This window comes from Aquarana catesbeiana, linkage group LG13 (assembly GCF_042186555.1).
Source record: "Aquarana catesbeiana isolate 2022-GZ linkage group LG13, ASM4218655v1, whole genome shotgun sequence".
NCBI classification, from domain to species: domain Eukaryota; kingdom Metazoa; phylum Chordata; class Amphibia; order Anura; family Ranidae; genus Aquarana; species Aquarana catesbeiana.
Window position 1 is genome coordinate 234,543,860 of NC_133336.1, and position 144,179 is coordinate 234,688,038.

The 144,179-nt window shown below is 46.4% G+C and overlaps 1 protein-coding gene across 3 annotated transcripts; it reads left to right on the forward strand.

Annotated features, from left to right (window-relative positions):
• Positions 1 to 24,036: 24,036 nt before the first annotated feature.
• LOC141116970 (NACHT, LRR and PYD domains-containing protein 3-like) lies at positions 24,037 to 120,587 on the forward strand. Of its 3 annotated transcripts, XM_073609502.1 has the most exons (13): positions 24,037 to 24,254; positions 47,512 to 47,899; positions 54,061 to 54,165; positions 56,106 to 56,232; positions 62,991 to 63,151; positions 64,464 to 64,635; positions 68,838 to 68,903; positions 90,095 to 91,799; positions 101,383 to 101,547; positions 107,284 to 107,448; positions 112,508 to 112,672; positions 116,384 to 116,548; positions 119,376 to 120,587. In XM_073609502.1, exons 4-13 carry the CDS (start codon positions 56,169 to 56,171, stop codon positions 119,461 to 119,463), a joined length of 2,916 nt encoding a protein of 971 aa, XP_073465603.1. In that variant the 5' UTR covers positions 24,037 to 24,254; positions 47,512 to 47,899; positions 54,061 to 54,165; positions 56,106 to 56,168; the 3' UTR covers positions 119,464 to 120,587. The 3 variants fall into 3 exon arrangements, with proteins under 3 accessions (XP_073465603.1, XP_073465604.1, XP_073465605.1); XM_073609503.1 differs by lacking the exon at positions 47,512 to 47,899; XM_073609504.1 differs by lacking the exons at positions 62,991 to 63,151; positions 64,464 to 64,635.
• The last annotated feature ends 23,592 nt before the right edge of the window (positions 120,588 to 144,179 follow it).

Below are 144,179 nucleotides of genomic sequence, written 5' to 3' on the forward strand. Positions count from 1 at the left end.
GGCGGCGGCGGTTTCAAAAACCGGAACCGAATTTTTCGGGACATTTTCCGGGACGCCACAAATCCGGGAATGAAGTCCAAGTCCCGGGAATGTCCCGGGAAATTCGGGACAGTTGGCAGCTATGGAAGATGTGGACCTCTGCAAAGCAGGGGTCAAACTCACATATATCCCCTCAGGGATGTTGATCTCCTGGATGCTGACACTGGAACGGAACACAGCCGGCAACGATTCCTGGTATCCACAGGCAAAGACAAACTTCCAGCTGAAGGAGCCCCAAGGAATACAGAGGATAATTTCAAAACACTGGGATATTTTGAAAAGAGATAGTGTTCTGGGTCCAGTACTGCCTCCCCGCCCCAAATTTGTTTATCGTAAGCCCACCACATTGGGAAACATTTTAGCACCCAGCGTTGTTGATCCCCCTACATTTAAGGAAGAAAATAGGATTTATAATTTCCTTATAGGCTTTTATGCGTGTGGCAGATGCCCGGCTTGTAAACAATGTAAGGGGAATAAGAAAAGAAAGAAAGAGTTTACAGCATCTGTCACTAATAAGCATTATAAGATAAAACAATTCATCACACGTAATACGACAGGGGTTGTTTACATGCTGGAATGCGAGTGCGGACTCCAATACATAGGGAGGACCTCAAGACCTGTGGGAGTCCGCATCGTGGAGCATGTAAACAATATTAAAAAAGGACTCATTACACACAATGTCTCCAAACATTTCAGGAGGTACCACGATTATACTGGTTGGTTTATATTTACAGAGGTGGCAGCGGGAGACTTCTTTAATACTATTATATAATAGAATGATGTCTATCTTATCCTTAGTATTTTTTTTTTTTTCAAATAGCGTTTTTATTTTCAAACACAAGTGCATTACATTGCAGTGAGAACATTCTGAGCAATGGTGGTACCTAAACTTATGTTAACATATAGTTTGCTGATGCTAAATTTCTATACTTATAGACAGAAGTATTACTAAGTGCCTTCGGTAGTCCAATGCTTGTCGTCTAGTGATTCATTTGTTTTACATGTTATTGGAATACCTGCTTCACCACTGCATAACTGTGGTTATATGTTTCAAAACTGTAGAAGTCATAAATCTATACATTTAAGAGAAATTAGAGGTGGATAGTGGGAGGTGGAGAAGAAGGTGGGGGGGAAGGGGAGGAGAAAAGGAATGAGATTTAGAAAAAAAAGGGGGGGGGTGATATAGAAGTCGTTGAGATGGCGGTGTTACCTGGTCAAGGTGGGTCCTCCCGGAGGTGCCATGGCTCCCAGACCCTGTTATGTGCCTCCAGTCTGTCTTGTATTCTGGCTGTCATATTTTCCATCACTTCTATGTCCTTAATTCTGGCATAAAGATCCTCAGCAGTTGGTGGGGCGGAGCGTTTCCAGTGTAAAGCTATGAGGCATCTTGCTGCCGTTAGGACATGACGCACTAATTTCTTATATGGGGTGGAGAGTTTGAGTGGTGATAGACCCAATAAAAAGAACTTTGGGGACGCCTGGACCTGTGTGTCCAATAGGCGATCTAGTAATCTCTGGACTGTGGACCAGTATGGGGCCAGTAGTGGGCAGCTCCAGTATATATGTAGGAAGGTGCCTTTTGCTCCTTGGCAACGCCAGCACCTATCGGAGGTATTAGGGAAGATAGTATGGAGCACCTCTGGGGTCATATACCACTGTAGGAGAATTTTATAGGAGTTTTCCTTATACAATGTGCATATTGAGCTCTTTGCTGCTTGGGACCAAATGATCTGCCACTGTGTCATAGGAATGTCCTCACCAAGAGTCCTTTCCCATTTGGTCATATAAGAATGTTTGCCCTGCCCATCTTGGGAGAATGTGTTTAGGATCTTGTATATGCCCGAAATGAGCCCTCTCTGGGCATTGCCTGCCAGGATCATAGTTTCGAATGGGGAAGGAGGTGAGAATTGTAGATTGGGTGTTATAGTAAGAGCATAATGTCTGATTTGTAAGTACCCATAAAACGCCTGTCTAGGGAGTTCATATTTATTTTGTAGATCAGTAAATGGCAAGAGTTTCCGTGTCCTAGGATCCACCAGGCTTCCAAAATGGAATAAATTCCGGGAGGTCCAGGGGTGTGACATTTGATAGGTGAGGCTATCCGGCATTTTGGGGTTACAGACAAAAGAGGTCAGGAGCGATCTCTCTGATGACAGTCCATGAGTAGAAGCCAGTTTGCGCCATACCCTCAGCAAGAGGGACATGGGACCTAGCATACGTTCAGGGGCCACATCCGCGTTCGCACTCCATAATAGATTATTTGGATGTGTGGGAGCTAGCCATAACTTCTCAATTTCCGTCCATTTATTGTAGGATTTGTGGGTGTACCACGATGCTACTGCACGTAGTTGAGCTGCGTAATAGTATTTAATAATATTAGGGAAAGCTAGTCCCCCCTCATTGCGGGACGCCATCAACACTGATCCCGGTACCCTGTGTCTTTTATAATTCCAAACAAATTGTAGGAGATCAGACTGGAGTTTTTTCAATTGGTGGAGCGGAATTGGTATGGGTAATGTTTGAAAAAGATAAAGGAGCTTCGGAAGGATAGTCATTTTAAGCGAAGCTATTCGACCTAGTAAGGAGATATGGTGCTTTTTCCATTGGAGCATGGAGGATCTAATTGAACGGAATAATGGGGGAAAGTTCTCCTGGTACAGGGTGTTAAATTTGGAGGTGATGTACGTTCCCAGATATTTCAGGGATGTTGTTTTCCATGTAAACGGGAAGTTGGATTTTAAGAGTGTGACCTCGGTGGCCGGGATATTAATTGGGAGTGCTTCTGATTTTGATTCGTTTATTTTATATCCTGAAAGGGCTCTAAAGCGGCTTAGTTCTGTATGTAGGATCGGGAGGGTAGTATGGGGTTGAGTCAATGTGAGTATGATATCGTCGGCGAAGAGGGAGATCTTAAATTCTCTACCTCTGACCGAAATTCCCTTAATATCTGGGTTGCTTCTGATGGATGCTGCTAGGGGTTCTACACAGAGTGCGAATAGGAGGGGGAGAGTGGGCACCCCTGTCTAGTCCCGTTCGCCACAGAAAATGTCGGAGAGAGTGCAAAGGGGGTTCTAACTTGGGATGAGGGGTTAGTGTATAAGTGTTTGACTGCTTGTAGGAAAGGTCCCCGAAATCCCATAAATTGCAAGGTGGCGAACAGAAAAGGCCATCCCAACCGATCAAATGCTTTTTCCGCGTCCAGGCTTAACAGCAAGGACGCCTGGCCCTCCCTGTTCGCCACCTCCACCAGATCTATTACCTTACAAGTATTATCACCTGCTTGTCTGAGCGGGACAAATCCCACCTGGTCTTTATGGACCAGGGAGGGGAGGATCTGATTGAGGCGGTTGGAAAGGAGTTTGGTAAAGATTTTTAGGTCGGAATTCAGTAACGCAATGGGTCTGTAACTAGCGCATATGGAGGGGTCTTTATCCGGTTTGGGTATAAGCGTAATAAAGGAACGTTGCATGTCTGGAGGTATGGGGGTGTCTTGTAGGAAGGCTTGAAATATCCTGCGCATATGTGGGAGTATGGGAATCCATCTGGTCCTGGGGCTTTGTGTGAAGGCAAACTTTTGACAGTCAGTTCTATTTCCTCGTCTGTGATCTGTGCATTTAGTGATAGCAAGTCAGTTGGCGTCAAGTGGGGGATTCCACTGGATTCTAGATACTGTCGTAGTTTGTGGGATAAGTCCTGTGAGGGGGGGTTACTGGGTATGTCTGGGTTATTGTATAGGTTTTTGTAAAAGTCTGCAAAAGTATGGGCAATCTCTGTAGGGTGGGATACCATTTGTCCTAATTTATTTTTAATTTGGTGTGGTGTTTGCATATGGGACTTGTCTCGTAATTTGTTGGCTAAAAGGGTATGTGCCTTGTTTCCTTTGTCATAAAACATTTGTTTCAGTCTAATCAGTGCTTTTTCTACTTGGCCTAATGCGAGTTCTTTAAGGGTGGAGCGGAGACGGATTATTTTCCGGAGAAGGGGTATTGTGGGGGTATCTTGGAGCTTACCCTCCAACACTTTGAGGTCCCTCTCCGCGTTTAATTTCGCTGCCAGTTTATCTTTCTTCATTGCGGAGGACAGTGCCATACATTTACCGCGTAGGACCGCCTTATGGGCTTCCCATAGTGTAGATAATGAAGTTTCTGAGGAGGCATTTTCTTTAAAGTAATATTTAAGGGTGGAATGTAATTCCAATTGAGAGGGCAGGTGTTGGAGGAGGAATGTGTTAAGTCTCCAGTTATAGGATTTGCGGTTGGGGGTGTCTAAGTTCAACCTAAGTAGGATGGGGGCATGATCTGACCATGAGATGGGGAGTATTTGAGCTGCTTGTGTTAGTTTGAGCATGAGATTGTTGACGAAGAAGTGGTCTATTCTAGAGTGGGTGCGGTGGGGGGCGGAATAAAATGTATACTGCCGATCGCCTGGGTGAAGGGCCCTCCACGCGTCAAAGAGCGCATATCGTCTAGAGATTTGTCGGAAGAGTCTAGAGTCCCTAAGGACTCCTGTTGGTGACGCCCGGGTGCCCACCACCTGACGATCCGCAGTTGCTGATTGGACAAGGTTGAAATCCCCCCCCACCACCAAAACCCCTGGATTTGATTTAAAGATGCGGGAGTATACTTTGGAGAGAAAGTTATATTGCTTGGTGTTCGGTGCGTATAGGGCGCATAACGTGATTGGTTGTGCGTGCCATGTACCCTGTAGGATAATGAAGTGACCTTTAGGATCAGCATAGTGGTTTGCACAAGTGAAGGGGGCTCCCTTTTTAATAAGTATAGCCACACCCGCTTTTTTTTGAGTGCTAGATGATAAATATATTTGAGGAAAATATCTGGAGGCGAACGCGAATGAGCCCTCTTTATTGAAATGTGTTTCCTGTACCATTACTATATCAGCTCCCGACTGTCTGAACTCCCTCAACGCCAGATGCCTTTTTTTGTTAGAATTCAGTCCATGGACATTTAAGGATAGTATCTTTGCCATCTGTCTACGTGTGAGTGGGCGTGTGTGAGCTTACTTACCGAGGATGCACCAGGGTCTGTGGTCAAAAGCCAGGAGCCGGCACTCTCCGGGAGGGGACCAGGACACCGCACCTTCACCTTTGTGTATATCTGAGGACGACTAAGAGGGAGAGAGAGGGAAGAGAGGTGAGGAAGAGAGGGGTGAGAGAATAAAACCAAGTGGTAACATGTTGCATACATTATCTTTAGTGCTTTTCTGGCCAACAGGCCTTGACAATCACGGATTCCCAGATGCCTCCCCCCGCCAACCCAGAAGGACCAGCCAGGAGAAGGCACCAGGGAGCCCGCCACTAGTATAGCTGTACAATCAAACTTTATGATTCGCTAAACTATGAATCAAAAAAAAAGAACAGGGGGGGGGTGAGGGGCGATCAAATGAGTATCTACGTTCTCAAAGCTCGATCTAGGTGAGCCCTTGTAGTTAATCATTCTATGGTGTAGGGGCAATTTAGGAGACTATAATCTAGAGATATAGTGGGCATTTAAGTCCCGAGTAGGAAGAACCAAAGTTCCAGAGTAGTAGTGATCCATTCGGAGGTGCAGGCCTTCATGGAGCGGTGGAGCTTATCCGTTCTTGTGCTTGGCAGGTTTGCGTGATGCCTCAGGGTTTCTGGGCCGATTGGAGGTGGGGACCTTCTGCCAGACTGTAGGTGGTGTAGGAGGGGTGGCTACTAGGTCCCACTCTGGAAGCTGTGGGGGTTGAATGTCCAGGGTATTACAGAATGTGCGGAGGTCCTCCGGATATCTCAGAACAGCTGTTGTGCCTTGGTGCTTTGCAGTGAGGGTGAAGGGGAAGCCCCACCGGTAAGGGATTGTCTTGGTCTGTAGTAGTTGCAGTAACGGTTGAAGGAGTCTGCGTTTTTGCAGAGTGATCCAGGAAAGATCAGGGTATAGTTGTAGCTGAGTTCCGTCAAAAATAATTTTGCGTGCCAGGCGTGCTTGTTTCATGATTCCCTCCTTGAGGGGGTAGGAGGTGATTCTACAGATGACATCCCTTGGCTTAGATGCTGCTCCTTTAGGTCGTAGGGCTCGGTGTGCTCTGTCCATCTCTATATGTTTTGTGGGGGGTTCGCCGAGGAGGTTGTTGAAGATGGTTTGTAGAGTGGTTTGTAAGTCCTCGTTACCCTCCGATTCTGGGATACCTCTCACGCGAATGTTGTTGCGGCGCCCCCTGTTGTCCAAGTCCTCCACGTGCCTCTGCATATCTCTGAGGAGTGATCTATGTTCCGCTCCCTGAAGTTGTGATCTGTGAACTGCTAGTTTTGTTTCCTGGATCTCTTCTTCCGCCATCTCCACTCTGTCTGCCAGGTGCTTAAGGCCTGTTTGGAGAACTTGAATTTCTGTGCGGCATGTGGATTTCACATCTTCTATTAGTTGTCTGAAGTCCTCCTTAGTGGGCATGGCCTGGAGATATGTATGCCATTGAGGTGGCATGTGTGAGGGTTGCATCAGTCCAAATTGCTGGCACGGTGGGGATGGGGCTGGAGGTGGAGAGCGTGGGCTGAGTGAGCCTGCCTCAGATGGCACGGGGGGTCCAGACACCGAGGGTTCCCACTGCTCCGACCACGGCAGGGCCTGTGTTAGCTGGGGGGGCCTCATGTGGTGGTTGTCTGATGTTGTACCAGGAGGCGTGCTGGCTTTCTGTGTGTATGAGGGATTGAAGGCTTGTTGCTGCCTAGAGACACTGGGGTCTCTTGATCTAGAGAGTCTCTGTGCTTTTGGTGGGGGGGACGATATAGTCACGGCCCAGGGACTTTCATTGTCATCCTCCAGGTCCTGGTGTCTCTGCACAGGAGGGTGGGCCGGGGCAGGTAATGGTGGGTAGTCCTGGGAGAGGATTGAGGATGCTGGGGAGAGCGGAGCCGTTCCCTGCATGTAAGGGTCTGGTGACGCTCTGAGAAGGCGCGGAAATGCAGCTGAGCACTGTGTGTAGTGCTGTGAGGCGGCCGGCATCATGGCGGGCCGCGGCCCGCGTGTCTGCATAGACTGGGGATCGGGGGGGGTTGATGGACTCACCGCTCCCTCGTGATGTGTTGGGGTCCTTGGGCCTGTCTCCTTCAGCGGGGAGTCAGATGGGTGGTGTTGCTGGGTGGTATGAGGCGGCATGGGCTGCGGGGAGCTCCGTCGACCGCGCGCCTGAGTGTCCGGCGCCATCTTGTCTCCCTCCCTCTCTGAGACATGTCCGTCTGGAGGAAGAAGGTGCGGAGGTCTGTGGATGCTCCTGGAGGGGGTTGCGATGTGCCCCTTTGTTTGGAGGATCGGGTGGTCCTCGATTTGCCCATGTGGGTGTTGTGGATCGTCCCCTAATGTGCCTTCAGTGCTGTGGGCTGATGGAGCTGTGAGTTCAGGCGTCCATTAAGGTCGGCTTCCGGTCACGCCCCCCTTAGTATTTTTTTAATCATAAGTGTTGCCTATTGTGTCCATGCATGGCAAGGTGGTGTGTGTCCCCATTTATAGACACATATTATGTGTCTTTCGGTCCCACCGCAGAGGCTTTTTTCATTTAGTGTTGTTTTTATTTAGCAGACGTAGTGTTGCTATGGTCCGGTCACTAAGGAAGCTTTCTACTTCCTGGTGTTTTTGAGCCTGGTCGGACACCGTCCGCTCATCATATAATATGCTGGGTGAACGTCAGGCTCCCCCCCTCGCTGACGAAGTCCAATAGGACGTAACGCCGCGTACGGGGGGGCGGAGCTTTCACTTAGACGTCACCCGCTGCCTTTCTCTGCATGCCGGGTCTGCTTGTGCACCGCAGCCCGACAGTCTTTTATGGAGTTTCATGTCTTAGCGATTGTGAGCGCCCGCACTTAATAGTATGTTTTTTATTTTAATAAATGGACTACTCTTAGAAAGTATTTCCTTTCTGTGTTCTCATTTATTGATACCGGGGAGAAACCTGTGAGGAAACCCTGATCCGGACGCCTGTATTCCTTGGGGCTCCTTCAGCTGGAAGTTTGTCTTTGCCTGTGGATACCAGGAATCGTTGCCGGCTGTCTTCCGTTCCAGTGTCAGCATCCAGGAGATCATCATCCCTGAGGGGATATATGTGAGTTTGACCCCTGCTTTGCAGAGGTCCACATTTTCTGGTAAGCGCATATTGATATACTGCACACAGGATCGTATCTCCTCTGGCCACTGAAAGTTTACAGTGCATCTGCTTCAATTGAGCATTGGGGACTTTTATTATTGAATCATTGCATTAATTGTGTATTTATTGCGCTGCACTTACTTTGTTTTTTATACTACTGTCCAGGCATTTTGTGATTACCTGTAGTGTTCAGCTTGCAATTGGGTGTGGGATTTTAGCTGTTTGCGCTGATTGATACTTTTTGCATATAGATTTTCTGTTTCTTATCACTATACCTTCAGCAGCATTCATGGAAGTATTTTCCTTTTTAGAACATAGAGAAGTTAAGCTGAATGAAGTGTTTTCCAACTCTCAGCCTCCTAATGATTCTGATGATTTATCCACGTGTTTTAGAAAATTAGGCTATGTATACGAAAAAAAGATTAAAGCCTGGTGGGATATTGCAACATTTGAACAATACACCAAGACCAAACTGGTCCCCAGACGTCTAAGGTGGGATCTCCCACCTAGTGACGGTCTTACTGATGATGAGTCGGTTCAGGAATGGTTCAATTTTTTTGATAAAAAAGGTCATGAACTCATTGATTTTCTGTTGCTAAGAAAACAGAGGAAAATGACCATGCTGAACAAACAAATTGCTGATCTGAAAACTAAAATGGAACCACTCCAGAACGCAACAGATTTCACCAGACTTTCAGGAGAATTAAAGAATAAAATGATTAAGTGGGATAGAGAAATACAGGACAAGAAAAAGAGTAAATACATTAGGGACTCTGGGGACTATATGAAAGGAGAAGTCTTCAAGTGGCAATCCAAATTATCTGCCCAAGATACAGGGACTGATAACATACCCCTGATGCAGACCCAATCTAGACCTACTCCACACACCCCTATTTCCCAACCCAGACCCCCCATCTCACAGTGAGCGGTCCCAAAGAGATACCCCCATTCCAATAACAGAGGGAGGGACAGTCCAATAGAGGGAATTCGTACAAAGGAAACCAATTACCTTACCCTATGCCATATAATCAGTTATACAGGGATAACAATCGGGGACCCCCTCGATCCTCCAGAGGGAGGCACACTAGCAACTCATCTAATAGAGGCCAGTACCCTTATAACCATTCCAACCAATATAGTAGCAACCCCCAATATGAAAGAGCTTCTGTTCCCACCCAGAACCGGTTCTCTCCATTACGGTATGATAACTATCAACAGGATGAGGGTTTTTTAGGGAACCCCCAACCCCAATGGCCGACACCATGGGAGGGCACACCAGGTGGAAGCAAGGGGGGGGGGGGGGAAGAAGGGAAAGAGAGGGCGAAAAGCCGGACGAAAATTACAAAAGAAAAAAATCCCATTAGGTACAGGGATTTACAATATTAGTGGCACAGTCTTATCAGAGGATGAACTTAAGGTTTTGGATAAGGGTCTGAAATTTGCTCCTGTAAAAAATTTTAACAAGTTTCAGACATATATCAGCCTTCAAAAGTTCATCAGGACCCTCAATATTAAAAGGTACTTTTTATCTAAACCAGGGGAGAGATCGAGTCAGATCAGTAATGCTGCCCCCACTGGGGGCCACTCAGGCCTGGCTAATAAATCCACTTTTAATCCACCTAAAAACGACCATCGTCATATTGACGTTTTTAGAAATATGGTTAGTAGTGACTTACAGGAGATGAAGGTCAAAAAGATAGGTGAACCTGCATATCTCAAAAAAGGTATCAGTACATTAGAGAAAAATAAAGATGTGGTAATCTGCCCTGCGGATGAAGGGGGAGGGGTTGTTGTCATGAGCAAATCATACTATAAGCTAGAAATGGAGCGACTCTTATCAGATAGAAAAACCTATCAATTATTAAGTAGTGATCCGGTGTTTCGATTCAAGGAAGAATTACACACGCTTATCACACTAGGTAAGACACAGGGAGTATTGAGTAAAAAAGAGGCCTCCTATCTGAACCCGAGCGCATGTAGGAGACCCATAATATATTTTTTACCCAAAATACACAAGGATGCCAGCTTTCCCCCAGGTCGACCTATCGTTAACGGTATTGACTCCGTTACCGCCCGCCTAGGTCAATACATAGACCATTTTCTGAAATCTTTAGTGTCCACTACTAAAGCATACCTTAAAGACACTAAACATATTATTCATATTTTGGGTAATATTACATGCAAAGAAAATAGTTTTCTAGTCACTGCTGACGTGAGCTCCCTTTACACCATCATAGGTCATGTTGATGCTCTCACTTCTGTACAGTGGGCTCTTAACGGATCGAATCTCCCTCCCCTTGTAAAAGAATTTATACTGAAGGCTTTGGACTTTTGCCTATCCAGAAATTATTTCTGGTATGGTGGGAGATTTTTTCTCCAAACGCTCGGAGTCGCTATGGGGACTCGTTTTGCGCCCAGCGTTGCCAACATCTTCATGGCATTGTGGGAGGAGGAGGTGATCTTTGGTAGTAGACCGGCTCAGCTGGTCTGCTACCAAAGATACATTGATGATCTTATTATGATCTGGGAGGGTGATCTCATAAGCCTCCAAATGTTTATGTCTAAACTTAATGGTAACAACAAGGGGATTCATCTATCCTGGAATGCAGATCCCACGTGTGTGGCCTTCCTGGACCTTGAAATATTCAAACAGGGAGATAAGTATGCTACAAAAAATTTCTTTAAACCCACGGATAGGAATGGAATCATACCGTTAGACAGTTGTCACCACCATTCCTGGTTATATAATGTTCCCAGAGGACAGTTTATCCGGCTGAGGAGGAACTGCACCCTTGATTCAGATTATTTTTCCCAAGCTGAAGTTTTAGCTAACCGCTTCTTGCAGAAGGGTTATAAGGAGGAGCACATAAGGAGTGACTTAGTCACTGTTGGCGGTCTCCAACGCGCCTCCCTAGTAGCTTAAAACCCAAGGAATATCAATCTATCCCAGGATAATTTTGAATACAAAATTATCCTCGATTACAATATCCAACATAAAAAGTTTGAGAGGATAATTTCAAAACACTGGGATATTTTGAAAACAGATAGTGTTCTGGGTCCAGTACTGCCTCCCCGCCCCAAATTTGTTTATCGTAAGCCCACCACATTGAGAAACATTTTAGCACCCAGCGTTGTTGATCCCCCTACATTTAAGGAAGAAAATAGGATTTATAATGTCCTTATAGGCTTTTATGCGTGTGGCAGATGCCCGGCTTGTAAACAATGTAAGGGGAGTAAGGAAAGAAAGAAAGAGTTTACAGCATCTGTCACTAATAAGCATTATAAGATAAAACAATTCATCACGTGTAATACGACAGGGGTTGTTTACATGCTGGAATGCGAGTGCGGACTCCAATACATAGGGAGGACCTCAAGACCTATGGGAGTCCGCATCGCGGAGCATGTAAACAATATTAAAAAAGGACTCATTACACACAATGTCTCCAAACATTTCAGGAGGTACCACGATCGTAATCCTAAACATTTAAAATTTTGGGGCATAGAAAGAGTCAACCCACATTGGAGGGGAGGCAACTACATTAGGCAATTGAGCCAACGGGAATCCATGTGGATACATGAGACTCAGGTGTTGTTTCCTAAGGGGTTGAATGTGGAATTTGACCTAAATTGCTTTATATCAAATAAATAGTCGCATAACAATTTGATTTAGATGGGAGTTTTATTTTAATCTATTTTAATACGTTTTGTAAACTATTACCTTTTTAATATTTTTATATGTTAAAAGAATGCATTTTAAACTTTTATACTGGTTGGTTTATATTTACAGAGGTGGCAGCGGGAGACTTCTTTAATACTATTATATAATAGAATGATGTCTATCTTATCCTTAGTATTTTTTTAATCATAAGTGTTGCCTATTGTGTCCATGCATGGCAAGGTGGTGTGTTTCCCCATTTATAGACACATATTATGTGTCTTTCGGTCCCACCGCAGAGGCTTTTTTCATTTGGTGTTGTTTTATTTAGCAGACGTAGTGTTGCTATGGTCCGGTCACTAAGGAAGCTTTCTACTTCCTGGTGTTTTTGAGCCTGGTCGGACACCGTCCGCTCATCATATAATATGCTGGGTGAACGTCAGGCTCCACCCCTCGCTGACGAAGTCCAATAGGACGTAACGCCGCGTACGGGGGGCGGAGCTTTCACTTAGACGTCACCCGCTGCCTTTCTCTGCATGCCGGGTCTGCTTGTGCACCGCAGCCCGACAGTCTTTTATGGAGTTTCATGTCTTAGCGCTTGTGAGCGCCTGCACTTAATAGTATGTTTTTTATTTTAATAAACGGACTACTCTTAGAAAGTATTTCCTTTCTGTGTTCTCATTTATTGATACCGGGGAGAAACCTGTGACGCCTGTATTCCTTGGGGCTCCTTCAGCTGGAAGTTTGTCTTTGCCTGTGGATACCAGGAATCGTTGCCGGCTGTGTTCCGTTCCAGTGTCAGCATCCAGGAGATCATCATCCCTGAGGGGATATATGTGCGTTTGACCCCTGCTTTGCAGAGGTCCACATCTTCTGGTAAGCGCATATTGATATACTGCACACAGGATCGTATCTCCTCTGGCCACTGAAAGTTTACAGTGCATCTGCTTCAATTGAGCATTGGGGACTTTTATTATTGAATCATTGCATTAATTGTGTATTTATTGCGCTGCACTTACTTTGTTTTTTATATGTATAGAGCCATGACAGGTCCTCTTTATATTCCGACATACATGTATAGAGCCATGACAGGTCCTCTTTATATTCCGACATACATGTATAGAGCCATGACAGGTCCTCTTTATACTCCTACATACATGTATAGAGCCATGACAGGTCCTCGTTATATTCCTACATACATGTATTGAGCCATGACACGTCCTTTTACACTCCTATACACATATATAGAGCCATGACAGGTCCTCTTTATATTCCTACATACATGTATTGAGCCATTACACGTCTTTTTATACTCCTACATACATGTATCGAGCCATGATCGGTCCTCTTTATACTCCTACATACATGCATAGAGCCATAACAGGTCCTCTTTATACTTCTACATACATGTATTGAGCCATGACAGGTCCTCTTTATACTCCTATATACATGCAAAGAGCCATGACAGGTCCCCTTTATACTTATATATACACGTATAATGCCATGACCGGTCCTCTTTATACTCCTAAACATGAATAGAGCCATAACAGGTCCTTTTTATATTCCTACATACATGTATTGAGCCATGACACGTCCTTTTATACTCCTATATGTACAAAGGCTGGCCGGAGGCTAGCCTGCATTTGTGGGAGGAGTCTGAGAGGGCTATTTAAGCCTCCTCCTCTGTCAGACCAGGGCTTGTTGACGTTCTGCGTTCAGAAGGGGGTGGGGCCTACACGTCACTTCCGGGTCCTTGACAAGCCATGGTCGGCTGCTACATGGTGGCGGTGCCTCTCTCAGGGCTTCACCGGGGAGTTCGCCTGTCCACCCACCTGGTCCCCTCTCGGATTTCACATTTACGGGTTCCCTGGTTCTCCTGGTGTTACAGCGGGGGGGGGGGGGGGGTGATCGGCCGCCTGCCCGCCCTCCTCCGATTTCTCTTCCCAGGTGATCCAGCTCCATGAGGGAACCGCTCGCCAGCCAGCTCCTCTCTCCCCTTACCAGCTTGCTCCACGGGGGAGCTGCCCGCTCGCTCCTCCGGTTGTTGAGGGGGGGGATGTTCAGCCAGCTGCCTGCTCCTCTCCTCAAACGGCTCCACGGGGGGCCGGCCGCCTGCTTCTCCCGGCGATCATGCCGGGGCGGAGCCATCCTTCCCCCCGCAGCTCCATGGGGCCGTTTGTTTGTCATGTCTCATTGTATTAGCGTTTGGAGCGGGGGGCGTCCTTCCATCCTCCTTCACAGCTCCGTGTGCAGCCCGCCCACTTCTCCCAGTGCTCATGCCGGGGGAGCGGGGGGGCATCCTTCCATGCTCCACAGCTCCGTGTGGTGCAGCCCGCCCGCTTCTCCTGGCGCTCATGCCAGGGGAGCGGGGGGGCGTCCTTCCACCCTCCACAGCTCCGTGTGGTGCAGCCCGCCCACTTCTCCCATCGCTCATGCCGGGGGAGGGGGGGGCGTCCTTCCATCCTCCATAGCTCCGTGTGGTGCAGCCCGCCCGCTTCTCCCAGCGCTCATGCCAGGGGAGCGTCCTTCCATCCTTCACAGCTCCATGTGGCCAGCACGCAGCCCGAGATTCTCCCGGCGCCCATTGGGGGGGCACGTCGCGGCCGTGCATCCATCTTTCACTCACCCACTTCCCCAGGGCTCGGTTGGGCCAGGGCGCCGTCCGCCCGGTTCCCATGGGTTTGGGGGTGTCGTCTGTCCATCCTCCACCTTCGCTGGGCTCAATCCCGCATGGTCCCTTATCCCTGTGTTTTCTGCCAGCGCTGGGGGGCCGGCCGCCCGCTTCTCCTGGGGGGAGCGGGGGGGGAGCCGGTTCATCCTTCTTTCATCCACTTGCCACTCACCCGCCAGTTCACCTCACCTCCCTGGAACTCACACCGTGCATAACGGAGGAATCGCCTGCACGCTTCCCGGTTCTCATGGGGGAGGGGGGGGGGCGCTCACCCGCCTGCTCACCTCCCGGTACTCACATGGGGCATCATGGGGGGGAGATCCCCACACGCCTCCCGGGCATTCAAGTGTTTCATCATGGCGTTTCGGCCCCAGGATTTCTGTCATAGCGCTTCAGCCTCAGGTTTCCGTCACATCGCTTCTATCTAGGCGTTTTAGTGTCAGCATTTTGCTATCATAGAACTCCTGTCGTAGCGTTCCTGTCATATCGTTTTCTGCCTCAGCAGTTCTGTCGCAGCATTCTCCCCCAGCATTTCCGTCAGGGTGTTCTGCCCCAGCATGTCTGTCGTCACGTTCAGCCCTGCATTTCTGTCATGGCGTTTCTGCCCCAGTGTTTCTGTCGTCATGTTCAGCCCTGCATTTCTGTCAGCATTTATACCTCAGCATTTCTGTTGTAACGTCCAGCATTTCTGTCTCAGCGTTCTGCCTTAGCATTCCTGTCATAGTGTTCTGTCCCAGCATTTCCATCATAAGCGTGCTACCCTGGCATTTCTGTCTCAGCGTTTTTGTCTTAGCGTTTCTGCCCCAGGATTTCTGTCTTAGCGTTCTCCCCTGGATTTCTGTCATAGCGTTCTGCCCCTGGATTTCTGTCATAGCGTTCTGCCACAGCATTTCTGTAACAGCGTTCTGCCCTCAGCATTTCTGTCACAACGTTCTGCCCCAGCATTTCTGTCACAGCGTTCTGCTCCAGCATTTCTGTCACAGCGTTCTCCTCCAGCATTTCTGTCACAGCGTTCTGCTCCAGCATTTCTGTCACAGCGTTCTGCTCCAGCATTTCTGTCACAGCGTTCTGCCCCAGCATTTCTGTCACAGCGTTCTGCTCCAGCATTTCTGTCACAGCGTTCTGCTCCAGCATTTCTGTCACAGCGTTCTGCTCCAGCATTTCTGTCACAGCGTTCTGCTCCAGCATTTCTGTCACAACGTTCTTCCCCAGCATTTCTGTCAAAACGTTCTTCCCCAGCATTTCTGTCACAACGTTCTTCCCCAGCATTTCTGTCACAACGTTCTTCCCCAGCATTTCTGTCACAACGTTCTTCCCCAGCATTTCGGTCACACGTTCTTCCCCAGCATTTCGGTCACACGTTCTGCCCCTGCATTTCTGTTATAGCGTTCGGCCCCTGCATTTCTGTTATAGCGTTCGGCCCCTGCATTTCTGTCATAGCGTTCGGCCCCTGCATTTCTGTCATAGCGTTCGGCCCCTGCATTTCTGTCATAGCGTTCGGCCCCTGCATTTCTGTCATAGCGTTCAGGCCCCTGCATTTCTGTCATAGCGTTCGGCCCCTGCATTTCTGTCACAATGTTCTGCCCCAGCATTTCTGTCATAGCATTCGGCCCCAGCATTTCTGTCACAACGTTCTGCACCAGCATTGCTGTCATAGCGTTCTACCCTTGCATTTCTGTCTCAGTGCACAGTCTCAGCATTTCTGTCAAGGCGTGTCTGCCCCAGGTTTTCTGTCACAGCATTGCTGCCCAAGATTTCTGTCATAGCGTTTCTGCCCAGGATTTCTATCACAGCGTTTCTGCCCAGGATTTCTGTTATAGCGGTTCTGCCCCAGCAATTCTGGCTTGGCATTCAGTCTCAGCTTTTCTGTCTTGGTGTTTCTGCCCCAGGTTTTCTGTCATTACATTTCTGCCTTAGCGTTCTGTCATAGCGTTTCTGCCCCAGGATTTCTGTCATGGCATTTCTGCCTCTGCGTTTCTGCCCCAGGATTTCTGTCATGGCATTTTTGCCTCTGCGTTTCTGCCCCAGGATTTCTGTCTTTGCTTTTCTGCCTCAGCATTTCTGTCATAGTGTTCTGTCATAGTGTTCTGTCATAGTGTTCTGTCCCAGGATTTCTGTCATTGCATTTCTGCCCCAGGATTTCAGTCTCAGTATTTGTCATTACGCTCTGCCCAGGGTTTCGGTTCTCACATTCCTGCTTCAGCTTTCAGTTTCAGCATTTCTGTCGTAGGGTTTTCTGTCAACATTGCTGTCAGTGCGCTTCTGCCCCAAGAATTCTGTCATAGCCTTTCTACCTCAGTGTTCAGTCTCAGCATTCCTGTCACAGCGTTTCTCAGAGGGGCGTTGTTGTTCAGTCACGGCATACTCCGGTAGCTGTTTTTTATCTTCATTGATTGTCATGTCTCATTGTATCTTTGTTCATGTTTGTACCTGGGTCAGTTAGCTAGGGCTCACATGTCAGGATCTGTCACGTCTACAGATCCATACGGGCTGAGGTTTCATTTGTTAATGATTGTTGACCACAATCTTCTCGCCTGTATAACATACGTCATATGATGCACGTTCATTCACTATACCTGTACGATTACACCAGCCCTGAGTTTTCAGTTAATTACCTGTCTCTGCACAGCAGGTTACTCGGGCTCATTCATTATTTACACAGGGGGGGGGGGTCCGTCATTAGCTTCATTCACACGCAGTGGTCTTGACATTTCTGCTCATGTTCTCATACTTGGGTAGGCACAGAGGGGGATTGCTGTTCTCATGTATTGTTGCCTGTCATTTCTCTTGTTCATGTTCTCAGGTTGGGCTGCATTGGCATTCATCATCCCCTTGTTGGTCCTTAAGTGGTAGGTTTGGGCAAACGTCGTCATGATTCTGGATTCTACTCTCGGGCCTGATATCTTGTCTAGGATGTGGCCTGAAAGACTGCTCAGGGACGTCAGTCCAGTCATCTTTTCCGTTCCCCAGCCGGTGTCAGGTAGGGGGGTTTCAGTCACTTTGGGTATGACTGTTTCAGGCCTTGGGACTTATTTCCCCGGCGTGGAGTCTGGCCCTCCTTCCTCGGTTCAGGATTCAGACTCGGCTGCAGCACGACCCGATCAAATCAGGTGGGACCAGTATTCGGTGTCTGGCATGGTTTCTCCATGTTGTCAGTGCTTATTGCCTTAGGGCTTGGGCCTCATCCACCTACTCCATCACATCCTTCAGGTATTTAGCATTTTGAACTCCTGGGACGTTTCGTTGGGTTCTGGGCAGCTTCGCAGGTTTCTATAAGGGGTTCTGTCTCATCACCAAGTCAGGAGTCGGGGGTTTCTCCTGTCATAACGGACACTTATCAGATACATACTGTTGCCATCCGGGCGGGCGCTACTCCACTTGATGGATTGTTACCTTCCCTTTTTCACCTAAATTTGTGTCTTTTTTGCCCTCTTTTCAAGCATACTGACCAGTCAGGCCAAGGCACACCTCAGGCCTCTGTGCTTAGGAGTATCACTTTCTAACTTGAAGCCTCTGACTACAGGCTAGAGGCTAGCCTGCATTTGTGGGAGGAGTCTGAGAGGGCTATTTAAGCCTCCTCCTCTGTCAGGCCAGGGCTCGTTGGCGTTCTGGGTTCCCACCCACCCGTTTCCCCCAATATTCATACTTACTCATAATACTTTTTCTTACATTCAGGGTATGCCCTCTTTTCAGGCATACTGACCAGTCAGGCCAAGGCACACCTCAGGCCTCGGGGCTTAGGAGTATCACTTTCTAACTCGAAGACTCTGACTACAAACACATGTATAGAGCCCTAACGGGTCCTTTTATGCTCCTACATGCATGTATAGAGCCATGACAGGTCCTCTTTATATTCCTACATACATGTATTGAGCCATGACATGTGCTTTTACACTCCTATACACATGTATAGAGCCATGAGAGGTCCTCTTTATACTTATATATACACGTATAGTGCCATGACATGTCCTCTTTATACTCCTATACATGAATAGAGCCATAACAGGTCCTTTTTATAGAGCCGTGACAGGTCCTCTTTATATTCCTACATACATGTATTGAGCCATGACACATCCTTTTACACTCCTATACACATGTATAGAGCCATGACAAGTCCTCGTTATACTCCTACATACATGTATTGAGCCATGACATGTCCCCTTTATACTTATATATACACATATAGTGCCATGACCGGTCCTCTTTATACTTGTATATACACGTATAATGCCATGACCGGTCCTCTTTATACTCCTATACATGAATAGAGCCATAACCGGTCCTTTTTATAGAGCCATGACAAGTCCTGGTTATACTCCTACATACATGTAGAGAGCCATGACCGGTCCTCGTTATACTCCTATATACACATATAGAGCCATGACAGGTCCTCTTAAGTTATCATGATATAAAATTATGAATGTGGGGGCCTTTTGGTGAGTGTGATTTTTTTTTTTGGGGGGGGGGGCAGCATTTCATTCTTGATACCAGGCAGCACAATGTCTTGGGCCGGCCCTGCTCATTCCCATCATTAAATGACGGATCTCTGGCTCTACAGTAATGTAAACAGAGCTCCTGGGATCCTCAGATGTTTGTTCATATGACAGCAACTGGTGATCAGGATGTGCAAACTGGCCAATTTGAGCCAAACAGTCTACAAGCATTTAACAGCTTGGGTTCACCTCAGATCTAGGTCCAACCCAAACCAGAATCCCATCCCCATCCATCTTATCTTCTCCCACTCACAAAATTAGAAAGCCCAAGAAGACCACCCCTATTCTTATACTCTAAAAAAATATGTATTTTTGTGCTAGAAAGCTATTTAGAACCCCCAAACATTATGGATTTTTTTTAAACAGAGGCCGTAGACAATGTGGTGGGTTTTGCAATTTTTTATGTCACGCGGTATTTGCGCAGGGTTTTGTCAAACACAATTTTTTGTGAAAAAATACATTTTAACAACTTGCCTACCGGGCACTTAAACCCCCTTCCTGCCCAGGCCAGTTTTCAGCTTTAAGCACTGTCACTCTTTGAATGACAATTCCGCGGTCATGCACTACTGCCCCCCTATGACATTTTTTTTCACACAATTAGAGCTTTCTTTTGGTGGTAGTTAATCACCACTGGGGTTTTTATTTTTTGCTAAACAAACAAAAAAAAGACCAAAAAGGTTTTCATAGTTTGTTATAAAATTTTGCAAACAGGTCATTTTTCTCCTTCATTGATGGGCACTCATGAGGCTGCACTTATAGGTGGCACTAATAGGTGGCTCTCATGGGCACTGATGGGCACTGATGAACACTGGTAGGTGACACTGATAGGCAGCACTGATAGGTGGCACTGATGTTGAGGCACTGATAAAACCACAAATAGGATAAGCCTGGTACACACTACATTTTCTTTGAGTTGCACAAGAAAAAAAAAACCTGACGGCTAGGGAGCTGCTGTACTAACCATGCGATGTTAGTTCAGTGATCTCCCCCGCTGAGCTGTTGTGTTCAGAAAGGGGGGCAGATATACTGATCAACGCTCTCTGCCATTGATTATCCGCTTCAGCCGCAGAAGATTTTACCCCCTTCTTGACCAGAACACTTTTTGCGATTCGGCACTGCGCCGCTTTAACTGACAACTGCGCGGTCGTGCGATTTTGCACCCAAGCAAAATTGACATCCTTTTTTTCCCACAAATAGAGATTTCTTTTGGCGGTATTTGATCACCTCTGCGGTTTTTATTTTTTGCGCTATAAACAAAAAAAGAGCGACAATTTTGAAAAAAAAAAACGCAATATTTTTTACTTTTTGCTATAAAAAATACCCCCCCCCCCAAAAAAAAATATATAAAAAAACGATTTTTTTCCTCACTTTAAGCCGATATGTATTCTTCTACATATTTTTGGCAAAAAAAAAAATTGCAATAAGCGTATATTGATTGGTTTGCGCACAAGTCTACAAAATAGGGGAAAGTTTTATGGCATTTTTATTTAAATTTTTTTTTTTTTTCAAAAGGTTTTTATTGTTTTCTTACCATATTTCCCGGTGTATAAGATGACCAGGCATATAAGACGACTTTTACAGGTTTTTAAGATTTTTTTGCCTGTACTCACTGTATAAGACGACCCCCCCTTCCGAGGCTTCATATCCTTCTTCCATCTTGCTGGGGCTGGAGCCAATCACGGCGAGTGATGTATTCTATTAATGAATACAAAGCCTGCTTGGATTGGCAGAGGCTGTAACATCATCAGCCCGCGCCTCTCTGACTCTCAAAGCCAATCCGAGCAGGCTACTGTATGTAGCCTGCTCGGATTGGCAGAGGTTGTTACTCCAATCCGAGCAGGCTCTGTATTCATTTCAATACATCGCTCACCGGAATGGCTCAGTGGTATATACTGTATGTTGCCGAAGCTACATACAGTATTACCACACATCCAGCAGGCATCCGAGCAGCTGACCCGGCGTATAAGACGACCCCTGCTTTTTAACCAGTTTTTTTAAGTGTAAAAGGTTGTCTTATACACCGGAAAATACTGTAATTTTTTTTTTTACTAGTAATGGCGGCAATCTGCGATTTTTATCAGGACTGCGACAATATGCCAGATACAGCGGACATTTTTGACACATTTTTGGGACCATTGTCATTTATACAGCAATCAGTGCTATACAAATGCATTGAGTCCTGTGTAAATGACACTGGCAGTGAAGGGGTTAACCACTAGGGGGCAGTGAAGGGGTTAAGTGTGTCCTAGGGAGTGATTCTAACTGTGGGGGGGCGTGGCTATGTGTGACACAACACTGATCACCACTCCTGATTACAGGGAGCTGTGAACAGTGTCCTGTCACTAGACAGAAAGGGGAAATGCTTGTTTGCATTAGCATCTCCCCATTCTTCCTCTCCGTGAGACGATCGCGGGTGTCCCCGCAGACATCAAGTCCGCCAGACCCACGATCACACACACGGGGCTCGCGGAGCCCGCAAACCGCTTCTTAAAGGGCAACGTACAGGTACGTTAATCTGCCTGTACGTGCCCTTCTGCCGACGTATATCGCGTGAGCCGGTCAGCAAGCGGTTAAAGTCAGACTCTAATCTGAAATAATCAAGATACCCTATACATAAATTGAAATGCTACTTTTAAAAATTTGTATCTGATCAGATTCCTCAAAAAAACATTTGGTACCAGCGCATACGTGTAATTTACCAGTGACGTGCCACATTCCCCTTTTAATGTTCCCGATTAACTATGCATTGGGCATGGGCTTAGTATGTGGCCAACTCATTTCATGAATAGACTGACCATAGTTGCAACATTTTAACCATAAACATGTATTTTTATAGATAACTTTTCTGAATCGACTCCTTCTTTAACATTCACTCTCCACCTCAGCAAGTCTCTCGGACTCGCTGAATATGTAATGCAAAAGTGGTGGCGAAGGAATGGTCGGCGGTTCGATCCCTGTTTTTCACTTGAAGCAACATAGTGCAAGCGGATATGTACCTCTGTGTATTGTGCTAAACAATACTTTGCATAGGAGGAATCACTTAAATAGTAACTTGTCCTTGTCCAAATCCGCAATTTAATCTTAAAGCACCGCACACACAGATGAGTACCCTACTCTGTCCCTCTCACCTGCCCACTTTAGCAACACTAAGAAATCAAAAATATACCGCGCTGTCAAAAAACGTGAAAAAAGCAGCCAGCACAGCAGTGTAAAATGTGACAATAAAAAGGAAAAGAAATGTGCAGCGCTATAAGCAGACAAATGTCGAGAATAATATTTGTCGTCAATAATGTGGATAACAATGGTCACAGAATCAGACAAGTGAAAATATTGTCAGTGACAAAAAAAAAATATTTATATATAGTGACATATAGTGACATATGATCAATATAAAAATATGAAAAATACTGATAAATACAATAATGGATATCAATAAAGATTCATAAAGTGTCCATGTGTGATGATAAGGGACCACATGAGATAGTAATAAGTCCCAAAAATAAGTGATCCAATGCAAGTATGTGTCAATCACTGAGATCTTGAACAGGCATCAGAGTGAGTAGTGAGTAACATAGAGAATCCACCACCAGAAGTACCAGTCTCTTACCGGAAAGATTGGACTTATACAGATGTACACCTGACAAGCCAATCAAGCTTGGAAGGTAACCAGGAAGGCACCAGTTCAATACATGGAGTGCAGCATTTCGGTGGATTTAGCAGAATGGGCGCAGCTTACATGCAGATGTAGGTCAGCCAAATCATGGGTAAAAGGAAAGAAATGGGGCACATAGCGTGATACCGTAACAGATGTTTATTTAGGATAAAACCATAAGAGTTACACTTACATTTGCCAATGAGAATACAAGCGCTTGAGAGAGAGACAGTAACTGTGGACCAGCATGGAAAGCCGACGCGTTTCGCCTAAACAGGCATCATCTGGGAATCACTTTAGCAACGCTTTCCGTCTTGGCAGGATCATAGGACACATATCACCTACCTAACAATCCATTTGCATTCAGAAGAATAAAACAACTTATATGCCCCGTACACACGGTCGGATTTTCCGACGGAAAATGTTCGAAGGGAGCTTGTTGTCTGGAAATTCCGACCGTGTGTAGGCTCCATCGGACATTTTCCATCTGAATTTCCGTCATACAAAATTTGAGATCTGGATCTCAAATTTTCCGACAATAAAATCCGTAGTCGTAAATTCCGATCGTGTGTACGCAATTCCGACGCACAAAGTTACACGCATGCTCCGAATCAAGCAGAAGAGCCGCACTGGCTGTTGAACTTCATTTTTCTCGGCTCGCCGTACGTGATGTTCGGAATTTTCGACAAGTTTTGTGTGACTGTGTGTATGCAAGACAAGTTTGAGCCAACCTCCGTCGGAAAAAGCCATGGATTTTGTTGTCGGAATGTCCGATCGTGTGTACGCGGCATTACTCTAAATTGGTATTCCAAGACAAGACAAAAATTCACATACACATAAAATTAAGCATTTCTCTTTATTAACAACAACTTTCCCTTACCCAAATAACCAGCAATTCACCAGTAGTTCATGAGCTTCAAAAAATGCTACCAGTGACACTTGTGTGTGCCCTGCACACATACACACTCCAGAGCTCTGCTATACAATACTTCTTACATTTAAAGCTATGTACGGGTTAACCTCTTAACTCTTACCTTTCTGTTCCAACCTTTATTATTGAATTATCAGAACAAAGATGGCAATGTTATATGTGTTAAAACACTTGGTCTGTATTTGCCTAATCATTTAAAACAAGTAACAGTTATTATACTGAAAGGCAAGTTCCCCTTTTTTACTTTTTTTTTTTTCTCTATATTAATAACATGGGCTTACACATCTCAAAATTTCTCAATATCTACTGCGTAGATATGAGACAGGCTGCAAAAAATGAACTTCCTCATATTAAACCAGCTATCAATCTAGACAGTCCTTGACAATTTCATGTAATTCCTGACCATCCTTTGGTTCAAATATTTTTCATAATCAATAAATACATGAAAATGATGCTGCAGCAAACATGGATACTTTTCCAGGATTGGAATGCTCTGCCATTAATGTTCTCCACTGTCCCTTTAAACCTCTAAAAGCTCTGTAATCTTACTTCCTGTTTTAAATTTCACTGCTGCGTATCTTGTCTCTGAACTGTATGGCGGACACATCGGTAGCATACCAATTCACCTTCGATAATGGATTTAACTGCAGACACCGTGTCTCTAAGTCTCTAGATGTGAGCTCTGCCTGGCCCCAGGAGTGGTAAGTTCTATAAACTTTTCCACTGCAATCCCAAGACCTTAACCACTTGCAGGGCCACTGTTAGAAATCATGGGGCCCCGTACAGCCTACCTGACAGGGCCCCCATCAGCCATGCCCTTGCCCCCACTCCTGACCCCTCCCCTGACCCCGGCTTGAAGCGAAATGCAGGTTTGTTGCCGTTCACATATGCGTGTGAAGCCAACGCATGTGTTTGTAATTAGTAAGCATGAAGGAGCAGGGGGCAGTTTAAATTTCTCTTAAATTGTATATTATTTATTACAAATTAAAAAAAAATCTTACACTGTATCTTTACTTTTTTTTTTTTTCTCATTTTTTCTTTCACAGGGGATGGACAACATTCCTTGTGATAGCATGGGCCATGACAGGTCCTCTTTATAGGGAGATTTGAGGTCTAGACCCCATATCTGTCCTCTGGCCCCCAAAGCATATGATCAAACTAAGATCAGCCTCTGACGAAAATTATGACGAAAATGTTTTCGTTGACGAAATTAACACTGCACAGAGTTCAGGGTGTCAGATGAAAAATTTCATCATAATTAATTTAAAAATGCCATCAATAGATGTATAAGTAGGCAGGGATACAGTAATATCATTAATATCATGAATATAATTAGCAAGTCAGTGATATATGGTTTATACAAGTCAGTGACCCTCTTAGATACGTCATCATGAGTTAACACGGGTCAACAGGCCATCTGGTTATGAATCATAAGTCATACATCTTGTCCCAGACAAACAAACCCACAATGATATATTTATAGTACAGTGCTTATGCCTGCATCTTTCCAAAGATTATTTGATAGTTGCAGATTTAAGCTATCTTGTATACTGAAATGGCCGAGCTTGTTTTGGGCATATTACTACACATCCAAAATCTTCTGTTTAGCACTTTGAGATTTAGGATGAGACGGCACTTTCCTGTGGGTTTCTGAATGAGAAATACCTGAGAGTAGAAGCCCTGGAAAAACTCTCTTGAAGGGACCGGAACAATGACCTTCTGTGATCTCAGTTCCTCGATTAGGGACTTCATTGCGAGAGCCCTGATTGGATCCCTTGGAGCGTTCGTCACCAAAAACCTTCTTGTAGGTTCTTCCGTGAATTTGATCGCATATTCCTGGGAGAACATGTCTAAAATAAACTGGTTTTGAGTAATACTTCTTTGCTGCAGAAGAAAACTCCTGAACCCCTCCCCCGACAGTAAGGAAGGAGTCACTGCGATTTTTTGGAAGTCGCAGGAGAATTAAAGAGCACTAGACTCCTACATTTGGGTTTTTGGAAGGACCGTGGCTTCCTTTTTCCCTGCTTTTTTTCTTCCTGCTGCCCTTTCTGGGGACGAAAAAAACACCTGCATGCCTGTACCTTCTTTTTCTTGACCAGAAATTATTTCTTTTTATCGGCTGTGCGATCAAGAATGGATTCTAGTTCCGATCCAAATAGCAAATCCACTGCAAAGGGGATGCCACACAGCTTGTTCTTTGACGCTGCGTCTCCAGGTCAGGTTTTTCAGCCATAGGGCCCTCCCAACAGAGTTTGTTAAAGCTGCGGACATAGCCGACATATGTATGGACTCTGCTGAAACATGCGCAATGTATGCCAGTGTTGCAGATAGGGTTGCAAAGGAATCCAGAATCTCTTGTTTCGGGGAATCTGCTGTAATATGGGATTTCATCTGATTAACCAAGTGCTCTAGATTCCTAGCAACGCATGTTGTTGCCATTGCTGGTTTCAGATTGTTCATGATTGATTGCCAGCCTTTTTTGAAGTATGTCCATCCTCTTATCCTGCACCTATCCTGGGCTACTTTAGTGTGCCCATATCTTCAAAAGCGAGGTCAGTCAACTTCAAAATCTGTGAGAAGACGGAATACAGTTTTGGAACTTCGTTCCAGATGGTGTCAAGGTCTTCCTCAAAAGGAAATGTTCTTTTGTGGGCCTGAGAAAAGAATGGTTTCTACTCCGGCTCCAGCCATTCTTTCTTAATCATGTCTGTGACTATGGAATGAATGGGAAAAGTGTGGCTTTTGGAGTCCCCTAGACCTGCATACATATGGTCGTGCAGGGAGAGCTCATTCTTCTCCTCCTCTATCCCCAATTAGCGTGGATTACTTCAAGGAGACTCCTTCCTCCTCCAGGGACATTTTATACTTGGGGCGGCATCTGCCTCATTTTCCTCCTGTTCTGAATCCGCCCCCCCTGAGAGGGTGAAACAGGATCTTGGGAAGTATCCTGGGAAGTTGGACCTTCCTGCTGAAACAGAGAAACCCCCTGAGACTCTTGGGTCTGCTGCAGGGCCCTAGCTTCCCCTGAGGGCCCAGGCTCTTCTCTAAGGTTTGACCTAAAAGCCTGAAATGTGGCATGGAGCTCATCCTTAATGGTTGTAACAAGATCGCACAAATGGATGGAGACTCCTCCTTGATCAAATCCATGATACAATCTGCACAAAGGAGCTTTGTCCAGGATTCGCTTATTTTTTCCTTGCAAACAGGACACCTTCTCTTTACTGGTTGAGCAGTGCTTTTAGCTTGGACAAACAGAAGAAAGTCACTTTGCTGCCGTCAGGGAGAGCTCCATCTAAGGGTGGGTGGGGGGATACCCATAAGAGAAAGTCCCAGTTAAGGCACAGTAAATAGGAACACAGTCCCTTACCTTGGGCTTGTAGAAAATAAATAAGTGCAGCGCTATGATTGCAAAAAAAGGGAAAAATTGTATGTGATTCAAACATATATGTGACAAAATGACACAAACTCTAATAGATGTGAATGGATATTAAGCAATGTGCTAATATAGTGACTGCACTACACACAAATGTCCAAATTGAACGAAATGATGAAATACAGTCCAGTTAGGTTTGTGATCCAATACACATGTGAGAAGTTCCTGGCATTCCTGGGAACCTTGGAGTGAAAAAATGGAAGCAAACACCACCACCATGAAAGAGCGAGGAGGCTTACCACTTTTGGGTGGACCTTCCGCTAACATCGACTCATGCTTTTACATGCTGTATCAATTTCTTCCAAATGTGAGTGTTGAATTTATATTTTTAATAGACCACCTTCTTTTTAAACGGTATCACACTATGTCAGCCCCCTTTTTCTATTACATGATACCCTTCCTGTGACAATAAGTTTTCATGCTCCCCGAGACTCCTGGAGCCTTCAGCTAACATCTCATGACCGTCTAAGGCTGATCGACTGACAGAGTTCCAGGATCTCTCTCCCCCATTGGGTGGTTTGAACCCAACAAGCCTTGTTGACTTGGGTGGTATATGCCCCGCCAAGTCAATATTATCTGGTAAGCCTCCTCCCTCTTTCACGGTGGTGGTGTTTGCTTCCATTTTTTCACTCCAAGGTTCGCAGGAATGCCAGGAACTTCTCACATGTGTATTGGATCACAAACCTAATTGGACTGTATTTCATCATTTCGTTCAATTTGGACATTTGTGTGTAGTGCAGTCACTATATTAGCACATTGCTTAATATCCATTCACATCTATTATGTTAGAGTTTGTGTCATTTTGTCACATATATGTTTAAATCACATACAATTTTTCCCTTTTTTGCAATCATAGCGCTGCACTTATTTATTTTCTACCTACCTAGCTCTTTGTCTACAGCCGTGCCGGCTGCTGGATTGCGGGGTCACAGCGCAGTATACACTTTTTATTATTCCTTACCTTGGGCTTGCTGGTGCCTTGGCTTGCCCCCTTTTACGCTGCACTTTCCTCCATTGCAGAGCGACTGCGGTCGCGTGGTTGAATGGCCACTTCCTGGATTAAAAAACGCAGATGCGCCGACCCGGAACCAGAAGTTAAAGGCACCAGGTGACCTTGCTCTCTCCCCCCTTCGCTTTGCGGCCGGAATGATGCCGCGCACCCGACCCGGAAGTGCTGCCCCTTCCTGTGCACTGCACAGGATGTGGCCGAGAGCTCTCCTCAGCCTCCAGAATAATGGCGGCCGCTTCAGCGTTCACCGCCACTGCCCCACTCTGCGGGGGGCCTCTGCACACCTCCCATCTGCTAAAAACACAGGGCAGCACTCCCAGGCAGTACAGGCTCTCCCCAAGCACGAAAGGGGAAGAGAGCCCACAGGAACCATCCAGCTAGAGGCACGTAGGGGATCACAGACTTCTGGCAGAAAAAGAAAAATATTTTCGGGTGAGAACCTCTTGTCTCCCAGGACAGACCTGAGTGATCCTGGCTCCCACTGGAGGTGTTCCTACCACCTAGAGGAAACACAAAAAATTTAAGGCAAGCTGGGTGGAGGCCTCCTGATAAAGCTTTGGATGATGAGGTGTTTCATGTTGTGGGAGGAGTCATGATCTCTCGGGTGCTGTCCTGAATTACATTTTGGGAAAGTCCTTTAAAATAACAAGAAGTACCTATCTGTGTATTGGTGGTGAAGGGTGGGGTGTGGGTAAGAAGAAAATGATGTCAAGCCTTTAAAGGTTTGCTTCAAAGAGAAGCTCCAGGCTCCCCCCAAAAAAAAATTAAAAGTCAGAGGCTACAAATACTGTAGCTGCTGATTTTTATTATTAGGGCACTTACCTGTCCAGGCATCCAGCTTTGCCCTCACCCCAAGCTGATTCTCCAATCAGCTTCGGGTGCAGGCGCCTGCATCTGTAGAAAGTTTCCTACTGTGCATGTGCGAGTTGTGCTGCGCCTTGTGAATGGCTCCATAGTCTTCTGGGACCTGTGATGCATCCTAGAAGACTGCAGAAGGAGGGGCTGAACAAAACCTGGTCAAAACCAGGTACCTGCTCCAAATGTGGCAGCAGAGGGGGGAATAGGCAGACAAACGGAGCATCCCCTTTTGGGTAGAGCTTCGCTTCAATGCACATGTTACTGTGTGAATTCAGCCTAACTCATTATATATGAACCTTTTTTTTTTCTTGCACTTTCAGTCTTTTCTAGTTAAAGTAATAGGAATTGTCCACTGGACTTTAACAACTGCACTCTTTAGAAAATATTTAGCATGTGCAGTGTGTAGGATAGGGGTCTCCTAACTTGCTAAACAAAGGACAGTTTATTGTCCTTCAGACATTAAGGGGAGGGGGGGCAGAGTGTGGCCCCATGGGATTAGAAAATGCCCCAGCATCAATGGGAATAAACACTGAATCTGTCTTGGAAGTCAGTGGGAGTAAATAAAAAAGACAGTCAGTAGGAGCAGGACTAGTGCCCTGTCACTGATATTGGAGGAATAATGCCTCATTATTGGTGTCATTGGGAAGAATAGTGCCCCATCGTTGGTGTTATTGGGAGGAATACTGCCCCAACATTGGTATCTTTGGGAGGACTAATGCCCCATCATTGGTGACAGTGGGAGGAATGGTGGCCCATCATTGGTATTAGTGGGGGGAATAGTGTCCCATCATTGGTGTCAGTGGGAGGAACAGTGCCCCATCAATGGTATCAGTGGGAGGAATAGTGCCCCATCATTGGTGTCAGTGGGAGGAATAGTGCCCCATCATTGGTGTCAGTGGGAGGAATAGTGCTCCATCCATCATTGGAGCACAGGTGTGTCAGGAGGCAGGTGTCTCTGGAGCTCCTCCAGGTGATCCTTGTGAGAGGGGAGTGGTGGTGAAATCTCTTCCAGCTCTCCTGGCCCCTTTCTGGGGAGGCAATGGAGGCCAGCGGGGCCTCTCCTGCTGGAAGCTCCCAGCCATCTCCTGGGCCATCGGGTGACATGCCTGCCCCTGTACAAACCATGGCTTGTGATCTCTCTACCCCTGGTGAGGATGAAGGTTCAGAGGCAATTCAGGAGTGAGTGGTGGCCGGGATTAAGGTCCTGAATAGGGAAAGAGACAAGCTCTATAAACTGAGAGCGGAGCTGAAGCGCTTGAGAAGGCAGCGTGAGGGCTTGCATAGCCAGAAACGTGGATCCATGGATCCGGAGGTCCAACTGGCCAAGGTCCGGGTTGAACACCAGGAAACCATTGTGGCCATGATGGAAGGCAAAGATGGGCCCTTTAAGAAAAAATTCTGCAATGACCGAAGGTTTGCCAGGATGACAAAAATGGAGGTGGAGGAGGAGACCCCCAGTTCAGACCCCCTGCCCCCTCAGGGAGAGGTAAGCAGCCCCATGCCTTCCCAGGACTCAGGAGGCATGCTCAGGGTAATCCAGGCAATGGAGTCTCCTTTGCGGGAAGATCAGCTGGTGTTTCATGAGGAAGACATTACTGATAATGTGCCTGACAAGGTAAAGCCTGTCAAGCCCCATGTGGTGCATAAAACTGTTTTTGTGACTGATACTGACAATATGCCCAGTGACAATCAGGCTGCTAATCCCATGTGTAGCAATGCTGTACCTTCTGATGCTGCAGTACAGCAAAAAATGCATTTAAAAAATGACATTCCTGCAGAGGTACTACAAGATTCAGCAGAACCTATTAACCCTCCTTAAGCTGAGTCTAAAGCTGTTTGCCCCACAGCTGCTGAAGACTCTACAGCACAGCTTCAGGAGACAGCTGGTATTACATCAGAAACTGTGACTATTCCTGATGGGAATGTGAATGTTTGTGTGACTGATAGCAATCGTCCCAGCACAAGTGTGATGGACAGTCCTACCAACTCCGTTCCAGCAGATAATAATAATAATTGTAATGTACAGACTAATGTTACATCAGTGTGGGGCCTTGGCCCTGATAAACCTACATTTGCTCAGGTGGTACGCTCTGCTCCTGGTAGCTCTGCCCCCAAGCGGGTTTTCCCCCTGCGGCCTACCACTTTGAGCACCCCAGGATCTGGTCTTGGGTCTCTGGCTTTTGCTGGGTGTCCGAGACGAAATGTAGTAATTCTTAAATGGGAAGGTGGTGCAATCCCTCCAGCATGGCGTGCAGTGGTGGATATGATTTTGGAGATGGGTTTTGGGGCAAGTGACCTGTATGCCCTAATACATGTTGCTGGGAGCCGGGAATATACTATTAGTTTCACCAGGCCAGAGGGTCTTGACCTGTTCTGAAAGCGATATGAGGTTCGGTGCAGGTCAAGACCCGAATGGGAAGGTCTGGCCCCAGTTGCGGTTTCGCAAAGGTCTACAGTGAAAAAAATCACAATTATTCTCACTAATGAGAGTGTTCCTGCTCAAGATTTAGAGGTCTGGTTAAAAAATTATGGTGAGGTATTGACTAAGCCCGATAAAATACTTGATGAACGTAACATCTGGACTGGGGGTTGGTCAGTAACAGTCAGGTTGGTCAGGGATGGGAATGTTGTCCGTCACCTGCCCTCCTCAGCTTTTATAGGGAGGGATAGGATGACTATTTTCTATCCTGGTCAGCCGAAGCTGTGTCACCGCTGTGGGGCATTTGAGCTCTTCCTGTTCAGCCTTGATATGTTCAGTGTGTCGGGGTCAGGGTCATATGGCCAAGGACTGCACCGAGATGATCAGGTGCAACCTGTGCCTGCGCCTTGGCCACCCCTACAGCAGATGTCCTGAAGCCTGGCACAATATGGAGAAGGAGGTAATTGATGACATGTCAAGGCTGGCCAGGATTGAGGGTGAGGCCCCTAGTGTACCATCCTCCTCTGCGGTGACTGACTTCCCTGGTCCTGCTCAGGATTCCTCCCCAGTTCCTGTGGCCACCCCTCCTGTGTCTGTAAGTATTCCTTCTGTATCTGTCTCTGTGTCCCACCAGCCTACTGTACCCTCTCCTCATGTGTCAGAACCTTCCAAGTCTGTGCCCCCCGAGTCAGTTACCCCCCAGGAGTCTACCCCTCCTAAGTCTGATTCAAAGGGAGCACCCCCCCCCCCACACCAGAAGTGGTAGTGGGTACTAAAAAGGTCGCTTCTTCCTCTCTAAAGGAGTCTTCTGTAAAGACTTCAAAGAAAAAAACAAGAGATGAGGGCATCTCTGAAGCTGACCTGCAGTACCTGGAGGAGAGAAGGAAGGTTGGAAAGCGGAAGAAGCAGGTGGTGAGGACGGAACAGGCTCCAGTGCCTGTCCCCAACCGTTAAAGGTCCTCTAAGTGGGATATTTCTTCATCTGGAGCTTCTTCGGAGCGAAGTTCCGATTCTGAGATGGAGTTTGAGGCGGCCTCAAGAAAGAGAGAGGCTTCTGGTGATGAGCAGCAGAGGGGAGCTAAGAAGCAATCCACCCAATAACCCAAATGGCGGTTCCCCCTCCGTTAAAAGTGGTGACAATAAATGTCGCCAGCATTAAGTCAGTAAGAGCTCGTTCTATGGCCTTCTTTTTGTTCAGCCAATTAGACGCTGACATTTTATTTTTGCAAGAGACTAGGCTCACCTCCTTGGCAGATATTCATATGGCCAAGAGAGAGTGGAGGTATGGTCCATCTTACTGGTCTCTTGTGGCCGAGCCTTACGGCGGTGTGGCGGTGTTGTTTAAAACCGGTATGGTAACTGTCCGGCGGGTTATTGAGGTGGAGATTGGGAGATGTATGGTCTTAGACGTCCTTGTGGGAGGGCAGGACCTGCGCCTAATTAATGTCTATGGGCCGCACACAAAGTGGAACAGGAAATGCCTTTTTACAAGGATCAAGCCATTTCTTTTTACATCCCGGCAAGTGGTCTTTGGAGGTGACTTTAATACAGTAACTAGGCCCAAGGACAGGAAGGACTTCAAGGACAGGCTGGGATATGATAGCGTTTTTTTAAATAGTATGGTTAGGGATGCTGGTCTTGTGGATGTGCACATTAAGCACCTCCCGGATGACACTGGGTTCACCTTTCATCGAGGTAATAGTCAGAGTAGGATAGATAGGTTTTTTTTGAAGGGGACCTCTGCTTTCTCGCCCCCAGTGGTGCAGGCAGTAGAGTTCTCTGATCACTGTATGCTATCTGTGGTCCTGAATGCTTCAGACGCCCCTCAGAGGGGTAAGGGCATCTGGAGATTGAATTCGACTCTACTCAAGGAAGAACATGTTAGACAATCCTTTGAGGAATTCTTTCAGGCACAGGTGACCATCCTGGACTTTTGTAGCAGCAAGGCTGAGTGGTGGGAGCTGACCAAAAAGAGGATTGCTGGATTCTTCAGGGGCCTAGCCAATAGAAAGCAGTTTAATAAATACATGACCTACCAACGTTTACGGAGGAAGCTGGATATTCTTGTCTCGAGAGGAGGAGATCCTGGGGCAATCTCCGAAGTGAAACTCCTTCTCAGGAAGTGTCAATATGACCAGCATGCCTCTTTGGTTCTGGAGAGGGACTATGGGAAGTACCACTCGCCTGACCCTTACCAGAACTGCAAACAAGGTGTAGCAGTTAAAACGGTCGTTGGCCTTAAGGACAGTACAGGTTCCTTGACAAAGTCCAGGTCAGGGATTCTGGAGGTCGTGAGGTCCTTTTATGCTGATCTTCTTGGGAGGAAAGAGCTTGACCGTGACAAGATGCAAAGCTTTTTGGACTCTACTCCAGGTCTAAATGATGAAGTTGTCCCATTGATGAATTTGACAGAGGAGATCACAGTTGAAGAGGTGATGAGGGCAATTGAACAGCTTGCCATCAAAAAGTCTCCTGGACCGGATGGCTTGACGGCTGAGTTTTACAAAGCTTTTAAGCCTATTCTGGCCCCACATTTGGTAGAGGTTTTTAACAGTTGCCTTGCAGAGGGAGTACTTCCCCCTTCCATGAGGCACTCGGCTATGATTCTTCTTTCAAAGGGTAAAGATCCTTCGATGATTGAGAATTGGCGCCGCATCAGCCTTCTTAATGTCGATAGAAAGATACTGGCAAAGATATTTTTCTGGCGCCTATCATCAGTAGCAGAGTCTTTGCTTGCTCGCCATCAGCACTGTTCGGTCCAGGGTAGGAGCACCTTCACAGCGGTTTTAGCTGTCCGGGAGGCCTTGGAGCGATGCAGGGCTGCAGGCTGGGGAAAGTATTTGCTGACATTGGATCAGGCAAAGGCTTTTGATCGTGTTAACCATGAGTACCTGTGGTTGCTCCTTAGTAAGTACAGTCTGCCGGGTGGTTTTGTCGATTGGTTGAAAGTCTTGTATAAGGGGGCAGAAAGCTTTCCTCTTGTTAATGGTTGGGTTGGGCAGTCCTTTGAGGTTGGCTCTGGAGTGCGTCAAGGTTGTCCCCTGAGTCCCCTGCTCTATGTGTTTGCAATCGACCCTTTCATCATGAAGCTAGAGAGAGGCATGTTGTGTGGGGTGCCAGTGGGGTTCCCGGGTGAGCCGCCTTTGAGGGTTGTTGCCTATGCGGACGATGTGTCGGTGATTGTCACAGGGGCGGATGAAGCAGAGGAGGTGGTCTCTCTGACATCATGGTATTCTGAAGCATCAGGCTCCAAGATCAATCAGGAAAAGAGTGAAGTTTTCTGGATGGGAAAGGAAGGTGAGGGGTTTGATCTCCTGGACACCTTTCCAGTGCTCCAGGAAAGAATTAAGATTCTAGGCATTGAATTTGGACCCGGCGATTATGGCCTCAAAAACTGGGAAGGCAGACTGGAAATTGCCAATACTAAGGTGGTCAGCTGGAAGAGATGGAAGTTATCTATGAGGGAAAGGGTTGATCTGATTAAGACTTACCTGATTCCGATCTTCTTGTATGTCAGCTTTGTCTGCATCTTGCCAGTGTCTCTCTATGCTAGGGTCAGAAGTGTGTTCTTCCAGATGTTGTGGGGGAACAGACTGAACCCCATCAAGAGGAATGTCACCTACCTGTCCAGGAGGGAGGGTGGCTTAGGTATGGTCAACCCAGTTCTTTTCTTTTCACTGCTTTCTCTCAAGTTTAACATTGGTAATATGCTTGCAGTGGAACCTCCTGGATGGGTAGGCATTTTTAGATCTTGGTTTAGGCCTTTTCTGCGACTTTGGGAAAAAGGTGGCCAAGTGAAGAATCTCAGGGGTCATCGTGGTCAGCTACCAGCCTATGTCGCTCAGTGCCTGAAGTTATTACGGCAGTGGCGATTGTCGGCTGAAGATCTCGGATCGGTTCCGAGGAAAGTCCTTATGAGTCGAGTCTTGAGTGAAGTCTTTCATGACCCACTGGCCTTAAGGGATTGCCCAGCCCAGTTTTTAGGGCAGGGTTAAGACTTATTAATTTGGACAGAGTACCCCCTAAATTTAGGGATCTGGCCTGTTTGTGCTTCCATGGCAGGCTCTATGTTAGGGGCAATTTGAAATTCCGCAGTGGGATGGATCGTAGCTGTCCTCGGGAGGAGTGTGCAGGTGAGGAGGAGACTATGGACCATTTTCTGCTTCATTGCCCTTTTAACATAGAGGTGTACAAACAGGTGGGGCGGGCCCTCGGTGTTCCTTTCCTCTCCAGGCTGGGTTATGCTGAGTGGGTGTACGGAGCATTCAATACTGGTGGGGTTTTTTGTTTAGATTAACTTTTTCTAGTTAGCCTAGTAGTCCGTTATTTCACTTGGAACGCACGGTGTCAGGTCAGCATTCGGCATAAAATCCTTCCTGTTCAGGTGGTGGTGTATGACATTCTGCATGAGGTAATGAAGATTCGGGTACTTGAGAGAGACAAGCGGAGTCAGGGGGCTTGGTTGAAGGCGTGGAGTGGTTTCAAGCCTCCCTGACTGCCAGGAGTCTCTTTCCCGGGTGTGGCTGTCTGTCTCTTATCACCCTAGATTATTATTTTTTGGATTCATTTTTGATAAATGGCTGCGTACATAGGTGATGGGTTGTGCCTGTTAGGCCCTCTCTGCTGCTTTATGTAAATAATTTTGGTAGTGGATTATGTATATATTGTATATATTCTGAACATGGATGTGTATTCCTTGGATTTCTGTTGAAGTTTTGTACTATGGTTTTGTTTTTTACTTTTGTATAAAATTGGTTGCTTGATTCTTTTTAATAAAAGATCAATAGTGCCCCATCATTGGTATCAGTGGGAGGAATAGTGTCCCTTCATTGGTGTCAGTGGGAGGAATAGTGCCCCATCATTGGTTTTAGGGGGAGGAATAGTGCCCCATCATTGGTATCAGTGGGAGGAATAGTGCCCGATCATTGGTGTCAGTGGGAGGAATAGTGCCACATCATTGGTATCAGGGGAGGAATAGTGCCCCATCATTGGTATCAGTGGGAGGAATAGTACCCCATCATTGGTATAAGTGGGAGGAATAGTGTCCCATCATTGGTATCAGTGGAAGGAATAGTGTCCCATCACTGGTATCTGTGGAAGGAATAGTGTCCCATCATTGGTATCTGTGGGAGGAATAGTGTCCCATCACTGGTATCTGTGGAAGGAATAGTGTCCCATCATTGGTATCGGTGGGAGGAATAGTGTCCCATCATTGGTGTCAGTGGGAGTAATAGTGTCCCATAATTGGTGTCAGTGGGAGGAATGGTGCCCCATCATTGGTATGAGTGGAAGGAATAGTGTCCCATCATTGGTGACAGTGGGAGGAATAGTGTCCCATCATTGGTGACAGTGGGAGGAATAGTGTCCCATCATTGGTGACAGTGGGAGGAATAGTGTCCCATCATTGGTGACAGTGGGAGGAATGGTGCCAAGAGAGCCGGATATGAGCAAGCAAAGGGCCGCATTCGGCCTGCGGGCTGCAGTTTGGAGACCACTGGTGTAGGCAGTGGTGTATTTAGGTTTTGTGCTGCCCTAGGCCTGACTAAACTCATGCACCCCCCTAATTTAAATATGACCCACCCCTTGCTGCCGAGGCCACACCCCTTCCTGTTTAAGACCCACCCTATCATCTGTAAACCACACCCCTTCCTATTTTTAGGCTCATTTGGCACCTTTCAGGGGGGAGGGGGGAACAGGTACCTGTTTTTGACAGGTACCCTTCCCCACTCCCTGGAGACTGCAACTAAATGTGGACTGTTTAAAGGGTTTGCATTGATTTTAGCATGCATGGAGCACTTTGCACATGCCAGTGGTGGCTGGTGCTCAAAATTTTTGGGGGGGTGCAAACAAACTAAGAAATTAAAAAAAAAAGACATCAATTGCAGCCTCACTGTGCCCCATCAAATGCAGCCACTGTTCCATCAAACGCAGCCACTATTCCCACCAAACGCAACCACTGTGCCCATCAATTGCAGCCACTGTGCCCCACCAAACGCAGACACTGTGCCCACCAAACGCAGACACTGTGCCCACCAAACGCAGACACTGTGCCCACCAAACGCAGACACTGTGCCCATCAATTGCAGCCACTGTACCCAACAATTGCAGCCACTGTGCCACCAAACGCAGCCACTGTGCCCACCAAACGCAGCTACTGTGCCCATCAATTGCAGCCACTGTGCCATCAAACGCAGCTACTGTGCCCACCAAACGCAGCCACTGTGCCCCATTAAATGCAGCCACTGTGCCCACCAAACGCAGCCACTGTGCCCATCAATTGCAGCCACTGTGCCATCAAATGCAGCTACTGTGCCCACCAAACGCAGCCACTGTGCCCCATCAAATGCAGCCACTGTGCCCACTAAACGCAGCCACTGTGCCCACCAAATGCAGCCACTGTGCCCATCATTTGCAGCCACTGTGCCATCAAACGCAGCCACTGTGCCCACCAAACGCAGCCACTGTGCCCACCAAATGCAGCCACTGTGCCCACCAAATGCAACCACTGTGCCCATCATTTGCAGCCACTGTGCCATCAAATGCAGCTACTGTGCCCACCAAACGCAGCCACTGTGCCCCATCAAATGCAGCCACTGTGCCCACTAAACGCAGCCACTGTGCCCACCAAATGCAGCCACTGTGCCCACCAAATGCAACCACTGTGCCCATCATTTGCAGCCACTGTGCCATCAAATGCAGCTACTGTGCCCACCAAACGCAGCCACTGTGCCCACCAAACGCAGCCACTGTGCCCCATCAAATGCAGCCACTGTGCCCACTAAACGCAGCCACTGTGCCCACCAAATGCAGCCACTGTGCCCATCATTTGCAGCCACTGTGCCATCAAACGCAGCCACTGTGCCCACCAAACGCAGCCACTGTGCCCACCAAATGCAGCCACTGTGCCCACCAAATGCAACCACTGTGCCCATCATTTGCAGCCACTGTGCCATCAAATGCAGCCATTGTGCCCCACCAAACGCTATCACTGTGCCCATCAATTGCAGTCACTGTGCCCATCAATTGCAGCCACTGTGCCTTTAAAACGCAGCCATTGTGCCCCATCAAACGCTGTCACTGTGCCCATCAATTGATTTATTCAATAACTTTACCTGCTGTTCTTTGGGGTTCCCTTGTGTCTCTCTCTCTCTTCCTGACGTCACTGCCAGACCCTGCCCCAGTGCCGAGGAGAAGGGTCAAGCAGTGTGGAGGAGGGTAGGCGGAGCATAAGGCTCCACCTCCGCCAGTCATCGGCCGCTTATGGGGGCATGAGTCACATGCCACCCCCCCGCATGAGAGGAAGTCCCCCCACCCGTCTTTCTGATTCCCGGCTCCCGCGGCCGCCCCCCGCACACATGCCGCTTATGGGGGCATGAGTCACATGCCACCCCCCCGCATGAGAGGAAGTCCCCCCACCCGTCTTTCTGATTCCCGGCTCCCGCGGCCGCCCCCCGCACACATGCAGCCCACGGCGGCCGCCTTGCTGTAGCGAGCGGCGCTGCTGTGTATGGGCGTGCTTGTCAGAGGGTGGAGGGGCGTGAGCTCTGCTAAGCACGCCCATACACACGCCCCTCCACCCTCTGCCAAGCACGCCCATACACAGCAGCGCCGCTCGCTACAGCAAGGCGGCCGCCGTGGGCTGCATGTGTGCGGGGGGAGGCCGCGGGAGCCGGAAATCGGGTGGGGGGACTTTCTCTCATACGGGGGGCGGCTTTTTTTGCCGCCCCCCGCAAAGTGCCGCCCTAGGCCTAGGCCTTGTCGGCCTAGGCCAAAACACAGCCCTGGGTGTAGGATTACAATGACAAGCCAATGGCAATAAGCATGGATGGTGCTAATTATCTTACAGGAAACACATGCCAAATATTTTTTGTTATTTATTTCTTTCTAAGTAAGAGTGTAGTTACTTTATTTTATTTACTTTACTAGATATGTTGGTAAGCGATAAATAAAAATAATTGTTGCCTACAAAATCCTCACACAATCAATCCCCCTTTTGGCAGCAGATGTAACTAAACACGTAAAGCCACGTAGATCAGTAAAACCCTTTATATGGGGTTTGCACTGCAGTTCCACCTCCTAGAACTCACTATGTATGATTTACTAATGGCAAATATACTGTGCACTGCAAGTACAGTTGATCCAGAGCTTAGTAAATGAGGTAAAGCTTCATTTTACAAAAAATACCCAATCACGCGCAAGGAAAATAAAAAAAAAAATTTTTTTTGCTTGAGCATGATTGGATGATAGAAATCAGCATAGCTTCTCTTCATTTCAGAACTTCCCTTCAGATCTAGAGGAACTGTTCTTGCAGTAAACAGTATATTTGCCTTTAGTAAATCAACCCCATTGTGTACATGTTTATCCAGGGGGTGTGCACAGGAAGTGTACATAGCAGGGAATGTGAGCGTTAACCCTGCAGCAATGAGAGTGGTGGTAAATCATCCTATTGTTCTCAGTGAGTACATATTGTTAATTGTGTATGTGACCGGGCAAGCAGAACAACCAGTTCGGTTTCAATATTTAGCCCTCGTTCACATTGAATGAGGATTTGAAATCGTCTGAACTCGCACGATTTTAAAGCCGCATTTCAGTCCAACTTCGGGGGGCAACTTGAAAGACATCTGTGCGGGGTTCATGCACAGATGTCTATTGAAATTTCCCCCGAAGTCACCAAAAGTAGTGCAGGAACTGCTTGTGGAAGTCGGCGTTGCACCTATTGGGACGGTGCCATTGCTGCCAAAAGGCTGCGATTTGAAATGCAATTTGACTTGAGTTTTTACAACAGAACAACCAGTTCACGCCACATGCAGACAGTGCATTTTTTTTTCTGCATCAAAACACATAGAAAGCAGGTTATATGGGTTCCAATGGCAAAGTTCACATCAGTGCGGTCAGTTCCAGGAAGTTTCAGTTCCAGAAAAAAAGTACAACATGCTGCATTTTGCAGCATCCTACACTGGGCTGTACTGGAATATAGTAAAACTCTTCAAAAACTCACCAGACCCTAGTACAGGGGGTCCCCGAGTTACGAACCTCCAACTTGCGAACGACTCCTACTTACGAACGGGAGGCGGCGGCGGTGGTGGGAATACGACGTTGGAAAACAGCTTAAAACATCGGAAAACAGCGTAAAACATCGGAAAACGACGTCGGAAACCATTGGAAAACATCGGATAACAACGTCTCTGCCGTTCTGCTCATGCGCTTCCGACTTACAAAGAAATCTGGCTTAAGAACAAACAGGCAGTCCCTAACCTGTTCGTAACTCGGGGACTGCCTGTACCATGAAAAAAAAATTGAAAAAAAGAAGAAAAAAAAAAGGATCTGGAATGCATCTGGAAACACATTAAAAACGCATCCGGAATGAATCTGGATTGCGTTTTTGTGGTGTGAACCGGCTATAAAAGAAAGCAAATAAAACGCTTTTTACACCATCACCTGTCTGGTTACATTCTCTGGTTGATCCCCATGCCCTAGTCCACACAAGCTTTGCCTTCCATGCCTTGTACTGATGATGGTTGTGGAGCCTGAGACAGTGTTGTGTATTTTGAAATGAATACTATGGCTTTATAATAATAAAATGTACCCATGTTGTCCACCTGTGGTTGAGGATATCCAGTTAACCTAGGGGCAAATAGAGAATGGTGTGTAAAAATAAGGGAGAAACCATTCATGGTGGAGGTGGGGCATGCAAATTTCTTCTGGCTTAACCACTTGACCCTTGGAAGATTTACCCCCCCCCCCCCCCTTCATGACCAGGTCATTTTTTGCGATACGGCACTGAGTTGCTTTAACGGACAATTGCGCAGTCGTACAAAATAGGGGATAGATTTATGGCATTTTTATTATTATTTTTTTTTTTTACTAGTAATGGTGGCGATCTGCAATTTTTAGCAGAACTGCAACATTGCGGTGGACAGATCGGACACTTTTGACACTTTTTTGGGAGCATTGACATTTATACAGTGATAAGTGCTATAAAAATGCACTGATTACTGTGTAAATGCCACTGGCATAACAGGAGTCAACACTAGGGAGCGATAAAGGGGTTAAAGTGATTTTAAGGGTTCTTTTTTTTAATTAATAATAATAAAATAAAATAACAAACATACTTACCTCCACTGTGCAGCTCGTTTTTCACAGAGTGGCCCCGAACCTGCTCTTCTGGGGTCCCCCGGCAGGTCTCTCACGGCTCCTCCCCACATCTGATAACCCCCTAGGAGAAACGCTTCCCCGAGGGGGTTACCTTGCCGGCGCGCTCCCGAGTCCAGCATTTGCGTCTATAAGCACAGAATGCCAGACTCGGACCCGCCCCCTGGCCAGTGGCTGCACTGCTATCAATCTATCCAATCAAGAGCCGGGACCCTGTGGAGAGACAGATACAGCGCGTCCCCGCCAAAGAGATGAAGGGGTTCGGGTAAGTAAAACGGGGGGGCGGTGACTGCCAGGTGATTTTTCACCTTAATGCATAGGATGCATTAAGGTGAAAAAACACGAACCTTTACAATCCCTTTAACTGTTTCCTAGGGAGGTGTTTCTAACTGTGGGGGGAGGTGACAGACAGGAGGGAGGAGAGAGATCGCTGTTCCTAATCACTAGGAACAGCAGATCTGTCTCTCCTCCCCGGTCAGAACGGAGATCTGTCTGTTTACATTGACAAATCCTCATTCTGGCTCTCTTTCCTGCGATTGCGGATGGCTGGCGGACATCGTGGCCACCGGCCACGCGCATCGGGTCCCCCGCCGTGCCTGCTACGGCTCTTAAAGGAGCCAACGAACACCTAAGGGAAGGGGCCGACCTGCCTCCCTATAATGACGGCGGCTGGTCGGCAAGCGGTTAAATGAGTGCCCAGCCAGTCTTTTACTATACTGTATGAGGTGCTTTGCAGGAACACAAACCCCATCCCTTTCCTGCTGTGCAAACGGTGATCTGCGTTGTTTACATAGGCAGATCACAGCTCTGTCTGTGTGCCCGATGATTGACGGGTGTAAAGGAAATTTGTAAGTTCTGTAGATAATTGTATTCTTTTTTATATGTATTGCACACTGCCCTCACTGTGCACACGGCACTAATAATGTTTTCCTGACGCCAACATGGCAGCATACTAGTGATAGAGCTCCGCCTCTTGACCACTCCCTCAGGACCCGTGAATAGCATAAATGAAAGGCCTAGTTAGGCCCCACCCCATTCTTCTTTTTTTTTCCCCTCATACCTCAACGCACCAGTGAAGAGAAAGCAGTACTATGTCCCCCCCTCTGCCTCCGTGCAGCATCAGGCTGGGTTCAGCCTCTCCCAGTGCGAAGTCCCAGCATTCAGGCTGCTAAAATGCGCTATAGTCTGGGAGCCCCTTCTGTGGGTCTTATTGAGGCCCCTGCAATGTTTCCTCTTTAGGAACGAAATCTGCTTTTAAAATTGGTAACTGCAGTGCTTGTGGAATATGGGGGGGGGGGGGGGGGGGGCAGCTATGCTTTATTGCTCGCTTGGCCCCTTGTGCCATACAGGGTCGCCTGTACCTTTTACCTATGTCTCCCTCTTTTGTCTTTCATTACCTTTTCCATTCCTTGCTGTCCTCTGCAGGTGTTGCATGTGTGTGTAGGTATGTGTGTATATGTATGTATGTATGTATATGTGATATGGGTGTGTGTGTATATGTATATACACGTTAAAAAAAATGTATGTGGATGTGTATGTATATGTGTGTGGGTGTTTGTAAATTCATGTATGTATTGTAGGGGATCAGAGGGGTGAAAGGCCAGTTCAGACAGTTCAGTTATATAAAAATGTCTTTATTCAGCAAAACAAACAGAAGAAACGGCGGGCTTGTCTTGTCACACAGGTGCAGAGATAGGAAAAGTTCAGTCTCTTTAGCCAACAGGCTGATATATAGACAAACTACATGGCTCTAGCCATAGTCTCTGGTATGGTTTTGCTCACCCCAGCAATGGATCCTCTGACACAGCATGCTGCTGTGTCTCTCTCTCTCTCTTCAAACACACAACTCCTATCTGACATCTTCAGCTCAGCTGACAGTCAGCAGGTCTGAAGGGGAAATTCCTGCCCTCTTCAATTAACCCTTTCCTAACCCGCCCCAGACTGGCCCTCTGCAGTATATGTGTGTATATATATATATATATATATATATATATATATATATATATATATATATATATATATATATATATATATATACACACAGTATATCACAAAAGTAAGTACACCCCTTACATTTTTGTAAATATTTTATTATATTTTTACATCACAACAACACTGAAGAAATGACACTTTGCTACAATGTAAAGTAGTGAGTGTACAGCTTGTATAACAGTGTAAATTTGCTGTCCCCTCAAATTGGTCCCAAAGTGTCAATATTTTGTGTGGCCACCATTATTTTTCAGCAAAGCCTTAACCCTCTTGGGCATGGAGTTCACCAGAGCTTCACAGGTTGCCACTGGAGTCCTCTTCCACTCCTCCATTATGACATCACGGAGCTGGTGGATGTTAGAGACCTTGCGCTCCTCCACCTTCCGTTTGAGGATGCCCCACAGATGCTCAATAGGGTTTAGGTCTGGAGACATACTTGGCCAGTCCATCACCTTTACCCTCAGCTTCTTTAGCAAGGCAGTGGTCGTCTTGGAGGTGTGCTTGAGGTCATTATGTTGGAATACTGCCCTGCGGCCCAGTCTCCAAAGGGAGGGGATCATGCTCTGCTTCAGTATGTCACAGTACATGTTGGCATTCATGGTTCCCTCAATGATCTGTAGCTCCCCAGTGCCGGCAGCACTCATGCAGACCCAGACCATGACACTCCCACCACCATGCTTGACTGTAGGCAAGACACACTTAACGTTGTACTCCTCACCTGGTTTCCGCCACACACGCTTGACACCATCTGAACCAAATAAGTTTATCTTGGTCTCAGCAGACCACAGGACATGTTTCCAGTAATCCATGTCCTTAGTCTGCTTCATCAAACTGTTTGCGGGGTTTCTTGTGCATCATCTTTAGAAGAGGCTTCCTTCTGGGACAACAGCCATGCAGACCAATTTGATGCAGTGTGTGGCGTATGGTCTGAACACTGACAGGCTGACCCCCCACCCCTTCAACCTCTGCAGCAATGCTGGCAGCACTCATATGTCTATTTCTCAAAGACAACCTCTGGATATGACACTGAGCACGTGTACTCAACTTCTTTGGTCGACCATGGTGAGGCCTGTTCTGAGTGGAACCTGTCCTGTGAAACCGATTTATGGTCTCGGCCACAGGGCTGCTCAGTTTCAGGGTTTTTACAATCTTCTTATAGCCTAGGCAATGTAGAGCAAAAATTCTTTTTTTCAGATCCTCAGAGAATTCTTTGCCATGAGGTGCCATGTTTAACTTCCAGTGACCAGTATGAGAGAGTGAGAGCGATAACACAAAATTTAACACACCTGCTCCCCATTCACACCTGAGACCTTGTAACACTAACGAGTCACATGACACTGGGGAAGGAAAATGGCTAATTGGGCCCGATTTGGACATTTTCACTTAGGGGTGTACTCACATTTGTTGCCAGCATTTTAGACATTAATGGCTGTGTGTTGAGTTATTTTGAGGGGACAGCAAATTTACACTGTTATACAAGCTGTACACTCACTACTTTACATTGTAGCAAAGTGTCATTTCTTCAGTGTTGTCACATGAAAAGATAGAATAAAATATTTACAAAAATGTGAAGGGTGCACTCACTTTTGTGAGATACTGTGTGTGCTTATATATATATATATATATATATATATATATATATATATATATATAGATATATATCTATATATCTATATATATATATAGATATATAGATATATCTATCTATCTATCTATCTATCTATCTATCTATCTATCTATCTATCTATCTATCTATCTATCTATCTATCTATCTATCTATCTATCTATCTATCTATCGATATATATATATATTTCTCTCTCTCTCTATATATATAAATATATATATATATTTATATATATATAGATATATATATACTGTATGTGTGTGTGTATATACAGTGGGGATGGAAAGTATTCAGACCCCCTTAAATATTTCACTCTTTGTTATATTGCAACCATTTGCTAAAATCATTTAAGTTCATTTTTTTCCTCATTAATGTACACACAGCACCCCATATTGACAGAAAAACACAGAATTGTTGACATTTTTGCAGATGTATTAAAAAAGGAAAACTCATCTCATCCGCCTTAAACCACCCACGGGAACTTTTCAAAATAGTTGCTCAGTCAATGAACCCGACCTGCTTAGAGCCCCCTGCAAACGATTCTCAAGAATTCTGCAATGATTTATCAGATTTCTTCATCGACAAAATCGACAACATTCAGAAAGCAATTCATCAGAAAATAACAACCAACCTCACTCAACCAAAGCAAAAAGAGGATATCGACACGAACATCACTCAACTGCCGAATTTCTTTTTGTCCCCAATCACTACGGACACGACTAAAAACATCATCGGAAGCCTTCGCGACAGCACATCACCGAACGACATCATCCCCACCAAATTGCTCAAAGAATGTTCCGACATCCTGGCCCCCACCCTCACACATCTCATAAATCAATCATTCAAAGAAGGGACTGTGCCAACCACCCTCAAGCAAGGCATCGTCAAACCCCTGCTAAAGAAACCCAATCTTGACCCTAAAGACCCTAACTGCCGCAGACCAATAACAAGCCTCAACACCATCTCCAAGATTTTAGAGAAAGCAGTAGTATACAGCAGCTACAACGCCACCTGGACACACACCACCTCCTGGACCCTCTGCAATCAGGCTTCCGCCCAGGCCATGGCACAGAAACAGCACTTCTCAAAATATGGGACGACGCCCTTGAAGCAGCAGATGATGGAGAACCGAGTCTCCTGGTACTGTCAGACCTCAGCGCAGCATTCGATACAGTGGACCACAATACTTTACTTGTCCGCCTCTCAGAAGTTGCAGGAGCTACAGATTCTGCCCTAAAATGGTTTACATCCTTCTTAGAGAATCGTTCCCAGACAGTGAAACTAGGAGCATTCACCTCGGAATCTCGGGCAGTCTCCTGTGGAGTCCCTCAGGGCTCACCCTTGTCACCAGTGCTATTTAACATCTACATCCGCCCACTTCTCAATATCATCAGAAAAACCGACCTCTGCTTCCACTCATACGCAGATGACACCCAACTCTACCTTTGCATCAACGGACAAAAAGATCTTCATCAGCAATTACAGAAATGCCTTACTTTAATAGATGACTGGATGACCACTAGCTCCCTTAAACTCAACGGATCTAAAACAGAACTTCTTCTCCTGCAAGCCAACAAAAATTCCAAAATTAAGACCCCGTGGACACCACCCTCCATCCTCGGACAGACCATCTCCCCTAGCACCAAAGCCAAGAGTCTCGGAGTCATCTTTGACTCAGGAATGACAATGGATGCACAAATAGGATCAGTGGTGAGCGGATCCCACCATCTCCTCCGCCTGCTTCGCAGACTCATCCCCTTCATCCCAGAAGAGGACAAAGCGGCAGTTGTAGGAACAATCATCAATTCTCGACTCGACTACGCAAACTCGCTCAATGTAGGACTACCACAATATCAGCTTGCGCGCTTGCAACTCATCCAAAACACGGCCGCAAGACTGTTAACAGGAAAAAAGCCCTGGGAATCCATCTCCCCATCCCTAAAGAGCCTACATTGGCTAACTGTGAAGAATCGGATCACATTCAAGACCCTCTGCCTCACCCACAAATGCATACAAGGAAACGCTCCGCTATATCTCCGGGAAAAAATAAAACACTACACACCGAATCGCAGTCTTCGATCAGCTAACCAAAACCTCCTCATCATTCCCAAATACCGCTACAAAGCAAAGGGAGAACGAAGATTTGCAGTCCAAGGACCTCGACTATGGAATGCTCTTCCAACCAACATCCGCATGGAAGAAAACCACCAGGCCTTCAGAAAAAAACTAAAGACCTTCCTTTTCTAGCAGCTGACTACAGAGAATACATCTAGCGCCTTGAGGCGATTCAGTTCGCATTTGCAGCGCTTTATAAATCATTCATTCATTCATTCATTCATTCATTCTTTAATTCATTCATTCATGTGTGTGTAGATATGTGTGTATATACATGTAGGTATATGTAGATAAATAAAAAAAGGTAAATGGAATCCTTTCTCCTATATCTACTCCTGCTCCTTCTGTCGCTTTTCAGATATCCTCACCTCAGCTGGCCGTCCTGTTACTCCACAGATCAAGAGTCAGTTACTGCTCATACAAAGACCCTCAACAACTAGGGTGGGGACCACCGTATCAGTAAACTTTCAGGAAAAGAGTGCCCTTTCGTGCGGATTGCTTTGATTTGCTTCAGCCCCGCACGCCCAGGCTCTCAAAAGGGTCGGGCCAAGGCAAGGCGGACGTCCTTCAGAGGAGCATAGCCCGAATGGCGCTCCCACTCAGGAGAAAAGTTCCAAGAAAGACGTCTTTGCTCCTCTTCCCCAGAGCCAGCGCCCCAAGCAAGAGTCCTGCAGGGCCTGTGGCGCAGTATCTATGCCCAGGAGGCTGGTGAGTAGACACTGCCTGGAGGAGTATGCAGCTAACAGGTAATGCCAAATGTCTTTATTATTGATAAGAGTGGCACAAGATTCTGTTTTGAACTTGCCCTAATTACCTGAAGCAACTGTTACACTTGTATTGGAAACTGTTGTAGACTGTTGCCATAGGAGACAGCGTTCTTGTCCGTGCAGATGTGGTATCTTGCTGGATGCTTTTCCCTGCATGACTGTCCTCCTGTAGAAGTCTGGGAGTCTGCCAGGTTGGTGTTGCACAGACACATTTGGATGCCCCAAGGAGAGTAGTAATGTAGCGCGCAGAGCGCGCTAGTGGGTGTGGCCAAATTGCCCTTGCTGACATCATTACCCTTCAGTGATGCCAAACAGCCGCCTAAAGCAGCAACAGATTTGTGTATGACTATCTCGGTTACTCGGGGAGGCACAGCCTGGTCTGGGTAATGTGTTCGGGTTTCAGGTGGGCTGAAATCCTGACACATGATTCAAAACCCGAACTGTCTGGGTGAATCCTGGACAGGTGGCACACCCTAGGTGTCTGGCGCCCATGAATCTACTTTGCACTGAACCCTACTATGCCTTACGACCCACTCTATGTGGAGGTATGTCGACAACTCATTGCTCTGGGGGTTCTCATTGGACTGAAGGAAGCCTGGGTCCTTGCTACATATATTACAGATGCAGCAGTCTGCTACTCAAAATATGGAGGCTGACCAGGAAGTCCCTCCTATTTGCTCATCTAACCACTGGAAGAGCACCCTGGCACTTTGGCGGCTAGGAAGGCCATATGGTTGAGACCCTGGGCTGCATATTGCTTCCTAAAAACAAAAGTGGGGAAGAATGGAGGGGGTTTGAGAAAAATGCCCGAATAAACAGGCTGTCGAAACTGTATACCCTGAACAAGCTAAAGGTCACCCTGCTCCTACATACTGTAGCATATTGCCGGCAGACCAGCAATAACCAGCCCATGTACTGGGTGAGTCTAATGGGAATGGTTTAATAATTATCAACCAGCTGCTGCACCTGCAGGACTCTGAGGAGAGTGGCAGGGTCTGCATCCCTTTAGACATGATTTCCTATTGGGAGTATCTTGCCAAAAATGACATTTTTGTAGCACTGGATGCCAAAAATCTGAGTTTTTATTATTATTATTATACGCGATTTATATAGCGCCAACAGTTTACGCAGTGCTTTACAATGTATAGGGGGGACAACACAATTACAGTACAGTTCAATACAAAAGGTACAGGAGGGCCCTGCTCGTAGAGCTTACATTCTAAAGGGAGGGGGTGGTGGTACAAAAGGTAATAGTTGCAGAGAATGATTTGATGGGGATGACTCAGGGACAGTTGTTATGTGGGTGCGGGATAGGCTTCCCTGAATAAATGAGTTTTCAGGGATCTCCTAAAGGTGGACAGGGTAGGGGCTGATCGGACATACTGGGGCAGGGAATTCCAGAGGATGGGAGAGGCTCTGGAGAAGTCCTGAAGGCGAGCATGGGAGGAGGTAACAAGGGAGCTAGAGAGCAGGAGGTCCTGGGAGGAGCGGAGGGGACGATTTGGGCGATATCTGCAGATGAAGTTGGTGATGTAAATGGGGGCGATGTTGTGAATGGCCTTGTATGTTATGGTTGACATTTTGAATTTTACACAGTGGGGTAGGGGAAGCCAGTGAAGAGATTGGCAGAGAGGGGCGACAGTCATGAATCGATTAGTGAGGTGTATTAGTCTAGTGGCAGCATTCATAATAGACTGAAGGGGGATAGCCTGCTTAAGGGTAGGCCATTAAGGAGAGCGTTGCAGTAGTCAAGGCGGGAAATAATCAAGGAGTGAATAAGTTGCTTTGTGGTGTCATAAGTCAGGAAGGGTCGAATTCTGGAGATGTTGCAGAGGTTAGGGCGGCAGGATTTAGCCAGTGATTGGATATGGGGGCTGAAGGAGAGGTCAGAGTCAAGGATTACACCCAGGACCCTGGCATGTGTGGAGGGACCAATGTTTGTGTTGTTGATATTAATGGTGAAGTCACAGGGTCGGGACCGTGAAAGAGGAAATATAACAAGCTCAGTTTTAGAAAGATTAAGTTTGAGGAAGTGGTGTGACATCCATACCGATATGTCATTCAGTAAGTATGATATCCGTGAGGAGATCGAGGGGGTGAGTTGAGGAGTGGAGAGATAGATCTGGGTGTCATCGGCATGGAGGTGGTATTGAAAGCCATGGGAGGTTATCAACTGGCCCAGGGAAAAGGTATAGAGTGAGAATAGGAGAGGCCCAAGGACGGAGCCTTGGGGTATCCCGACAGAAACAGGAAGGGGAGCAGAGGAGATAGAGTTGTAAGTGACACTGAAAGTGCGCTGAGATAGGTAGGAGATAGGTAGGAGAACCAGGATAATGCAGAATCACGGAGGCCAAGGGAGTGTAATTTGCTGAGGAGGAGCAGGTGGTCAACTGTGTCAAAGGCAGCAGAGAGGTCTAAAAGTATGAGTATGGAGTAGTGGCCATTGGTTTTAGCAGTTAGTAGGTCATTGGTGAGTTTTAGTATCTGACTTGTATCTTAGTGCAGTCTTCTGGGAAAATAAGTGAGCCAGTTACACAAGTGCATGACCAGACTCTTAAGGTAAGACCTAGAAGGCACGCTTCACGAGTTTCTGGACAGCATGTTGTACAGAGCCTTGGATGAAGGTATCAGGCACTCATGGTCACTTCGGGAGATTCCTCACTGCTCCTCCTCCAGACCATTTCTCTCCCACAGAGCTGCCAAGTCCACCACAACAGCGGGTGGGCTGCTACAATGCTTACAGACACCTCAGACTCAAGAGGGATTGCAGGTTTTCTACCCAATCCTGTTTGGAGTTCGCAGGGGATGTTGGTTAGTGTCCAATTGTAGATCAGGAAAAGGTCGAACTCTTTTGGGCCCTCTTTGAGGTCTTTAAGACGGAGTCCATTAAACAGTATAACCACATGGCTGGAGGCTGTTGCTGGATCATGAGGATGCCTATCCTATCCTCACATCTTAGAGGGAAAGCAAAGCCTACTTTCTCCATCCCAATGGTTGGTGTACCCGGGGGTGCTCTGCTAGTTCCTCTGTTTAATTTCCATCAGAGGAAGTGGTGACAGTCAGGAACAGAATCCTGAGGATGAATACTTCCGCTTGTTTGATGGCTTCTCATTGCCTCAGTCATCTGGGCACAACGTCATCATGCATATAGATGATTCCTGGGGTGCATGGGCACCTGCGCAAATTTCAACTAGAATTCTTAGTGCAAGGGAGGAAACAGGATCGAACACAGTTAATAAGTGTTACTCAGTATGAGTAGCAGTCTGTGGTGATGGAAAGACCTTGAGAAAGTCTCGGTCCGTTAGGACCCTCAGACTGGAGAATTGCTATGAATCATGTCTGCAAGACAGCCGGGAAGATGCAATGTGAAGGAGTTTCGGTCAAGGCAAGCTGAGATTCCCAGCCAAGGAGGGTAATCTTGAACACGCTGGGGGTTCAAACAGCCCTTTTAGCACTTTGGCTAAATTTCCAGGTCAGTGGGTGCCAACGGACATTGATTACCCAGCATGCATCATGTACAATGGCAGCGGTTCGCATAGGGCAGTGTGAACTGCCTTGCGAATCAGGTGTGATGCGGGAACCCGCAGTGGATTTGCAGGGTTCCCACATTGCACCAATGTGAACCGAGTCTCAATAAACTATCTAGTTATACTAATTACAGTAAACATAAATGTTTGTTCTTAGCCCTGAAAATGGAAGGCACTGCCTACTTCAAATACTGCTTTTCCAGCGCCCCTCTTTGATGTGTGGTCCCTAACTATAAACTAAAGCTGGCCATTGTAATTCAGCAGGGACCAGTTGAATTTTGATTCATCTATGGCCATTTCCGCTAGACAGAAGTTGATCTTACGATAGACTTCTGTTCAATAGGAATGTTGGAAAATTGTCATTGAGCCTCAATTTCAAACCGTCAATGCAGTCTGAGTTCGGTGGTGATTTGATAGACATCTGTGCGGGTTCATGCACAGATACCTATTCAAATTGCCCCCGAAGTCGCCAAAAGTAGTACAGGAACTACTTTTGGGAATCGTTGCGGCGCCGCTCTGATTCGGACGGTGCCATTGCTGCCAAATTGGCCCAATGTGAATGTGGGCTCAATCAGTGGTTGCAGTGCTGATCAATGTAATCTGACAGAGGGGAGTCCCTCATCTGAATTAATAAAGATCGAAGTTGGAATACCTTATTCATAGGAAAAAAGGGGCATACCGGGCCAATTCTGGCACTCCTCTCCTACATGTAAAAATCAATAATTTTTTAATAATAATAATAAAAAAAATTTTGCTAGAAAATTACTCAGAACCACCAAATATTATATATGTTTTTTTTAGCAGAGACCCTAGGGAATTAAATGGCAATCGATGCAACTTTTTATGTCACAAGGTATTTGCGCAGAAATTTTTCAAATGTGTTTTTTTTTGGTGGGGGGGGGGGGGGGAGTTTCCTGAATTTAAAAAAAAAAAGAAAAACACAAGTTAGCCCAATTTTTTTGTACAATATGAAAGATGATGTAATGCCACGTAAATAGATACCGAACATGTCACACTTAAAACTGCGCATGCTGGTTGGTGGAATGCCACCAAACTTTGATAATTAAAAATCTTCAAAGGTGACACTTTAAAAATGTTTACAGGTTACCAGTTTAGAGTTACAGAGGAGGCCCAGTGCTAGAATTGTTGCTGTCACTCTAACGTTCGTGGCGATACCTCACATGTGTGGTTTGAATGCCGTTTACATGTGTGGGTTCGGCGTACGTATGCAATGGCGAACACTCAGGGACGGGGGGGGGGGGCTTTCAATTTCCTTTTTTTTATTTTTTATTGTTTGTTCAATTTTAATTTTTTTATTTTTACACTTTCCCTTTTATTTTATTTTTTAATCACTTTTATTCCTATTACAAGGAATGTAAACATCACTTGTAATAGGAATATGGCATGACAGGTCCTCTTTATGGAGAGATCTGGGGTCTATCTCCACTCAAAGTCCAGCCTGTCATATGACGGCCTTGGGCAGGAAGTAGTTAAGGTGTAGCATGATGGTATTTTTAATGTATACTGCATAAATATATATAACATTATACATGTCCACTATATTGGTGGACTTAAAGGGTAACTCCACTTTTGCGGGAAAAAAATAGCAAATAAAAAAATATATAACATACACGAGTGCGACACAAGTCATATTGTAATTGAATGTTATTAAAAATGACCTTTCCTTTTCAATCTGCAGCTCTGTAATTTCCTGTAAAATGCAATAGGGTTACCTGGAGGTGTTCTGTACACAGAATGTATACAGAATGCCCCCCAGAAACATAATTTCCTGCTTCTGCAATTGGCTCACTGATTTTCCCAGAAGTCTGCACTGAGATACAAGTCAGATTTCAGGCATCCCCTGCAACAAACATGTCATTTTTGGTGAGATACTCCCAATAAGAAATCACGTCATAAGGGTTGCAGACCCTGCAATTTTTCTCATTAGTGCCCTGCAGGTGAAGCAGCTGGTTGATAATTAAGAAACCACTCCCATTAGATTACCTTACCACATGGACACAGACTAAACACACAGGGATTTCTTCAGAATAACAAAAGGAAACAAAGGTTGTTAAAATCCTTGTAATGTACATAGATCACCCAGAGGTAATGTTTTTTTTCTCAACAAAAGTGGAGTTACTCTTTAAGGTGTTTTGTTATTTTTCCCTGCCCTCTGATGCGAACCCCTCTAGGAAGGGCTTAAAGCTGACAGGATCATTTAAGCCGGGGGGGAGAGGTTGTTTTCAATTGATATATCCATTTTAGTTCATGTTGTAATAAGAGCTTATTCCCTCTTTTGTTGGGGTGAACTCGATCTAAAGCCAAAAAATTCATTTATGGGAATATACATTCATGCACCAGTGGAACATGTCTACCGAAAGGAAGATTGGGGTTGCATGTCTTCATGCTTAGTATATGTTTGTATATTCTCCTTGCAATTGACACAGTGATGGCCATGAAAGATGGTACCATTTGGTAGTCAGATGTTTTTATTGTTTTTTATGAACTGACAGTAGGAGCACCCCCCCACATTTAAAGGTTCTCCAGATGCTTATAAGGAATCTTTTCTTTCTGGTCCCCTAAATTCACTTTGTACTAATCTGTCCCTGACAGACCTGGTACGTCGATAGAAGACTTGAAGATGCTGGCAGCTTCTGCAGCAAGGAGAGGAATGCGGCTACCTGGTCCATGGTCAAAGGGGAGGCTTCCTGAAGGGAGGTAAATGTAATCCCTGCACTGTCCCTACTGCTCCGGAACTGTTCCCTACCTCTAAGCATTTGTCCCTATGAGATAGGGATCCTATGTCTACAATAGCCACTCGCATAAAGCGTGCCAAACATGGGAGACAGGGGCTTATATAGACTCTGCCTAACCTAAGATGGCCACCAAAGTCAAATGAGGCACCAGCATCCAATTGGACAGTTGTCTATCTGTGACTGCATTAAGTCATAGAGGAACCAAGTTCCCCACAACTTCCTTCCCCTTCTGCATTGCCACTTTAATCGAGTGACATCTGCAGTGAGGCGTACTGTCTACAAGCGCAATTAGCATTTTTCAGCATAGCCACATCAGAGTGTACATGGGACTTTTAAAAACAGTTTTTTGTTATTGATTTTTATTACTTTTATTTTTGTAAGCTTTTTTACAGACCTCTGTTGCTATCACAGCACAGTGGAAGCAACAGGTTCTGTTTAATGAGACGTCAGGAGTCTATTATCACATACTGTAAAGACGTGATATTTTTGAGTTTGTAGAGTCCAGGGTTGCATTGCTTACATTTAAAAATCAATAGGGGTCTATTTACAAAAACTGGAGCGTGCAGCTCTGCATAGAAACCAATCGGCCTCCAAGTTTTAGGGCCGGTTCACACTGGTCCCACATGCGCTCCGAATTCGAGAGCACAAGTCGCATGACATGTCAAAATCAATGGTTCCCTATGAGAGCCGTCTTAACTGGTTCCTGCACTACTTTGGTCTGACTTGGGCGCAATTTCAACCCATTGATTTAAATAGACGTTGCATCCAAGTCGGATCGTCTTCTTAACTGATCGGACTTGTGGCATGTGACTTGTGCTCTTAGATCAAGTGTATGCAAATCCCCCCAAAAACAGCATGAGGCCCCCAAATCCATACCAAGCCCTTTGAGTCTGGTATGAATCTTGAGGGGGAACCCAATGCCAAAATTTAAAAAAACTTTGGGGTGGGGTCCCTTTAAGACCATAGCAGACCGTTCAGCCTGGTATGGGTTTTAAGGGGAAACCCCACGCAAAAAAAAAGCGTGGGATCCCCCACAAAATCTATACCAGATCCTTATTCGAGCATGCAGCCTGGCAGGTCAGGAAAGAGGGGGACGAGTGAGTGATCCCTCCTCCTGAACTATACCAGGCCACATGCCCTCAACATGGGGGGGTGGGTGCTTTGGGGCAGGGGGGGCCCCACCCCAAAGCACTTTGTCCCCATCAACATCTGCCCCCCATGCCCCAAAGCACTCAGCCCCCCATGTTGAGGGCATGTGGCCTGGTGTGGTTCAGGAGGGGGGGCAATCGCTCACCCCCCCCTTTCCTGACCTGCCTGGCTGAGTGCTTTGATAGGGGTCTGGTATGGATTTTGGGATGGACCCCATGCCACAAAAAAACGGCATGGGGTCTCCTCAAAATCTGGTATGGTCTTGGGGGGACACTACTCCATTTTGTTTTTAATTTTGGCATGGGGTTCCCTCTCAAGATCCATACCAGACTTAAAGGGCCTGGTATAGATTTGGGGGGACCCCGTGCCTTTTTTGGGGGGGGATAAATTTGGCGTGAGGTTTCATCCATTCCAGAGCAAAGGACAAGTTGCAATCATCTCAAACCTGATCAAGTTCATTGAAGTGGCATGTAAGTCGGACATGAAGTCGCAGGTCAAAGTCAGATCGGACTTCTGTGTCCACTCTCTAGTAAATGAACCCCAATGCATTGATGTATTATTGAATACAGAGTTTTATCAATTTGTGCTTTTTATAAAACTGTTTATCTTTCTCTGGATTTTTATTTTGGACATACCATTATGAATAATAAAGTTCTACAAAGATTTCAGTCTGCAGCAGGACGTGGATCCTCAGACATCTTATTTCTTCTGGGGAATCTGAACATAATGGCTAATAATTGCAATGTATCTCAGTGTCTAGGTGTTCTATGGTATGACTGGGATTCTACTGTAGAAGAACTAAGAGAGAGCAAGAAGATGGCAACGCGCATTAGAAGAGCCCTCCAAGGGCTTTTTGGGAGCAGAAGAGCCATCATTCCTGGTAATCAGAAAGAAACCAGTTGCTGTTTGCCTTTTATACAATATGTGTGTGTGTGTGTGTGTGTGTGTGTGTGTGTGTGTGTGTGTATATATATATATATACTTTTTAAATATTGTTGGAAATGAACCCATTGCTATATGATAGTTTACATTAATTAAATCTACCTGGGTACAGCTGTGTTTTCTCATCATATACAGTATCTCACAAAAGTGAGTACACCCCTCACATTTTTGTAAATATTTTATTCTATCTTTTCATGTGACAACACTGAAGAAATGACACTTTGCTACAATGTCAAGTAGTGAGTGTACAGCTTGTATAACAGTGTAAATTTGCTCTCTCCTCAAAATAACTCAACACACAGCCATTAATGTCTAAACTGCTGGCAACAAAAGTGAGTACACCCCTAAGTGAAAATGTCCAAATTGGGCCCAAAGTTTTAATCTTTTGGGTGGCCACCATTATTTCCAGCACTGCCTTAACCCTCTTGGGCACGGAGTTCACCAGAGCTTCACAGGTTGCCACTGGAGTCCTCTTTCACTCCTTCATGACGACATCACGGAGATGGCGGATGTTAGAGACCTTGCGCTTCTCCACCTTTCATTTGAGGATGCCCCACAGATGCTCAATAGGGTTTAGGTCTGGAGACATGCTGAGCAAGTCCATCACCTTTACCCTCAGCTTCGTAAGCAAGGCAGTGGGCGTCTTGGAGGTGTGTTTGGGCTCGTTATGTTGGAATACTGCCCTGCGGCCCAGTCTCTGAAGGGAGGGGATCATGCTCTGCTTCAGTATGTCACAGTACATGTTGGCATTCATGGTTCCCTCAATGAACTGTAGCTCCCCAGTGCCGGCAGCACTCATGCAGCCCCAGACCTTGACACTCCCACCACCATGCTTGACTGTAGACAAGACACACTTGTCTTTGTACTCCTCACCTGGTTGCCGCCACACATGCTTGACACCATCTAAACCAAATAAGTTTATCTTGATCACATCACACCACAAGACATGGTTCCAGTAATCCATGTCCTTAGTCTGCTTGTCTTCAGCAAACTTTTTGCATGTTTTCTTGCGTATTATCTTTAGAAGAGGTTTCCTCTGAGATGACAGCCATGCAGACCAATTTGATGCAGTGTGCGGCGTATGGTCTGAGCACTGACAGGCTGACCCCCCACCCCTTCAACCTCTGCAAGAATGCTGGCAGCACTCATGTCTATTTCCTAAAGACAACCTCTGGATATGACGCTGAGCATGTGCACTCAACTTCTTTGGTTGACCATGGCGAGGCCTGTTCTGAGTGGAACCTGTCCTGTCAAACTGCTGTATGGTTTTGGCCACCATGCTGCAGCTCAGTTTCAGGGTCTTGGCAATCTTCTTATAGCCTAGGCCATCTTTATGTAGAGCAACAATTCTCTTTTTTTTTTAGATCCTCAGAGAGTTCTTTGCCATGAGGTGCCATGTTGAACTTCCAACGACCAGTATGAGAGAGTGAGAGCGAAAACACCAAATTTAAACACACCTACTCCTCAGTCACACCTGAGACCTTGTAACACTAACGAGTCACATGACACCGGGAGGGAAAATGGCTAATTGGGCCCAATTTGGACATTTTCTGTTAGGGGTGTACTCACTTTTGTTGACAGCAGTTTAGACATCAATGGCTGTGTGTTGAGTTATTTTGAGAGAACAGAAAATCTACACTGTTATACAAGCTGTACACTCACTACTTTACATTGTAGCAAAGTGTCATTTCTTCAGTGTTCTTCATTTTGTATATACGGGCTGTTTTCTGCTTATCAGTGGTACAGTGATTGAGCTTTAGGCCCGTGTTTCACATGGGGTGGACTCTACCAGGAGCCATGGGGTGTGCCATGGGGTGTGCCTGTGCAGTGCCGATTTTCCCTACTGCCCCAGCTTCCCCCTTTGTTGGGGGTGCTGACTTCCCTCCTCTCTTCTCCCCCCATCTGCTGCGAGGATGTTTCAGGATGAAGAGCAGGTTAAGGGGCTAGTCAATATGTCATCTACTGGCCCCTTCCTTTTCATGAACATAGTGAACACACTCACTTACTGTGTTCATTCATACCTAAAGCATAGTAAAGTGTTTTACTGACTAAGTAAGTGTTTACTATGCTTCAGTTTGTGAATGAACAGTAAGCCGCTCAGCACGGAGTACTTCCCATTCATTCACTGTCCAATGCAGCTGAGGCTGCAGGAAAAGTCATGTGTGTTTGAGCTTTGGGGTAGACACCCTAATGCAGTAGGCTGCGCACACACCCATGACCAGGAGTCTGCCTGCTCGGCGAGGAATCTGTCTGTTAATCCTTGCTGAGCAGGCTGATGGCTTGTCCGCCTTGGCTTCGCTTATGCAGATCGAGCACAGACACAGCCTGCTGTCCTTTATGGGCAGGATTGGATTGGATGTCAGTGGGTATAAAGGGGCACATGTCCATTTACACCCGCCGCTCCATAGAGGGTAATGGATGGTTAGATCAGGTCCGTCTGTTTCTCTTGTCTCTGAACAATTGTAAGGACAGAGCTCTGTCAGAGGACTTCATTGATACTGGTGTGGTGATAGTTTGGGGGTAGATAGCTCCTCAAGATCAATGGTCTGAGAGATATTACAGTAAATGACAAGTCATTGCATAGCTGACATTAGTGCACATGGGGTAATATGATTGGCTCTGCTTAGACAGACTTTTTTTAGACTGTATGTATAGCCAAAACCCTAACAGGTTATTGATGGTTGCAGGGCCAGTGCAAGGATTTTTGTCGACAAAGGCAAAGATGAATTTTTCTGATATTTGTACTCAGCATTCCTCCAAATCTCACTGGAAGGATGATGAAACCATCATCACTAAGGATGAGCCGAACACCCCCGGTTCAGTTCGCACCAGAACTTGCGAACAGACCAAAACTTTGCACGAACGTTAGAACCCCATTTAAGTCTATGGGACTGGAACGTTCAAAATCAAAAGTGCTCATTTTAAAGGCTAATTTGCATGGTATTGTCCTAAAAAGGGTTTGGGGACCCGGGTCCTGCCCCAGGGGACATGTATCAATGCAAAAAAAGTTTTAAAAACATCAGTTTTTTCAGGAGCAGTGATTTTAATAATGCTTAAAGTGAAACAATAAAAGTGTAATGCTCCTTTAAATTTCGTACCTGGGGGTGTCTATAGTATGCCTGTAAAGTGGCGCATGTTTACCATGTTAACAACAATCTGACAGCAAAATGACATTTCAAAGGAAAAAAGTCATTTAAAACTACTCGCGGCTATTAATGAATTACCGGTCCGACAATACACATAAAAGTTCATTGATAAAAACTGCATGGGATTTCCCCACAGGGGAACCCCGAACCAAAATTAAAAAAAAAAACTGGCGTGGGGGTCCCCCTAAATTCCATACCAGGCCCTTCAGGTCTGGAATGGATATTAAGGGGAACCCTGTGCCAAAATTTAAAACAAAATTGGCATGGAGTCCCCCCAAAAATCCACACCAGACCCTTATCCGAGCACGCAACCTGACAGGCCGCAGGAAAAGAGGGAGGAACGATAGAGCGCCCCCCCTCCTGAACCGTACCAGGCCACATGCCCTCAACATTGGGAGGGTGCTTTGGAGTCCCCCCAAAGCACCTTGTCCCCATGTTGATGAGGACAAGGGCCTCATCCCCACAACCCTTGGCCGGTGGTTGTGGGGGTCTGCGGGCGGGGGGGCTTATTTGGAATCTGGAAGCCCCCTTTAACAAGGAGACCCCCAGATCCCGGCCCCCCCCTGTGTGAAATGGTAAGGGGGTACAAAAGTACCCCTACCATTTCACAAAAAAACTGTCAAAAATGTTAAAAATGACAAGAGACAGTTTTTGACAATTCCTTTATTTAAATGCTTCTTCTTTCCATCTTCTTTCTTCTATCTTCTTTCTTCTATCTTCCTTCGGTTTCTTCCTCCATCTTCTTCTTCTTCTGGTTCTTCCTCCGGTGTTCTCGTCCGTCTTCTTCCCTTCTTCGTTCTCGGGCTGCTCCGCATCCATGGGAGGCTCCCGCTGTGTGACGCTTCTCGTCTTCTGACGGTTCTTAAATAACGGAGGGAGGGGCCACCCGGTTGTGGGGATGAGGCCCTTGTCCTCATCAACATGGTGACAAGGTGCTTTAGGGGGACCCCAAAGCACCCTTTCAATGTTGAGGGCATGTGGCCTGGTACGGTTCAGGAGGGGGGGCGCTCTATCATCCCCCCCTCTTTTCCTGCGGCCTGCCAGGTTGCGTGCTCGGATAAGGGTCTGGTATGGATTTTTGGGGGGACTCCATGCCAATTTTTTTTTTAATTTTGGCACAGGGTTCCCCTTAAAATCCATACCAGACCTGAAGGGTCTGGTATGAATTTTGAAGGGGACCCCTACGTCATTTTTTTTTTTAAATTTTGGCGCGGGGTTCCCCTTGATATCCATACCAGACCTGAAGAGCCTGGTATGGAATTTAGGGGGACGCCCACGCCAGTTTTTTTTTAAATTTTGGTTCGGGGTTCCCCTATGGGGAAATCCCATGCAGTTTTTATCAATGAACTTTTATGTGTATTGTCGGACCGGCAATTCATTAATAGCCACGAGTAGTTTTAAATTACTTTTTTTTTTCTTTAAAATGTAATTTTGCTGTCAGACTGTTCTAAACATGGGAAACATGCGCCCCTTTACAGGCATACTATAGACACCCCCAGGTACAAAATTTAAAGGAATATTACACTTTTATTGTTTGACTTTAAGCATTATTAAAATCACTGCTCCCGAAAAAACGTCCGTTTTTAAAACTTTTTTTTGCATTGATACATGTCCCCTGGGGCAGGACCCAGGTCCCCAAACACTTTTTATGACAATACCATGCATATAAACCTTTAAAATGAGCACTTTTGATTTCTCCCATAGACTTTTAAAGGGTGTTCCGCGGCTTTCGAATTTGCCACGAACACCCCAAATTGTTCGCTGTTTGGCGAACTGGTGAACAGCCGATGTTCGAGTCGAACATGAGTTCGACTCGAACTCGAAGCTCATCCCTAATCATCCCCTAGGCACTGTGGGAGAAAGCTGGACAGTGGCGGCCCATCCATTAGGGGCGCACCCCCCCCCTATCTATGCATCCGGTCCTCTAATCTACATGCAAGGCGCTGGGCGCATAGATTCCAATGGGGTGGGTTTGAAGCACATGATTAGAGCCAAGACTCTAATAGGCTTCAAAAAAGAATGGGCTCTGAGCACTGCGACAATACCAAATGAATATTCACTATTGTAACACTGATTCTCCTCCCGGCCAATTAGGAAGCGGGTCTTGAGACCCGTCACCTGATTGGCCGAAAGGAGTTCCTATCAGATTGGCCACCAGAAGGAGGAGGGAGGAGGCACAAGAGAGATACGCCCAGAGAGAAGCCGACACCGCTTGGAGCATTGCTTGCGAGATGGCGTAAGATCGAGGGCCCCGACCTACTGACTGACCGGGGGTGGGTGCCGTCCGTGAACCGATCGACCGGGGGGGTGGATCGTTTGCCACCCCTCAAAAAAAAAACAGCTGCCACTGAAGCTGGATATAATGTAAGGCTGGGTACAGATGAGTTGAAATTGCTGGTTCAGCAAGGACTGTCTGAATTCTGATCTGTATTTTGCCCTCCCTGTTTCACAGTAGTCAAATAGTACATTGACTTCTGAAGAACGGACACACTGTAAAACTTTGATCGATCAATGGCTGCAGCCAATCAGCTGAGACAAATGATAATGGACTTCATGCCACCTGGGAGAGCAGCACCGTGTAGTGTCAAAATTAAAATACTTTTAGGTGGGGTGCAGCATGGTGTGGTGGCAGTAATACACTCAGTCCCAGTGTGATGAACAAACTTGTATTGAAATTATGCAGAGACAGTTCACGGATAATCCTGTGGGTAGGCACCCCAGTCAGGAACACTCACAGTTTCAAAAGCATGCAGAGAGCAGGATTCAGCTGAACTGACAGCGCCTTTTGAGAGGGGAAGAATGCGGGCCGGCCGTCTTGTGCCCAAACAGAAAGGTGTCCAGAGAGGTTGTGAGCCCTATGCTTTTCCTCCTGACCAGGAACCTTTCCCTGCTACTAGTCCTGTCCCTACGCTGCCAACTGGCAAAATGCATGCCAAAACTGGGAGCCAGGGCCCTAAAAATGCTCTGCCTGACCCAAGATGGCTGCTGGAGTCACATGGGGTGCAGTATCTAATAGGATAGCTTCCCCAGTGACCTAGGAAACCAGAGAGGAACCATGTTTCTCTTGACTTCCTCCCTAACTGCAGAAGATCACCACCTGCAGTGGATAAAGTAGCTTGAACCTGCCTGCATACTGAAGGAGACATTGCTGATGATAGGTTAAGTATTGCCACCAGAAATGTTTATCATTTTAACTGTATGCATTTTTAATTTAAGTTTATTTTTAATAATCTGTAGTTGGGTTTTAGATGGTTAAAAGCCCCCGGTTACAAACAAGCTTGATTATGAATAGCTCTCAGTAAGGGTTCATAGATCGTTAGCTTGGGATGTACAAATATAAATCCCCAATCAGAGAGCAATACATATAATGGTCCTTATAGTGATTTCTGCTTCCTATGCTCCTTATAAAAATGTAATTTGTTACATATCCACCAATTGCACTACACTGATCCGGCATTGGGATGAACATTTGTGATGGAAGTTAATTCACATCATTTATAAATCTGGTTTTTAGGAAGGCCACAAAATGTATTTCTGTGTGTTCTTCTAGAGGACATCAGGAGGGTCCGTCGTCAGCTGTCTGCGTATGACGATTCATCACTTAGGAGGATATATGAGTATTACAGAGATGATCTGACCTACATCCTGGAGAACATGGATCCTTATGCCTTCCTGGTAGAACTAAAATCTCAGAATGTTTTAAACACAGATGTAAGATATTTCTAAATTCCCTACAGCAAAATATGTATAGTATGGGAGTCAATAGTAATAAACCTGGATTTCCTCGGTCCTTTATAATTGTACATCATATCACTGCATACTGATAATAAACAACTGATTTTATAATAAGTTCACAAGATAAATGTAATTATATCAAAACTTCATTACATCCCACATAAAACTTTTAAAGCCATTTGCACAATCATTACCACCAGAATACAATTATACACTATGGGATGTATTATAAAACAGCAAACATTATCCGCGGTGTTACATTATTTCTTTTCCCATCATAAATACCTCACATCCATAACTTCATATACATGTTAGACATGATACCTCTTCATGTTATTTGGACATGAGCAAGCAAAATTTGCTGTAAATGTTTTATGTTTTCCAAAATGTAAATGTTTTCCAAAATTTTTATCAAAATGTATTTTTTTTTTTAAGTTTTTCCTATGAAAGCTATGAGCACAACTGCCATTTGTGTCTCACATGTCCTCACTTGGCCTGGCAACATTCATATGTTGTACTGTCTAGAAAATAAAACATTTAAAAAAAAATAAAGCCCTCAAAATGTCAAAAAAATATGCAAAAAAGTATAAAAAGGCAGCCAAATGATCAGTATGTCTTTGCTTAACCTTGCAGATCACATGTTTTTTTTTTTTTTTCTTGATTTAAAAAAACTTTAACCACTTGTTGCAAAATCACGTACCTGTACATCATTCTGCTTCAAGTGGTTGACAGTCAGCTTTCTAGTAATAACCGATGCGGCTAAGCAGCTGCTTGGCTGTTATTACAAGCAGCGGGAGGCTACATCCGCCTCCCCAATCCCGCCACCTTCTGCGGTTCGCCCAGGCTCTCCCCTCCCACGGGGAAACCTGAGCCACCAGGCGGCACAATGACAAAGCTGAAATTGGCTTTGATTGGGTCTCGGATGTAGTAACTTAGAAGCGATGTCACAACGTCACTTCCGGTTTACTCGGCAGCCAACGGCACCGATTTTAAAAAATACAAAGTATTCAAAAACTTCGAACTTGGCATTTTTAATACATTCAAGTGCAGAGGAGGGGTTTGGGGTCTTTTAGATCTGTGATCAGCCGAGTCTCATAGACTCGGTGATCACAGAGTGCGCCGCACGTGACCCACAGGGATGCGCTAGCTTGGGAGGACGTTGGATGCCTTCCCGGCAATTAAAGCCGTCTTTCGGCTATAGCGTGTAGTTAAAAATATATATATATATATATATTGAAGTGACATTTTAAACGGCAATAATGGAATAATAATAACTTATCATCTCCAGAAATACGAGTCAATGGAAAAAGACCCATCTTCCTTCTCTCTCACCTTGTTACAAGATATTCAGGATCAGGGAAGAGAAGCTGTGATTGGACTCTGGGAATGTCTCTGTGCACTACAGAAAGATCATCCTCATCCTAACTTTTTGGCAGTTTTTGATGAAATCAGACACACAGGTAACAGACTTTGTGTTTTCAGTCATTATTGTTATAAAATAATGACTGACACTAAGCAGTGGCGTCACTAGGGGGTGGCTATTGAGGCTAGAGCCCCGAATCTGGGGCCCATAGCTCCAAGTCACGGGCTGACCCTACCGTGAGAGTGTCGCAAGCTGCCTGACAGCACTTCCCGCACAGCTGTGGCACTTTCACTGAGTCTGCACTCTGTGCTTCCCTGACATCCGCAGCCAGGAGATCAGTGTGAGAGTGAGTCTCCTCCCTTGCTCCGCTCATATCATAGAGTCGGGAGGAACTTTCTCACACAAGCTCCTGAGCAGGTGAGTGCAGACCGTGGAGGAGGGGGAGGGGGGAAACTTTGTAATACCCTAGCCTATCTTTTATATACCTAGCCTGTCTGTATACCCAGCCTCCCTGTATACCCAGCCTCTCTGTATATACACTAACGTTGCCTGACCAAAAAACACAACAGTGATACAAAAAAGTAGCCACTTGCCCCCATCTATAGCTGGCTATCACAGTAAGAAGCATTGGAAGGCTAACAACAGGTATAAACAAGGCCAAGAAGAAAACCAAGGGAAAAACCAAGCTTAACTTACTGACCCGCAGACAACCAAATAATCTGTCTAACAGTATGTGTTAAAAGCAGGGGTTTAGTCTCCACAAATTTGCAAATGCATGCAAAAGCCACAGAGCCTCGTCAAGGCACCCTGGTATCTGTGGTACCTAACACTAACTTATGAGTGTCCCCACAGTGGAGGCGCATGCATTCTGATAGATAGGTGAGAGCAAAATGCATGCGCCTCCAATGTAGGGACACTCATAAGTTAGTATATCTCTGTATACCTAGCCTCTCTGTATACCCAGCCTCTCTGTATATATACTAGCCTCTCTGTATACCCAGCCTCTCTGTATACCCAGCCTCTCTGTATACCCAGTCTCTCTGTATACCCAGCCTCTCTGTATACCTAGCCCCTCTGTATTGCCAGCCTCTCTGTATACCCAGCCTCTCTGTATATACATTAGCCTCTCTGTATACCTAGCCTTTCTGTATACCCTAGCCTCTCTGTATATACACTAACCTCTCTGTATGCCCAGCCTCTCTGTATACCCAGTCTCTCTGCATACCTAGCCTCTCTGTATATACACTAGCCTCTCTGTATACCCAGCCTCTCTGTATACCCAGTCTCTCTGCATACCTAGCCTCTCTGTATATACACTAGCCTCTCTGTATACCCAGCATCTCTGTATACCTAGCCTCTCTGTATACCCAGTCTCTCTGTCTATACACTAGCCTCTCTGTATACCTAGCCTTTCTGTCTACCCAGCCTCTCTGTATACCTAGCCTCTCTGTATACCTAACCTCTCTGTATACCCAGCCTCTCTGTATATACACTAGCCTCTCTGTATACCTAGCCTTTCTGTATACCCAACCTCTCTGTATAGCTAGCCTCTCTGTATAGCTAGCCTCTCTGTATACCCAGCCTCTCTGTATACCCAACCTCTCTGTATACTGTATATGGTAATATCATTTGGCGTGCAGTACTGAGGTCCACCAGCAGGTGTCTCCTGGCAGTTTGGAACTGGCAGAAGAGCTTTCCCCTGCTGGTATTATGTCATCTTTGGGCCGCAGTACTGGCGTCCACCAGCGGATGGATCCTGGCAGTGTGGAGCAGACAGCACCTCCTGCGATCAGGTGTCACCTGAGGCTAATTGCAGGTGTGAATATAAATACCTGGCAAGCATTCACATGCTTGCTCTGGTATCTTCCTTGTGCCCTGATCCATACCTGTGACCTGTAAACCTGACCCTGACCCTGAACCTGACCCTTAACCTGTTCCTGTACCCGATCCCTTCCTTATCCTGTCCCTCCTGTGTTCCTTTTCCCTTGTAGTCTGATCCCATCCATCATCTCCCTCTCCTGTCCTGCCCCTGTTCATCTGCTGATCTGCTGTGTATGACCCTGGCCTGGCTAAAGTTTGCGATTCTGGAACTGCCCTTTGTTATCTGCTTATTTTCTGTGTATGACCCTGGCCTGGCTAACGTGTTTGATTTTGGTACTTCCCTATGGCTGTATATATTATCCGTTGTCTGTGGGTTTCTGTTGGTTGGTTGAGCACTATTTGTATTTGGGGTGTTTACTTATTACTACTTATCCTTAATAAACCTAATTATCATTCACTCATATATACGTCTTGGTGTCCTCTGTCGCAGATTACACGGTTCTGGTCCCACCCGTTCATGACAACTAGACTCTCTGTATACACTAGCCTCTCTGTATACACTAGTCTCTCTGTATACCCAGCCTTGCTGTATACACTAGCCTCTTTGTATACCCAGCCTCCCTGTATACCCTAGCCTCTCTGTATACCCAGCCTCGCTGTATGTAACAATCCACATCTGGTGGCAGGTGATGTGGCAAGTGACAAGCTACATCTTGTGGCAGGTAATGTGACAAGCTCTCTCGTGACCCCGATGTAAGGGAGAGGCTCTCTGAGGACCCTAATGTAATGAGGGGGGCTTTGGGGACCCTGATGTAATGATAATATATAATGTTATTTATATATATATATCTATATATATATATAGATAGATATATATATATATAGATATATATATATATATATCTATATATATATATATCTATCTATATATATATATACATATATACACACACACATATTATATACATGTGTATGCCCTCCCAAGCATACGACTTTCTTTACTTCGCTGCTATGAGCTCTAGCCCCAGATCTTTTGTAGACCTAGCAATGCCCCCCCAAGTGTAACTCCATAAACACTGCACTCCTCTCCATTATCATTGCTCTCCTCTCTTTTCCTCTTTGATAGATTTTCTCTTGTTCCAAAAAATGTTTTGTTTCATTTAGATTCATAATCTAGTTATTTTGTTTAGTTAAATTTGGTTGATTCGTTCAATTCGTATTCGGGATTCGCATTCGGAAATTTTCAAATTTACCATTTTTTTAGAATTAGAAACGTTCAAATCGATACATTTTGAATCAGTCGAATCGAAAACTTTTTATTTTTTATTTTCAATTACAATGTGGCACCAGGGCCGCTGATGGGGGAGACCACCAGTTCTCTTGTAGGGTGCCACAGGGGGGCCCACACAGGAAGGGGGATTAGTGATGGCTGACACTTGTGTCTGTCTAACCCAGCAGCTGAAATCTGGTCTCTCCCCCTCTTCCTGCTGACAGCTTTTATCTGCTGAGAAAGAGACAGTCGTCCCTCACTAATCCCCTCCCTGTGCGGCCCCTCTCTCAGCACTGGCTCTAAAATTTGTTTATATTGTAATTTATGTTTTTGGATATATCTGAATCTCCGAATAATGAAAAATTTGTCCGAACACTAATTCGGAACGAAAGGAACCGCACATGTCTAGAAACCATGTGACAACTTAACTCCTCCCTAACTTTCCCCCAAAAAAACATGTACAGTGGCTTGTGATTGGCTGACTGTTGGCACAAAATTGCTCAAGATCTCACTCCACTTCTTCTTGGACAGGACAGTGACCCACTTCGCCATATTGTGCCCAACTCCTGGCTTTAGGCCTGCCCACAACATCCCTGGCCATTAGCCTTTATATTCACGAAGAAAAGAATGTCCACACAAAATATATCTTTTTTTACACTTTACTGTATCTCCAAAGATGGCCCTTGAGACTAGGGGGTTCGCCTCAAGGGCCACTGACAGTCCCCTCAGCACTCCATTTCCATCTTCCACCCATTTCCTTGCCAACATAACTCATGCATACTTAACGGCTGACCTACCCACCCTGCCAGACGCACCACCTGGGGATTGGCCAAGCTCAACTGAGTATTCAGAACAATCCTCCTAGTCTCCACCATCCATCTTCCAGAACATTCTCTAACATTACAGAAACAGGGAGGGAGGCACCAGAGACTTGTCATCCAGCCCTGACCTAAAGTTAACCCATGACCCAATTAAGACTCACAGGGTAAAGCACGAGTCAACATAAATTTTCCTACACTCACACTAGTAGCACACTAGAGGGTGCTGCATAAGGATAGTCAATTCACTGGGTTTATGTAAGGGTGTACAACCACTTTAAGTTATATTCCTTTGTTTAGATAGAAATCTAATGTGTATTTTGGTGTATGTGAAAGGTCAGCTTCAATCATACATGACTCAGACCCACCATCTTATATTGTTCTCTATAGGTGAGGGTCTGGTGAATCAAATTCTCCTGGATGAACTCGGACACTCACTGACTCCGAAGCTGAGAGGTAAACAAAACACATAATGTATCTGATAAAACACAGGACTCACTTTATGTTAAGTGCGGAGATGATATTGAAATAATAATAATTTATACTATTAAAGTAGTAATGGAAAATTTGAGGGCTGTTCTAGAGTTCTGCGGCAAACCTAATTGGGGGATGTTCGGCCCAACTCTGCTCAAAAGTGGATGTGTAGTCTCTGCAAAGAGGGAGGGGGGGTTATGTCCCTGAAAAGAGAAAGAGAGAGCGTCCTCTGACTATTTTGTGCACTAAATTCTTGAGTATCCTAAAATTTCTCTACACCCCATCCAAGTTCAACAAGCATTAAACCTTAACCACTTCAGCTCTGGAAGTTTTACCCCCTTCATGACCAGGCCATTTTTTGCAATATAGCACTGCGCTACTTTAACTGGTAATTACACGGTCATGCAACACAACGGTCATGCAACGCTGTACCCAAACTAAATTTTTATCATTTTTTTCACACACATAGAGCTTTCTTTTGGTGGTATTTGATATTTGATAACCACTGGGTCTTTTTTTGTGATATAAATGAAAAAAGACCAAAAATTTGGAGAAAAAAAATTGTTTCAATATTTTTATTTCAGGTTAACATACAAATAGGTAACAATACAGTCACAAGCCCTTCATGGTAACAGCAAATGGAGCTTGCAACGCAGGCTAGACACAAAGAAAAAAAAAGAAAAAAGGCACACATTAACAACGTGTATGATAGGTGCAGCAAACCCAAATTTTGAAATTTACCCTCGAAAGGGATGTAGCACCCTCTAGTGTACTAGACAGTGTACATAGTTGTTAGAGTAGGTAAATTTGGCTTGGCTGGCAGCTGGCAGTTGAATCTGCTTCAGGGATGAGTGACTCAGGGAGGCTGGATGTCTCATCAAGCAGCATCTCTGACAACTCTCTGGAACCTTGGAGAAGCTTCCAGAAGTAGAGGGTGGAGTTTAGGAAGATCTGCTTGGAGTATTGAGGAGGGACCCAGCCAATCCCCAGCCAAGTGGGCTGGCAGGGGGCGGGGACCTCTTAAATACTCTTGGGTTATGCCAGCAGGAGCAGTCAGGTGGAAGATGAAGGAGTGCTTTGGGGGATGTTGGTGGCCCTTGAGGGTGCACCCTAGTCTTGGGGGGTGACCTCAGACCTGGGGCTTGGGTGCTGGAAGGATCCTTCCTGGAGGCATGGGAGCAAGGATAGCACAGCAGGAGCCAGTTAGCAGGTCCAGGAGTTCTCAATAGGAGTCAGCCGGGTGGGCTGGTGAGTGAGCAGTCTGGGAGGACTGTGGAGAAGTAGCCAGGGAGACTAGTATAAAGGGGCAGCTGCAGCCAGGCAGGCTGGCAGTGCCTGAAGAGGTGGTGCTGGTATCCGTAGCCACAGGGAAAAGCTGGACCTGCCTGTAAAGGGTTTTTGCTTTGATCTGGCTTGTGCTTTATCAGATCCACTGAAAGTGTCCCAGCTGTCTGTTTCTGCAAGCGAGTGCTGGAGAGAGAGAAGGAGTGTACATAGAGACTGTGTATAGCTGTATATAGGAAGAGTTGCCCCTGAAGAGTTTCCTGAAATCATGTGGGCATCCCATATTACCCCTACTCCCTATACAAAAAAACAAGCACTGGAGCTTCCTGACTCTGGGATACTGTGGAAATTTGGCGTGCCTAGCTGTGCAGTGTGGGGGGATCCCAGTTCACCAGCAGCTCCTACGTGGGGTACGCTACAAGGAGTTAGCAGAGAAAACCAAGAACTGGAGCGAGGGAATGTATATGCTAACTCTGCAGGAGCAGCTCAAGTGGGCCAGAGCCTGATTCTTGTCATGGTTATGCAATAGAGTTTTCTCTGTCAGCTTACCTGTCTCCATGTGTTCATCTCTAAAGACCAGCTGCCTCTCATCTGACTGGTTTTATAACCTCTCCTCTAGCATGGCCCCACCCCAGGCCTTATCAGGGAACCCTATATTAACCTGTGCACTGAAAGCCAGCAGTGCTGATCAACCATTGTGTGTTAGCCTCCGTGTGTACTTGCTGTGTTTCCTACGTCTGATTCCTGTTACCGACTTTGGCCTGTTCTTGACTCTCCCTGTCTGCTTGTTACCCTGACCTTTGGTGTGTTATGTTTATCCTTGTCTGCTAGTCGCCCTGACCTTTGGCTTATCCCTTACTTCCCTGTCGTTCCAGCCTGCTGCCTCCTTCCTCTTCTCCTGTAGTCTATGGTGAGCGTGAGCTGTGAGACCCTGGGGGCCGCGACCTGGAGCCAGACTGCAGCGCAGTCCATCCTCACCACTAGAGGCTCTGGTGAACACCCGCTGGCTTTTAGACTCCGCACCCTGGGGAATCTATGCTCTAGCTCCCACTGGGATCCACGTTAGTTATCCTGTAGACCTGCTTCCTGAACCTTCCAGGGTTCAATCCGCAGCAGTCAGTCCTAGGGTCCACTACCTTAGCGATGCACTTCTGACTCCTACAGAGTGCATCTGTCACCTGGTCCCAGGTGACCTGACTGTTTGATCAGCCATGGACCTGGCTGATGTGCCGCTACCCGCAGATGATCCGTTGCAATATCTTCGAGGAACTGGGTCGTGTTTCCTCAGTGGCTAGCGCTCTTTTAGCTCTCCGTCAAGAGTCCGCTTCTGTGGGACAGTATGCTCTTCAGTTCCATATCCTCACAGCTGAATTGAGCTGGAATAATGAGGCCCTAGTTGCAACCTTTTTACATGGCCTCTCTGATAGAGTGAAGGATGAATTAGCAGGAAGATCCCTTCCTGCTGATCTGGACGGTGTCATCACCTTGTGTAACCAGATCGATATTCGCTTTCAGGAGAGGGCCCTGGAAAAAAGACGCCAGCACTCCCCGTTTCTTAGGCAGCTTGAGCTCCCAGTCCCTTCTCTTTGATCCGAGGAGCACCCCCTGACCGCTGAGGAACCTATGCAGCTGGGCTGGACCAAGTTGTCTCCTGAAGAACGTGCTAGGCGCAGAACTCTGGGGCTGTGCCTCTATTGTGGGGCCAAAGGTCATTTTAGTGACACTTGTTCTCTTCGTCCGGAAAAACGATCGAGGCTAATACATCTGGAAGGTGGAGTATTAGACCCTGAAGTATCACCTTCACCTTCTTGTCTTCTTCTTTCTGTGTTCCTTCATGTCGGCGCTTCCTCTCGTTCGCTCTCGGCACATCTGGATTCCGGAGCCGCTGGCAATTTCATGGATTGGGAAACTGCATCTTCCATGAGACTTACCCTTTTGCCCCTTTCAACGCCATTGGTGGTCTTGGCGATTGATGGCACTGTTCTCCCAGGGGGTCCTATCCGCTTCCAGACCCTTCCTGTTAAGATGTCGGTAGGGACACTCCACCAGGAGTGGATATCCTTCCTTGTCTTGCCTAAAGCTTCATCTCCTATCATATTAGGTCTTCCTTGGTTACGGTTCCATTCTTCACACATTGACTGGACTGCTGGACGGATCCTGACTTGGGGTTCCTCCTGTTCCTCTACCTACCTACTCAAGGTTACCCCAAAAGAGAAACTTCCTGTTGCCACATCCCAGTATCTTCTGCTCTTTCCGCTGCATATAGCGATTTCTGGAATGTCTCCTGCAATAGTCGAGCTGAGGCACTCTCTGGGTAATGTGGCACTCTGGATGAGGAGCCCACCTGTGAACTTGAGCTGATGATTCACTCCAGTTTGCATGGTCATTTACCTTTGCTTGTTCCTGGACCCCCTTGGACGCACACCCAGGCTGAATCGTCTACCAGTTTCACAGTCGCTATGCCCTGTGATGCGATTCTGGTGGTCGCTGCACCTGGCAATGCTGTTCAGTCGGCCTCTGCACCAGTTCCGCCTATGCCCAGTGAAGCTAACCAGCTTGACTTCTGTGACACATCACTTTCCAACCAACCTTGTCTCAGGGATCCACTGACTTCTGCCCAGTCTGATGATCCTGTGTTGGATGTCCAGCTCATCTTTAAGGGTCTGGGGGACCCTGCTCAGACTCCTGATGGTATTCTTATGCCTTTACCCATTCCTAAGAAGCCTTTCGCCCTCAATAAGTCCTCTCGTCCTCTCCCTACCTCGGTTTCAGTCTCTGAAGATAATCTTAAGTATGAGGTTAGTCAAGTTCTCGATTCCCGGCACCGTAGAGGCATTCTTCAGTACCTCGTACATTGGGAAGGGTTTGGTCCTGAGGAGAGGTCTTGGATCACTGCATCTGAGATCTTTGCGCCTCGTCTGTTGAGGAAGTTTCATCTGGAGTTTCCCTTCAAGCCAGGGCCCAGGCGGGGGGAGGGGGAGGCCTCATAAGGTGGGGGGTACTGTCATGGTTATGCAATAGAGTTTTCTCTGTCAGCTTACCTGTCTCCATGTGTTCATCTCTAAAGACCAGCTGCCTCTCACCTGACTGGTTTTATAACCTCTCCTCTAGCATGGCTCCACCCCAGGCCCTATCAGGGAACTCTATATTAAACTGTGCACTGCAAGCCAGCAGTGCTCATCAACCATTGTGTGTTAGCCTCCGTGTGTACTTGCTGTGTTTCCTGCATCTGATTCCTGTTACCGACTTTGGCCTGTTCTCGACTGTCTGCTTGTTACCCTGACCTTCGGTGTGTTATGTTTAACCTTGTCTGCTAGTTACCCTGACCTTTGGCTTACCCCTTACTTCCCTGTCATTCTAGCCTGCTGCCTCCTTCCTCTTCTCCTGTAGTCTACGGTGAGCGTGAGCTGTGAGACCCTGGGGGCCACGACCTGGAGCCAGACTGCAGCTCAGTCCATCCTCACCACTAGAGGCTCTGGTGAACACCCGCTGGCTCTTAGACTCCGCGCCCTGGGGAATCTATGCTCTAGCTCCCACTGGGATCCACGTTAGTTATCCTGTAGACCTGCTTCCTGAACCTTCCAGGATTCAATCTGCAGCAGTCAGTCCTAGGGTCAAACTACCTTAGCGGTGCACTTCTGACTCCTACAGAGTGCATCTGTCACCTGGTCCCATGTGACCTGACAATTCTGCTCTATGGTATATCAGTAGATAACAGGCACAAAAAGAACAGGGTGCTACATGATTTTTCTTTAAGTTATAATAGGACTTTAATCCATCAAAGGACAAAATGAGGAGAGAAGAGTAGGAGAAAGGAAAGGGAAATAAGGGAGGAAGAGCAAAGAGAGAGGAATATTCCACCCATGTGACAGGCCCATCTATCCCAGCAAAGAGAGAGGATTTGTTATTAAGATTTAGTCTGCAAGTAACTAATCCATGGGCTCCAGATTCGCTCAAACCTGGTGGAGGTATCACATAAGAAGCTGACCATCTTCTCATTGATCATAATCCATGAGAGTTTATGTTTCAGCAACGTAAAGTCCACCACTGGACTCTTCCAGGCAATCGCAATCGTAATTTTGGCCTGCCAGGAACATAAAATAGATTAGAGTCTGGGTAGATCTAGAAACTCCAGCTATGGGTTAATTGAGCAGTGCAGTTCTGGGGTTTTTAATAATATTAGTCATGGTCATCATGAAGATCAGGGAATGAACTCATATCCAGTACCGTCTAACTTTAGGGCACATCCACCATATGTGGAGCATCATTCCCACACGCCCACATCTTTGGAAACACAGCGAGGAGGAACCAGGGTACATTCTCAGCAAATGATCCAGGACCAAATACCAACGACAGGGGACCTTATAGTCTGCCTCCATAAGGGAGACATTCATAAAGCCTTTATGTATTCTAAGATTCCAGTCCTCTTCGCCTATCTCCTTGCTTATGTCCCTTTTCCCAGGCCAGCATATACGGAGGTTTACTTGAAGTGGAGACAAATAACTTATACAGACTCAAGATGCCCCCTTTCTGAGCCTTTCCACGAAAACCTCTGTTTTCAAAAGCTGTTTGTGTGGCAATGTCAATGGTGTTCCATTGTAAGGAGCGGAGAAAATTGAGAATTTGCTGCAAGCGGTAACACTCAGAGTCAGGCATCTTGAGCTGTTGTGTAAAATATGTGGTGGGGTGTATCCCTCTATGATCCAGAAAGTGTTCCACAAGATAGAGGCTGTTATTTATCCACTACTGGAATTACCATGGGCAAAGACCCGGGGGAAATTCTGGGTTGCCAAATAATGGCGCTACAGGGGAGTGGGCAGAGTGAAGTACAGCCAGTTTGCAGGAAGAACCCCACAAATGCAATGATTGTGACAGCATAGGGCAGAGGATTGCCCTCCGATGTTTGGGAGAAACCTACATGAAAAGGCTTTCCACACAGGAAGTGGAGTACATTTGAGTCAATTGCGTTATCTGAGCCGCCCTATAGTATTTCCTGCACCAGAGTCTCTTAAAGTGTAGTGTGTTTGATATTGCATTCTGTGACCCCTAGTGCCCCAAAGTGCAGTAATTTGTTCTGGAATCTGTGAAGGTCAGGGGCTGGAACTGCTATGAGAAGCGTACGAAAGTAATAGAGGATTTTGGATATCAATATCATCTTAACTGCAGCAATCCTACCCATCCAGGACAGGAAAGTGAAGGAAGACCAAAGTTCCACGTCCTGCAACAAAAGTGCAAAAAGGTGTGCATAATTTGCCTTATAGAGTGTTGCTATGGAAGAGGTCAGCTTGATTGCTAGATATGGCAAGGAGCTTGCCTGCCAAATGAAGCTATATTGGTCTTTCAGACTATGTAAAATGTCCCCAGGTAAGTTGATGTTGAGAGCCTCAGACTTCTCCCAGTTCATGGCCAGTCGAAATATTCCAAAATCGTGCTAAAGATCAATGAGTGATTGGGAGAGAGGTGTGTGGCGAAGTAAGAAAGAGGAGTAAATCATCTGGAAACAGAGCGCATTTGTGCTGCTTGTACTCACTGTCCACACTTAAGATGTCAGGGTGGGCCCAGATGGCTACAGCCAGAGTCTCAATGGCAATGATGAATAAGAGAGGAGAAAGGGGACAACCATGACGAGTAGCAGACACTATAGAAATAGGATCGGAGAGGTATCCCCTCAACCATATATGCCCCAAAGTCATAAATTTGGGGCCAAACCTCCACCTCGAAAGAATTTGAAATAAGTACTCCCATGAGATGCTTTCTAGATATCCAATGAATGTAGCATGCCTCTCTATGAACTGCCTTGGTCCCAAGAAGACTGTAAAATACAGACTAGATCAAAAGCTTCCCTAATTTGACCCGAAGCTTGCCTATCGGGCACAAATCCAACCTGATCCACATGGATATAGTTTTGGTTTGTATGGTTTTGTACTAATGATCGGAACCCAGGACTGTAGGTTCCAGGTCACCTGATCACTGTGATAGCCTCTGATTGGCTATCACAGTGATCAGTCACTGTGAGCCCTCCCCTGGGTTTCCTTCCTCTTCTAAATGAAGACAAAGATAAACTGTATCTTCCTCTTCTTGTAGGAGAAGAATTGTAAACAATCCAATTGTTTAAAAAAATAATTAAATAAAAATTAAAAAAAAAATAATAAAAAAATAATTTAAAAATACATTTAAAAATAAGACCAAGGTTGCCAGGGTTATTGTTAGGTTCAAGGTCAGGGTCAAATGTCACAATCAGCATATTTTGTGTCGAAATAAAAATAAATAAATAATTGGTATCAGTGTCAGTTGGAGTCAGTGCCAGTGTGTTTTAGGCAGGATTAAAAAAAAATGCAAAATACGCACCATTCTTTCTGGGCTGTACTACGGGTACAAACATCAACTAACATACACATATGTGGTATCACTGCAGTCATCAGGAGAAATCATTTTGGGTTGTTATTTGGTGGTAAATATGATAATAGCATGAAATATACAGCTAAACTTAAAAAAAAAATTGTTTATTATTTTGGGCCAGTTATCCTTTGATAATAAAACAAAATCAGGAGATACCCATTACCATTTACCACCAAAAGAAAGCCCAATTTGTCCTGAAAAAAAAACCAAGGTACAGTATAATCCACCTGGATACATTAAGTAGTTATGATGATATGTACAGTTTTACTAACACATGTCCAAGTTGCAAAATTGAGCTTAGGTTTATAGATTTGTTTTACCCTAAGGTGTGAAGGGGTTAAGCATGATCATGGGATTCTGAGTCAGTAAACTTTTCTAAGTTTAGGGATTGATGTCACTTGCTGACTGGAAGTCAGTTTCTGTGTCAGCAGTTTCCGCGATCAGTCAGAATTTTGGTAAAATTTGGCCTGAGACCACCCAAGGTGTATATCTGCCTTAGACGTGAGACATACACTTAGTTCAAGATGCATGGCTTCTATTTTATTCCAAAGATCGAGTTGAGGGTTCTCAGGGCACTTAGTTCTGACTCTTTTTGGCATATGAAGGCTTCTGAATTTTTCCTATATCTTGAGGCCAACTTAATAAGGATACCCTGCACGGGACTTAATGCGCCGCCCAACTGGTTTGTGGTGAGGTCTGTGTCGGGTCATTAACACCTAAGTATTCTTTCAAATGCATCTCAACATCAAAGCAAACAGAGGAGTTGCTCAGCAGTGATCCATTTAAACGCCAAAGGTAAACTGAGTTGGCTTTGCAAAGAGCACTGAGAGTTGCCATAACAGGCGAATGATTGGACCAAGCGACCTTGGAAGAACTAAACAAGGGCACGTTTTGAGAAGGGGTGAAGATGTGGTCTATCCTAGAGTAGATTAGATGAACATTAGAATAGTATGTAAAGTCACGATTGGAGGTATTGAATTTCTGCCAAACAAAAATTAGATTAAATTGATGTAGTAACTTCTCAAATACAGTGCCCTTCCTGGATGGCCATAGGATGCAGGACACAGGGGACCTCGTCTTATCTAAGACTGAGTCCAAAGCTATATTTGAGTCTCCCTCCCAGGACCACGGTCCCCAGAAAATGTGGAGACAGAGTCTGGAAAAGAGACTGGAAAAAGACTATCTGTTAGGAGCATAGAAAGTAAGAAAAATAACCTGTTCCCCCTCTATTTCTATTTCTCCCTGCCGCTAACAAGTATCTACCACTGGGGTCCTTAACAACTTTAAGCGGTGAAAAAGACTGCCATTTTGATATAAATATGACAACTCCCCGCATCCTATCTGGTGCATTAGCCAAGTAGAAGTGGGGATATTGGCCATTATGATGAGCTTCAAGTTCGAGTCGAACTCATGTTGATGGGGACAAGGGCCTCATCCCCACAACCCTTGGCCGGTGGTTGTGGGGGTCTGCGGGCGGGGGGCTTATCGGAATCTGGAAGCCCCCTTTAACAAGGGGACCCCCAGATCCCGCCCCCCCCGTGCGAAATGGTAAGGGGGTACAAAAGTACCCCTACCATTTCACAAAAAAAGTGTCAAAAATGTTAAAAACAACAAGAGACAGTTTTTGACAATTCCTTTATTTAAAGTCTTCTTCTTTCCATCTTCTTTCTTCTATCTTCTTTCTTCTATCTTCCTTCAGTTTCTTCCTCCATCTTCTTCTTCCTGTGGTTCTTCCTCCGATCCTCTGCTTCTTGCTACGGTGTTCTTGTCTGGCATCTTCCTCCACGGCGTCTTCTTCCCTTCTTCGTTCTCGGGCCGCTCCACATCCATGATGGGAGGTTCCCACTGTGTGACGCTTCTCGTCTTCTGACACTTCTTAAATAACGGAGGGCGGGGCCACCCAGTGACCCCGCCCCCCTCTGACGCACGGGAACTTGACAGGAACTTCCCTATGGGTTTCCCCGTGAAGTCAGAGGGGGCAGGGTCACCCGGTTACGTACTTTTGTACCCCCTTACCATTTCACATGGGGGGGCCGGATCTGGGGGTCCCCTTGTTAAAGGGGGCTTCCAGATTCCGATAAGCCCCCTGCCTCTCAGACCCCCACAACCACCGGGCAAGGGTTGTGGGGATGAGGTCCGGTGGTTTGGGGGGGACCTCAAAGCACCCTCCCAATGTTGAGGGCATGTGACCTGGTACGGTTCGGGGGGGCGCTCTCTCGTCCCCCCCTCTTTTCCTGCGGTCTGCCAGGTTGCTTGCTCGAATAAGTGTCTGGTATGGATTTTTGGGGAGACCCCACGCCATTTTTTTTTTTATTTTGGCACGGGGTTCCCTTTAAAATCCATACCAGACCTGAAGGGTCTGGTAGGGATTTTGAGGGGGATCCCCACGCTATCTTTTTTTTTTTTAATTTTGGCGCAGGGTTCCCCTTAATATCCATACCAGACCTGAAGGGCCTGGTATGGAATTTAGGGGTACCCCCCACACCATTTTTTTTTTAAATTATGGTTCGGGGTTCCACTGTGGGGAAATCCCATGCCGTTTTTATCAATGAACTTTTATGTGTATTGTCGGACCGACAATTCATTAATAGCCGCGAGTAGTTTTAAATGACTTTTTTTCCTTTGAAATGTCATTTTGCTGTCAGACTGTTCTAAACATGGGAAACATGCGCCCATTTACAGGCATACTATAGACACCCCCCCAGGTATGAAATTTAAAGGTATATTACACTTTTATTGTTTCACTTTAAGCATTATTAAAATCACTGCTCCCGAAAAAACTGCCGTTTTTAAAACTTTTTTTGCATTGATCCATGTCCCCTGGGGCAGGACCCAGGTCCCCAAACACTTTTTCTGACAATAACTTGCATATAAGCCTTTAAAATTAGCACTTTTTATTATTCATGCTCGAGTCCCATAGACTTTAACGGTGTTCGCGTGTTCGAACAAATTTTTTGCCTGTTCGCATGTTCTGGTGCGAACCGAACAGGGGGGTGTTCGACTCATCCCTATTGGCCATGTAGAAATGAGGTCTGAAATGTATTAGGCAAATGAGTCTCCTGTAAGAGAACCACTTCCGCTCCCCCTGAATGCTAATAGTGGAAGGCTTTTCTACGCTTTACTGGACCTTGATCAGTTTAGTTGTGTTAATGGCAGCCATGGGAAAGGTAAAAAAGAACCGACTTACCCCAGAAAAGCTGGAACCAGGAGACATTCCAGAAGCATATCCGGATGGAGAATGCATGTTGCGCAGGTGGAAAAATAGAATGATGATGATGAGAGAAGAGAAGAGAAGCATTTCAGAGAAATGTGGAGGGAAGGGAAGACCTGCAGGCAGGGAGAGAGAAAAGCAATATGATAAACAACAAGTTATCATAAACGACAATGTGGGGAGGACAGATGCCAACATACCGCAATGACCGCTAAACTTGAACAAAGTACTTCCACAAAAAAGTCCACATCACCCGATATTACAGTAGGCAGAGGTCAGAGTGGGGTGCAGTGCTCATGCAAAAGGCTTGTGCTGAACATCAACAAAACAGTTAAATGAAAGAAGAACATAGATCCTCCCACGTTCATTGAGGCCACTTACGGTCAAACAGAATAGTGAACAAAATGAATAAAATCCATCCATGGCAAAACTAAAGTCATAAAGTGAAAATGGGTGTGGGACCCTCAAATCAATAGAACATGTAACAAAATGGCAGTCCCGGCAAATCGCGTCAAGGTGGTTGGGAGTTTTTTCTTGGAACAGCTTCTGGTGTTGTGCCATAGTGGCGTTAGAGGAGCAGCGGTCACTGGACAGTTATTATCTTCCAGGCGAGGTGATTGACACCATGGTATCACAGACGGAGAGGTGGCGATCAGGCCCAGTTGTAGCAATTGAGATTCGTATTCAGTGAAGGTGGTGAATGAATGCTCTTTACCACGATCTTGGAGAGGCTTCAAGAGCGGTTTTAACGTTTGATGTTTCTTGGCTGTGGCCTGAGAGATGTCGGTGAAGATTTGGATATCATGGCTTCCTATCTGGACATTAGGGTCTTCTCTGGCTTTTGTCATGATCTGCTCCTTGGTCCCATAAAAGTGGGGGTTTTCCTATGCTGTCCCTAGGTGGCCGTTAGCTCCAGTTTATGGTCTGATTCATTAGGGAGTAAGGATCGCATCAGTTCCATAACTGCTGCACGGGTGTTCGTGTATGACTCGGGGAGGCCTTTAATTCTGAAGTTATATCTCTGGGACCTATTTTCTAGGTCGTCAATTCTCACCAAGGGTTTTCCAGTTTAGAGTGTAGTTGAGCAATTTGGTCAGTGTTCTGGTTCATCCTGGAGAACGTAGCATGCAGCTTCGTTTCTAAGGTATTGATATGGTCACGTAAGTTTTTGAATTCTTGCTCAAGTTCAGTGGTAATGCATGAGGTACTGAGGGACTGGGGGGGAGTCTCTGCCAGTGTAATCACCCTCATATGGCAAGGGACAGCACAGGAGAGAGGGATCTTGCTCACCCTGGCTAAGAGAGGAAAGGTCCAGTGATGCAGCTCCCTAATCTTCAGCCTACCACGTGGTGGATGCAGTAATTGAAGCTGCGGTTGGTGGCTGCCTGGTCCGGGGCTTGATCCTCCTGAGGCTGTGCCGGTGCAGTCTTTTGTTTTTCCTTGCCACGGGGGAGTGCCAGGTGTGTAGCAAGCCAGTGGGAGTCAGTTTCGGGTGACTGGTCCCCACAAGCCACCGGAATCAAAGCAGAATGGCCAATGTGCGGTGGAGCGGTGAGTTCAGGCAGCTGCCATCACCCCATATTTTTTACTTTTTGCTATAAAACATATCCAATAAAAAAAAATAAACAAATCAAATTTCTTTATACATTTCGGCCAAAATGTTTTGCTACATTTTTTATTTTATACTAGCAATGCTGGTGATCAACAACTTATATTGCGACTGCAATAATGCGATGGGCAATCTAAACCCTAATACAGTGATCAGTGCTAATAATAGAGTATACACTGTCACTGTACTAATGACACTGGCTTGGAAGGGGTTAAAATCTTGCGCGATCAAGGGGTTAAATGTGTGCCTAACGATGTGTAATGTCTCTTTGCTTTGTATCTCTGCTTTGCAGGGATAAAACAGAGAGATTGTTCCTTCTGTAGAGAGCCCTGTGTTTATTGCCAACCAAGGGCTCTGGGCTGTGATTGGACAAAGTCGATCAGCAGGTCCCAGCCATGAATCATTGTCCAGGACTTGCTGACAGAATACTGCTGTGCACAATCACATGCACACCCTGAACCCAGAAGCAGGCAGCAACATACTAGTATATCGCTTTGCCTGCATGGGCCACCTGTACAAAGTACGTTGCAGGTGGAGGGGCGGTCTGCAAGAGGTTAAAAAGACATTCACTGCATGTTCATTGTGTTGCAAGGCTGTGGAAGCTGCTGTGTGCCTGCTGTGCACTCACTTGGGAATAGGACCTGGTACAAATCTGTAGGGCCTATGTGCTACATTACTTAACCACCTCCATACCGGGCCATAGTAAAATGACGCCGGCAGGAACACTCTCCCATGATGGACGGGCATCATATGACATCCTCCCGTTCTTGCCGCTCCTGCGGGCCCCCAGGAGCCTGCAGCGAGGCAATCAAGGATGAGGCGTGTCCCTCGGGACACAGCCCATCCCAGATCAGTGTAAAGAGCCAATAAAAATGGCTCTTTACCACATGACCAGCTGTGTCCAATCACAGCCAGTCACATGCACTGTCTTCGTGCACGGCGCTTGAGCAGCGATTGGGGACAAGGCTTGTCACCCTGACACAGCCCATCCCCGATCGCGGTAAACACATGACCGGCTGTGTCCAATCAGCTGGTCACAGAATGTAAACAAACCGCGGTAACAAGCTGTTACCGGGTTCTCCTCCTCACACACCAATCGAGGAGATTGCAGTAACAGCTCGTTACCGCTTACAGTGCACACCAACACACAATGATTGCCCCCCCCAGTAATAAAGAGTACCTAAAGAGTACCTGTCACTAGCCCATCAGAGTACCCGAGTACCTGTCACCAGTCCATCAGATTACCCGAGTACCTGTCACCAGCCAATCAGAGTACCTAATTTCCTGTCACCAGCCCATCAGAGTACCCGAGTATCTGTCACCAGCCCATCGGATTAGCCGAGTACCTGTTGCCAGCCAATCAGAGTACACGAATACCTATCACCAGCCCAACAGAGTACCTGAATACCTGTCACCAGCCCATCAGAGTACTCGAGTACCTTTCACCAGCCCATCAGAGTACCAAAGTACCTATATGCAGCCCATCAGATTACCCGAGTACCTGTCTCCAGCCCATCAGAGTACCCGAGTACCTATCTGCAGCCCATGCCTCATAGAATATACTCTGGGGTGTTTGCTTTCCAAAATGGGGTAATTTTGTGGGTAATTCCACTGTTCTGATGCTCCAGGACCTTCACAAGTGTGATAGGTAGGAATGACATTAGATGTGTAATTTATGCTCTTATAACGCCTGAAGGTACTGCTTCAATGTTGGATCTCTCTATGTGGCCAGGCTGTTTAAAAGTCTCACACATGTGGTATCGCCATACTCAGGAGGAGTAGCAGCAGGGGCGGACTGACCATCGGGCAGTTCGGACGCTGACCGAGGGCCCGTGGCCAGTAGGGGGCCCCATGGCAGCTTTCACTTCGGGGCCCGACCTACCCGTCAGCTAGCTGTGATTGACGGGCAGATCGGGTCCCTGCTCACTGCTAAGAGACTGTAGTGTATACAGACCTCTCGTGATGCGCTCCTCCTCCCCCCCGCCGGCCCCTCCTTCCCTCCCGTCCATCCCAGGTGCTTGTATCTGTCATCACCTCGGACGGACAGAAAAGAGGAGGGGCCGGCGAGGAGGAGGAGCGCATCACGAGAGGTCTGTATACAGCCGCTTCCCGCGCTACTCTGCATCTAGGAAGGAAAGTGCAGCAGCTTGTACCACATGCTGCTATTAAAAAGTTGCTGCACAGCTTCCCACCCACAGTGTCCCCCTGTGCCCCCCACCTCCCCACAGTGTCCCCCTGTGCCCCCCACCGTGTCCCCCTGTGCCCCCACCTCCCCACAGTGTCCCCCTGTGCCCCCCACCTCCCCACAGTGTCCCCCTGTGCCCCCCACCTCCCCACAGTTTCCCCCTGAGCCCCCCATCTCCCCACAGTGTCCCCCTGTGCCCCCCACCTCCCCACAGTGTCCCCCTGTGCCCCCCACCTCCCCACAGTGTCCCCCTGAGCCCTCCACCTCCCCACAATGTCCCCCTGTGCCCCCCACCTCCCCACAGTGTCCCCCTGTGCCCCCCACCTCCCCACAGTTTCCCCCTGTGCCCCCCACCTCCCCACAGTGTCCCCCTGAGCCCTCCACCTCCCCACAGTGTCCCCCTGTGCCCCCCACCTCCCCACAGTGTCCCCCTGTGCCCCCCACCTCCCCACAGTGTCCCCCTGTGCCCCCCATTTCCCCACAGTGTCCCCCTGTGCCCCACAGTTTCCCCCCTGAGCCCTCCACCTCCCCACAGTGTCCCCCTGAGCCCTCCACCTCCCCACAGTGTCCCCCTGTGCCCCCCACCTCCCCACAGTGTCCCCCTGTGCCCCCCACCTCCCCACAGTGTCCCCCTGTGCCCCCCACCTCCCCACAGTGTCCCCCTGTGCCCCCCACCATGTCCCCCTGTGCCCCCACCTCCCCACAGTGTCCCCCTGTGCCCCCCACCTCCCCACAGTGTCCCCCTGTGCCCCCCACCTCCCCACAGTGTCCTCCTGAGCCCCCCACCTCCCCACAGTTTCCCCCTGAGCCCCCCACCTCCCCACAGTGTCCCCCTGTGCCCCCCACCTCCCCACAGTTTCCCCCTGTGCCCCCCACCTCCCCACAGTGTCCCCCTGTGCCCCCCCATCTCCCCACAGTGTCCCCCTGTGCCCCCCACCCCTCCACAGTGTCCCCCTGTGCCCCCCATCTCCCCACAGTGTCCCCCTGTGCCCCCCATATCCCCACAGTGTCCCCCTGTGCCCCCCATCTCCCCACAGTGTCCTCCTGTGCCCCCCACCTCCCCACAGTGTCCCCCTGAGCCCTCCACCCCCCCACAGTGTCCCCCTGTGCCCTACAGTTTCCCCCCTGTGCCCCCCACCTCCCCACAGTGTCCCCCTGTGCCCCCCACCTCCCCACAGTGTCCCCCTGTGCCCCCCACCGTGTCCCCCTGTGCCCCCCACCTCCCCACAGTGTCCCCCTGTGCCCCCCACCTCCCCACAGTGTCCCCCTGTGCCCCCCACCTCCCCACAGTGTCCCCCTGAGCCCCCCACCTCCCCACAGTGTCCCCCTGAGCCCTCCACCCCCCCACAGTGTCCCCCTGAGCCCTCCACCTCCCCACAGTGTCCCCCTGTGCCCCCCACCTCCCCACAGTGTCCCCCTGTGCCCCCCACCTCCCCACAGTGTCCCCCTGAGCCCTCCACCTCCCCACAGTGTCCCCCTGTGCCCCCCACCTCCCCACAGTGTCCCCCTGAGCCCTCCACCCCCCCACAGTGTCCCCCTGTGCCCCCCACCTCCCCACAGTGTCCCCCTGAGCCCTCCACCTCCCCACAGTGTCCCCCTGTGCCCTCCACCTCCCCACAGTGTCCCCCTGTGCCCTCCACCTCCCCACAGTGTCCCCCTGTGCCCTCCACCTCCCCACAGTGTCCCCCTGAGCCCTCCACCTCCCCACAGTGTCCCCCTGTTCCCCCCACCTCCCCACAGTGTGCCCCCCACCTCCCCACAGTGTCCCCCTGTGCCCCCCACCTCCCCACAGTTTCCCCCTGAGCCCCCCACCTCCCCACAGTTTCCCCCTGAGCCCTCCACCTCCCCACAGTGTCCCCCTGTGCCCTCCACCTCCCCACAGTGTCCCCCTGAGCCCTTCACCTCCCCACAGTGTCCCCCTGAGCCCTCCCCCTCCCCACAGTGTCCCCCTGTGCCCCCCACCTCCCCACAGTGTCCCCCTGTGCCCCCCCACCTCCCCACAGTTTCCCCCTGAGCCCCCCACCTCCCCACAGTTTCCCCCTGAGCCCTCCACCTCCCCACAGTTTCCCCCTGAGGCCTCCACCTCCCCACAGTTTCCCCCTGAGCCCTCCACCCCCCCACAGTGTCCCCCTGTGCCCCCCACCTCCCCACAGTGTCCCCCTGTGCCCCCCACCGTGTCCCCCTGTGCCCCCCCCACCTCCCCACAGTGTCCCCCTGAGCCCTCCACCTCCCCACAGTGTCCCCCTGAGCCCTCCACCTCCCCACAGTGTCCCCCTGAGCCCTCCACCTCCCCACAGTTTCCCCCTGAGCCCTCCACCTCCCCACAGTGTCCCCCTGTGCCCTTCACCCACCCCCCACGGTGACCCCCTGTGCCCTTTACCCCCCACAGTGTCCCCCTGTGTCTTCTATCCCCCCCATGGTGTCCCCCTGTGCCCTCAACCCACCTACAGTGTCCCCCTGTGCCACCCACCCATCTACAGTGTCCCCCTGTGCCACCCACCCCCCCACGGTGTCTTCCTGTGTCCTCCACCCCCACTGTGTCGCCTTCGCCCCTGATGGCTACCCTGAGAGACACTGTGTTAAGTCTGGAGGATCCCAGTGCTCTACTGTGTGCCCTGTGTTTTGGTTTGTGCCCTGCTATTTGCCCTACTGCGTGCCCCATGGCCTGTGATGTGCCCTGCTGTGTACCCCCTTATGTGCCCTACTCTGTGCCCCTTGCCCTGTGATGTGCCTTGTGATGTGCCCTGCTGTGTACAGCCTGTTGTGCTCTACTGTGTGCCCTGTAATGTGCTCTACTGTGTGCCCCATGTCCTGGGATGTGTGCCCTGATGTGTACCACCTGTGTCCTGTGTATCTCCTGATGTGCTCTGTGATGTTCCCCGCTGTGTACCAACTGATGTGCCCTGTACCCCCTGTGATGCACCATGCTGTGCTCAATAATGTGCCCTGATGTGTACAGCATAATAAACCCTGCTGGGTGCCCCATTATGTGTCCTGTGATGTGCCCTACTGTGTGCCCCATGCCCTGTGCCCCATGATGTGCCCCGTGCTCTGCTGCGTGCCATGTGATGTGCCTTACTGTGTGCCCCATGATTTATGTAAGTGGGGCTTTGTGTAGGTGTGGCTTGCATGTGGGCGGAGACACAGGGGGCCCCATGACCTTCTACTGCCCGGGGGCCCCATGAGTTGTCAGTCCGCCCCTGAGTAGCAGAATGTATTTTGGGGTGTAATTTTTGTTATATACATGCTATGTGTTAGAAATATCTTATATATTGACCACTTTGTATTAAAAAATACGTTTTAATTTTCTTTCCACATTTTCTAAAGACTTGTGGAAAAAAATGAACAGTTCAAAAGACTCATTATGCCTCACAGAATATATGTGAATATATAGTGTAATTTATGCTCCTAGAACACCTGCCGGTGCTCTCTGTATGTTGGACCTCTTCATGTGGCTAGGCTGTAAAAAAGTTACATACATGTGATATTGCCATACTGGAGACTAGTAGCAGAATGTATTTTGAGGTGTAATTGGGGCATATGCTGTGTGTGAGAAAAAAAAAATTGTAATTTTCCCAAGAATTGTGGGAAAAAATTACAACTTCAGAAAACTCGCCATGCATCTTAATAAACACCTTGGACTGTCTACTTTTCAAAAAGGGGTCATTTGGGGGGTATTTGTACTTTCCTGACATTTCAGGGCCTCAAGAAATGAGATAGGCCGTCAGTATATCAGGTGTGATCAATTTTCAATGATTGGCACCATAGCTTGTAGACTCTATAACTTTCACACAGACCAAATAATATACACTTATTTGGGTTATTTTTACCAAAGATATGTAGTAGTATACATTTTGGCCCAAATGTATGAACAAAAATTACTTATTTGCAAAATTTTATCATAGAAACTAAAAAAAAAGGTTTTTTTTTCAAAATTTTTGCTCTGTTTTACTTATGTCGCAAAAAAGAATAAACTCATTGGTGATTAAATACCACCAAAAGAAAGCTCTATTTGTGTGAAAAAAAAAATGATAAAAATGTTGTTTGGGTACAGTGTGCCATGACTGAGTAATTAGCAATCAAAGTGTGAGAGCGCTAAAAGTTGAAAATTGGTCTGGGCAGGAAACTTTTACTCCCTTCCTACCCTGGCCAATTTTTAGCTTTTAGCACTGTCACACTTTGGTTACAGTGTTGCATGACCACGCAATTGTCATTCAAACTAAATTTTTATATTTTTTTTCAAACAAAAAGAGCTTTCTTTTGGTGGTATTTAACCACCCCAATACAGTGCACTTTCACCGCCTTCTTGCCCAAGCCATTTTTCAGCTTTCAGCACAGTCACACTTTGAATGATAATTGTGCGGTCATGCAACACTGTACGCAGAGGAAATTGTTATAATTTTTTTCCCCCCAAATAGAGCTTTCTTTTGGTGGTATTTGATCACCTCTGTGGTTTTAATTTTTTGCGCTATAAACAAAAGAAGAGTGACAAGTTTGAAAAAAAAAACACAATATTTTTTACTTTTTGCTATAATAAATATCCAATTTTTTTTTTAAACAGATTTTTTCCTCAGTTTAGGCCGATACCTATTCTTCTACATATTTTTGGTAAAAAAAATCAAAATAAGCGTATATTGATTGGTTTGCGCAAAAGTTATAGCGTCTACAAAATAGGGGATATAGTTATAGCATTTTTTTTATTATTTTTTTTTTTTACTAGTAATGGCGGCGATCTGCGATTTTAATCATGACTACGATATTGCGGCGGACATATCGGACACTTTTGACACATTTTTGGGACCATTCACATTTACACAGCGATCCGTGCTATAAAAATGCATTGATTACTGTATAGGGGTGATCGAGGGGTTAATTATGTTCCTAGGGAGTGATTCTAACTGTAGGGGGAGGGGAGTCACAAGGGGAGGAGACCGATCGGTTTTCCTCTGTACTGAGAACACAAAAAATGACTTTTACAAAAGCCGGTTATCAGCTCTCTTCTCCTCTCCTCATGCATGTCAGCATGAGGAGAGGAGTGCTGATAACTGGTTTTAATTTAAATCTGTGATTAGCTGTGATTGGACACAGTTGATCACATGGTAAAGAGCCACTGATTGGCTCTTTACCCTGATCTCTGATCAGTGTGTAATTTCAGTTCTCCACCCCTTTCTTCTGACAGCTCAGACAAGCTTTAGAAATTCTGCACTTTGAACAGATGTAAAGAAAAGAAGCCTGAAGATAAACAGGCACAGTTTATGTAGGAGGATTTGTTTCATCTCTGTGTATCACCTGAGGCCAACCAATTCACTGGCTATATGTAAGAGTTTACAACCACTTTAAGGTAAAAAAACTTCCAATGCCTGTTCTCCTCTCCCACTCTCGAACACTTGCCTGAGTCCTGTATCGAGCCAGTGATGTGCCTGTTTGCAGGTCTTCTCTCCTCTCTTCCTGGTCTCACAGGCCATTGGCTCCTGCTGCTTTCAGTCAAATCCTGTAAGGAGGGAGTAGGGGCGGAGCTGAGCTGTATCTGTCAGTGGATGCAGATAGCCCGGTTCGGGAGGGCAGCTGCATGTGTGACCCAATAGCAAGAATGCAGAATGACAGGAGTCAGAGGTGGAGTTCCTGATCACATGATCGCAGTGAATGGCTGCCAGCACTGAACAGAGGTGCACCATAGACTCCCTGCTGCTACAGGTATGTGTTATACAGTTGGCAAGAGGTTAACATTACCCTTCTTAAATATTTTTTTTATAATGTATATTTGTAGAAATTCTTAGTCGATGATACATTTTTAACATCTGGGTCACTGTGCATCAATGCAAGTTAACAACATGTTATTTAACATTATTTTATAGATTGATAGACAGTATTTTCGATAGGCTACTCCCGATCACAGTGACATGTTTTATGGAAAGCTTTTGGTGGTAGTGCTGCTGGACATACCGTACATCGTGGGAAGTTGTGCTGGCTGGCAAAGGCCTTGTCTACTTGGATGGAAGGGGTGAAGGATACAAAATGACAGCCAGAGATGCCAATGTTTAGCACAGTGTATAACAGAGACAGCTGGAATGCAGAGTCTGGTCTTAGAGTGGGCAGGCCGGCTCTGTGTGAGGCACTTACCAGGAATGTGCGGGGAGGAGACCAAGGGGACACATTGCACCTAGAAAGGGCTACAGGCAGTCCCTGACCCTTCCACTGGGAGGACCGTACATTGCTATCAGAGGCCCTGGTCCTGTGCACACTGCCTGCTTTACCTCAAGGAGTTCAATCAGCCATCTCAGCTGAATTAGTAAAAAAATTATATTGCTACATAATATCTGAATGTAAGATGGACACATAATTTTCTGTAATATTAAAACATGAGATTAAAAAGCAGTGATAAAATCTATGTTAATATTATGAACATTACAGAAGAGAATAATAATATCAACATTTTCAATTTCTACTTTAACCTGAGTCATAAAATATTTCCATTACATTCCCAGATATTCAGGAAAAACACAAAACATGTCTGATGGAGAAGACTGAGACTCTAGTGGAGCATAGACCCCCTGGAACTACTCTGGAACCACAAAGATTCCTCATTAATGAGCATTATGTGAACTTGATTGTAGTCTCCACTAATCAGTTCAGGCAGCGTCCCCAGAATGAGCTAATACAGACTGGGGTAACACATGAGAAATGCTTGAAGAAAACACAAACTGGACTGGAATGTATTTCCCCCAACAGGCTGTTCCGATGGAACCCCCAGTCACACTGTGTACCACATGCAGTAATGGTGAGCGGAGTGTCAGGAATAGGAAAGACCACACTGATGCAGAAGTTTGTCTATGACTGGGTGACCGGAAAACACTACCAGAGATTTTCTTTTGTCTTCCTCTTCAGATTCTGGGACCTTAATAAACTGAGAGAGGTCAGCTTGGAGGAGATGATTCTTCATCAATATCCATATCTGGAGAGTCAGATTGGAAACATTTTACGAGATCCAGAGAGACTTCTGTTTATATTTGATGGTTTGGATGAAAGTATTCACCAAATAGATTTCAGATCAAGTAGACTCTTTGCTCACAGGACAAAATGTGGTGATATTGTGGTCAGTTTGGTGAGGCAGAGTCTTCTTAAGGGTTGCTGTGTACTGATAACCAGCCGTCCAATCAGACTGACATCAGTTGATACAAGTGTTTTCCAGAGAATAGCTGAGATCATGGGATTTCTTCATGGAGACAGACTGAGGTTCTTTAAAAATTTCTTTGGAAATGAGGAATTATCAGAAAAGGCTTTTCATTATGTGCAGGAGAATGACATACTGTACACTTTCTGTTATATCCCATCATACTGCTGGATCATCTGTACAGTGTTATCAATGTGCTTCAGATCCCAACCAACAATTACTGATCAGCTGAAGACACCATTATCCAAAACAGTGACACAACTCTTTGTGACTTATGTCTCCAACATTCTGACCAATCACAGCCAGAATAAAGATGGGGGTCACACTGACTGGGAACTGCTGACATCTGTTGGGTGGATGGCAGAACATGGAGTCATGAATCACCTGATTGTCTTTGATGAGTGTCACCTGGAGTCATTCAGTGTGAAAAATTATAAACATCTCTTTTCATCTTTGATGATGGAATCTGGTCAGCCTCCTGATGTGGATTACAGCTTCTTACATCTCACTCTTCTGGAGTTTTTTGCTGCTTTAGTTCATTTTACTAACTATAATCCTGACAGATTACAGGAAACACTTGATAAGGCTGAATCTTGCAAAGGCGGGCGTGCTGAAATATTCCTCCGTTTCCTCTGCGGTCTCTCAGACTCTTCTACTAGATCCATGTTAAAGTCTCATGTGGGAGAATTGTCTACTCAGGCTGCCAGACATGTCATCACCTGGATCCAGAAGAAAATACCAGACCAAAGATCTGACAAATATATAAAAGACAAGCGAGGTCTTCTTAATATATTCTATTATCTCTATGAGAGCAGGAATAAGGCTCTGGCGTCACAATGTATTGGAACAAAAAAAGTTGATTTTTCTGAAGTCTCCCTCACTGCTTCGGACTGCTCTGTGCTGTCTTTTATCCTTCAAACCTGCAGAGAGACAGAAGAAGTAAATCTACATTCATGTAGCAATCAGAGTGAAAAATTGAGGAAACTAATACCGGCTCTAAACAACTTCAAGAATTTAAGGTAAAGAATAACCTTGTGTTATATTGGAATTATCAGCAGTTTCCCCAAATAAATTAGTGATTATTGCTGCTGCTTATATTTTATTATACTGTATGTGAACTCTATAAGTATTTATGTACATATATGTATTGGATAGCTGCACAGAATGAATGGATAAGTAGAGGTAGCGGATGGGATGTCTGTGTCAGACACATACTGTAGCAGTGCTACAGAAAAATGGTGACCAATCACACACACAAGATGCCCAAATCACTATGACCAAGACTAAACCTGGTAATGTAAGATGGCTTCAGCTCTATCTCCACCCACAGGAGAGGTGCCTCAGATATGTTACGCCCCCTAGGTGGCTTAAAGTGGTTGTAAACCTCAGAAATGAAATATGAAAAACGCACATCCTTCTATACTGTGTCCTTGTCTTTCTCCAAAGCACTGAGTCTCATTTCTCTCTGCTGCCTGGTTACTCTATTAGTTTGGCTTACTTCTGGCAGCTTTTCCTGACACCAAGAGTTAAAATGGTGATGGGGAGGGAGCAGCAGCCTGTAACTCATTCACAGCTGTGCTTGTTCTACGTACTGTGTGAAAGGGATGTGTCTCAGCCCTTCCTTCTCAGAGCTCAGGCTTACTCAGCGGTCGGTTAATTGCCAGTACTCTTCATTCCCTTCATTCCACAGTGACTCACCTGATGATCATATCCTGCTCCTCAATCAGCCTTGCTGGCTATTTAAACTGCCTGGATCAGATCACCTGTGCTTTCGCCTTGGTCAACATATCGTAATACTCTCTGCTGTGTTTTCCTGATAAAGACTTTTTCCTGGCTGATGTTCCTTTTGGTTCCTGATTCCGTTTACTGCTTCTGACTATGCTGATCTCTGGATTGCCATTTTACTGGCTTGCACCGATTACCCGCTCTGTTTTGACCACATTTATGCTGTTTGTACTATTTTACCATTTTATTAAAAAGTGATTTTTTTTTACTGCACTTCTGGCTCAGTCTAATTCATGGTTCCTGACACAGAGCTGTCGGCTGTGTGAAGACTTCAGATCCCCACCCCCTGCTCCTAGAGGAGAAATCCTTTCATATTTGTGTTTTCAGAATGATCTACAGAAGAAATGACTGCAGACACACAGCTACAACCAATGTAGGAGTATTTGTTTCACTCTGTGTATCACATAATGCTAGTCACTTAATTGGGTACATGTGAAGGTTTACAACCACTTTAATCCTTTTTTTTAATCAAATTATGTTTATTAATATTTTGCATGAGGTATAAACAGCGCATCTAACTGCTCAGCAAAGATTAGTGCACAAATACAAAATACAAATTGGTGTAGATGAGGGTTCAGCCAAAGCAGGGAGGCCAGAGAAAAGTCATCCTGACTAGAGTCATTAAGGTGATGAATGTGGCACCAGGCCTCGAAGGTCGCATTCATAGAGCCAGTGATAGGAAAGTCCGCTCTAGGCCATCTATATAACAGAAACTTCAGACTGTCATGTGGAATTGAATACAAAGAGCTGCGCTTAGAACAGTAATTTAGGTGTGCTGCCTCCCTTAAAAGAGCTTCCCTAGGGATTCTCTACTAACTAGAATTATATTAACAAGGGTTGTGGCGCTTCCTATGGGGTAATAGATGGGAGGGGTGGTTACCCAGATGGTTTCCCTCAATAGATCCCAATAGAGGTACCTGGTATCTACCAGGGAAAAAAACTTAGTTGCCGTAAGGGTATATATGTCTGTGCCTACACACATACACATATATATCCACATGCATCCGTGTGTATCAGCAGATATAAATAAATAGATAGGTAATGTCTTCAAGGGGTCTGGCCTGAGGCCCCTAATACTGTGGTAAATCTGCACCATATACCACCACTAGGTGAAAATATCTATACCATATATACGTAAACCTTATATGCTCTACTGATCCAAAATAATTCAAACCATCAAAATAAACCTCTGCTCCCCGTGCAGAAAAAACATGTGTAAATATGAGTAAAAGGACTTTACATATTATATCAAAATAGTGCAAATAAACGTATTATAATCAAATAAGTCCAAAGAAAACCAAGGTTAACAATTTTGCAGTAATTATAGTCCATTAAAGTGAAAAAACTTTTGTGAAAAAACTTATTTGTGAAAAAACTTGTTCAGATCCAATGTTTCAACAATTTCGTGACTTGAGTGCTCTCGGATAATTCCTGTGACTTTTGTGCACCCCCTTGCGGGTCCCCACTCACCAGATCCAACAGCCCCAAAAGGGGCGACCAGCATAAGATGTCTCAATCACGGTCTCCTCTCCGCGGCAGTTATGCAGGCTCCTCAAGGTGGTTTCCGTGCCGTTGATTTCCCCAATGGATTCCTCCAATCTCAGATGGAACAGGTTGCAAGGGGAGTTGCGATCCCAATATTCTCTCCCCCACCTTCCTACCGAGCATCCAGATAGTTTCCTACTATTGGGTTCAATGTTCGCAGTGGCTCCCCACTAAGATCCTATAGCCCCAAATGGCCACCGTTCACCACCGGTCTGGAAAGAGTTTCATAGGAGAGAAGACATCATGCAGTCCCAGCTGCTGGATCCGGACTCCAAAGCAGGCATGCCACAAGAGGATTGTCGTCTCTGATTAGAGAACACCTCGATCCCAAAAGACCACCAGAAGGGGTTCCCCACCTTGTTGGTGCGTTTAGCAGCCTAAGATGTGGGACTGCGTGCTGGGAGAGGCTTGAACTCAGACGGACTCCGACATAGGTAAGAGCTTACCCTGAGTGTAGGTGTTGATCTTTGTCCTTTTGTCCTCAAAGATCAACACCTACACTCAGGGTAAGCTCTTACCTATGTCGGAGTCCGTCTGAGTTCAAGCCTCTCCCAGCACGCAGTCCCACATCTTAGGCTGCTAAACGCACCAACAAGGTGGGGAACCCCTTCTGGTGGTCTTTTGGGATCGAGGTGTTCTCTAATCAGAGACGACAATCCTCTTGTGGCATGCCTGCTTTGGAGTCCGGATCCAGCAGCTGGGACTGCATGATGTCTTCTCTCCTATGAAACTCTTTCCAGACCGGTGGTGAACGGCGGCCATTTGGGGCTATAGGATCTTAGTGGGGAGCCACTGCGAACATTGAACCCAATAGTAGGAAACTATCTGGATGCTCGGTAGGAAGGTGGGGGAGAGAATATTGGGATCGCAACTCCCCTTGCAACCTGTTCCATCTGAGATTGGAGGAATCCATTGGGGAAATCAACGGCACGGAAACCACCTTGAGGAGCCTGCATAACTGCCGCGGAGAGGAGACCGTGATTGAGACATCTTATGCTGGTCGCCCCTTTTGGGGCTGTTGGATCTGGTGAGTGGGGACCCGCAAGGGGGTGCACAAAAGTCACAGGAATTATCCGAGAGCACTCAAGTCACGAAAATGTTGAAACATTGGATCTGAACAAGTTTTTTCACAAATAAGTTTTTTCACAAAAGTTTTTTCACTTTAATGGACTATAATTACTGCAAAATTGTTAACCTTGGTTTTCTTTGGACTTATTTGATTATAATACGTTTATTTGCACTATTTTGATATAATATGTAAAGTCCTTTTACTCATATTTACACATGTTTTTTCTGCACGGGGAGCAGAGGTTTATTTTGATGGTTTGAATTATTTTGGATCAGTAGAGCATATAAGGTTTACGTATATATGGTATAGATATTTTCACCTAGTGGTGGTATATGGTGCAGATTTACCACAGTATTAGGGTCCTCAGGCCAGACCCCTTGAAGACATTACCTATCTATTTATTTATATCTGCTGATACACACGGATGCATGTGGATATATATGTGTATGTGTGTAGGCACAGACATATATACCCTTACGGCAACTAAGTTTTTTTCCCTGGTAGATACCAGGTACCTCTATTGGGATCTATTGAGGGAAACCATCTGGGTAACCACCCCTCCCATCTATTACCCCATAGGAAGCGCCACAACCCTTGTTAATATAATTCTAGTCAGACTGTCATGTGACCCCAGGATGGCAGCTTCCAAAACAACCACTTTAATCTTTGAGGCTGCTTCAACAATTAAAGCACACTAGGGGATGAAACGCATCTGAGGGACCTCTCCTGCAGGTGGAGAGCAGAGCTGAAACCATCTTGCATGAACTGGTTTAGTTTTGGTCACAGTGAGTCCTCTATGTGATCAGTTTCAATTTTTCTGCAGTACACTGAAGCCTGACAAGCAGTTAGCAGCTACAGTCCAGCTACATAATCTCCCCATAAAGGAATCTTTGGATTCAAAGAGGTAAAAAACAGCAAAGGAACTAAGTGAAAAAAAGTTAAGAAGAAACTAAATCGATTTTTTCATTTCATATGAAATACATCAGGTAATGGAGGCTGCCACCAAAGTGTGTTGGGATGAAGCAAGAGCCCTCATCTTTGGCACTGGTTTGAGTGCCACAATCAAATCAAGTACTGAAGTCTTAGAGTGCCAATGCACATTCAGGATAATCTTTTCTGAACTGTTTCCCAGTGAGTCATATGTAAGTCTTTGTGGGGTTCATACTATTATCTTGATCCTCTGTTCCCTGGGTTGAGATGACAACTCCCCACTACTGATAGTGTATTGAACATAGGTAGGAAGAGGAAAAAGAGGGAGAAGGAATTCGTCCCTGGATCAGAGAAAGCAAGGAAAAGGGAAAGAAAGGGAAAAAGAGAAAGCGTAAGGAGGAAAGGAAAGGAAAGAGGTGACCCGTCCGGGGGGGCCTACCGCCAACCATTCCTGGAGTCAGCACCTTGTGTTCGGAACCTGCAAATAGGCAAGCCAGGGGGACCATATTTTATTGAAGAGGGATTGTTTGTCTCGCAAGACACTTACCATTATTTCATTTAACAATATTCACGTGAGTTTACACTTCATTAAAGCAATAGAAATTTTGGCTGCTAAGAACATAAAGTATATTAAAGAGGAACTGCAGTCTGCTCACATAATTTGTAATAAAAACATCTTTGCCATTCTGAAGCTTCCCTCCAACCACTTTGCATATTATTTTATATATACTGTGATTCTGTACTTGCCAAATAGGCTGCAGAAATCTCCCTCCACTAAGTCTGGCTGCAGCCATTTTAACTGTGGGCAGCTGAAGCTGCTGCCTGTTCACTTCCTAGATTTACACAGACACACAGAGGCATGCCTCCAGCTCTGCAGCCCTTCAGCTTTCATTGGCCCTCTTATGACTCATCGCCCCTCCCTTTCTGGCAAACTCTCACAAGAGTGAAAGAGAGAGCTGTGCATGATGTCAAAATCCTAGGCTAATGACCAGACAAGAAACAGGAAGTCGGCTGTATATGGTATTTACTGGCAGAAAAAAAATGTTTTATTATCCAAAGTTAAAACAACAAGGGCAGAAGATTTAATAGATGGAAAGTTGAAAAAATGATTGAAGTTCCGCTTTAAGGTCTGTGTGTGTCTCTGGACATTTTTGACTAGATTATTCAGTAAGGCAATACTTGCATCTTCAGTAATATTGACCATCATAACTGAAAAGATAAGAGAATATACCCTCATCCAGCAGTGGCGCACTTTTGGACAAGTCCACCATACATGCAAAAACGTACCTGTCTGGCCACATCCCCTGAAGCAGGAGGCCGACAAGCGGTGTGCTCCATTTTCGACAGTCCTCCACCTCAGGAACTATGTCCAGGACCCTCTCCCACACCATCTGGTAAGATAACCTGAGGGATTAGAGAATAATTTATACAGCTTGGAAAGCCCCCAAGAGAGGCCTCCTGCGTGCACCTGTTCTCAAACATGGTATGTACTGCTAGGTCTGTGTTGTTTTTCTGTAATGTTTTAAGGAAAAGGTAGATTTGCTGTAAGTGGATATTCTCTGTGGGGGGCATCTCCAGGCTGTTCATGAAGTATGATGGAGGGCGTATCCCTCTATGGTCAAGATAGTCCCCTATGCGGTAAAGATGCTTGTTTAACCTCCAGCCAAAGCCTTCAGATTACATACCTGGTGGAAACAAGGGGTTGCTAAAGAGAAGAGCCGCTGGTGTATAGGTAGAGCATAGGGGCCATCTCCTACAAATCGTGTCCCACAAATGAATCACTATAACATTTTTTTTATAAAAATCAATTTTCTGGAGTTTTATAAAGGGATCTGATATACGGTGGGTATAGAAAAGAATCACTTCCTTTTACAATAATCACATTTCTTTGCTTTGCAGACAGACACAGTTTTTGTTTTATCCATCTATATTTACTCATTGCAACTTATAATATCCAAGTAAAAGATATAACACCAACATGTCAGAAAAAATTTAAAAAAACGGTATCACTGAGTTGGGAAAAGGATCACCCCCTTGTATCAGTATTTTGTTGAACCACCTTTTGCTTTAATTCCAGCCTTTAGTCCATTGGGAAATGCCTCTACTAACTTTGCACATCTAGACTTTGAAATGATTGGCCACTCTTTCTTGCAGAACTGCTCAATTTCAGTTAAATTTGATGGTGACTGTTTGTGGACTTCAGTCTTCAAGTCATTCCACAGATTTTTAATTAGGTTTAAGTCTGGGCTTTGACTAGGCCATGCAAGGACATTCACCTTTTTCTCCTTCAACCACTGTGTGGTCATTTTCGCTGTGTCCTTTGGGTCATTGTCATGTTGGAAGATAAAACTTCTTCCCATTTACAACTTTCTGGCAGAGCTCAGCAGATTTTCCTCAAGAATTTGACGGTATTTTGCCCCATCCATTTCCCCTTCTATCCTGGCAAGCGTTCCAATCCCTGCTGCAGAGAATCACCCCATAACAGGATATTACCACCTCCATGCTTTACTGTAGAAATGGCGTTGTTTGGATGGTGAGCTGTATGGGATTTTCGCCAGACATATCGTTTGGTGTTGAGGCCAGATATTTCAGTTTTAGTCTCATCTGATCATAACACCTTTTTCCATGTGGTCTCAAAATCTTCAAAGTGCATTTTGGCAGAGCTTAAGCATGACTGCAAGTGGCCTTTCATGAGGGATGTTTTTTTTTTCTTGCAACCCTCCCATACAAGTTACATTTGTGGAGATTTTGTAATATTGTTGTCACATGCACCCAATGACCACTCTTTGTCATCAATTCCTGTAACTGCATCAGAGTTGCTGTAGGCATCTTGGTAGCCTCTTTGACCAGTTTCCTCCTGGCTTTTTCATCCAGTTTGGAGATGTCCTGATCCAGGGAGGGTCTGTGTTGTGCCAAATACCTTCCACTTCTTAATAATAGACTTCATTGTGCTTCTAGGCATTGATAAAGCCTTTGACATTTTTTTGTATCCACCTCCTGGCTTATGCCGGTCTACAATTTTATCAGGAGATCTTTTGACAGTACTGTGCCACCCATAATAATTATTACCAGAGGATCCGCGCTTCAGGATATTGAAAACTGCTGCCCCCCTATAAACAGGAAACACCTAAGTGAAACCCAAACGCCAATAAAAAACTGAAAAATAGGGAATGGTGCTGTTATAAAAAAGTGTATTAATACGGTGATTTTTCTTATTATAGATATAAAGTGACAGGTGCTAGATCTGTGCAAGAAAAAACTGTTATAAGAATAGTAAAAGTGTATCAATACAATAATTTTTCTTGTTATAGATATAAAGTGACAGGTGCTAAGTTTGTGCAAGAAGAAACTGTAAACAATATGCGTATGAGAACTCCGTCACTATAACATGTGAGTGGAAAAAAACACAGAAAACACACAAAAAACTAAAGTGACATGTACTTATAAATCTCATATAGATTAATCCTTTGGAGTAAGGATCTAAAGTGACAAGTGCAAAGATATAATAAATATGTGTAAAAATGGAAATTAATATATAAATCAATGTGCAATTGGAAAACCAGAAATAATACAATTCATCAACCCCCTGTGTATTATGTGAAAACGTATATAATGTGTAAAAACAGAATCAGAACGTCCATAAAGGTGACGTAGCGTTCCTTCCAATATGTTTGAAATTCTCTTTTACAGTGGGATATAGGTGAAAGAGTGCAGTGATTGATAGCAATATTCCCCTTATGTGATTGCACTCACCGGAGCGCCCTCCCCCTGCAGGGGTGCGAGCGTAAAATATTGATCCCAAGGTGCCGATATCCTTCCAGCTCCCAGCAGCACGGTTCTGGGTCATCCACCCGCAGAGAAGGAGGGAGGGAGGAAACAAACACCACTGGCTCCTGTTTCAATAAAGATCCCGGCCAGGCATCCACATGATGTATTTCATAAAACGAAAATAAAGGTAGTCCACATAGCGTAACTCAGTTTCATACGTTTATTGTAAAAATATTCAAGGAATAGACTTTATAAAATATGAAAGTTTAAAAATAGGACAGGGAGCTTGCAGGCTCTCGTGCTCTCCAAACGCCACCCATAGTTGATTGTTTGCTTCAGTTGCACTACCAGGGACCAAAATACTCCAGGAAAGCTCTTTTAATGCTGAGCTAATCAAAATGACCACAACTGATCAAAGTTAAAAGTCAGATGGCTTTGTGTGCCATTGAGAAGGTAATTAGTAGGGATGCGCTTCGAGTTCAAGTCAAACTCATGTTCGACTCAAACATCGGCTGTTTGCTAGTTCGCCGAACAGCGAACAATTTGGGGTGTTCGCGGCAAATTCGAAAGCTGCGGAACACCCTTTAAAAGTCTATGGGAGAAATCAGACATATGGAATTTATGGGGACCCCATGCCAGTTTTTTTTTATTTTGGTTCGGGGTTCCCCTGTAAATCCCATGCAGTTTTTATCAATGAACTTTTATGTGTATTGTCGGACCGGCAATTCATTAATAGCCGCGAGTAGTTTTAAATTACTTTTTTTCCTTTGAAATGTCATTTTGCTGTCAGACTGTTCTAAACAGGGGAAACATGCGCCCCTTTACGGGCATACTATAGACACCCCCCAGGTATGAAATTTAAAGGAATATTACACTTTTATTGTTCCACTTTAAGCATTATTAAAATCACTGCTCCCGAAAAAACGGCTGTTTTTTAAAACTTTTTTTTGCATTGATCCATGTCCTCTGGGGCAGGTCCCGAGTCCCCAGACCCTTTTTAGGACAATACCATGCAAACTAGCCTTTAAAATGAGCACTTTTGATTTTGAACGTTCGAGTCCCATAGACTTCAATGGGGTTCTAATGTTCGTGCAAGTTTTGGTCTGTTCGCAAGTTCTGGTGTGAACCGAACCGGGGGGGGGTGTTTGGCTCATCCCTAGTGATTAGCTACAATTGATTGACTTTGCAAGTCGTTTTTAGAGGGGGTGATCATTTTTCCAACCCAGTGATTGTTTTATTTTTTGTTTTTTTTTTCTGACATGTTGGTGTTATATCTTTCACTTCGATGTTATAAATTGCGTAAATACAGCTGGATAAAACAAAACTGTGTCTATCTTCATTTCAGGCTGCAAAGCAACAAAATGTTATTATTTTAAAGGGGTGATTATTTTATATACCTACTGTAAATTATTTCAATAAAGAGAAATTAAAATGAGTTCCATTTATGTAGAGAATCGTTACATTCATTCCTGGTAACATTCTGGTAACATTCTTTTCTTCTACAGATTGTCCTCTAATCTCCTGACAGACAGTTCCTGCCCCCACCTGGCATCTGGAATAAGAAATAATCAGACACTGAGGACATTGGACCTGTCTGGGAACAACCTGGGGGGTCCTCATTTCAGGGATCTGATGGAAGCTCTGACAACAAGCCGGATAGAGGAATTACAGTGAGTATAACAGGACTGACTGACACAATAATATTCTGGGGAAATTTACATCCTAAACTTATAAAAAAAGATGACATTATCAATAAAATTGAATCTTGTTTTAATAAAAAAAATTCAATAAAAATTATCTTGTTTTTGGAAGTTAATAACACAACAAAATAGTATTTTCCTTGAATTTAGTTAGTCTCATATTCAGTTTATTTGAATATCTGGTAAAATAGATGACCGGATAGGCAGTCATACATGGGGGAATCTCATTTTACTGCAATAAGCAATTAGAGCCTCATACATACTTTTTTTTTTACCTGATATGACCATACACTGTTATGTTAGATATCTCCCCTGTGAATAAAGAACTTTTATCAGCAGAGATACTGTAAAGTCCTGCACATACGGGCCGAATGTTGGGAGACAACGGCCGGTTAAAAAAAAATGTCTGACATTCGGCCTGTGTGTATTTCAGTAATGCTGTCAGTCATCAGACGTGCATGCTGGAAAAGCTGCAGCCGACCGACTCCCAATCAGTACTCTCAGTCAATGGCAGAGAGCGCTGATTGGAGTGTTCTGGTGGGGGGCTGTCCCCCTGTCAGAAGACAACAGCTCAAAGGGGGAGATTGCTGAACTTGCCTCACATTGGCTAGTACAGCGGCTCCGACCGGAGCTGGGTTGCACACACACGCTTGGAATTTCCGACAACAAATGTTCGATGGGAGCTTGTTGGCGGAAATTCCGACCGTGTGTAGGCTCCATCAAACATTTGTTGTTGGAATTTCCGACAACAAAAATTTGAAAGCTGGATCTCAAATTTTCCGACAACAAAATCCGTTGTCGGAAATTCCAAGCGTGTGTAGACAATTCCGACGCACAAAATTCTACGCATGCTCGGATTTAAGCAGAAGAGCCGCACTGGCTATTGAACTTCATTTTTCTCGGCTCGTCGTACGTGTTGTACGTCACCGCGTTCTTGACGTTCGGAATTTCCGACAACATTTGTGCGACCGTGTGTATGCAAGACAAGTTTGAGCCAACATCCGTCGGAAAAAAATCCAGGATTTTGTTGTCGGAATGTTCGAGCGTGTGTACGCGGCATATGTGTGTACCAGGCTTAAATAGAATATCAGATAAAAAATCACCCTGTCCAATCACTAGCAATGCTGACTTCAGCCTCACAATTGGGGGGATGCAATAAAGAAATAAGGACAGTGTTTTATGGCCCTTTCAAATGGCCTATGCCAAATTCATAAATCTTTACTTCCAATTTCGGTAACTTTACCAAAACGTGCAAAAGATTCAGATATTTCTTAACGGTGCCACTTTTACAAAGTGATGCTATTAATGCACCAAATTCAAAAATAACTACCTCCAGTTTGTAGATAATGAAACTGGGTAATTAAGACCTACTCTAAATTGGCATACAGAGACAGGCAGAGTGCCTGCCCCTGTCTGTAGTGTAGCAGAGTGGCATATTCGGTGCTACTACTCCCTCCTTGGCCACCAGTTGTTAAGGAGGCTCTCAGCTACATTCCCAACCAGGTCTTCTTTCACCTTGTAAATAATGTTGCAGTGTCTGTATGGACATTCTGGTCTCAGTGCACCTCCACACTGTACAGAAGTTATATGTATCTGTGACCCATACTGACATTTGTGGTGGGGAGGCTTCATTGTAATTCTAAAGAGTGTCCTAAACACTCTTTTTCAATTCCAGGGACTGTCTGCTGATACCATTCATGCTCCATACACTAGGAGATTATAGCACAATACGAGTCATGTCAGTGGTGTTCTGTTGTCATTCTGTGTATGGAGATATCACCGTCTCTACACATGGAGGACAATATTGGGGGTCTACTCCATTATAAAATTTTTCTTAAATTCAATGTCCTGGAGTTTCATAAAGTGTATTACTACTGGCGAGTTGTGTAAGAAGTATAGCAACTGGGGCATTAGAATCATTTTGATTAGGTTGGCCTTGCCTGCCAGCGACATTTTAAGGTTGTTCCATGTATTAATCTTATCCCGAAACCAAGATAGTAAGGGATATACATTTAGGGAGCAATAATCCCTGAGTCTGGGCAAGATTTGTATGCCCAGATATTTGAAGCTGGTAACCACGGGGATAGGACAAGAGTCGGGAAGTTCCACCTCCTGGTCCTCGTCCAGCATCATCAGGGCTGACTTAGACCAGTTTATGGTCAGACCAGAATAGTGGCCAAACTGCGTTATTATGGACATTACCACTGGCAGAGAGTGGCTGGGATCCCCCAGAAAGAGTAACATGTCATCCGCATACAACATCATTTTTTCATGCAGGACTCCATACTGGAACCCACAGATCCCGGTGCTGGCCCTTAACAGGGCTGCCAATGGTTCTATAGCAATTGCAAAGAGCAGGGGAGACAGCGAGCAACCCTGCCTCATTCCCCTGCCCAGAGCAAAAGCAGGTGACATTCTGTCCGCCACCCTAATGGTCGCCTGTGGGGAAACATAGAGCAACTTAACCCATGCAATAAACTGGTCCCCGAATCCAAACTTATCTAGTACTGCCCACAGATACCTCCAGCTGCTACTGTCAAACGCCTTGTTGGCATTGAGCAATATGAGAGCCCTGTGACCCCCATTATCCGCTTGAAGCTGCATGTTTATGAATAACCTCCTTAGGTTTGTAGCCGTGGTTTTTTGTGGTATAAAGCCAGCCTGATCCTGGTGAATATGGAGGATACTATCCTGTTCCCATTTCTGCAGGCTGTCAGCGTACTGCCGGTGTGACCGTAAAAAGACCTGAATCTGAGAGGCTATCCGTTCCTGTGAAGTAAACAGCTTAAGCCATGGGGCCCTGGGTAACGAACTGGGTCGTTGGGTGGTCAACCATAAAGCCAGTGGGGAGTGGTCTGATACTCCCCGTGGGAAATATTCCACCTTAGAGGTGTAGCCGACCATGTTTGGGGTACCCACACATAAGTCAATACAGGACAGTGAGCCATGGGTCTTAGAAAAACACAAGAATTGTTTACTGTCTGGGTTGCTAATGCGCCATATGTCAGTCCATCCCACCTCCGCCAATAGGCGGCTAAGAGCAGTGCCCCGGCCGCCCTTAGGTGGCGACTTGGGGGGTGTCTATCTAATCTAGGATCTAAATAGCAGTTGAAGTCTCCCATAATCAGGACCAGAGTATCAGGCTTGTTAGCCAGGTAGGACAGCAGCAACTGCAGCACCTCCTGAGAAAACGGGGGGGGGGATATAAACAAAAGCCAATATCATGGTAATTGTATACAGTTTACAACACAGAAACACAAATCTACCAGATCAATGAGGGAGTCCAGCTCCTGGTAGGCTAGCGCTTTATGTATCAGTACACTCACTCCATGGGAAAAGGCGGAGTAGGTGAAGTGATAGGCCTTCCCGACCAAGGCATACTGTAAGAACCCAACTGTGTCTCCCTGTAGGTGTGTCTCCTGCAGGCCAATTATGGCCGGATGGAATTTTTGCATACCCGCAGAAATCATAGTCCTTTTCAATGGATCATTCACCCCCAGGACATTCCATGACACTATAGGTGTAGAAGACATGGCAAACATACATATAACCACTTGTAGTTACGAGGGAGTCTTTCAAGTATAGATAGTGTTCCCGCATACCACCAGCAGTTGGCCAGTGAGCAATCTGGAGCAATCATCAAATAGTGTAGTACATATGAGGTAGTAATGGAGTAACTTGTACATTAGAAAGGCATCAGGAAACTGAGGTAGAACATCATGCGCAACTGCGCAGCAAAGCAAGCAGAGTGAAAGATAAAGGAGTGGCACTCAGCCTGTGGCCCACTCCCTGCCAATGGGGCAAAACAGGGGCCTTCCAAATATTGTGGGGCTTGATCTTCATAAGCCCTCCTCCTGCCAACAGGGCACAGAAACTTGAGCCATGTCAACCATGGCAACAGGCAAAGTACAGGTGATGTGGACAATCACATTCTGCCTGTACACATGAACTAAAATGGTGAAAAAAAAGTAGGTGGAATTTCACTCGCTGATAGTGGGTATCAAGTATAGGCCCTCTTATAGCCATGTGAAAGCTGAAAAGGTAATTGGGCACCCTTCATGCCTGATAAAGATGATTAAAGCAGCATCAACCTTCTCCATTATCGTGATCCCGGGGGTGGAGATCTTGTTTATTCTGATCCAGCCATCCTGCGGCATCCTGTGCATTTTCAAAAAAGTGATTCTGATCTCTGGCTGTTATTTGTAGCTTGGCCAGGAACAGCATGACAGTGTAGCTGTAGCCTTTGTAGCCGCTTTTTGAAGTCTGCAAACTTGGACCGTCTGTGTTGCACTTCCGCTGAAAAGTCGGTGTAGAAGGATATTCTGGTGCCATTGTACTGCACAGCACCCTTTACTCTGGCCAGTCACAGCACAACCTCACGATCCCTGTAGTTCAGGAGTCTGGCTAGCATCGATCTCGTGGGGTTGCCAGGTGGAAGAGGACGTGGCGGCACCCTGTGTGCCCGCTCCACCATGTAGAGAGGAGAGAAAGCCTCCTTGCCAAACACGTTCTGCAGCCAACCTTCGATGAAGGCAGTGGGGTCCCTGCCCTCCACTTTCTCTGGGAGCCCCACGATGCAGACATTGTTGCGTCTCAGGCGGTTCTCAATGTCGTCAGTTTTATCAAAGGCCTGTCATGCTTGCTGAGCAGCCACCCTCACATCCCGGTTCATATGGGGCATCTGATCCTCTATGTCACTTACTCTACCCTCCACAGCAGTGGTTCTCTCTCTGATCTTCTTAATGTCCTGGCGGAGGAGAGACACCTTCAGCCCCCTAAACTTCTCTTTTAAATCATCCACTGAGGCACTGCATCTATGTACAGCATGCAGTATTTCACTGAGTGTGGGTTGGGGGCTATGCTCTGATTGCATATCAAACAGGTTGAGCATGGGATCAGGGACAAACTCCATAGCTTCAGTGACATCCAGCCTGTCTACATTTTCCCTGTCTGCCTGTTCTGTGGATACTGCAGGGTGCTTTGCTTTAGCCTGTGAGGATTCTGCATGGCCTGTCAGCTTCTGTTTATAGTATAGCATGTCTCTGGGCTGTTCTTTATTCTTAGGAGGTTTTGTGCACTTACCCCCCTGCTCCGGTTTCTTGTCCGGGCCTCATGGCGTCCTCTGAGGCTGCGACTGCCAGGCGCCATCTTGGAAGTCCTGAGAGGCCGCAGTGTCTCCCCGGTTCCCATGGGTCATAATGCCCATTTTTTCGGCAGCCACAGGGTCCTGGGGTGTCAGGGGAACAGCGGGCACCGGTACCGGTCGGTTTCGGGCTTCTGAGGTAGTGAGGGAAGGATTGTTAACAGGATCACCAGCGGGAGCTCCATGTAACAGGTCTGTTCACATGCCTCCTCAGGCCATGCCCCCGGAGTTTCATAAAGTGATCTAATATAAATGATTCCAATAAAGAAAAATGAGTTCCATTCACGTAGAGCAGGGTTCTCCAAAATTTCCAAAGAAAGGGCCTGACCTTACTGACCTTCAGACATTAGGGGCACTGGACTGTGCCCAGTGGGGGGTAAACAATGCCCAGTGTTTGGTATTAGGGGGAGAAATAGTTGGTGTCGGTGGGAGGAATAGTGCCCCATTTTTGTTGTCAGTGGAAGGAATAGTAGAGAATAGAGAATAGTAGTAGAGAATAGTTAAATTCATTCCTGGGGGAGAAATTAATTTTCTTCTGGTAAAATTCTTCTCCTCTTCTACAGATTGCGTTATAATGACCTGACAGACAGTTCCTGCCCCCACCTGGCATCTGGAATAAGAAATAACCAGACACTGAGGATACTGGACCTGTCTGAGAACAATCTGGGGGGTCCTCATTTCAGTGATCTGATGGAAGCTCTGACAACAAGCCGGATAGAGGAATTACAGTGAGTATAACAGGACTGACTGAGACAATAATATTCTGGGACAGTTTAACATTCCAAACATTATAAAATCTAATTATTGGATTCCGTAAGTAGCCAATCCCAGACTGTTGTCTAAATCTTATCATACTCTGTTATCAGCTATAAAATAATTTTTTTTAACCACTTTCCGTCCGCCATATAGCAGGATGAGGACCGGAAAGTGGTTTCATTATCCTGACTGGACGGGGCACGCAGCACGGCTATTGGTGGTGTGGTGTGTCAGTCTGACATACTGCATATCCGATCCTGGTAAAGAGCCTATGACATAGGCTATTTACCATGTGATCAGCTGTTTTCAATCACAACTGATCACATGGTAACCAGGAATAGGAAGTTATAGCACAATACGAGTCATGTCAGCATAGGCGTGCGCAGCCTATTGCATTAGAGTGTGCACCCCAAAGCTCAAACACACTGAAGCATAGTAAACTGTGTTTTCTATGCTTCAGTTTGTGATTGAGTGTGTTCATTTAGAAAAGGAAGGGGACAGTAAATTACATATTGACTAGCCCTTACCCCTACTCTCCATCCTGAAACTTCCCCCACAGCAGCTGAGGGGAGAGGAGGGAATCCAGTAGCACTGCAGGGGGGGGCAACACGGGCGAAAACCTGAGCAGTAGAGGGAGTTGGCACACCCCCTGCGCACAACTATGCATGTCAGTGCTATTCTGTGGTCATCCTGTGTGTAGAGATATCACCGTCTCTACACATGGATGACATTATTGTGGTGTCTACTCTATTATAACATTTTTCTTATAAAATTCTATTTCCTGAAGTTTTATAAAGTGATCCAGTATAAATTATTCCAATCAGGCTCGGACTGGGACAAAAAATAGGCCCAGGCATTTTAGACTGAGCAGCCCATGACATGTTAACTGACCCCTTCCTCACTCTCTATCCTGATGGATCCGCCGCAGCAGCCAGTGGGAGAGGGGAGGGGGGAACTCGCCAGAGCTGCAGGGGGGCAATGGGGGATGGGAAAGAGCATGGGGGGTTATGTATATATTGCTGTGTGTTAGCTTATAATTTCAGTTACGATTAAGCACCGAGTATGGTGTGAAACGTGTTAGCTGTATTGCATGCTGTATCTCCTTCCCTCGTTTGGTGTATGGAATGTTATATGTTTTTAACTCAATAAAAGGTGATTTTATTAGGATGCGGCCATCCAGATATTTCTTCAAACCAGATCATCTGCTACGTGCAAGGCCAGCATCCTCTGTTTGTGCAGTGGAGGTGGAACACATAAGGGTGACTACTTTGAGTGGTGTGCTACTTTGAAAGAACATGAGGGGGCTGCAGAACACAGGGAGGAATTTGGAGAACATAGGGTGGGGCGAATACCATGGAGGAGCTCAAGAGCACTGGTGGGCAGAGGAGCACAGGGGCAGATGGAGAGCACAGGGGGAGGCAAAGAGCATGGGGGGGAGGGAGAGCACAGTGAGGAGGCACAGAACATGTAGAGAAGCAGAGAGGACATGGGGGGCTGCACAGCACAGGGGGTGTAGAGAACGGGGGAGGCAGAGAGCACTGGGGGGGGCTGGAGAGCACAGGGGATTGGAGAGCACCGGGGGGGCTCGGAGAGCACTGGAGGGTTGGAGAGCATGGGGGAGAGGTGGAGAACACAGGGGGAAGCGAAGAACACCGGGTGGAGTGGAGAGCACAGGGATGGGGCGGAGAGCACTGGGGGGGCTGGAGAGCAAAGGGGAAGGCAGACAGAACAGGGTGGAAGAGGCAAAGAGCACGGGGGGAGAGGTGGGGAGCACTGGGGGCTTGAGAGCATGAGGGTAAAGAGAGCACAGGGGAGGCAGAGAGTACAGGGGAGAGACGGAGAACACGGGGTGGGACAGAGCACTAGGGGGCACAGAACATGGGGTGGAAGAGGAGAACATGGAGTGGGGTGGAGAACACAGGGTGCTTGAGAGTACTGGAGGGCTGGATAGCATGGCAGGGGGGCTAGAGAGTACTGGGGGAGTTGGAAAGCACTTTGGGGCCAGAGAGCACAGGGGGAGGTGGAGAGCACGGGGGTATGTTGGCCCGAGAGCACAGGGGGGCTGCAGAGCACAGGGGGATGTCAGAGAGCACTGGGGGAGGTTAGAAAGCACTTGGGGGCCAGAGAGCACTGGTGGGGGGAAGCGGAGAGCACTGGGGGGGCAAAGAGCACAGGGGGATGTCATAGAGTACTGGGGGAGTTGGAAAGCACTCCGGGGCCAGAGAGCACAGGGGGGAGGGGGAGAGCACAGGGGGATGTTGAAGTGCACTGGGGAATTTGAAAAGCACTTTGGGGCCAGAGAGCACGAGGGGAGGCAGAGAGCACTAGGGGGGTTGGAGAGCACTGGGGAGGCTGGAGATCATTGGGGGGGCTGGAGAGTGCAGGTATTTGGGAAAGCACTGGAGGAGGCCCGAGAGCACAGGGGGATGTCAGAGAGCACTGGGGGGAGGTTGGAAAGCACTATGGGGGGGCTGGAGAGCACTGGGGGGCTGGAGAGCACGGGGGGGGGGGGGCGAAGAGCACGGCAAGGGTGGCTGGTGAGCACAGGGGGATGTCGGAGAGCACTAGGGAAGTTGAAAAGCACTTTGGGGCCAGAGAGCACAGGGGGGCTGGAGAGCACTGGGGAGGCTGGAGAGTGCAGGGATGTTGGAAAGCACTGGGGGAGGCCAGAGAGCACAGGGGGATGTCAGAGAGCACTTGGGGAGGTTGGAAAGCACCGAGGGGGGGCTGGAGAGCACTGGGGGGCTGAAGAGCATAGGGATGTTGGAGAGCACTGGGGGAGTTGGAAAGCACTTTGGGCCAGAGAGCACAGCAGGGTGATGGAGAGCACAGGGAGCTGTTGGAGTGCACTGGGGGGGTGGAGAGCATGGCGGGGGGCTGATGAGCACACGGGGCGTTGGAAAGCACTTTGAGGCCAGAGGGCACAGGAGGGAGATGGAGAGCACAGCAGGGCGGCTGGAGAACACAGGAGGATGTCAGAAAGCACTGTGGGGCCCTGAGAGCATGGGGGCTGGAGAGCACAGGGGGATGTCAGAGAGCACTGGGGGAGGTTGGAAAGCACTTGGGGGCCAAAAAGCACAGGGGGTTGGAGAGCACTGGGGGGGGCTTGGAGAGTACTGGAGGGTTGGAGAGCATGGGGGGAGAGGTGGAGAGCACAGGGGGAAGCAGAGAACAACAGGTGGAGTGGAGAGCACAGGGATGGGGCAGAGAGCACTGGGGGGGGGCTGGAGAGCAAAGAGGAAGGCAGACAGAACAGGGTGGGAGAGGTGGAGAGCACAGAGGGGAGGTGGGGAGCACTGGAGGCTGGAGAGCGTGGGGATAAAGAGAGCACAGGGGAGGCAGAGAGTACAGGGAAGAGACAGAGAACACGGGATGGGACAGAGCACTGGGGGACACAGAACATGAGGTGGAAGAGGAGAACATGGAGTGGGGTGGAGAACACAGGTTGGCTTGAGAGAACTGGGGGGCTGGAGAGCCCACGGGGATGTTGGAGTGCACTAGAGGGCTGGATAGCATGGCGGGGGGCTGGAGAACACAGGGGGATGTCGGAGAGCGCTGGGGGAGTTGGAAAGCACTTTGGGGCCAGAGAGCACAGGGGGAGGTGGAGAGCACAGGGGTATGTTGGAGTGTACTGGGGGGCTGAAGAGCACAGCAGGGAGTCTGGAGAGCACAGGAGGATGTCAGAGAGCACTGCGGGAGTTGGAAAGCACTTTGGGGCCAGAGAGCACAGGAGGGCTGGAAAGCACTGGGGGGGGGAGCAAAGGGGGGCTGGAGAGTGCAGGGATGTTGGAGAGCATAGGGGGATGTTGACATGTACTGGGGGGGTGGAAAGCATGGCGAGGGTGGCTGGTGAGCACAGGGGGATGTCAGAGAGCACTAGAGAAGTTGAAAAGCACTTTGGGGCCAGAGAGCACAGGGGGGCTGGAGAGCACTGGGGAGGCTGGAGAGTGCAGGGATGTTGGAAAGCACTGGGGGAGGCCCAAGAGCACAGGGGGATGTCAGAGAGCACTTGGGGAGGTTGGAAAGCACTGAGGGGGGGCTGGAGAGCACTGGGGGGCCGAAGAGCATAGGAATGTTGGAGAGCACTGGGGGAGTTGGAAAGCACTTTGGGCCAGAGAGCACAGCGGGGTGTTGGAGTGCACTGGGGGGGTGGAGAGCATGGCGGGGGGGCTGAAGAGCACAGGGGGAGTTGGAAAGCACTTTGAGGTCAGAGGGCACAGGGGGGGGATGGAGAGCACGGGGGGGGCTGGAGAGCACAGGGATGTCAGAAAGCACTGTGGGGCCCCGAGCACAGGGGCTGGAGAGCACAGGGGGATGTCAGAGAGCACTGCGGGAGGTTGGAAAGCACTTGGGGGCCAGAGAGCACAGGGGGGGCTGGAGAGCACTGGGGCCCGAAGGACACAGGGGGGGCTGGAGTGCACAGGGGGGTCAGAGAGCACAGGGGAATGTCAGAGAGCACTGGAGGGGCCAGAGAGCACAGGGGGATGTTTGAGAGCACCGAGGGGTCGGAGAGCACAGGGGGGCAGTGGCAGAAGGAAGCTGGATAGGAGGAGCGGTGGGGGGTGGCTGCATATAGAAGAATCAATCACTCCATTTTCCTCCTGCAGCCTCTGAAAGCCAGCTTATCTTCCTCTACCTGTAGCAGGCTTTCAGGAAAGGAAAATGGAGAGATTGATTCTATTATATGCAGCTGCCCCCACCACTCCTCCTATCCAGATGCACAGGGGGCCACACTCACATTCTCGCTTGTCCAGCTATGTGGTGTCTGCAGCAGGTGTCTCCTCTATCTCTCCCTCCCCCTTATGGTCACGGGGTCAGCTGGCCCTGACAGCTAAACGGAACTGGTGGCTACGGAAGGGCTAGGTGAGCGGCATTGGCTCACGGAGCAGTCCAGCTGCCTTGGGCCCTATGGCCAGTCCAGGCCTGATTTCAATAATGAGAAATGAGCTCCATTCATGTAGAGAATAGTTACATTCATTCCTGGGGGAGGGATTCATTTTATTCTGATAACATCCTTATCTTCTTCTACAGATTGGATAAGAATAAACTGGAAGACAGTTCCTGCCTCCACCTGGCATCTGGAATAAGAAATAACCAGACACTGAGGATGCTGATCCTGTCTGATAACAATCTGGGGGGTCCTCATTTCAGTGATCTGATGGAAGCTCTGCCAACAAGCCGGATAGAGGAATTACAGTGAGTATAACAGGACTGACTGAGACAATAATATTCTGGGACAGTTTACCATGCAGTTGTTTAAATCTTAAAGTCTTATTACACTCTGGTATCATCTATGAAATAGACTTTGTCTAAAGCTCACCACACATGATACAGTCTGAATGTGCAAACTGGATAGTTTGGGTGGGTGTTGCTCTTACATAGGTTTGGTAAATTTACAACTATAAAAAGTAAACATTAAATCTAGCCTGGTATAAATAGTTTATTACTGTATGCAATGAGCAATCAGAACCTCACACAAATTTCTTTCATCTGATATGACCATCCACTATTCAGCGCTGGAAGAGCTCCCCATTACTGCACATCTGCTATTTAGTGTCAGATATTTTCCTATTACTTTCTATGAGTACAGAGCTCTTATCAGCAGAGATAAATAGAATAACAGATAAAAAACATCCCGTCGAATCACTAATAATGCTGATTCTAGCACAAAATGCTAGATTATAGCACAATACGAGTTGGGTCAGTGGTATTCTGTGGTCATACTGTGTATGGAGATATCACCGTCTCTACACATGGATGACAATATTGGGGGGTCTACTCCATTATAACATTTTCTTATAAAATTCTATTTCCTGGAGTTTTATAAAGTGATCTAATATAAATGACAAAAGAGCACCGCTCTAGGCAGACATCTCATAATGCATCCCACCTGCTGATGGAAACAGGTTCTGGCTCTGCATGTAGGAATGAATCGAAGAAAAGGCTGGACGGCCTCACTCTGTTGACACCTTCATTGAAGACGGTTTAAAATTTCTTCTGGTACAAAGACGCCAGTGGCACAGGATCAATGAAAAGCTGACATGTTTCACACCACTACGGGGTGCTTAGTCATAGTCTAACAAAAATGATTCCAATAAAGAGAAATGAGCTCCATTCATGTAGAGAATAGTTACATTCATTCCTGGGAAACAATGTATTTTCTTTTGGTAACATTGTTGGCAGTTGCAGTTAGCTTGTCTGGCAATAGATGTCTCTGTTCCCAATATAGTATAGTAGATGGAATTTTGTAATTGGGTGTTAAGCCCCTTTCTAGGAAAGTTCCTTTTCAGTGATGTAATGGGTGGAGTCAGTGCCCATATATATGCTGGTATGGGAGGAGCTGGGTTGAGTTGGAGCAAGGGAGCCAAACACCCCAGAGCTATTCGGATGTTGTTGCCTACTGTTCCAGGGCCCCTAAGAAGCCTGAAACCTCAGGTGAGGGAGTACAGAACTCAAAAGGAACAGTTGTAGTCACCTTGACTCTGTGTTTTTTTGTGGGTTGTGAATGGGATGTCTAAGGCCTTTTAGGCCAGGCCTAAGTCCTCTGATGTGAGTACTAGTGACACCTGAGGATGAGTGTACCATCCTGGGAGCGTGCCCAGATGGGCACAGCTATAGATATTGGGAGAGATTGGTATGCTAAAGAAAGCAGCTTATCCTTACTCGGTGATGGAAGCTGAATGCTGTGGACTTCATATACATGGGGAAGTGGTCCCAACTCTGTGGTGCTCCCAAGCAGAGGAGGTACAAAGGGAAAGATGGTTTACAAACTATTGTTCTGTGCATAAATGACAGCTACAGAATGTCTACTCCTTATACAACCCCTGGCAAAAATGATGGAATCACCAGTCCCTGAGGATGTTCCTTCAGTTGTTTATTGTTGTAGAAAAAAAGCAGATCACAGACATGGCCAAAAACTAAAGGCATTTCAAATGGCAACTTTCTGGCTTTAAGAAACACTAAAAGAAATCAAGAAAAATAATTGTGGTGGCCAGTAACAGATTTATAGAACAAGCACAGGGAATAAATTATGGAATCACTCAATTCTCAGGAAAAAATTATGGAATCACCCTGCAAATTTTCATTACAAACACTAACACCTGCATCAGATTAAATCTGCTTTTTAGTATGTAGGTAAAAAGGAGTGATCACACCTTGGAGAGCTTTTGCAACAAGTAGACTGACATGAAGCATGGCTCCAACACCAGAGATGTCAATTGATAAAAAGGAGAGGATTATCAAACTCCTTAAAGAGGGTAAATCATCACGCAGTGTTGCACAAGATGTTGGTTGTTCACAGTCGGCTGTGTCTAAAACATGGACCAAATAAGGCAAAGCAAATAAAAGGCAAGCATAATGGTAGACCAAGGAAGACATCAAAGCATCAAGACAGAAAACTTAAAGCAATATGCCTTGAAAACAGAAAATGTACAACAAAACAAATGAGGAACAAATGGGAGGAAACTGGAGTCAACATCTGTGACCGAACTGTAAGAAACCGCCTAAAGGAAATGGGATTTACATACAGAAAAGCTAAAAGAAAGCCATCTCTAACACCTAAACACAAAAAAACAAGGTTACAATGGGCTAAGGAAAGGCAATCTTGGACTGTGGATGATTGGATTTCTGTCTTGACGCTTTGATGTCTTCCTTGGTCTACCAGTATGCTTGCCTTTAACCACCTTCCCATGTTGTTTGTATTTGGTACATGTTTTAGACACAGCCGACTGTGTACAACCAACATCTTGTACAACACTGCGTGATGATTTACCCTCTTTAAGGAGTTTGATAATCCTCTCCTTTTTTTCAATTGACATCTCTGGTGTTGGAGCCATGCTTCATGTCAGTCCACTTGTTGCAACAGCTCTCCAAGGTGTGATCACTCCTTTTTACCTACATACTAACAAGCAGATTTAATCTGATGCAGGTGTTATGCCCCGTACACACGGTCGGATTTTCCGATGGAAAATGTCCGATCGGAGCGTGTTGTCGGAAATTCCGACCGTGTGTGGGCTCCATCGGACATTTTCCATCGGATTTTCCGACACACAAAGTTGGAGAGCAGGAGATAAAATTTTCCGACAACAAAATCCGTTGTCGGAAATTCCGATCGTGTGTACACAAATCCGACGGGCAAAGTGCCACGCATGCTCAGAATAAATAAAGAGATGAAAGCTATTGGCCACTGCCCCGTTTATAGTCCCGACGTACGTGTTTTACGTCACCGCGTTTAGAACGACCGGATTTTCCGACAACTTTGTGCGACCGTGTGTAGACAAAACAAGTTTGAGCCAACATCTGTCGGAAAAAATCCTAGGATTTTGTTGTCGGAATGTCCGAACAAAGTCCGACCGTGTGTACGCCCTATAAGTGTTTGTAATGAAAATTTACAGGGTGATTCCATAATTTTTTCCTCAGAATTGAGTGATTCCATAATTTATTCCCTGTGCTTGTTCTATAAATCTAACTGTTACTGGCCACCACAATTATTTTCCTTGATTTCTTTTAGTGTTTCTTAAAGCCAGAAAGTTGCCATTTGAAATGCCTTTAGTTTTTGGCCATGTCTGTGATCTGCTTTTTTTCTACAACAATAAACAACTGAAGGAACATCCTCAGGGACTGGTGATTCCATAATTTTTGCCAGGGGTTTTATGTGACGTTTTACACCAAGGAATTTTGCTAGTGTGTCAAATGTGATGCCAAATGTCCCAAAATTCCTTGCAAAGTTACAGTAAAGTGCTGGGAATGCATTTTATGTGTGGACATTCCTTTATTCATACATATTAAGGCCTATGGCCAGAGATCTTGAGAGTAGGCCTATAACCAGGAGTATGGCACAAAATGGTGTAAGGTTCCATTAAGAAAAAGTGGGTAGTTGTCCTCTTACAACATTCTTCTCTTCTCCAGTTTGTATAGAAATCACCTGACAGAGAGTTCCTGCACCCACCTGGCATCTGGAATAAGAAATAACCAGACACTGAGGAAACTTGACCTGTCTGATAACAATCTGAAGTTTCGTCATTTCAGTGAACTAAAGGTAGCTCTGTCAACAAGCCGGATAAAGGAATTACAGTGAGTATAACAGGACTGACTGAGACAATAATATGTACTATTCCTCCCACTGATACCAATGATGGGGCACTATTCCTCCCACTGACACCAATGATGGGGCACTATTCCTCCCACTGATACCAATGATGGGGCACTATTCCTCCCACTGTCACCAATGATGGGGCACTGTTCCTCCCACTGACACCAATGATGGGGCACTATTCCTCCCATGGACACCAATGATGGGGCACTATTCCTCCCACTGTCACTAATGATGAGGCACTATTCCTCCCACTGATACCAATGATGGGGCACTATTCCTCCCACTGACACCAATGATGGGGCACTATTCCTCCCACTGATACCAATGATGGGGCACTATTCCTCCCACTGTCACCAATGATGGGGCATTGTTCCTCCCACTGACACCAATGATGGGGCACTATTCCTCCCATGGACACCAATGATGGGGCACTATTCCTCCCACTGTCACTAATGATGAGGCACTATTCCTCCCACTGATACCAATGATGGGGCACTATTCCTCCCACTGATACCAATGATGGGGCACTATTCCTCCCACTGATACCAATGATGGGACACTATTCCTCCCACTGATACCAATGATGGGGCACTATTAATTCCACTGACACCAATGGACCAATTATTCTTCCCACTGATACCAATGATGGGAAACTATTCATTCCACTGATACCAATGATGCAATACATCACTGCTATCAGTGTGAGGAATAGTGTCCCTCTTCCTCCCACTGATACCAATGATGGGACACTATGCCTCCCCCTGATAACAATGATGGTGTATTATACCTCCCACTGATACCAATGATGGGGCACTATTCCTCCCACTGATACCAATGATGGGACATTATTTCTCCCACTAATACCAATGATGGGACATTTTTCCTCCCACTGATACCAATGATGGGGCATTATTCCTCCCACTGATACCAATGATGGGACTTTATTCCTCCTCTTACTGACCCAAGGCGCTATGTAATTTTGCTCCTTCCCATTGACCACCAAGGCTAAGGCATTGTTTACTCGTATTGACACTAGGACATATTATACCCCCACTGGCCTCAATCAGGCCTCCCTAAAGTCTAAAGGACTGTAAGCCAGCCCTTTACTTCGAAGTTTAGAGACTCCTGGTCCAGAAGGTTGGTGTTTCCCTGTTTTAGCTTTGCAGTGTTATAGAGGCCAGATATTTTCTTCCTACCCTCTAGGCCAAATCCCAGTTAATCTTATTTGACTTAAAGCATATCCACCCCCCCCTCCCCACCCCCTAAAATGTAATATATTATAGCTTACCAATCCTTGGGTGTGTCTGATGCATTCATTTCCTTATACAAACTTTCTTTATTTTCACTTGGTGATCCTGCCAGTAACACACTTCCTGCCCTCAGGTGACAACACTAACTGACTGCACTGTGTGTGTGTGGAGGAGGAGTATTGTCATGATAGGCTGTACCATTGATTTAGGCTACAAACACATCTTTTGTTTGCATTTCCATTATATGGGGTGTGGAGGAAGTAGTTTAGTAGTAGTTTACACACAATTTCTTGGAAGAAAAATAATGTTGGTTGCTTTGTCATAAGAGCTAAGAACATGGCATCTCTGGCAAGACCAACAGAAATTTTCTGTAATTGTTGAAATTGGAAAAGAAAATGAATGCAGTCACCAAATCTAGGGATTAAAATGTTGCAATATGTACATTTTTTTTCTTGGGTTTATCTGCAAAACACAACAATTTCCATAGGAAACTCTTTAAAAAAAATCTTGGCAGCTCAAGTTGGCAGTTACTGTTGGTCCTCTAATTATTCCTCTTACTGTGAGTGTGCATAAATGCCTAAAATGTGTCTTATTTATGTTAGTTTATATGCCCAGTGTGCACTCTACATGTACATTTGTGTTTGTATGTTAAACTTTATTGCTATTGCAGGCAGCTGGAAAGCCCTTCATGTAATAGTGTCAGGTACTCTTTGTGGAGGAGTCTGGGGACACTTGGACATATGATTCCTCTGTACTACGCCAGCTTCAAGTACAGACTATACTTGATCAGTCCTTTTCCTGGCCACAATCTGACAGCTCTGAACCTGGAAGTGCTCAGATTCCGGGTTCATTCCTCCTAGGGGAGATCGAGAAACAAATGTTTTTGTCTTCCTTCCACTCACCATCCTGATAGGTGAAATATAAAAGATGATGTTACGCCGAATAAATAGATACCTAACAAGTCATGCTTTAAAACGTCTGCCTGTGAAACCTGACATATCATATCCCTTCCAATCGGTCGGCAAGTAGTTAAAACAGGGATCAGTATGTAGTTTTATTTTACCCAGAATTCCTCCAAAGTGTGTCTGTCTGTCCATGTACTAATATGTGTATAGTATTCATCCTCCCAGTCTACATCCATCATCATGCCATTCTTTTTCTTTTCACCAATCTATGCAGTCTTTGATGTATTGCAAAACATCCTGATATAAATGATTGTAGATAGTGGAATATAGTTGCAATTCCATCAAATGATATACTTCTGTGTCAGTTCACATTGTCTGACCAACTATAGCAACAGGAAAGGCAAAGCTTGATTAACTGCTGGAGGTATACAGAAAGTTCAACAATCAGACATTTGGGAGAGGGTCCCTTTTCTCCTATTTCTCTGGGGCACAATAATTAGGCTTGTGAACAGTATTAACAATAATAGTGATAATATAAATAACGACAACAATATTCGTGCATATCCTTCATTATTGCACCCAGAGAGTGAAGGATATGGTGTGAGAGCATTCTTCTGAGATCTGATGACCATTTATATCCTCTATTCTAGGATCGAAGACAATAGCTTGCCAGATGAAGCTAAAAGAGAATTTAAAATGTTGGAATCCCTCCGGCCAGGACTAAAGGTTTTTACATAGTGACCTCAGAGGAAGAAGCTTTGCTAAAGCTGTGAATGGAGCCAGAACTTTGCTCTGGATGAGGAGGAGAATGAAATTTAGAAATGGTCCAAGAGGAGACTGAATCATCATAGATGAGCTAATACATATAAGAGAAGATGCAGAGAATGTTCATTATTTTTTAGTCTTTAATACTTCAGAGCATGAATGGGTTAATGGCACATGCCAGTTAAACATGGTACCAGCGGACTGTCGAAAAACAAAGGAGGTACCAATATGCAAAAAAGGGCTGAGATATATATCTGGATCTATAGTCCATAAGATTAGAAATAACTGTGTGGCTATAACATGGCTAAGTTCTTTGAGAACTCTGGGGTGTAAGCAATCTTGTCCTGGTGATTTATTCAAATTTAGTTTTTCAATTCTTTTTTGAACTCTGGCTTCTCTAAGCCACAAGGGTATTTTCCATGTTGTGTTACTAATAATACAGTACATACGAATACAGTCTTATGTATAATTACCCCTTCTTTTCCTTTGTAGAAACTGAGGCAAAGAATTTATTTAATGCAGTTCCCTTCTCCTTGTCACTTGTAACCAACTTCCCCGATTATCCCATATGAGGCCAAAATGCCCCGACCTCAACTTTTTATTATTTATATATTTTATACTATTTATATATATTTTTAAAATTTTGAGGGATGTTTTACTCTCCTCCACTATGTGTCTCTCATGGTCTATTTTAGCAGCGCTGATCACACTTTTACATTTCTAATTGTGATCTTTGTAGTACTGGAATGCCGATAGAGTCCCCTTGGCCTTATATTTTTAAAGGACAGCTTTTTTCTAAACAATATGCCTTTTTACACTAGAATTTAGCCACCCAGGTTTAGCTTTACTTCTTTTATATTTGTTGCCCATTGTAATGCACTTGGTAATGCCATCATTTAAAGCAGCATTAAACCCAAAACCAAAAATGTGATATTACACATTTCCAATCATTAGATGTAGTAACTGCATTCATTTTTTCTTTTTTTCATTTTTTTCTCTCCTCGGTTTTCACCTGGTGGTCTGACCAGTAACACACCTCTTGTATTAGCGTGCCCCCACTCTGGATGATGGTGCACAGGGGGCACCTTTGGACAGCAGCCTTGGGGGGGGGGGGGGAGTGTTGGCTGTACTAGCAGATTTAGATATACTAACAAACTGAAATCAAACTCCAGCTAACATTGCAGTTACACAAGCAGTTATAGCAACAGTTTTTTTTTCCTTTTGGGATGAAGATTTTACATTATGAATAAATAGAGACTGATCATTGTAAGCACCATAAGTCAATGGTAAATGGTTTGTCTCAACACACTCTAACTGCTACATTTGCAAGAGAGCTTGTTCTGTTGAAAAACAAGACTTCCTGGTTGGATCATCATTTAAGAATTGGTAAGCTGCAATTAAATAAATGTTTGCTTTTGAGCTTAATACTTCTTTAATATGTTTTAAAGCACTCCCATTTCCCTCTGTGTTCTTTGTTTCTAGAATTTGATCCAATTTAATGCAGTGTAGTATAAAATGCAGTTTAGTAAAGTTGGCTCTTTTGAAATGTACTGTTCTTGTTCTTTTATTCCTATAATTTATGGTGAAAGTAATTACTCTGTGAACACTGTTTCCTAAGTGATCCTTTACTTCCACATCTGCAAATCAGATCCGTGTTCTTTGTAATTAGTATATCCAGCAGAGTATTCTTTTTTTTTGTATCTAGTAACTTTGTTATTGTTTTTTCATATACAAATGTAGCACCCTGGAGTTTAGTCAGAGAGCTCCTCACAAATGTACTTGTCAAGAGTAGTTATCTTGGTCGATTGATAGGGATCTATTTATTTCTCCCTAAGCTTGGCCTTGTTGCACTTTTCTCTTCTACCACTAGGTGGCCAGGTACTTGTTGGTACTAGATACAAGAAGGGCAATCCAAGGTCAGGTTATGGGTATGTGGGTGTCCCAGACAATGGGCAGGGGTTTTCTTTAATCCAGGAAGAAAAAAGCTCCTGCACACAAGTGGATAGCTGAACAAGCGGTGTTGGAACACAGACCTTGCTGCCCTCAAGGATGGGAAATCCTAGCAGACAACGAGATAAAAGAAAGAAAGGGCACTCTAGCCATGTGCATTATCCTTAAGGTAAAATTTATTATAATAATGATAAAAAGGAACTACTTACAACCAGTAGTAAAACATCCCTAAAGTATAAAACAATCTTCAATCACAGCATGTAGTGACGGAGCAGCAGAGCCCACCGGAGGTGCCGGAGGAGCTCACAAGAGTCACTGCCGGATGACGTGTTTTGGGGGGAACATCCCCTCTTCCTCAGAGCATGGCAGTCAGAGCAAAAGTCAATACTTTTGGGATCTTTTACTACTGGTTGTAAGTAGTTCCTTTTTATTATTATTATTATTATTATAATAAATTTTACCTTAAGGATAATGCACATGGCTGATGAGCCCTTTCTTTCTTTTATCTCATTTTCTCGTTATCTCGTTTTCCTTAATCCCTTGGCCTGCTGGAAGAGCCTATATATTCGGGTGAGGTCAGCTGATCTGTGTTCTGTGCCACCCGGACTGCCATCTGGGTGGACGTGTGTTGTCTGCCCCGGGTTGCTAGACCTGAGATTGGGCCTATCCCAGGCTGGCTGACAGGCTGTTTGAGGGCCTATCCAGAAGTAATAGGGCAGTGGAGGGTTGGGACTGGGGCTTGCAGTCCAACCAAAAGTGATGGTTCTGTCGGCCGGAGAATCTGTCAGTGGTCGGAGGTAGAAGGGAAGCTGTTACCACAAAGGGACCAATCGCTTTTACCAGGGATCACTTTGAGTAACTGAAGCAAGTACTGGAACCATATTCTCACCGAAGGGCAAGGTAGAGAATTGGGAAACTTCAGGCGGTGATCAAGCCAGGGGCCCAACTAGCGGAGGAGACGCTTGCAGAGCAGCCTTGTGTGTCAAGCCAGGGACCGAGCCAGAGGTGAAGCTTGAGGAGTATCTGGAGTGCCAAGCTAGGGACCCAGCAGAGAAGCGGGGGTGACGCTTGAGGGGAAACCGCCGCAAACCTTGGAGGAGCTCAAGGGATTCATAGTCAGTGAATCAGTGGGTCTAGTGAGAGACCAGGAGCTCTGTATTGAAGAACTACAAAGAGCAGTTGTAGTGGAGCTGAAAGAATTGATACTTTTGAGTTAGGAACTGTGAAAGGACTATTACCATAGGAGACAGCAATTCTGCACGTGCAGAAGTGGGGCCTTTCCCTGCATGGCTGTTCTCCTATTGAAGTCTCGGAGTCTGTCAATTGAGTTTGCAACTATCTAAGGGTGTCCTGGCCCTAACCCTCTTTCCCCCAAAATATATAAAAAGGACTGTTAAAAGAAATATAATCTCTTTTACATCCAAGAAGTGTCTGGCGCCCAATTACTTTCACCATCTTTGCACCCACTATGCCTCACAACCCACTACATATTGAAGGATATGTCAGTTTTCTTTAGCCTTGGAGGATCTCATTAGACCAAAGGAGGTAAAAGACCTCGCTACACAAAAAAATGAATATTATACTACATCCATACTTCACAAATACAGACAGATATATACATAAATTAAACAAATAAATAAGAAGGAAAAAAAGAGCATCAATTATAATTGGGGTATGCACCAACTAACACATGAAATTGTCCTGCAAGACATTCAAGAAATCATGAGCCTTAAATGAGTATTTCTGTCTGCCCAGTCAATATCCAGATAATTAATGTCCCCCATGATCATAACATTGCCCTGCCTCACTGCCATTTCTAACTGTGAGAGGAGATAAGTCTCTTCTTCATCCTTCAGATTAGGGGGCCTGTAGCATACACCCATAATTCATTTCTTGTTTGTTTCTTCCCTTTGACGTTCCAACCACGAGTATTCCACATCCTCCCATGCCCCATTAGCAATGTCATCCCTTATATACTAGCAAATACCTCTTCACATACAGGCACACCCCGCCCCTTCTTTTGTCTAGCCTGTCCCTCCAAGAGTACCACTGAATGGTTGGAAGCCAGTCATGTGAGCTGTCAAACCAGGTTTCTGATATTCCCAAAAAGTCAAACTCCTCCTCATGTCTCCTCAGCAGTTCCAGTTCTTCATTTTTTATTAATTAAACTCTTAGTATTTGTGAACATGCCTTTTAATTTTGTTCAGGTGCATAATATTTTCTCCTACTTTGTTCTGTGGATGCAATAGGAGTCTGTCAGCCCAGAATCTTGTATTGTGAATGTCATTTCTTCTTATTTAATGCATCCAAAGTAGAATAATCTGATTTAAGTTGACGATATAAAACCAATGCACAATCATGCCTTGTGAACCCTTGCCATTATTAAGGGTTAAATTGACCCCTTCATCAGAGCCATAGATTGCAACAATAAATTGCTGATGAGATTTGATAGTCCATGTTCAGTATCTTCTGTCCTCCAAGTCTGTCAGAAACCATGAAATCAGACCGAGACAGGAGTGCAGTTAAATCACACTTGTTTAATAATAAAAGTAAAAAGAACAAACGTACTCAAAACATAGCCAAAGTTCAGTAACCGTAAGGGATAGTCAGCCAGAAGTCAGGGATCAAAATGGTGGAACAGCAAGCGGGATCTGGAGCCAGAAGGGATGTCAGCAAAGCCAGTCTTTAAACAGGAACGCAGGCGATAGTTTCTTGTGATGTGACCAAGGCGAAGGCAGAGCTCCTCTGAACTGAACAGCTTAAGTAGGCATGACTGACGAGCAGGATCATCAACAGCTGAGTAACTGTACAGAGAAATAGGAGCTGGCAATTAGCCGACAGCTGAGTGGCCAGCGCAGCGAAGCAAGGGCTGAGCCCAGCCCTGACAAAGTTCTAATTATGAGGGCAAGGCTTAGCTAAACAAGTTGACCTTTTATACGGTTTACAGCAGACTTTTTATTGACATAAAATGTGTTTTTAGACTATAACATGATGGTGTAGCACTTCATTCTTACCCTCTCATTCATCAGCTACAGTCCAAAGTGGCCTTGGAAGCACTTTGGTTTGTGTCAGCTGCGAGCCTAGTGTTAGTCACGGCGCATGACTATTACCCCACACTACTCTGTGGATTGAATTAAAACTTTGGAGTTCCAATACCACCTACCTACTCCTTCTTGTGATAAAATAGATACTGGAGCTACAGAAAGAGAAACACAAGACAAAATGGACACCCGGTTTGCATGAAAATGGTACATGTATATGCAAAGTCTTCAGCATTGTACAATATATAGACTGATCACGTGAACCTCTGCAAGTGTTTAAAAGGCCATATGCCTTCTAACATTATATGTTATGTTTACCGCAGTACAGAAAGCAATTTCGATGAAGAAGGTCTGAGTGATGTTAAAAGTCAAAGCAGGGATGAACCAGAGCAAAACATTGAGGACCGACACAGACCCAAATATCAAGCACCCAAAAAAGAGCTCCTCACAGGACTCTGCTGATTTTTGTCTGTGGTCAGAAAACTGGCCACGTAGAAGAGGGAGCACCATCAATTTTTCTAAGAGTCTAATCCCTGAAATGGAAAAGGTGCATTCAGATTTGGTGGCCAAAATGAGGATCCAAATAATACAAGTAACCTATGCTACCATTGCTCATTACCCTGCCCCATATGACCCTCAAAATCCACATTTTCCTGTCTAATCTGTTCAACCTGCACACACAGGAACCTCCACACATTACAGTGTTCCACAATATCAGTAGACAGTTCTCACCTCTAGTGCCTACATGTGGACTACCACCAGCAAAGTGGTCCGAATTATGGCACAATGCCATCCTCACTACCAGCTTTATCCTGTGTTCCAAAAACAGCTTCTGGATAAAGCCCTTATTCCAACCCAGTTTACATTTCACCTCTGTCCTAGACCCATAGGACAGCACTACCGCTGAGAAATGAAAAATGGTCATCTATAAAAATGTCTTAAAACACCAGATGGACCAATGGTATCTGACATGATGCATACAAGTTACCATCTCCAATTTCCCAGTCCATTCTTCGATTTCTTCAGACTCTGACATGGCAAGATCAGAAAATTGCCACTTTTGGCTAATTTATTTATTTTATTTATTTAAGGTACTTGTATAGCGCTGTCAATTCACACAGCGCTTTACAATTGAGTCTGAATCAAAATCTCCTTTATTAACAGCTCTTTTATTAGTTAGGTTTAGTTTTGGTGTTATAAAAAAATGTTTTGGTAAAAAGAACTCTTCGTACCTTTATTCTATTTTTTAAAAGTCTCTTTGTATCGTTGGTGTGATGGTCGGTAAATATTACCTGCATATTGCAATGTCCCAATAGCAATAAAAACCTGGACCTGAATGTGTTTTGTTTTATTATTTACTGTTCATTGATGTGTATAATAGAATGTGACGTTGTAAAAATATATGCTTACAAAAATAAAGTTGAATTGTCATTCTATTTGTGCACGTGGCCATCACTTTATGTTTTACACAGGTCTCTACATCATTACACTCATCTGCATACTATTTACATATGTACATACAGCAGTGGCGGCTGGTGTTTTTTTGGGCGGCAAACAACCAAACACCCCCCGGCACCTCAACCCCCCCCTCCGCTTTTTGCCGGTTCACCGGCACTTACCCGATCGGCAGGCACATCCGGGATCATCGGGCAGGGGGACAGGCTGCGGCAGGCATCTTGCAGCGCCTTCCGTGTCCTCTTCCCTTCTGAGATTGCGCCGGCTTCCGCCGTGCATCCCCTCCCTTCCACCTAGGCATCTAATAGGATCGCCTAACCTTACAGCCAATTGGGAAATGGGTAACAGACCTGTGCTTTCTGATTGGCGGAGAGGCGATTCAGTGTTAGAAAAGCAAATATTCATTTGCTTTTCTAACACATCTGGGGACTGGGTGGAATGCACTGCGCCCCAAGTCCACCCTATTTTGAAGCCTATTAGAGCCTTTGGCTCTAATCAGGTGCTTTAAAAAAAACACCCCCGCTGCTGTAATTAAGGCACCCTGCATCCAAAAAGGGGCTGGATGCCTGAATAGGGGGTGGCAGCGGCAGCCATGGATATGCAATGCAATGCATGAATCTATCCATTAACCATATAGGGGGGTGGTAAGGATAGAGGGGGCGGCATCCATCCGCCCTTAATGCACAGGCCGCCCCTGACATACAGTATGTGTATATTCTCTGTTTTCCTTACTGGATAGACATGTTTATTTTTTTCATTAAGGCTCGGTTTCCACTAGTGCGACTTTTCATGCGACTTGGGACTGAAAAGTCGCATGACAAGTCGTACACCATGATTTGCAATGAGTAGTACTTCAAAGTAGTCCCTGCACTACTTTTGTCCCACTTTGATGCGACTTAAGGGCCATAGATCTCAAGAATACACAGGCATTGCTTCAAGTCGTGGTAAAAAAAATAGCAGTAAAAACGCGCGACATTGGAGTTGCAATAGTGGAAACCGAGCCTTAACCAGCAGGATGCCTAAAAAAAAAAAAAAAAAAATTAATTCCTGCATCAAAAGAACAAAAGCTGGATGTAGGAATTTCCCCTCTGCAGAGACTTCCCCACTGTCAGAATACACTGGCCAGCATCAGCGTCAATAGCTGCAGCCACTGATTAATCACATTTTCCAGCAGGACAGTTGAACAGTAGTGGTAATTTTGGCAGTAAATTTCGATTTTGTTTAGTTTAGTCTAGGTTCACATTCTATGCAGTTGCATTTTTCAGTGATTTTTGCATTTTTAAACCCATATTTACGATCCATATTTGTATGCAGTTTTCATGCATTTTTTTCCCTCTCTAAATTCATTGTATATAGTTGGTTGCTAATGAGTGGGCCGGGAAGCTGGCCGCCACGTCCTTAACAGCTGGTGAGTCATCAGCTGTCAGTGGGATTCCCTGCTGACAGCTGAATGTAAGAAAAAGATTTGCTAAAAAAAAAAGATTCAAGAAAAAAACGGCGTGGGGTCCCCCCAAAATCCATACCAGGCCATTTTGGTCTCCTATGGATCTTGAGGGGAAGCTCCAAAAAAAAAAAATAGTGTCCCCCCCCCAAAAAAAAAAAAATTCATAGCAGACCCTTATCTGAGCACACAGCCTGACAGGCCAGGAAATTGGGGGGGGGGGGGTGAGCGAGTATCCCCCCTCCTGAACCATTCCAGGCCACATGCTCCCAACATGGGGGGGTGGTCCTCTTCCCCAGGGTTGTGCGGGTCTGCAGGCCGGGGCTTATCGGAATCTGGAAACCCCAGATTCTGCCCCTCCTATGTGAATGAGTCTGGGGTATATTGTACCCTGACTCATTCACTCCCAAAAAAGTAGTGTAGTGTAAAGAAACACAGAACACGGTTTTTGACAAGTCCTCTATTAAAAATGTCTTCTTCCTCCACCGGTCTTCTTCTTCCGCCAGTCTTCTTCCTCCAATCTTCTTCATCCACTTCTTCCGCTGGTCTTCCTCCAATGGTTTTCTTCCTCCGCCAACCTTCTAAAAAATAAATAAAAAGATCCTCCTCTGACGCTGGCTCCCACCGTTCTGTCCGCTCTGACATCTGACATTTCTTATATAACTATGGGGCGTGGCCACCTGGTGATGTCATCCAGAGACTCTACCCCCTTGTGACATCACTGACCCATCATGCCCTGGGCAGTGATGTCCCTAGGGGGCGGCATAGCTCCCAACTGTACCTGATTTCGAGGGACTGTCCCTGATTTGGAGCATTGTCCCTCTGTCCCTCATTCCTCCTCATTTGTCCCTCATTTTGGTCTGATCTATATAGTTGTATCTAAAATGCACTTTTAATCTATCAAAAAGTGTTTCCCAGTGCTAAACCTTTCATCTGATTTCTAAATTTCTGCAGTTATAAATCACAAAAGCCAATATAAAAGGAATAGTAGTGGGTTTAACCACTCTTGTTTTTTTGTACAATTCTCCTTTAAGGGGGTGTGGTAGGGGGTGTGTCCTATGACTGCATACTTTTGCTGATAGGTGTCCCTCATTCCCATCTTAAAAAGTTGGGAGGTATGCGGCGGGGGTTTCTAGATGACATCATCAGGTGGCCACGCCCCAAAGTTATACAAGAAATGTCAGAGCGAATGGATCGACGTGAGCCAGCGTCGGAAGAGGATAGGTTTTTTTCTATTTTCAGCGGATTGGCAGAGAAAGAAGACTGGTGGAAGAAGCAGAGGAAGAAGACGGGCAGAAGAAGCGGAGGAGGAAGACCAACGGAGGAAGAAAACCTAAATGACTTATCAAAAGCTGCCTCTTGTTTGTACCCCATACTCATTCACATGGGGCGGATTTGGGGGCCCCATGTTAAAGGGGGCTTCCAGATTCTGATAAGCCCCCCCCCGCCCACAGCCCAGCGTTGTGAGGAAGAGGCCCTTGTCCACATCAACATAGGGACCACCTCCCTATGTTGAGGGCATGTGGTCTAGTATGGCTCAGAAGGACAGAATACTGGGCCCCCTCCCTTTCCTGGCCTGCATGCTCGAATAAGGGTCTGGTATGGATTTTAGAGGGACCTCTCGCTGTTTTTTTTTTTATTGTGTCGTGGGGTTTGCCCTCAAAATCCATATCAGACTGAAGAGTCTGGTATGTTTTTGGGGGGACCCCTACACAGTTTTTTCTAAAATTGTGGCATGGGGTTTCCCCTCAAGATTCATACGAGACCCAAAGCACCTGGTATCTATTTGGGGGGGGGACCCCATGGCATTTTCTTCTCAAATCTTTTTAGCCTGCAAATCTTCTTTTTACATTCAGCTGTCAGCGGGGAACCCCACTGGCAGCTGATGACTCATCGGTTGTTAAGGACGCGGCAGCCGGCTTCCCAGACCCACTCCTTAGCAACCAACTATATACAGTGAATTTAGAGCAAAAATAAAAACATAGAACGCATAAAAAAATCCATCACTTGCGTTTTTGGTGCGACTCCATTGAAGACTATTACATGCAAAACGCAAACTGTACTGCGGGAAAAAAAATTCCCCGGCCCATTTCAAAAGTGCATCGGCTGAGAAACGCATAGATGTGAGCGTATACTATAGGAGGACAGGTTAAATGGACTGTAGTGCGTTTCTCCAAAACAAAAAAACGCACCAAAAAGTGTATAGGTGTAAACGTAGGGTTAAGGCAGAAGAAAAAAAAAAATGCATCAATGTATCAAGTATTCTTGTAGGTTGGTATGTGTGTTGGGATAATATTGCATTATCGGTGCTCAACCGGTGTTTTGGAACTACAAGTCCCATGAGGCATTGCAAGCAGCTGACTTCTACATGCATGACTTCCAAAGGCAGAGGCATGATGGGACTTGTAGTTCCGCAACAGCTTGGAGGGCCACATTGTGCAGATGACTTGTTGTGCTGAGTATCTTACTCTCTAGAGCAGAATTACAAGTGAGACGGTCAGATCTCAGTGTGAATATCTGCTTAGACTGCTACATTCCCAGGAAGCAGCACATTGCATTGCGAGAGTGGTCTGGCTGTTGAGTGGAGCTCCACGTTTGATAGGAAGCATGCGACCTCCACTCCACCTTTTTTTTTTATTGAACTTTATTGTAACAAACAATGAATAGCTATTGCTGGAGCTCCAGTGCTCACAGGAAACGTGGCCTCCACTCCATCTTTTTTTTTGTTTTTTTTTTTTTTTGTTCAATGAACTTGACTGCTGGAGGTGCAATAAGCCCAGGTCCCATCCAACTTACCATGACCACTTAACATACCTTACCCCTTCTTCCCATCCAATAAAAACCACATACAACCATTAACGTTGGAAAGGGCAAGGCCACAGCTTTATTTTAACTCAAACATACATTAGATATTTTAAACCGTGTCAGTCACAGTTGCACTGTGAGCACTCAATTCCAAATGTAAAAGGGAGATGAAGGAGAGGCCTGTCCTTACTATACGCGCCGGACCGACCGTTAGTCTCCCAATTACCATCAGGGCATAAAAAAAAGGTTGCATATTTGCTGCCAAGGTCACCAAAACCGCCACCAGCCAGTGAGCTACTGACGGGCACCCCACCGGAGCCAGCGCTTGTTCCACCCCCCTCTGAAGTCCCAGGTTAAAGATGTCCATACCAATCTTGTTGAGAGGAACATCATCCCTCCTCAGCAAGTCAGTGTTGTTCCCTTCCAGATATCTATGACGGACCACAACCCCCCCGATTCTCCGGACAAATTTGGACACTTGAGCATTGACCTTTCTGCGGAAATTCTCCAAACAGGGGCCAGGGACTTCCCTTGCCCATATTGAACGAGGAACAATTTCTGACCAGACGAAAGTCATGCTGGTAAACATTGCAAAGCACTGAGCAATATGGCCCTTTATTGCAGCAATTAGATCCACGGACCGGGTGTAACCAACATCATTTCCGCCGGCGTGAACAACGAGGATAACGTGACCGGACACACGGGCACGGAGCTGCCAACATTGCGTCAAGACCTGATGCCAACGCAACCTGCGCAGGCCAAGCCAGCGGATTCTTGCCACGGTGGACGAAAATCCCAGATTTTTTCCATAATTGCAGATCTCAGCACGACGGGCAGCCCAGAAGATAAAGGAATCACCCAGTATCCATATTTGAGCCGGGGAAAAACCTGAAATTTTTAACACAAAAAGGTGAGGGCGAACATACAGCGAGAAACGAGACGACTCCCATCTCCCCAGTCGCTGAAGTTCCGTATCAGAAAACCCTAAACCAGAAGCGGTGGTAGCAGCGCCTATACGAAACGAATGAGTAGAGAAGTCGCCCGCAGGTAAGCCTAAGGCCTCGAGGCAAAAACGAAAAACCCTCAAAAATTGAAACCGACTCAACGAGGATGAGTCGGCATGCACAAAAAATGTGGGGGAGGGGGGGCGCGCGGAAACAAATAGAAAAGCCAGGGATACTGGGCAAAATGGGCCGCCACAGTGGTGCTGCACCACTCGGCGGCCCCTGCCAAATCTGTTGGTCTTGGATGAGCGCAACAAAACCGTGACGCTGCGCTCAAACATCCTCCGACCCAATACCCCCGGGGGACGACCTAGATTTTGAAACTAATTCCCCGATACGAAAGGCCCCATAAAAAACGCCCACGAAAAAGCAACCCGAAAAAGCAAGGTCTCGAACTCGGATGAGCACACCTCCGGCAACATAGCCAAAATTTTCGATAAGATATGAAGGGAAATAAGGGGCCTGGAATCGGGAAGGTGTGTGATGCGTTTTCAGCCTCGCAATATCCGACATACCGGAAAAGCTTTTGTGACATCTTCCCACACCAGGAGTTGGAACCAAAAGGATAGGGCAGACATGGCAGAAGATACGGTGGAACCTGACACACCCTTTTCTTGTAACTGGACCAGGTAAGCGAATAAGACCAGACGTCTATCTGGAGAAAAAACAGAACTCACCGCCCGACGCCTGGAACCACTCGTGCCAGACCCGACAATACGACGCCCACGTCCGCGGAGAAAGCGACAACCGAAGCAGCTCTAGCAATCCCCGGAAACGAGGACAGTGGGCCGGACAGGGGAGGCCCTCCGACGGAGCCAAGGAACGAGGAAACTGTTGGCGGGAAAGAGCATCGGCAATATCGTTAGAAACTCCCGGAACTTGTTTTGCCTTAATATACGTATTAAAATGCAAACATCTTAAAACTAAAAAACGCAACAGCGAAACCACCGGAGGGGAACTGGCCGATTGCTTGTTCACTACCTGCACTACACTCATATTGTCCGACCAGAAGATCACCTGATGATTGCGCAACTGTTCACCCCAAAGCTCCACCACTACAATGATCGGAAAGAGCTCCAAAAGGGTGAGATTGCGCAACAAGTCCATGCGGGCCCATAAGGCCGGCCAACATTCCACAGACCACTCCCCCCGAAAGAAAGCACCGAAACCACAGGAGCCTGCCGCATCAGTGTACAGCTCCAGCTGTGAGTTCAGTACCTCCTCCCACAACCAAGACTGTCCGTTGTACGACTGCAAAAAAGTTAGCCAAATACCCAAATCAGCCCGCATGGGCTTGGTGATCCAAATGTAGTGGTGAGGGGCCGTAACACCCTTCGTGGCCCAGGATAGGCGCCTGCAAAAAGCTCTCCCCATACGTATGACCCTACAGGCGAATACTAGGTGTCCCAACAAAGATTGCAGCTGTTTTAGCTGCAGTTTTTGACCCTTTCGCCAAACGGACCAAGGATAGAAGCTTGGTCAGCTTCTCCCTCGGTAGACAAAAGACCATAGCCACTGTGTCAATCTCAATTCCCAGAAAAGACAATACTGTAACCGGACCCTTGGTTTTGTCCGGACAGTGGGACGGCGAAACGCCGACACACATCCTGAAAAACAGAAAGCAGGCATTGACACTGCCCACTGTCCGCGGGGCCCACGAAAAGGAAATTGTCCAAGTAGTGCAGCAGGGACTGAAACCCAGCCTCCTGGGTGACCACCCATTCAAGGAAGCTACTGAACAACTCAAAGAAATAACACGAAATGGCGCAGCCCATAGGCAGGCACATATAGAAGAAATAGCTTCCTTGAAAGTAGCAACCCAGGAGATGGAAACAGTCCGGGTGGACCGGAGAAAGGCGAAAAGCGGACTCAATGTCCGCTTTTGCCAACAGAGCGGACCGCCCTGCTGCCCTAACGAGGAGAAGAGCCTTGTCAAACGACGCGTAGTGTACCCGAGATTCCTCGCGATCAATTCCGTCGTTAACCGAGGAGCCAGAAGGGTAGGATAAGTGATGAATTAAACGAAATTTACCACTCGCCTTTTTTTTGGGACCATCCGAGTGGGGACACCCGCAGGTTGTGAAATGGGGGAAGATCAAAGGGGCCCGCCCTGCGCCCCAATTCCAGCTCCTTCCGGAGCTTATCGGCCACTACGGACTCGAATTCTACAGCCGATTTCAAATTTGAGGACATGGTAGGGGCGTCCGACGGGGAAAAGGGGATCCAGAAACCTCTATCAAGGCCATCCTTCAGGATCAGGGCCTCCCTTTGAAGGGGGTACCAGGCTAGCCAGGGAAGCATCCCTAAGACGTTCACCAGCGTCCTCCGGCTTAGGAAGGTCAGTCTTGGCCCCCGCTCTGGGAACGTCTGTTTACCCTTCCTAAAACATCGGCTGGCGGGGTGTGCGCCCCCGCAGCTGGAGCACTCGTGCCTGAAGCGACAGGCGGAGTACCATTTACAGTGGCTTTCGTTGAAAAGCCAGCAGACACCCTTTTTTGGAAGTGGTCGATGCTCCGGAATGAGGAGCACCGGCCGTGGACTGAAAGGACAAAGGCCTGTGGGGGCACATAAGCAGCAACCACAGGCTACCATCCTGACAGTCAAAGCGAAGCTCCTTTTGCGCCGCCATCTTCTGCCAAAATTGGGTGTCATACTGGAACCAACACTGCCCCCCGTAAACTTTATACGCCCCCCAATTGAGGTCCAGATAACTGAATAATGAAGTAGCCAACTCCGAGAAACGCTCGCAGAGCACTCCCGCATAGGCACAGAAACCCTGCAGCCAGTTCCCGAAAGTCCTAGGAAGCTGTTTTACTTTATCGCCCTGCGCCACAACGTCTACCCGCCGAGATTTGTCAACCGTTTCCCTATCCGGTGGCACTAGAGCCAGGAAATCAACGAATTCGCGACGCCAAATACTCTCCTTTGTCTCCTCCGGTATATGGGTATCAGTGGGCGCTACTGCCCACAAGGCCCCCCTGGAGGGGAGGTAGGATATGGCGCCGCGCCCGAAACACCCATGCTGGATAGAACCGATTTGACAACCGACGCTATGCGGTCTTCGGGACCCGATACGGAATCATCAGCCGACCTACCCCAAATCAATTCACAATCATACTCACTGATCCTGGGGGGCATCATCGATGACGAGCGATCAACCTCGTTGTCCAGCACGCCTCTGGAGGACTGAAGACTGATGCGGCCAGCACCGTGAGGATCCACGTGGCCGTGTACGCAGTGGCGTAGCGTGGGTTGTCAGCACCCGGGGCAAGGCAAGTAATTTGCGCCCCCCCCCCCCCCCCTAACCTGCGGACTTTTATCACTCCCCGAGTCCCTTCAAATACAATAGTACTGACCTACCTGATTCCTATACTGACCATTACACACTACACTGACCACTATACTATACTGTCCACTACACTAAGAACTACACTGACCACTACACTACACTGACCACTACACTATGCTGTCCACTACACTAAGAACTACACTGACCACTATACTGTCCACTACACTACACTGACCACTATACTGACCACTACACTGTCCACTACACTATACAATACTGACCACTATACTACACTGACCACTATACTGTCCACTACACTGAGAACTACACTGTCCACTACACTATACAATACTGACCACTATACTACACTGACCACTATACTGTCCACTACACTGACCACTACACTAACCACTATACTGTCCACTATACTATACTGACCACTACACTGAGAACTAAACTACATTGACCACTATACTGTCTACTACACTACACTGACCACAATACTACACTGACCACTATACTACACTGTCCACTACACTGTACTGACCCTTATACTACACTGTCCACTACACTATACTGACCACAATACTACACTGACCACAATACTACACTGACCACTACACTGTACTGACCACTACACTAAGAACTACACTGACCACTATACTGTCCACTACACTAACCACTATACTGACCACTACACTGAGAACTACACTGTCCACTACACTATACAATACTGACCACTATACTACACTGACCACTATACTGTCCACTACACTGACCACTACACTGAGAACTACACTAACCACTATACTGTCCACTATACTATACTGACCACTACACTGAGAACTACACTACATTGACCACTATACTGTCTACTACACTACACTGTCCATTATACTACACTGTCCACTACACTGTACTGACCACTACACTACACTGTCCACTACACTGTCCACTACACTATACTGACCACAATACTACACTGACCACTACACTGTACTGACCACTACACTACACTGACCACAATACTACACTGTCCACTACACTGTACTGACCACTATACTACACTGACCACAATACTACACTGTCCACTACACTGTACTGACCACTACACTACACTGTCCACTACACTATACTGACCACTACACTATACTGACCACTACACTATACTGACCACAATACTACACTGACCACTACACTGACCACAATACTACACTGTCCACTACACTGTACTGACCACTACACTACACTGTCCACTACACTACACTGTCCACTACACTACACTGACCACTACACTGACCACTACACTGACCACTACACTACACTGACCACTATACTACACTGACCACTACACTGTACTGACCACTACACTGACCACAATACTACACTGTCCACTACACTGTACTGACCACTACACTACACTGTCCACTACACTATACTGACCACAATACTACACTGTCCACTACACTGTACTGACCACTACACTACACTGACCACTACACTGACCACAATACTACACTGTCCACTACACTACACTGTCCACTACACTACACTGTCCACTACACTATACTGACCACTACACTATACTGACCACTACACTACACTGTCCACTACACTATACTGACCACAATACTACACTGACCACAATACTACACTGACCACTACACTGACCACTACACTACACTGACCACTACACTACACTGTCCACTACACTATACTGACCACAATACTACACTGTCCACTACACTGTACTGACCACTACACTACACTGACCACTACACTGACCACAATACTACACTGTCCACTACACTACACTGTCCACTACACTACACTGTCCACTACACTATACTGACCACTACACTATACTGACCACTACACTACACTGTCCACTACACTATACTGACCACAATACTACACTGACCACAATACTACACTGACCACTACACTGTACTGACCACTACACTGACCACAATACTACACTGTCCACTACACTATACTGACCACAATACTACACTGACCACTACACCATACTGACCACAATACTACACTGACCACTACACTGTACTGACCACTACACTGACCACAATACTACACTGTCCACTACACTGTACTTACCACTACACTACACTGTCCACTACACTACACTGTCCACTACACTGACCACTACACTACACTGACCACTACACTACACTGTCCACTACACTGTCCACTACACTATACTGACCACAATACTACACTGACCACTATACTGTACTGACCACTACACTACACTGACCACAATACTACACTGTCCACTACACTGTACTGACCACAATACTACACTGACCACAATACTACACTGTCCACTACACTGTACTGACCACTACACTACACTGTCCACTACACTATACTGACCACTACACTATACTGACCACAATACTACACTGACCACAATACTACACTGACCACAATACTACACTGACCACAATACTACACTGTCCACTACACTGTACTGACCACTACACTACACTGTCCACTACACTATACTGACCACAATACTACACTATACTGACCACAATACTACACTGACCACTACACTGTACTGACCACTACACTGACCACAATACTACACTGTCCACTACACTGTACTGACCACTACACTACACTGACCACTACACTGACCACTACACTACACTGACCACTATACTACACTGACCACTACACTGTACTGACCACTACACTGACCACAATACTACACTGTCCACTACACTGTACTGACCACTACACTACACTGTCCACTACACTACACTGTCCACTACACTGACCACTACACTACACTGACCACTACACTGACCACTACACTACACTGACCACTACACTACACTGTCCACTACACTATACTGACCACAATACTACACTGTCCACTACACTGTACTGACCACTACACTACACTGACCACTACACTGACCACAATACTACACTGTCCACTACACTACACTGTCCACTACACTACACTGTCCACTACACTATACTGACCACTACACTACACTGTCCACTACACTATACTTACCACAATACTACACTGACCACTACACTATACTGACCACAATACTACACTGACCACTACACTACACTGACCACTACACTACACTGTCCACTACACTACACTGACCACTACACTGACCACTACACTGACCACTACACTACACTGACCACTATACTACACTGACCACTACACTGTACTGACCACTACACTGACCACAATACTACACTGTCCACTACACTGTACTGACCACTACACTACACTGTCCACTACACTACACTGACCACTACACTGACCACTACACTACACTGACCACTACACTACACTGTCCACTACACTGTCCACTACACTATACTGACCACAATACTACACTGTCCACTACACTGTACTGACCACTATACTACACTGACCACTATACTACACTGACCACTACACTGTACTGACCACTACACTGACCACTATACTACACTGACCACTACACTGTACTGACCACTACACTACACTGTCCACTACACTACACTGACCACTACACTGACCACTACACTACACTGACCACAATACTACACTGTCCACTACACTACACTGTCCACTACACTACACTGTCCACTACACTATACTGACCACTACACTATACTGTCCACTACACTGACCACTACACTATACTGTCCACACCACTATACTGACCACTACACTATACACTATACTGTCCTGCCTAGTCTTCCTATACTGACACTACATATACGGCGCCTGTCTCTTCTCTCCCCCCCGTTTATCTATTTCTTACCTTATTGTGTTGCATCGGTCTGGAGGATGAGAAGACATCTGCCCCGGTGCTCACACTCTCGTCTCCCCTGCGCTCCGGCCGCCATATTCATTTTTCCCGGCGCACTGTGATTGGGCGAATGGGGGTCATGTGCGGAGGCGGGACTTCAGAGCGACTGTGATCGTGGATAGGCCAGCCCCACACCGCACATGACCCCCATACGCCCAATCACAGGGCGCAAAACACTAGACATGGCGGCGGAGCGCGGGGGACACAGGAAAAGAAATTAGGAGGAGGCAGCCAGTAGTGACACTACTGGCACGAAATTGCGCCCCCCTAAATTTCGCGCCCGGGGCCACGGCACCCCCCGCACCCCCCACGCTACGCCACTGCGTGTACGTTCGGGCCGTCCCATGGAGAGATCCAAGGGCGGAGGTCCCGTCACCAACTCGGAAGAGTCCCCTTGGCCGAGGGCAGCGACTTGCAGGAGCGTCTGTGAACTCTGGCCGGCTGACCCGGGGCGGAAGCTGCCGCCAGCCCGGGGCCGGAGCTCGAGTCTCCCGCCCAGCCGGGCGCTGGGAGATTGGTGCGACCCGCCTGATTAAGTGCGTGGGGGAGTAAGCCCCTGTGATGTGGGGGAGTCACCCGCACGCCCTCCGCCCGTCTGGGCACAGGAGGGCGGCAGTAGGCACGGGGTGGAGAGTGAATGGAATCCGTGAAGGGCAATAAGCCCGCACCCGCCCTATTGGGCGCAGAGGGAGCACCCCCTATCCGGGAAGCGATGTGGCGTGGCCCAGCCTGGGAATGGAGCCTGTCCCCCGCCCGGTCAGGCGCAGAGGGGGTCCTAAACCGCGAGAAGCCCACTCCTGATTGCCCAGGGGCCATTTGAGACCCCGGCCAGGAGGGCACAGAGGGATCTTGAAGCAGCCCAAAAGTGTCGGAGGAGGTATTACCCCCCACCCAGCCGGGTGCTGAGGGGATCATCTGCTGAGGATCACCCTGGCTGGAAAAACCGGGGGCCGACTGATACCCCGCCCAGGAGGGTGCAGGGGGATACAGCCCATGTCCCTCTATCTCCCTGGGGTTATCTGCAGCATTACTACCCCCCACCCACACGGGCACAGGGGGGTGCTGGTCACATTCACAATGTGACAACCACGGCCAGTTCAAAAACTCCCGCCCATCTGGGCACAGGGAGTGAACTGGCCGCCAGGGGGAGCTCCGGAGCGCCGCTTGCCGAGGGATCCGCCACCTGCTGGGACGCAGATGCAGGCGAACGGATCCGGCCCCCGACCGCCACTCTCCAGGAGGAGGAAAGCCTAGCCGAGGCACGGATCGGACGCCCGCCCGCTGCCCCCCCGCTGGCCGAGGGGGTGGAGACAGGTTCCACAGTACTCGAGGCCGGGGGATGGAGTGCTCCGGCTCTGGCCCGGCCTCACGCCATGCATTGAGAAGGGGAGGGGGATGAGGGGGGGGGCCACCGAGCGGGGACTGCGCGATCTGGGACACCGGGGGGGGGGGCGCACATCAGACCGGCGAGGAGAGGGAGAACGCCGAGTGGGGGCACGCCGAGAACGGGCGGCCGACCCCCGCTTCCTCACCAGGGAAGACCCAGTAGACCGAGCATTGGATGAGTGGAGGGGGGGCGGTGAGAGGCCGCAGAAGGACTGGGACTGAGGCGGGAAGGCACGTCTGAGGGCCCTGTGTCCCACTATCTCGGGGGGGGGGGAAACAGGGGAAGTGGCCATGGAAGGTGCAGGAGAAGGCACCCCAGGGGATAAGAGGGCAAAGAGCCAGTCAGCCTGACCTCTGAGAGCCAGCTCACGGACCTTAGCCAGGAGGTGATCCGTGTCCATGGCTGGAGCCGCAGGGTCAGGTCCGAGCTCTTCCATGCTTTCGTCCGAAAAGGACCATAATCCCCTGGGGTGATGAACTCCTGAGCTCAGGCCCAACCCTTTGTCCCCTCTTGTGCCAATCCTGAGATAGCCAAATTTACTTTAACTCCTCCCTGGCCATGCCCCCATCAGTCAGGGCTCTCTTTCCCGAGGGGCTCAAGAGGCCTTCATTAATGTAACAAACAGACAGGGATTGTCTGCAGAGTGGAGCTCCACTGATTGACAGGAAGCACATGGCCTCCACTCCACTTTTTTTTGCTGAACTTTATTGTGAATCTCGGTGTTTCTTCAGATTAGACCAGTGGTCATCAACCCTGTCCTCAGGGCCCACTAACAGGCCAGGTATTACCTTGAGGAGATGCAGACTAGAATATTGCAATCACTGAGCAGCAAATGATAACACCTGGGATGTATTTCAGTTATCTTGCAAACCTGGCCTGTTAGTGGGTCCTGAGGACAGGGTTGATGACCACTGGATTAGGCGACCTGTCAGAATGTGTAACCCAAGTGACATTCCGTCGCCGCCATCTTGCTACACCCCACATTCCTCCATAGTAAGGATACACTGAGAAGGGGGAAAGCGGACATCTTGTTACACCCACCCATTTTACACTTATTTTTAACAGTAAAGTGAGTTTATATAGTGAAATACAGTAGTAGAACTCAGTATGAATGTTTAGATGTTGAATTTTAAAAGCAGTGAACTTCTGTTGGATTAGTAAACCCATGAGATCAGCAGGCTTGCCGCTGCTTTTAAAATTCAACATCTAACCAGTCAGATGGAGTTCTAAGTATTGTATTTCACTATATAAACTCACTTGACTGTTAAAAAGAAGTGTAAAATGCAAAACTCCGGTGGGTGTAATAAGATGTCCACTTGCCCCCTTCTCAGCGTTTCGTTACTGTGGTGGAGTGCGAGTGTAGCAAGATGGCGGCGATGAACCGTCACTTCCGTTACACATTCTGACGGGTCGCCGAATCTGATGAAACATCTGCAGCTGGAGCTCCACTACAGGAATTTGAGGTCACATGACTCCTGTACATGATTTCTGTGTAGCGTGGAGCTCCAGTGACTGCAGCCTGCATCACATACTGAACCATTCTGTTGTCACTAATAATTAATGGGATTTGCAAAAATACAAAATATTTTTGGGAGGTTTTGTACTTTGTTGAAGTGCTCTCCTTGTAAAAGCAATTGTTTAGTTACCAATTTATATTTTTTGGTGATGATGAAAGTTCATGTTTATGTTGGAAGAAGAATACAATCCATGTCTCTAAGCACAATCTCATTGTCCTTTTTGCCCCACCTTCATGCCAACTAACAGGACCAAGATTGAGACACACATGGATCTCCACGCAAAAAAAAAAATGTTTCGCGGTTCAATGGTATGTCGGCATTAAACCTCCATCTTCTTAAAAATCATATCTGTTCTGGTGCAAATATTATCCACTTAATGAGGATGGGGGGGGGGGGGGGGGGAGGCAGCGCTGTAGGCAAAACGACATTCTGGTACGTCTCTGCCTACTCCCAGGTTTAAGGCGTGCGCATGTTCACCCCCACCAGGCTCCTGCTGTGATTGTACACAGCGTCACGGCCAATGATTCATACCCGGGACCAGCTGATCGGCTGTGTCCAATCACAGCCCAGAGCTCTGTGTTGAAATTCAACACAGAGCTCTGTACAGAAGGAGTGAGAAATGAGAGATCATTAGAATAAAGCAGCACACTCTGTACACATTACACCGAGTTAAGGAGCATATTTAACCCCTTCATCGCCCCTAGATGTTAACCCCTTCCCATCCAGTGTCATGTTTTTTAGCACTGATCACTGTATTGGTGTCACTGGTGATAGGGGAAATCCCAGAACTTAGGGGTTTCCAATAACATTTTGACTGCTGGACCGCATTCAAAAAGATGTATTTAAATATTCGAGCATGTACATAGCTAGCCACAAGCAGGGAGAACAATACAGTGACATAATTGCTCTTAGTAGCTAGGGAAAGCAATACAATTTATATGTTTTATTAAAAGGGTGGGCACTAGCTAGCTAAAGTGTCTTTGAAGCCAACTCTTGATTGAAATGAAAAATACACATAGTTGTCAATTCCAAGGCTTGTTGACTGACCAGGCCTTCAAAAGCCGAGTTAGTATTCTTTGCAAATTAAGGTGTAAATGTAGCCTTTGAACACGATCAAGACAATTGTTACACAATATGACTTCTAACAGAATATACAACCTTTATATTTTTGATAATCATGAATAAATGTTTGATAAATAAAATGGCTATTCCATTTACCCGATCAATTAATGTTAGAGAGAGTAGGGGACTCAACTTCTGATGGTGGGGTGGCTCTTGACATCTAATAAAAGGGGAGGGGATGCGCTGGACATCTAATCTTACAGATACAACCAGCCCTTTTGGAGGACAATCATAATGGTGACGCGGCCCACCAGGCCGCCCATAGCAGCGTTTTACCGTCGGATTAGCGGCACATTTCGGCCGCTAGCGGGGCGCTTTTACCCCCGCCAGCGGACGAGAAAGGGTTAAAACCGCCCGCAATAGCGGCATTTTGCTGACGGTATCCTAGCGCTGCCCCATTGATTTCAATGGGGAGCAGCGGTAAACACACCGCTCCTCAGAAGCTGCTGGCAGGACTTTTCCTGACGTCCTGCCAGCGCAGCGCTCTGGTGTGAAAGCCCTTGGGCTTTCACACTGCAGACAATGCTGCAGCTGTTTGAGGGCGGATTGCAGGGGCTATTTTTAACGCTATAGCGCCTGCCAAATGCCCTCGGTGTGAAGGGGTCTTAGACTAAGTTTCCACTATAATGACCCCCGAAGTCACGTGATTCAGAGACTATGGAGTGTGACTTTGATCCATCTTCACAGTCTCTAGATCAGAGTTGCATCGAAGGTCGCATCAAGGTAGTGCAAGAACCTTTTCAAAGTCGCAATAGTGGGAACTGAGTGACGTCGCTTTTTGAGCCTTATATAGTTTTTGTATATTATTTTAAGATGAAAAAAGTTATTAAGATTGAAGTGAATAATTGCTGCTCTAGTTTAAACACCTATGATGATAAAAAAAAAAGTAATAAAATGTATTACTACATGTATGTCAGTGTTACTACATTGAGTGTTAAGATTACTTGGGTATTATTAAGATTTTAAATCAGACCTGTCACAGATCGTCAGCTATTCTACAGATCTGTCTCCTCTATTCCCAAAGATCAGCAGGTATGCTGGTATTACATAGTAGGGGAGGTTAAAAAAAAAAATTAAAAAAAAAAAAAAAAAAAGACACAAGTCCAACATATGTGTGTGATTATTGTATTGGTATTGGCATTTAGTTCCAATGCTTTAACTTATAAGGTCTGCGGTTGTATCTTGTGCCGCAAAACTTGTTTTTAAGACTAGATTAAACCTCCTGTTAATTGAATTAGCTACATGCCCAGCCAGTACTGCCTTTTCAAGCTGAAGCAGATTGCCTTAAGGTTTGAATAATAATGTCCCAAGCAAGTCTGCCTTTGTGTCTCCAAGTGTATTTTAAGCTAGTTTCCTGTTCAGTGACACCATGCAACTTCACTACTCTTATGCCGCGTACACACGGTCGGACTTTTCGTCTACAAAAGTCCGACAGCCTGTCCGACAGACTTCCGACGTACCTTCGGCGGACTTGCGGCAGACTTTCTTACGAACGGACTTGCACACACACGACCACACAAAAGTACGACAGCCTAGTACGCGGTGACGTACACCAAGTCCGACGAGACTATAAAACGGAAGTTCAATAGCCCGTAGGACACCCTTTGGGCTCCTTCTGCTAATCTCGTGTTTATCTCGTGTTAGTAGAAGTTTGGTGAGAGACGATTCGCGCTTGTGAGACTCGTATTTTTCAGTTCGTTTTAACTGTTGTTCAGTCTGTGCTTGTGAGGTTTGTATCTGCTTTTCAGTGCGTTTGGTCAGTTGGCATTGAGAAATCTTTGTTTTATTGGCCGCTCGTTCCTGATTTTCAGGTCGTTCTTCACA

Coding starts and splice junctions, on each gene's coding strand:
- LOC141116970 (XM_073609502.1), top strand. CDS start 56,169: ATGGCAACGCGCATTAGAAGAGCCCTCCAAGGGCTTTTTGGGAGCAGA. Junction 56,233..62,990: donor CAGAAGAGCCATCATTCCTG/GTAATCAGAAAG, acceptor GTGTTCTTCTAG/AGGACATCAGGAGGGTCCGT. Junction 91,800..101,382: donor AACAACTTCAAGAATTTAAG/GTAAAGAATAAC, acceptor TTTCTTCTACAG/ATTGTCCTCTAATCTCCTGA.